Raw genomic sequence first — 144,179 nt, forward strand, 5'->3', positions numbered from 1 at the left:
AGCTATGCGCTCCCGTGCCCCGCCGCAGTATGTGGGCGTTCGGGTCAGCGTTGGGCCCCCCAGCGGTGCTGGGCCCGGGGCTGCCGACCCGAACGTCCCTATTGTAATCCGCCACTGCCTATTACATATGCACTTGGCAGCTGAAGGTATCTGTGCTGGTCCCATGTTCATATGTGCCCACATTGCTGAGAAAAATTATGTGAGCCTCTAGGAGCAGGGGCGTTGCTGTTACATCTAGGGGCTCAGCTCTCTCTGCAACTGCCGCGCTCCCTGCACTTTGATTGACAGGGTCAGGCAATGAAAACATCATCACACCTAACTCTGTCAATCAAAGTGCAGAGGGTGCAGCCGTTGCAGAGAGAGCAGTGCCTCTAGGTGTAACAGCAACGCCCCTGTAGTTCCTAGATGCTCATTTGCATATATTAAAACATCATTTTTCACAGCAATGCGGGCACATATGAACATGGGACCAACACAGATATCTTCAGCTGCCAAGCGCACATGTAACAGGTCAGCCAGTTTCATACGTACAAATCTGCTGACAGAAGCCCTATAATAAAAGTTAATTAGTTTTAGGTTATGTGGATACCAAAGTGGTGCCATTACAAACTACAACTAGTCCAGCAAAAAAGATTTCATACGGCTGTATAAATTGGAAAGGCGAAGATAAAAAAATGAAATAAATTGCTTGGTCACATTCATGCAGGGTTAAGGGTGTTAAACATCTGGTTGAAAAGGTGAAAACTGAAGGAATATTAATAGAAAAAGATTTCACAGTTTCATGTAATAAGCATCTGAGAATTCCTGTGATATACCTTTTGCTGAACGTCCATAAAAATCTGATTTCTAACTTGGGGCAGTATGTCAATTCTTTTCTATATACAGTTGCAAGAAAAAGTATGTGAACCCTTTGGAATGATATGGATTTCTGCACAAATTGGTCATAAAATGTGATCGGATCTTCATCTAAGTCACAACACTAGACAATCACAGTCTGCTTAAACTAATAACACACAAAGAATTAAATGTTACCATGTTTTTATTGAACACACCATGTAAACATTCACAGTGCAGGTGGAAAAAGTATGTGAACCCCTAGACTAATTACATCTCCAAGAGCTGATTGGCGTGAGGTGTTAGCCAACTGGAGTCCAATCAATGAGATGAGATTAGAGGTGTTGGTTACAGCTGCCCTGCCCTATAAAACACACACACACCAGTTCTGAGTTTGCTTTTCACAAGAAGCATTGCCTGATGTGAATGATGCCTCGCACAAAAGAGCTCTCAGAAGACCTACGATTAAGAATTGTTGACTTGCATAAAGCTGGAAAGGGTTATAAAAGTATCTCCAAAAGCCTTGCTGTTCATCAGTCCACTGTAATACAAATTGTCTATAAATGGAGAAAGTTCAGCACTGCTGCTACTCTCCCTAGGAGTGGCCGTCCTGTAAAGATGACTGCAAGAGCACAGCGCAGACTGCTCAATGAGGTGAAGAAGAATCCTAGAGTGTCAGCTAAAGACTTACAAAAGTCTCTGGCATATGCTAACATCCCTGTTAGCGAATCTACGATACGTAAAACACTAAACAAGAATGGATTTCATAAAAGGATACCACAGAGGAAGCAACTGCTGTCCAAAAAGAACATTGCTGCATGCTTACAGTTTGCACAAGAGCACCTGGATGTTCCACAGCAGTACTGGCAAAATATTCTGTGGACAGATGAAACCAAAGTTGAGTTGTTTGGAAGATACACACAACACTATGTGTGGAGAAAAAGAGGCACAGCACACCAACATCAAAACCTCATCCCAACTGTGAAGTAAGGTGGTGGGGGCATCATGGTTTGGGACTGCTTTGCTGCGTCAGGGCCTGGACGGATTGCCATCATCGAAGGAAAAATGAATTCCCAAGTTTATCAAGACATTTTGCAGGAGAACTTAAGGCCATCTGTCCACCAGCTAAAGCTCAACAGAAGATGGGTGTTGCAACAGGACAACGACCCAAAGCATAGAAGTAAATCAACAACAAAATGGCTTAAACAGAAGAAAATACGCCTTCTGGAGTGGCCCAGTCAGAGTCCTGACCTCAACCCGATTGAGATGCTGTGGCATGACCTCAAGAAAGCGATTCACACCAGACATCCCAAGAATATTGCTGAACTAATTACTTCTGACAGGAGGGGGCAGAGCTAGCTGCAGAGCGGTGAGGAAGCAAAGTGTGGAGCTCTGGATACAGCTGGTTCTAAATTTGACATAACTGCAAAAAATTGCTCAATCTGGATAAAAATCACAGATCCCGAAACAGGACCTCATTCTGCACCTGAGGATATCTCTTGGAGCGGATTTTATTGAAATTTGATATTGCGGCCTGTGGGACAGTCTAGAGCATTGGACTAAAGTGAGTAGTTTTGCACACAAGCAGATCCCCGACTGCTTTTGCAAGCTAACAGACAGTTAGATCTGCCTGTTTGAGGAAGATCTTCCTCCCTTTGAAATAAATGCAGCTCCTGTAGACTTAAGGGCCCATTAGATAAGTGCGGCTTATTGGCAAGAAACACTGGCTCAAATCACCGGCATTCCCGATATCCAACCCCAGCTGACTAAACCGCTGGCGCTTACTGGAGTCCATAAAATATAGGACTTCCAGGACGCCGACGATCCGCTGCTAAAGAGGGAGAAAGTTTGCAGAGGCGCTGGAACCGGAGCTATCATAAAAGCCAAAGCCGGGAGGCCGTCATCAGAGTCGCAGGAGGATCGCTGTGAATATAAGTGAAACAGTTGTTTAGTCTGTGCAGCACTTGCTCGTCACTGGAGTGTAGCAGACTCAAGTGCCGGGACATAGAACTAACGGACGGGATTCTCTATATGATTGTGGAATTGGTCGCACTGCCGAGGAGGTCCCGCTGCTGAGTCGCAACTACGGATTAATAGCTGCCGGCTCTGGGGACGCATTGTTGGACTGCAGAAAGAACTACACCGCAGAGGAGGTCCCACTGCTGACTGGAGGTGCATTGCTGCAAAGTAAGTGCCAAATAGAAGCGCTGAGTGTGCCTCCCTAAGCGCTCTTGTTAGCGGCATAAGCAATATAGCGCTGATCGGGACTGACATAGAGGAGCCGACAGCTGTGTGGGGCAAGTGCCTTTACAATATAACATAGATCGGTGACAGCGCTGTGCAGCAGCACCAATAACCAAGCGCTTAGCATACCTGGGTCAGTGATCGGAGAATTAGAGTCAGTGAACCAAGAAACACTAAGCTAAATACAAATATAAAAACGGCAGCTAAATAAAAGATCTTAGTGGGACTATTATTTGCTCCACCGAACGCCACTAATATTGTAAAAGCGGGTCCTGATTGCCAAACTTCCGAATAGATCATTCTACTGGCCTGGAGAAAGGCGCTCTGTTCAAAAAACTACTGTTGCGAAAGTTTCTGAAGCAAAAGTCCCCATAGCGTTACTTCAGCTGGCGACTGGAACTTGTATAGCACATCAAAAGAGATCACATTACGCTGACACACAGGTGTTTATTCAACTTTCCCTACTAGTGCTGGGAAGCCTTATTAAAATAAAAGCCGCCGGCTGGAAGAATAAGGGAACTGCTGCGCTACACTGACAGGACAATCAATACTATTAAAGTGCCATAAAAATCGGCTCTGAAGACCGCGGTGGGTGCGGAGGCCTAGCCCGGCTCCCAGACCGCGGACCAGAATTTTAGACAAACGGCCGAACAGCCACGCCAACCTGCTGGTACTGTTAGACGGAAGGGCTAGACCTAGGTTATCACCCGATCGTCCACCTGCTTGGAGCGGAAGAAGACCCGAATAGTAGACGGGTCTACAGTGCCTAAGAATATTGCAGCCTAAAGTGGCAGTCAGATTGTAGCCTAAAGTTTTATTTAAGGCCGGACACGAACTCCACTAGCAACTGGCAGAAGCATTCCTGGACAGGGTGAGTGACCACAGTCCTGACTATCTGACTTCCCGGTCATAAGCCTAATGAAGTAGGGTTAAAGTGGGACAATACCCGTCAGCAAAAAATACACGCTAATATAAGATTGTAAGTTTATAATCGCGGCAAGCGCATCTTTAGGCGCAAGTTTGCACTCTTGGTTCTTAGTCCCATATATTGAGTCATCATAATTTGCACACAATTAAAGGGGACGCATCCTGCTGTGTAAAATTGAGTTTACATATTACCCTCCTCTTTGCACTATTTATAAGATTCTCAGCGGTCATATTGGTTCAATTTATACAACCATGTGTTAGATGTGCTGATTAGGGGGATCTGCCCAGAATACAACAAACTTACTTGAATACCATGAAGATTTGTCTACTTTAAAAAACCTATTTAACGACGCCACGCCATTAAGTATATTTTTAGAAGAGCTGAATAGTCAGTATTCTTAGCGTAATATTAATAACCTGGAGATTTATCACTACTGACATAACTTTTTACATTCCAACTGTGTACCGAGCATTATTGCTTCCATAACAATGGGCAAACCAAGGAATTTACTAGACGGTGGGAAAACCTCTAGGACTCCTAAAAGAACTCCAAGTGTTCCTAGGATCCAAAAGCTCAGTCCGGATGCCCCGGAATTTGTCCAGGAAAGGACATCTAAGGTATCTGATAAATATCAAAATGAAGCAAGATATGCCTCAGATTCGGAGGAAGAATCCTTACAAGAACAAGATGACCTCAGACAACATATTAAAAGCTTGTCCACTATAGATAACATTAAAGGTCTTTTCAAGGACTGGTTCACACCATTAAAAAGTGATCTATCTGAGATCAAGTCAGATCTCAAACATTCGAATGATAGAATTGACTCCATTGAGGATAATAACACACAGACTGTTACGCATGCCGCCTATATGGAAAAAAAAATAGTCACACAGCAAACAGAAATATACAATCTTCAAATGCATATGGACGACTTGGAGAACCGCTCTAGACGGAATAATTTACGTATTAAGGGCATGCCCGAATCGGTGGAAGATAAAGATGTCCCAAAAGCCCTTGCTTCAATTTTTTGGGAACTTTTAGGAAAGGAGGATGACTTTGATCTGGGCCTGGAAAGGGCGCATAGGGTATATCGGCCGAAATCGGTCTCTACAGAATCTCCAAGGGACATTCTCTGTTACATTCTAAGTTTTTCTATAAAGGAAGAGATCCTTAAAAAGGCAAGACTTGCCCAAAAAATTGAATATGAGGGAGGAACAATTTTAATTTTTCAGGACCTCTCCAGGGTGACTCTTGAGAAACTGAGGCAACTTATCCCCCTGACAAGATCTCTGAGAGAGAAAAATATCAAGTACAGGTGGCTGTACCCTTTTGGACTTGCAATAAATCACAATGGTAAACAGTTAACGGTGCGTTCACCAGAAGACCTAGCTTTCTCACTAAATAAATTGGATTTAACCCACATTTCCATCCCGGAGTGGCTGCCTGAGGAATCCGCTCCTCCACCACCAGTTCTCCCCAACGTCACCAAGTGGGGCCAGATGTCAACTCCGCTGATGAGAAGTAGAGATGAAGATAGTCTCCATCGTCCAAAAGCTCCGAAGAAACAGGCGAGAGGATCCACTCCCTCCTCTAGATACCACAAGCCCGGTTGTTAATACGGGTGACATATCCTTTTTCACTGCTTATGATGGGTTATGTGCTAAAACATGTTTATTCAGCCCTATTTGTTGATAGAATTTTGTTTAGATGCAACTACACCTGTATAAGTTAGAGGTATTTGTATCTCAATGAGACAAACTCATTCATTTAATTTATGGTATAGTTAATGAGAATGTTAGCTAAATACCTAATGCAATTTGGTAGTAGGTTTCACTTTACAATGTTTACTTATGTTACAAGTCTTATCATTTACCACTACCTCTTCTTAGGGGTCTATCTTATTATTGTTATGTTTGGGGACATCAGGACCCTGGGGATTTCCTCCAGAGGACATCCTGTAACCCCCGACTCTGCTTTAAACAAATAATGATAAGATTTCCAGTCCATTTATAGTTTCTTATGGTTATCTGATTGTTATTTGCTTCTGGGCATAATCGTCCCCCCCATTCTTTGTGTAAGAACCTTTTGGTACCGCTACTACCCCATGAGGTAATGTGGTGGACTTAGCGGTGTCTAATTTAAAACACAAACCCGTTTTTCTTTCTGCCCCCAACCTTGACGGTTCCACACTGTTAGTGTGGTGTGAACTCAGTCCCTCTAGATCCAGAAGGACTGACACTGTCAATTTATTTTTTGGTACTATTCCTCTGCTGTTTGGAGGAGTACCCACCTATATTTGCATCATAGTTGATTTACATAACCTCCACAAATCTTTGAACTATTATCATATCTATTTGAGAAGATCTGAATTATTGTAGTCCTTTATTATTTAGCCTTCCCTTGCTCTACCCTACTCCTTATATATTACCTTATATATCATTAGGTGGTCTAACGCGCATCCTTACCAAAGTAAACTAACTTTTGACATGTCCGAACTACATTGTGTCTCTTTTAACTCTAATGGGTTGAACATCCCATCTAAAAGAGGACAAGTTTTGCATTTCTTTAAGAAAAAGCATGTTGACGTGCTATTTCTCCAAGAAACTCACTTCCGCAAAACTTTTACTCCAGTCATGAAAAATAACTATTATAAATTATGGTACAATGCTTGCACACCGCTCAAAAAATAAAAAGGAGTTTCGATAGTCTTTGGCAAAAATGTGGATTTTAAGAAAATGGATAGTCTGGTGGACCCAGATGGACGTTATATATTTGTAAAAGGACATATTGGTGAAACACTATATACCTTTGCAAATATATATGCTCCAAACAAAAAGCAGGTGACCTTTTTGAGGAATATTCTCAGGCTATTTGGCTCATTCAGTGAGGGATACTTATTAGTTGGAGGAGACTTCAACATTGCACCCGATCCAAGTGTTGATTCTTCAACTGGTAGGTCCAATTATTCGAAGCAGCAATTAAAAAGGTTTGGAGAAATGCTGGGAGAACACCTCTTGGTCGACATTTGGAAAATGTTGCACCCGGACACAAGAGATTATTCTTTTTATTCACATACTTTCCATTCTCACTCCAGGATAAATTTTTTTTTTTAGTTAATCAAAAAGACAAAAAGATATAGGTCTGGTTAAAAAATCAGAATATGATATACGCTTGTTATCAGATCACGCACCAATCTTTCTTCTCTTTAGTACCGCTCATACCAGCAGTAGGATTAACAACTGGGTTCTAAATGAAAGCCTATTAAATAATGAAAATGACACAAAGCTTATCTCTTCTGAGTTAGAACATTTTTTCAGAGAAAACAAGACGGAAGGTATTAGTAATTTGGTGATTTGGGAAGCCCATAAAGCGGTAGTGAGAGGTTTACTGATGAAAATTGGGGCTAAAGAGAAGAAAGATAGAGAGAAACAAGTAGATACACTAATTTAACAAATTAGGGCCCTGGAGAAAATTCATAAAACCTCCCCAGACAAAAAAATTGAAATAAAACTTGTGAAACTCAGAACAAAATGTGAAAAATATGCTGGAACATTCTTTTCAGAGATATATTTACGTGGCAAAGTATAGACACTACTTGTACGCGAATAAGTGTGGTAAAGAGCTTGCCAGACTAATTGAAAAAAGAAAGAGTCAAAAATAATATTAACAAGATTAAAAATAGCTCTAACTTAACTATACAAGATTCCAGCGGGATGGCATCTGTTTTTAGGGATTATTATGAGAATTTGTACAATATACACTCTAAAAAGTCACCGATGGATAAGGGAAACGTCCACATTAATATCGGAAAGTATTTGGAAGATATTACAATCCCCAATTTGACCGTGGCCCAACAAAAAACACTGAACGCCCCATTTTCGACAGAAGAGGTCCTAAAGGCCATAAAGGCCTTAAACTTGTTAAAAGTCCGGGTCCAGATGGACTTACAGCTTGTTTTTTTTTTTTTTTTTTTTTTTATATTTCCCAAAAATTTATTGGGAAAACTGCAGAACATTTACAGTAAAACAAAGTCTTTACAATCTCTCAATTCTTAGTGACCCAACTAATTATATATAAATATAAATATATTCAGCTCGTCTTTTCATAACATTTAGAAAACCCTCCCCTCCCTCCCCCCCGATTTGTGGTGCGTCAAAGTAGGACCCCTATATATAAAACAACTTGACCTCAGCTAATCGGACCTCCAACCACTCCATATCCTACTCCACTGATGTTCAATTTCCCTCCGTCTATATATAATTTTCTCGTAGTTCTTTACCTTATCAATTAAATTTGTCCATGTATTTATGTCTGGAATGGATCGGGCAAACCAGGTCCGACTGATCAAAACTCTAGCCAACATCAATATTCTACTCAGGAAGATCTTTTGATACTTATGATTTTTTAGTTTGGAAAGATCATTAAGAACAAATACTTGTGGTTCGAAAGGAATTCGAATTTTTAGTTTACACATAATACAATTATTGATACCGTTCCAGTAATTTATAAGTTCTGGACAGGTCCATATCATATGGAGAAAGTCCGCTCCTACAGTGTCACATTTGGGACAGTTGGACGTGTCTCTTAACCCGCATTTATTCATCCATAGGGGAGTTATATATAATCTGTGGCAAATATAGAATTGTATTAGAACATGGTTAAAGTTCTGGGATAATAAAGATAAATTCCCAAAAATATTCTCCCACCCTTCTATTTGTAAATTCGGACAATCCACCTCCCACGATTTTTGTCCTGGTGAGTGTATATCACTAAACCGTACCTTAAGTAATAACTTATATATATTTGAAATTTTTATTCTAGAGAGTGTGCCCCCTACCCAATCATTCAAAAAGGATAAATTATCTATATCCAACAGCCGCTTATCATCCAAACTAGATAACACAGATCGCAATTGAAAATACCTAAACCATGAAAGATTTTTTATATTATGTGTCATTTCTATAAAGGGTTTAATTTCTCTATCTTTAACTACCTGTGAAATATATAAAATTTTATTCTTCTGCCAAAATTTGTCAGCTGCAATTTCATCCAGCCTTTGTAAATACAAATTATGCCAAAGAGGCGTAAATGTAAGTGAACCCTTAACCTTCAACCATGTCCTAGTTGTAGCCCACACCTTAAGGAGTAGTTTTATAGTCTCTCTATAGCCTTGCTCATAACTCTTCAATAGACCAGATTCCAACAAGGTGAAAATATTATTGTGAGCGTGACTATTTACCAACTTCCCCAGCAGTGCGCTGTTCTCTGATTCATAGCACATCAATAACTGGGCTGCAATAAAATACCCCTTAAAGTAGGGGAGATTTAAACCCCCGCACTCCACTGATTTATACAAATATTCCAACTTAATAACTCGCTTTCTTCCCCATATTAAGTCGTTAATTATTCTTTCCATAAGTTTAAAATGTTTGTCTTGTATCCAAATAGGTGTATTCCTGAGCACATAAAGAAATTGTGGTAATATCACCATTTTACCCAGTGAAACTCGATCAGCTCTAGACAGGGGAAGTTTCAGCCAGATCCCTATTTTAGCTCTAATCTTTACCATTATGGGGATCAAATTAAGTTCTACAAAGTTTTCGACCCGAGGCGATATAGTCAAACCCAAATATTGAAAAGTATCAACAATATCCAACTGTGTAACAGGAACCTCTTTCTGTGGCAGGGGGTCTATTGGGAGCAGACTGGTCTTGGCCCAGTTTATAAGAAGACCAGACACCTCACCAAATGCTTTAACCATTTGAATAATCCTGGGGAGAGTAGTTTCCGTGTGATCTATAAAAAACAGAACATCATCTGCATATAATGAGATACGGTCTTGTATTCCTAGCGTACCAAATCCTTTAACCTGATCGTCCTGCCTGATGGCCATCGCAAGGGGTTCGATATACATATCGAATAGTAAGGGAGATAATGGGCAACCCTGACGGGTGCCTCTGTTTAACTCAATACAACTAGTCAGAATTCCATTAAGACTCAATTTAGCCCTTGGGGATCTATACAATAACTTAAGAATGCGTATAAACCTCTCTCCAAAGCCCATCCTAGCAAGAACCTTCCAGAGGAAACGCCACTCCACCCTGTCAAAGGCCTTAGAGGCATCCAATGACAGGATGGAGCGGGCGGTCCCCCCAGGGGCCTGGATATTAGAAAAGAGCCGATGTAAATTATGATGTGTACCCTTATTTTGAATAAAACCGCTCTGATCCGGATGGACTATGGAGGAGATGACCCCAGAAAGCCTTGTAGCAAGGACCCTCGCCAAAAGCTTTACATCTGCATTAAGCAGTGAAATTGGTCTATAAGATTCTAGATCTAGAGGGTCCTTGCCTTTTTTTGGAATTAGTATTATTATAGCCTCCATCATTGAATCTGGTAACATCCCATCCTCCATTGATTCAGCAAAGACCTCCAATAATCTAGGAAAAATACAGTCCCCGTATTTACTATAAAATTCATATGGAAGCCCGTCTGAACCAGGAGTAGAATTAGCTGAACATAGTTTAATAGCTCCCTCAAGTTCCTGAATTGAGACCTCCAATTCTAATGCTTCTTTTGCGTCTCAGTAATAGTTGAAAAGTTGATCCTATCTAAATAGAAATCTATCTTATCATCTGTAATGTTAGAATCAGCCTTATACAGATCAAGAAAATAATCAAGAAAGGCCTTCTCCACCGGACCCTGTCTAGTGACTATCCTACCATCCCTCACTCGAACCTTGTCTATATGTTTTTTGGGATGTTGATTGGAGATTACTCTGGAGAGAAGTTTACCAGGTCGCCCAGACTCTGAAAAATATTTTTGTCCTTTAAAAAAAAGATTCTGTTGGGCCTTATCCAATAAAAAATTAGCATATGTTTGTGTGGCTTTTTGCATATTTTCCCTATTCTTCTCCGTCTTATTTATATGGAAGGATTCTGTCGCCGACACTACATGTTTTTCTAGATTTTTCTGGTTTTTTCCGTATTCCCTTCTAAGGTTCGTGATATTACTAACCATCAGTCCCCTCATGTACGCCTTAAAGGTATCCCATACCACTTGAATTTTTGCTGAGCCGTAGTTAATATCCCAGAATCGGCCTATTTCATTTTGAATTATATCATGTGTCTTTATAACTGATAGCCAGTAAGGGTTTAGTCTAAAGGAAAGTTTTGGTGTATATCTTTCCTGAGACAAGCATAGTTCAAGTAATAGCGGAGAATGGTCAGATATTGACCTTGTTTCATATTTCATTCGTTTTATCAGTTTCACATATTTGCTATTTATCAATACAAGATCTATTCTGGACAACGATTTACCTGCTTTACTAAAGCATGAAAAAACCCTTTTCCCCTGTCCCAGATGTTCCCAAGCGTCCTCAAATCCAGCCTCCAGGCAAAACCGTGCGAGGGGAGACCCCTGGACCGGACTGTCTCTCCCGGCACTCATAGAAACCCTGTCACGTAGAGGATCGATGACACAGTTAAAATCGCCGATAATCAATGTTGGACATTCTGGCCATTTATCCATAAATAATAGAAGAGAATTAAGAACCAAAAAAGAAAATGGCGGAGGGATATAGACAAAGGCCAAAATACATAACTCTCCCCCTAACCTACAATATAAAAAAATAAATCTCCCCTGTTGGTCGACAGAGGATGCCTCACAAACGAAGTCTATAAGTCTATGTATCAACACCGTAACACCTCTCGAGTAATTGGTGAGGGTAGAATGATACGTATGCGCAGCCCATCCCCTGTCGACCACTCTAGTGGTCTCCTCAGTAAGATGGGTCTCTAACAGGCAGACTATTGCTGGTAGATGGGCCTGAGTCAGGTCAAAAACCGCTTGTCTCTTACCTCTTTCCCCCAAACCTCGTACATTCCAAGCAAAAATTCTAATCATCGTCATCAACAATGGTTAAATGGAGGATCAGGAGAGAGGGAGAAAAGAAGAAAAAATAAAAAAAAATAGTAAACTGAAAAAAGGGAAACCACACCCACTTTGACGCACCACAACCCAACCCCCCCCCTCACCCCCCTCCCACAAGCAATCCACCACATATTGTAGTAGATTTCTTTCCTATGACCAACCCTCGACACTCCCCCCACTCAGCCACCCCCGCACCGCCATTAAGAAGCAAAGAAAACAACATTTAGGGGTATAAGCCCCTTATAATACTAATTAATTATTCCCGCCAGATCATAACCCAATTGAGTCATCAATTGTTTCGATCAAGCCAGTCCGCGGCTTCTTCTGAGGTGTCAAAAAAAAGGGTTTTATCTTCAAAAACAATCCGCAATTTGGCCTGGAATATAAGAGAATATATAATATCCTTACAGCTTGTTACTATAAAAAAATGTAAGGATATTTTGGCCCCACGTTTAGTAGAATATTTCAATTCAGTGGGTAGGGAAGAATCACTGAGAGAGGAATCTCTTCTTGCCCATATTACAATATTGCCTAAGGAAGGTAAAGATCCGACTGATTGTTCAAATTACAGACCTATTTCACTGCTCAATACTGATTTAAAGTTGTACGCAGCCTTATTGGCGGGTAGGATTGGTCCTTTAGTGGGTTCTCTCGTCGGAGGTGACCAGGTGGGTTTTATAACTGGCCGAGAAGCCAAAGACAACACAACAAAAGTGTTGCACCTAATGCAATTTACTAAAATAAAAAATATCCGACAGTACTGGTCGCCTCCGAATACAGAGAAGGCATTTGATAGATTGAATTGGATTTATCTTAAAGCTGTGCTTGTTAAATTTGGATTCCCAGAAAGCTTTATCAATAAGGTCATGGCCCTATATGCAGTACCCAGTGCAAGAATTAAGGTAAATGGGGTCTTGTCAGACCCTTTTTCTATCAGAAACGGGACGAGGCAAGGTTGCCCTTTGTCCCCGGTTTTGTTCATTCTTTCCTTAGAACCATTCCTTACCAAAATTAGAGCAAATAGAAATAGAAGTGGCTTGAATACACTTGTATAATCCCATCCTCTTGGTCATTTTGGCATGATAAATTGAAGAGTAGCGCAAAGGGGGAAGTGATTCCTTTGAAGGCGCTATGGGTCAAAGGGAGACCGATAGGAAAATCGGAATTAGGCACGCTTATTTCTTGTCAAGATATTCCTGATGACCAATATGATAGGTTGCTGCTCTTTCTTAAAAACTTTGAGGTTCCTATCCCGCCCCTATGTGAAAATAATTGGTGGCTTAAATTAATCTCTTTAAAAATTTCTACGCCCCATATACTTTCGAAGTGTTATGATCTGATTAATACTCCCTCTAGTGAACCAGGATTTTTTAGCAGTTGGAACAAAGAAATCCAACAGAAGCTTTCTGAAACTCAGAAATTGACAATACTTAATAATGTATTCTCCAACTCTCCAGCATACAACTATCAGGAACTTCAATATAAAATTACCACTAGGTGGTACAGGACCCCAGTGTTATTAAACAGATTTAATTCAGAACTCTCCAAGGTATGCTGGAGATGCGGACATGGCATTGGTAATTACGAGCACATTTGGTACACATGTCCCTCACTTGCCCCTTTTTGGAATGACATCTGCAATGTGATTAACAAGATATTTGATACAGAAGTTACTCTATCTGTGAACTTGGTCTTGTTTAATTTGTATAATACACACTAACAAGATGTGAAATCAGACTTATGCAATTTTATCCTAAATGTGGCTAAGATATTAATCCCAAGACGCTGGCTACAAAAGGATCCACCGACATTGAGTGACTGGTTCCCCGAATTTTTCAAGGTTTGCAGTTATGAAAGGAAAAGATGGTACGCTGCGCACAAGCCAGAAAAGTTTAACAAGACCTGGAAAAGATGGCCGATAGCTGTAGGACATTATCTCTTCTTTATGTAGTTCTGCTGGACTCTAATATTGCGTAGATAGCTTAGAGCTTAATGGTGACTAGCTCCTTTAAAGTTGCACTCTTTTATGTAAATTAGGACATCGTGCTATTTGGTGATTGATGGTATTGTGGTGCTGCTGATCGCTAATCTTGTTTCCCTTTCCTACCCCATTACCCTTCCCATTTTTATTTTTTATTTTTTTACGCCTCATAATTATTTTGTGACTGATTGGTATGGTCTACATTAGCGTCTTGCTTTTGTTTTCCTTGCTATTAAGTATATGATATATTCAGTTTGCTCAGTAATCGGATATGTACTTTTGTGAAAAATAAGTGTAAAATTTGAATAAAACACTTAATTTACACAAACAATTACTTCTGACCGTTGTGCACGTCTGATCTGCATCTGCAACTACAGGAAACATTTGGTTGAAGTTATTGCTGCCAAAGGAGGTTCAACCAGTTATTAAATCCAAGGGTGCACTGTGAATGTTTACATGGTGTGTTCAATAAAAACATGGTAACATTTAATTCTTTGTGTGTTATTAGTTTAAGCAGACTGCGATTGTCTATTGTTGTGACTTAGATGAAGATCAGATAACATTTTATGACACATTTGTGCAGAAATCCATATCATTCCAAAGGGTTCACATACTTTTTCTTGCAACTGTACCATCATTTGCAGAGGATTCCAAATATAAGAGAAAACTACTTTTTTTTTCTCCCTGTAGCAGATCACATTTCCTCACCTCTTCCCTCTCCATAGAATTCTATGGACATTGTGTCAACTGATCTTTCAGTCCATCTCAATGCCCAAGACGGATTCAGCAAAAAATGTTAGTTTAGAAGGAGGGAGGGGGAAGATACATTTTTCTCTGATAAGATATATTACACAGTTATATTTACCTGTACTGGTGATTTATGTAAAGTTTGTTGAGTATACAGTGACCATTTAAGTACTGATGACCTATCCTTAGGATAGGTTATTGGTGTAACCCCTGTTGATGCGCTGTTTGAAGGAGCAGTGAAAACAAAGTTGAAAACATCCTGCACGATATGATATACAAATGTGCGGATGTCCCTGGCCATATTATTGAAGAAAATAACTGAAATAAGATAATAATGCACTTAGTAAAGTAGATGCAAGCATTATATATGGACAAAGTCCTCACTCTGATATGATAATATCTGAGACACTTAGCCAATATATTTTGATCAAAACACATCTGAGCCCGCCTAACAAGCGCCAAGGTGGTCTCAGGTCAGGCGGGTCCTACGCTAAACCTACCTAAGCCATTGGGCTTCTATGTTCAGTACTCAGGAGCGCAGACGCCGCACATATGGTGTGCTGCTCCTAGTCACGTCCATGTGCATCAAGCAACCAATGGGGGGAGGAGGAGCAAGCACACCTATATGTACCACCTAATCAATGCGCTCTATTGGATAGGAAGGGCAAAAGTGCAGAGGAATGCTACTCCCAAGATAAAATAGGGGCGCATTCACACTTGAAGGTGCCACTCCCTCAAGCAAATACTACATAGACAAAAAAAAATCACAGAAAAAACTAAGATAAAAACATCCTGCACGGTATGATATGTGCGGCGTCTGCACTCCTGAACATAGAAGCCCAATGGCTTAGGTAGGTTTAGCGTAGGACCCGCCTGACCTGAGATCACCTTGGCGCTTGGTAGGCGGGCTTAGATGTGTTTTGTTCAAAATATATTGGCTATGTGTCTCAGATTTTATCATATCAGAATGAGGACTTTGTCCATATATAATGCTTGCATCTACTTTACTAAGTGCATTGTTATCTTATTTCTGTGATTTTCTTCAATATTACTGCAGAGCTGCTCTCATTTACTTGAATTGCAGCAGCCAGGCACAAGTGGGAGCAGTGCTGCAGTAAGCAGGCACAGCCACTACATGTTGAATGGAGCTACACTCACCTAAAGAATTATTAGGAACACCATACTAATACGGTGTTGGACCCCCTTTTGCCTTCAGAACTGCCTTAATTCTACTTGGCATTGATTCAACAAGGTGCTGATAGCATTCTTTAGAAATGTTGGCCCATATTGATAGGATAGCATCTTGCAGTTGATGGAGATTTGAGGGATGCACATCCAGGGCATGAAGCTCCCGTTCCACCACATCCCAAAGATGCTCTATTGGGTTGAGATCTGGTGACTGTGGGGGCCATTTTAGTACAATGAACTCATTGTAATGTTCAAGAAACCAATTTGAAATTATTTGAGCTTTGTGACATGGTGCATTTTCCTGCTGGAAGTAACCATCAGAGGATGGGTACATGGTGGTCATGAAGGGATGGACATGGTCAGAAACAATGCTCAGGTAGCCCGTGGCATTTAAACTATGGCCAATTGGCACTAGGGGGCCTAAAGTGTGCACAGAAAACATCCCCCACACCATTACACCACCACCACCAGCCTGCACAGTGGTAACAAGGCATGATGGATACATGTTCTCATTCTGTTTACGCCAAATTCGGACTCTACCATTTGAATGTCTCAACAGAAATCGAGACTCAGCAGAGCAGGCAACATTTTTCCAGTCTTCAACAGTCCAATTTTGGTGAGCTCGTGCAAATTGTAGCCTCTTTTTCCTATTTGTAGTAGAGATGAGTGGTACCCGGTGGTGTCTTCTGCTGTTGTAGTCCATCCGCCTCAAGGTTGTGCGTGTTGTGGCTTCACAAATGCTTTGCTGCATACCTCGGTTGTAACGAGTGGTTATTTCAGTCAACGTTGCTCTTCTATCAGCTTGAATCAGTCGGCCCATTCTCCTCTGACCTCTAGCATCAACAAGGCATTTTCGCCCACAGGACTGCCGCATATTGGATGTTTTTCCCTTTTCACACCATTCTTTGTAAACCCTAGAAATGGTTGTGCGTGAAAATCCCAGTAACTGAGCAGATTGTGAAATACTCAGACCGGCCTGTCTGGCACCAACAACCATGCCACGCTCAAAATTGCTTAAATCACCTTTCTTTCCCATTCTGACATTCCGTTTGGAGTTCAGGAGATTGTCTAGACCAGGACCACAACCCTACATGCATTGAAGCAACTGCCATGTGATTGGTTGACTAGATAATCGCAATAGAACAGGTGTTCCTAATAATTATTTAGGTGAGTGTATAAGTTCTGGTGCCTGGTTCCAGCAACACAGGTTCTGCAAACAGCTGATCGGCAGGAATGTCAGATCCCTGCCGATCTGATATTGATGACCTGTTCTGAGGATAGGTAAACAATACTTAGTTCCTTCAACATTACAAAAGCGCTATTGTAGTTGTATTGCTATGCAATGGTGCTTATTGCAAATCTATAGCATATATTCTGAAGTTTGACCATGATATCTGAGGATGTCCTAAAATGAACACTGTACACCTGACACCAACCTTCCTCCTACATCTATTTTTTACATTTGTTTTATGTTATCTATGACAGTGTGTCTCCTCCTGGTGTTTCGTATTTTTTGCCCTATAAGACGCACCTGCTCATAAGACGCAGTAAGGTTTTAGAGGGTGAAAATAGGAAAAAAATAAATAAAAAGGTGTGTTATTAGGAGTGGGGTCACTTTATTAGGAGTGGGGTCACTTTACTAGGAGTGCGGTCACTTTATTAGGAGTGGGATCACTTTATTAGGGGGGTCACTTTATTAGGATTGAGGTCACTTTATTAGGAGTGGGGTCACTTTATTAGGGGGGTCACTTTATTAGGAAGGGGGTTACTTTATTGGGGGGCACTTTATTAGGAGTGGGGTCATTAGGGGTACCTTAGGGATGTCTTTCTGGCTGTGCACAGCTCTCAGGGCACAGCTCTGCATGTAGCCAGGAGCAGGTAGTCAGGAGCAGGCAGTGTGACGACTGAGAGGTGGAGCAGGCATGTGTGACAGGGAAATTTGCTCCGCCTCTCGTCTGCCTGCTCCTGTACTCCTATCAACTTTCCTCCTCCTCCCTCCTCCATAACAGCGCTTCGGGCCGGCCGGCCGCTCCCTACCATCCAGCACTTGGTGAGGCCGGCCGGTCCCTACCACAGACAGCCCGCCGAGACGACCAGCCCCTGCATCACCATCTGCAGCGGCATCCGGTTTTTTCCCTATATTCACCCCATAAGACGCACTAACCCCCCCCCCCCATTTTGGGGGGGGAAAGTGCGTCTTATAGGGCGAAAAATACGGTATTTACTAACATTGATATTTGTTTAGGTATGCTATTTAAATCATAGTTTTTGTAGATGCTCTGTGTTTTAAATGTCTGTCTTTACCAGAAAAACTGAGCTTCAGTTGTTCTCAAGCCATATTATAGGGAATCTTTCACCAGTTTTATACTACTCTACCCAGCTCTCGCTGGAGTTGCTCAATAGGGATTTTAAGAAAATGACTGGGTAAGGCACAGTAAGTGACCCAGCATTTAATTTAAAGTCTCTGTCACTAGTTTGTCCGTGGGAGCATAAAACTGGTGACAGTTTGCCTTTAATGGGGGTCATCCACTTTTAATAAGTGATGGCTTATCCTCAGGCAGACATTTTTTTAAGGTCCAACCACTTAGATCAATATGGTATGTTTCTGTATTCAACACGAAAAAAATAAACACAGCAAAAAAACTATTATTTAAAGGGGCTGTCCCACCTTGCTATTTTCACTGAGAGATGGGACAAAGAGCCGGCCCCAGGTGGATCGGCTGTTTCCGTAACTGCCATTGTAGTGAAATGGAGCTACACAAACAGCATAGCAGAACAAGCTATCCTACTTCCATAACTCTGAGCCCTATGTGGCTCCTATTTACAACAATGGGAGGCACACAAACAACGGAGCATCTGCCCGCTCGGCAGTTTCCGTAAGCCACCTAAGCACTTATTCCCATCTCACTGTAGAAACAGCAAGATGGGACAACCCCTTTAATTTTAACAACTTATAGGGATATTTACTGTTTTGCAGTCATCTGAACAAAGGATGAAAATAAGTTGATCAAAATGTAATAAAACACCAAAGGACTAGTTCATAATCTTTATTAAAAACATCTGTCAGTTTTAGAAGCATCACACGTAATGTTTACATCAGATAACAAATACAGATTCTATCAAATGTGCACCAATGACATTTCATATTGAAGTGGTGATACCTAGAATAGCAAAGGTCACAAAGTGTTACATTTTATGATCTTAAATGTTGAGGTAAAACTGTAACAAAAAGAAACCTTGGCCTAAAGTACAATGGCAGAGGAACTGTAAGTTGTTCAAATATTTTTTTAAATACGAAATTCCGCATTCAAATATTTTTTGTTGGATTTTTTTTTTCATTTCCAAAACAATACCTACAGAAAATTACAGGCTTGCTGCTAAACACCATGTTCTTTCCGTAATTAAATAACTCCTGATTTTTCATGCATTATTAGACCTAATTAACTGTGTAAGGCCAATAACATAAATACTGAATACTGATCAATATCACAGTTTAGATCACAAAAAAACATTTCACTATTAATCAGTGCTGGCAGAAGAGAGGTCGACATGTAGAATGCAACCCCAGCAGTACATTCTAATCATATAGTGTAGTCTGGATTTAGATTTACAATTAAGCAGCGTAATATTTGGAGGCAGATGATTTTATAAGCCCTATCATGAAAGAATGACACATTATGGGGCTACTTATCAGTCTTGCTAATTGATGGAGGTTAGGGATCCTCATTTACCTCAAGATATCCTTACACTATATTGGTCAATGAATTACTTATGAAAGAGAATACAACCAGGCACAGTGCTATAATAAGGCAGACCAAGCAGCTGCCTTAGGGCGCAGAGACACCGAGCCAAGGGAAGGGGGGGGGGGCGGAAATAAATCACTTGCGCGCCGTCGGCCGCCCGCGGCTGTTTTCCTCTGTGTGGTCCAGGGATCTTCTCTCTGGGCTCCCAACAAGTTTGAGGAACTTTCCGACTCAGCAAATCAGTGGCCGCAGATGTGTCACGTGTCAGGCCAGTGATTTCCCGCTGAGCCAATCACTTGCCTGACACGTGACACAGCTGCAGCCACTGATTGGCTTTGTGGGAAAGGTCCTCAAACTTGTCGGATGCCCAGAGAGAAGATACCAGGACCACACAGAGGAGAAGGGGAGCTGCTGCAGACGGGACCAGGGCCAGGTGAGCATAATGTTTTTTACACAACATTAATAGAGGGGGGCTTGACATGGGAGGTGGAGAAATGTGACATTGAGGGAGTGAAATGTGAAATGGTGGGGGTGAAATGTGACATGGAGGGGGAGAAATGTGACATTGAAGGGGAGAAATGTGACATTGAAGGGGAGAAATGTGACATTGAGGGGGAGAAATGTGACATTGAGGGGGAGAAATGTGACATTGAGGGGGAGAAATGTGACATGGGGAGAAATTTCACATTTATCCCCCTCCATATCACATCACCCCCTCCTTTTTACATCACCCTTTGTGTCACATTTCTCCCCCCCATGGCACATAATCCCATCCATGTCACATTTCTCCCCCTCCATGTCACATTACCCCCCTGTGTCACATTTCTCCCCCTCCATGTCACATTTCTCCCCCTCCATGTCACATTACCCTCCCTATGTCACATTTCTCCCCCTCCATGTCACATTTTTCCCCCCTCCATGTCACATTTCTCATCCCACCCCATGTCACACCACCCCCTCCATGTCACATTTCTCCCCCTCCATGTCACTTTTCTCCCCCTCCATGTCACATTTCTCCCCCCTCCATGTCACATTTCTCATCCCCCCCATGTCACACCACCTCCTCCATGTCACATTTCTCCCCCTCCATGTCACTTTTCTCCCCCTCCATGTCACTTTTCTCCCCCTCCATGTGACATCACCCCCTCCATGTTACATCATCCCCTCTTTTTTTTACATCACCCCCACTGAGTACTGGGGGGGGGGGGGGCGCCAAAATGTAGCTTTGCTTGTGTTGGCAAAAATCCTTGCACCAGCCCTGAATACAACTATAATTATATTAAATGCCACCTCAGCTATCAATGCAGAGACTTCAAGATACTGTTCAGGTAGATAAGTAGTCATTGTTGGCTTGGTAAAGCAAGATCACATATGGTGCACTGGTTCACTTAACATCTTAACATCAACCTTTACATTTTAATAATTTTTTTTTACTATGAATTCTAACTACATCTATGAAAATACATAAAATATGTTTATTCTAAGTTGACAGCTAAAAAGAAACCATTGCAAAAATATATAGCATATTATCTATTTACAGCATATGTACATATAAACACATTAATAACTCTGAACAGAGAATGACTTATGCATAGAGTTCCAATTTTTGGGCATGATGATACATTAAACACAATGTCCCAGATTTACTAATGTGTCTGTGCCAAAAATGCGTCTAAAGAGTGGCACAAATTGGCACATCTAGGTTTTTTACTCTCTTTTCCAACATGCTTGACAAGGGGTGGAGCTTAGTGGAAAGAGGTAGGGCATCATTACAAAGGGGTGGTGTCACGACCCCTGGTCATGGTCGTGACTCCTTGGGAGCCGCATGCAGTTATCCGCGGTCTGGTGTTGTCGCAACCGCAGCTGGGGGCACTTAGTGGTTTGCCTCAGGTGCGGTTGCCGCGAATAACAGGCATGCGTGCGGTTGCCCTTGGCATCGTGTTTTGGTGTGCACGTCCTTCGTCTGTGTTTGTGTGCACTTCCTTGTCTGTTTGTTGTGCACGAGGTTGTATGCACTTGGACACCTCCCTTCACCTGCGTTTGTCCGCGGCAACGTCTGGTGTTGTGCATGTGGTGGCAGGGTCTCTGCCTGCTGGTTGTTCTGCAGGACACGGTGGCCACGCATGCCGTTGCCAGCGGTGACAGGTGAGTGAGTGAGTGTGTGTGCTATTCCCCTTTCAGTTGGTGTTTTCCCTTCTGTGGTGTAGGAAGGGTTAACTCCCTTCCCAGTGTGTGTGTTGTCACTGGGTGTGGTTGACTGGTGGGTGTGGCCTTTCGGCCTATATAGCCTGAGACTCCTGCAGGCTTCAGTAGGTTGCTCTCAGCCATGCTGGCTGGAGCAGCCTCCTGTCTCCTCCATCTGCCTGGTGGGGACCATCCTTCTGGTCATACTGTCACGGCTGGCGGTGGGGGAAACCCCCAGCCGTGCGGTGCCAGGAGATGGTGGGGTTACCCCTTGGCCGGGACCACAGAGTTAGGGAGCAGGTCACCTCCTATAGCGTCCCTAACGCTGACCCTGTCTCCTGTCTGTATGAGCCGACCTCGGTGGTAGGAGGGCTCATACGCCGGAACCTAAGAGTCCCTACAAGCCCTCAAGTCGGCCCTGAACTAGGGGACAGAGTAAGACGACCTGCTCCTCCTAGACACGGAGGAGCAGGAGTCTCAACGGCCAAGCAACACAGGGGGAACATCAACAGACATATGGAAATGACAGGTAAGTGAGACTAGTCCTGCACTTACCTGCCACAGACACACAAACCTGGAACCCATGAACAAGTGCTGATGTCCACAGCAACATAAAGGACACAGCACACACCAGACATACAAGGGAAACCAGGAAACCATAAGCTGCACTAACAAGATAACCCCGCACACACCTAGATAACACCATGAAACACAGAATAAACTGACAGAGGTTTTACTAACAAGGTTTTATGACCAGAAGGTTGGTCCTCACCAGGCAGATGGAGGAGACAGGAGGCTGCTCCAGCCAGCATGGCTGAGAGCAACCTACTGAAGCCTGCAGGAGTCTCAGGCTATATAGGCCGAAAGGCCACACCCACCAGTCAACCACACCCAGTGACAACACACACACTGGGAAGGGAGTTAACCCTTCCTACACCACAGAAGGGAAAACACCAACTGAAAGGGGAATAGCACACACACTCACTCACTCACCTGTCACCGCTGGCAACGGCATGCGTGGCCACCGTGTCCTGCAGAACAACCAGCAGGCAGAGACCCTGCCACCACATGCACAACACCAGACGTTGCCGCGGACAAACGCAGGTGAAGGGAGGTGTCCAAGTGCATACAACCTCGTGCACAACAAACAGACAAGGAAGTGCACACAAACACAGACGAAGGACGTGCACACCAAAACACGATGCCAAGGGCAACCGCACGCATGCCTGTTATTCGCGGCAACCGCACCTGAGGCAAACCACTAAGTGCCCCCAGCTGCGGTTGCGACAACACCAGACCGCGGATAACTGCATGCGGCTCCCAAGGAGTCACGACCATGACCAGGGGTCGTGACAGGTGGGTCCTAAGATGTACCATTTTGTGCCAAATTGTGCCATGATTTTGGCTTAAAAATCTGTCTTAACCAACTAATAGTATAGAGTCAGAGAGAAGTGTCTATTTCTGCACCAGATTTATCATCCAGCCTGAGCCCCTGTGATAAACCTGCTGCAGGTCTGGACAGCCGGGCTAAGCTTACTCCATCTACAGGATTAGGAAATCTGAACCAGTATTCCTTCCTGCTGTGGATCTGCTTGGTCTAGCATCAGCATCTAGAAGAGTGCGATTGTTCCCTAACCTGTACATTGTGGATGAGTATGTTTTACATTCAATGTTTAAAAGACTTGTATAATGTGGAGGAAAAATGATCCACCTTGATATATATCGTATATGAACTTAAAGGGGATTGACCATGACATTTGTCTGCTCTTATATTTAAAAGCGTTATCCAACCCCTATAATGACCCCCCTCCCTCCATGCCCGGGCCCCTCTTATACATTATACTTAGCTGGACCCGGCACCCGCCAGATCTCTGTACGGCCGCTGCTGCATCTCCCCGTCACTCAGATCAAAACATCCGGCGAGGGTGGGGGGCTTTGGTTGCAGCCACTAGCACCCCTAGCATCATCCGCTATGTTTTGATATGAGAGACGGGAAGATGCAGCAGTGGCCGCGCAGGGTTACGTAGGAATGTGGGTGCCGGGGAGTAGGTAAGTATATTGTATACGAGGGTCCCGAGCATTTCGGGGGGTCAATATAGGGGTTGAGTAAGCCTTTAAAGGGAACCTGTCACCAGTTTTATGGTGTCCTAACTAAGGGCAACATAAATAAGTGACTGATTCTCTTAGCACAATGCTGGGTCACTTTCTTTAATTAACCCAGTCAATCTGCCAACATCTTGTATTGAAAAGCTCCAGCTTATAATGATGAGTCATGAATATTCATGAGCTCCTGACTCTCCCCGCCCACCTGCTGCTGAATGACAGTTTTTTTCCATATGAATCAGCAGCAGGTGGGCAGGGGAGTGGCTATAGCTCTGAATTAAATATACGCTGGACTCAATGACATCACGCTGGACTCGAATCAGCTCATTAGCATGCGGCATGCAGCATCTTTGTGTGTATATTATTATGTAACCATCTGTCACACCAGTAAGTGAATACATCTAAGGTACTTTTTAGTAGTTAATGATTGTATATAATTAGTTAGATTATAATCAAATATCCACATGACAGGTTCCCTTTAAGTGTCAATTCCAAGAAAAATATTCAAGGTGGCAGTATTGGAATTTATAGCGTGTACATTAGGCTCTGTTCACATCAGAGTTGCTGCTTCTGTTTATGACACAAGCTAAAAATAATGTGTCGAAACTGTCAGAAAGATTTCTGTTGCTATAGTACCTTTGGGGAGTTTGAGGAAGTCTGAAGTCCACCTCTCTTCTTATTAGTGGTTTACGCCTCTGCTCGCTCCATATTGCTAACTACTAAACCACTAGTAAGGGTACATTTAGACGACTGCACCATGTTATGGAGTCCGCAAATTGTGGATCCGCAAAACACAGATGCCGCCCGCTTGCCTTCCGCAATTTGCAGAACAGAACGGGCCCATTATAGAAATGCCTATTCTTCTCCGTGATCGCGGACAAGAATAGGACATGCTCTACATTTTTTGCGGGGCCGCAGAACAAAAAAACGGCCCTGTGGCCCCATTGAAATGAATAAGTCCGCACCAGTTCTGCAAAATTGCGAAACGGATGCAGACCCATTTAGACAGTCATATGAATGAGCCGTAAGAAGAAGAAAACTATTAAGTAACTGCCACACATGTACTAAGCGCTGTTTAGCGGGGGTTCACTGGACAGGTGATTAGTGAGGAAATGATATATGCTCTTTTAAGATGCTTCTAAAGTGTATTTCCCCAAGCTCATGGAAAGCTAAAGGAAAGTACCAGGGAGCCAACGTTATCAGTGGCTCACTATATCTAAATGCAAAGCTTGTTCACAGACAGGAATAGTGATAGCAAAAACATAAAATACAATATTATATTAGAATGCAATACCATAATACATAAAAAATGCAGTGGTTTAATGGCAAAGTTTATTTACTGGGTATAAAATACGTCACATAATATTAACTATTATGGACTACCCCATTTTTAATGCCTATCATGATTTTATTCTATGTTCAGGGATATATTTATTGTATTGTAATTTGGTACGAAGTATTGTTATTTGTATGGGGTTTTTTTTCAATTTTTTTAAGGAAACTTGTCACGTGTATGGTATAATGTCCTATCCGCTTGACCTATTACCACTAAATGTAAAATCCAAAATACCAGTATAGGGGACAAGAAGAAATGGTATGAAATTAGCCTTTGACCCTTTTTTTGAAAAGCAGGGATATGGGTGGCAGGCTGTTTTCCATCCCTCAGAATAACACATCGGGAGAGTTCTAGTTCATCGTTATTTGGGCATCCAATACAACGAGATAATTTCCCTTTAAATGATTTTCCAATCTCCATTTGTTGATCTTTAATTTATTAATGGCGCAGTTCCCAAGTCACACTTTCCAACTGAACTATATATGATAGGGCCTTAAAGGGGTTGTCCCACAATAAACCATTTAAAACGATATTCATATTTCATACCAATTACAATACAAGCAATATATGGCTGAATACAGGATAAAATCATGGCCATCAATATCTGATCAGCAGGGGTCCAACACCCCCATCGGTTAGCCATTCCAGAGTAGGTCCAGTGCTGGAAGATGGCCCCAGAACTACACAGCTCTGTCCATTTTGTAGTAGACAGAGCTGGTTTCTGCAGCACTTCTCCCAATGAAATAAATCCTGAGGATAGGCCATCAGTCTTAAATTCCCTGAAAACTCCTTTAAGTTGACCATAGAAGCAGCAGTGAACACTCGGTCCACAAACAAAGTCTGTAAATATATATTAAATATATTGTTTGTTCTGTCCAATGGAATGTGTTGCTTTGATTTTAACTGATTTAGATTATGTTTTACCTTTTTTTTTTAAATCAGTATTAAACACTATGGGGGACATTTACTAATCTATTTAGGCCACTTTTGTGGTGTAAATAGGTTTCAAAATTTATTTGCGCACCATTTGTGTGGTAAAATGTGTGACATTTCCCCCTACTGCCACCATGGGCGTAAAGTGGGCAGTGCCGCAGGCCAATTTTCTGGTGTGAATAAAGATTTAAATCTATGGCAGTGAGGAGGCTGTCATAGATTTGTGTGTCACACAGCACTGCCAGAAGATGTTCCAAATATATGAGAGTGTGCACCTTCGCAGTACAGGGGAATCAAGACTGGCGTACAAGATGCTGGTCTTGATAAATTTCCATCTACGATTAAACTGATACCAGTTGCCATATATGAAAATTAACATTAGCAATGAAGTTGCAAGATTCTTGCATTATATTCATTTTACTTACATACATCCCAGTATTTTTTACTACTGAAAAGCTGGTTGCGTTGAAGTCAATGGATACTTGCTCTAGGAAAATTGGTGTGTAATGAGATCCCTGAATGAATATGCAATGCTTATATTTGATCTTTGTAAGTAAAGCCAGTTTGTGATATGCCTTCTTACAACTTTACATTTCCATAATATACAGTATATGTGGTTGGCATTTAAAGATTTTTTTTATACCAGACTGCTAGATAAGCAGATTTATGCATACCTTCTATACTACTAGATTAATACACATTTTTTACAACCTTGTGCTCTTGTTCAGTTCTTAATAAATACATTTAAATAACATACTGTCCTACATACACATAGAAAAGATCTACTACCAACGAATGTGCTTTGTGAATGTTCCCAGGTAAAGACAATGAAGCTACTGATGAGGACTTACTGACATTCAGAATACTACATAACATAGCAGCATTGTACAAAGAGCAGAATATCAGAATCTAAAAATAAAACATCTGCAGCATATACTCCATCTTCAATAGCACATATCTCTTAGTCAACATATCCACAGTCAAGAAATAAAGGAAATTATACAGTAAATCTAAAACCAAGGCTGTTGTAAGCAATATTTACTGTGTGTACTACAGAAAGCTAGGTACAACTCCTGCCTACAAACTCTACATATGTGCTCCTTTATCATTATAGTTATAGTTAGTAAAATTGAAGTGCAACCTATAGGCACATTTGCATTAATATATACAGGACAGCTTGAAAGTTTGTGAACCCTTTAGAATTTTCTAATATTTCTGCATACATTTGACCTAAAACTACATCAGATTTTAGCACAAGTCCTAAAAGTAGATAACGAAAATAAAATCTAACAGATGAGTCAAAAATATTAGACTTGGCTATTTATTTACTGAGAAAACAATATCACATGTCTGTGAATCACAAAATGTGATTAGCAGATAATTTGAAGGTGAAATTAGAGTTAGGTGTTTAAATTAATGGAATGACAATCAGGTGTGAGCGAGTGACCTGTTTTATTTAGAGATGTATTAAAATCTGATCAACACATATTTGTGGAAGTGTATCATGGCACGAATAAGGAGATTTCTGAGGACCTCAGAAGAAGAGTTGTTGATGCTCAAAAGGCTGGAAAAGGTTACAAAACAATTTCTAAAGAGTTTGGACTCCACCAATACAGAGTCAGACAGATTGTGTTTTACCCTCCCCACAAGCGTTTGATCAACAAAGATCATGCAAAGGAACCCCAGGTAACCTCTAAGAAACTAAAGGCCTTTCTCACGTTAGCTAATGTTAATGTTCATGAGTCCACCATCAGGAGAACACTGAACAACAATGGTGCGCATGGCAGGATTGCAAGGAAAAAATTGATGCTTTCCAAAAAGAACATTGTTGCCTGTGTGAAGTTTGCTAAAGATCAACTAGACAAGCCAGAAGGCTACTGGAGCAAAGTTATTTGGATGGATAAGACCAAAAATTTACTTTTTTGTTTAAATGAGAAGAGTTATGTTTGTAGAAAGAAAAACCCTGCATTCCAGCATAAACATCCTATTCCAGCTGTGAAACACGGTAATGATAGTATCATGGTTTGGGCAAGTTTTGCTGCATCTGGGCCAGGGTGGCTTACCATCATTGATGGACAATACAATCTGAATTATACTAACAAATTCTAAAGTAAAATGTTGAGACATCTGTCCGTGAAATTAATCTAAAGAGAACGTGGGTCATGCACTAACACTATGACTTTAAGTACATTTTACCACAAAATGGTTAAAGAGGAATAAGGTTTTGGAAAGACCAAGTCAAAGTCCTGATCTTAATCCAGTAGAAATGTTGTGGAAGGGTCTGCAGTGAGCCATTCAGTGAGCCGCTCATGGCATAACAGAGTTGAAGCTGTTTTGTATGGAACAATGGGCTAAAATTCCTCCAAGCGGATATGCAGGACTATTCAACAATTACCAGAACCAGAGTCGTGTCAGATACTGAAAGCAAAGTTTCACAAAGTTTTGCCTCTCACAAACATGTGATATTGGATAATTTTCTTCAATAAGTAAATTACCAAGTCTAATACGTTTTTTGTCATTATCATTATCTACTTCTCTAGGATTCATGTTAAAAATCTGATGTAATTTTAGGTCAAATATATGCAGAAATATAGAAAATTCTGAAGGATTCACAAACTTTCAAGAATGACTGTATATGCATCTGTATATTTTTTGACAATGGGAATGGATCACATTTAAAGAAATGTGAACTCTTAATTTCCTATCATACTTTTAGGCAGCCACATATGTGCATTTCTCTCAGGCTTGGACCTTTAACATGGGCCAATTATTGCGTGAATTGATTGTTCATTTCCAATCCCTGATCCGGAGTAAAAGGGCTATGTTTGCTTGTTTGTCAGCTCACTGGATCTTTTATGCTGGCATAAAAATAATCTTTTGTTGCCAGCACAACCCCATGTGTAAATCTAGGATATGCTGCCAACATTAGTATAAATGAATTGCCGCAGAAACAATCTAATCATTCATGCTACAATTCTGTTGGCCCTTATCTGCTCGTGTGAAGGTCCTTATATAAGTGCCAACAGACTTGCTATAGTGTCAAATGATGATTGCTAACGGTCTGATATCTGCTGGTGTAAAAGAAACTTGGGGTATCTTTCACTAGACAGACCTTTAATGTTATGGCATTTATAATATAGGTATAATAGGATCAGAAGCTGTATAGTAGGTACAGACAGACCAACTAAACAGCTCACAAAATGATGAGGTATTAATATAGATTAGCTGTAGCATAGAGATTATTATTATGTATACTACATAATTTTACACTTTCTTAAAGGGGTTGTCTCATCTAAGACAATAGGGGCATATTGCTAGGATATGTCTGATAGGTATGGGTCCCACCGCTGGGATCCGCACCTATATCGAGCACAGAGTGGACCAAAGTTGTTGGTGGAGGACTCCAGTCTGACCACCACTGAGCGCTCTCCCTATAGAAGTGAATGGGAGCGCACCGCACATTGCGGGCCTCCGCTCCCATTCACTTTTATGGGTCCGACAGAAATACTGGAAAGGTGAAAGAACAGAATGGTTAGGCCCAGCGGGATCAGAGATTTAACCCGCTAGGTAAAACCTGTTCCGACCCACTATAGAGTGCCAGGTCACTGGTCTCTAATAGAAGATCATGGTATAGGGACCTTTCCTGGAAAAAAATCTTCAGTAAAACTCAAATCAATAGCAAAAAAAAAAAAAAAGATACATCAATACATTACATATAAAATACAAAGATACTTTAATACATTACATATAAAAAAAATGTGTGCACACCACTTTTTTTCTGTACTGCTCCTGAGGAAGGGACTCTGTGTAGTCCCGAAACACGTTGAGCCGGATGTTTGATTCCTAATAAAGAATTTGAAAATAAGCCCCGTTTGACGTTGGCTGCCTTCATCTTCTGATACTTTACAGGCGATCCAGGCTGGGGGGGTTTAAGGTTTCCTGGTCTCTTGAGTTTATCGAGGTAACCATCCCCCCCGTGAAGTAAGTCAATAGAGCTTGTACATGGTTCTTTTATTCTTTTAAGCGTTAAGCTATAATTTCAACCCCATATTGTATGGGTACGAAGCTCTGGCTTTTTTATATGTAATGTATTGACGCACACTATTAAATGGGTCTTCTCTACTGATTTCTATTTGTTTTATTTTTATCTGTATCCAATACATCCATGTGGGTGGTATGTTTATGCATTCTTTTTTTTTCGCTATTGATTTGAGTTTCACTGAAGATTTTTTTCCAGCAAAGGTCCCTATACCGTGATCTTCTATTAGAGACCAGTGATCTGGCGCTCTATAGTGGGTCGGAACAGGTTTTACCCAGCGGGTTAAATCTCTGAGCCCGCTGGGCCTAACCATTCTGTTCTTTCCCTTTTCCAGTATCTACAACACGTGCAGATTGTTATCTGCATAGTGTCAACCCACTAGCAGCCTATTTACTTCTGTACCATATCGTATACCATTTTTCACATCAGCTCTCTATCCATTGGCGCCTCTAGTTTGTTCTGATCCTCTGGATTTTTTCCACAGGATCCGACTAACCCTCAATCTCTTTCTTTTTTCCTACGGAAATAGCCGATCCAGGACTCGGCTGTTTTCATCGGCCCCATAGAATCGAATGGAGGGCGGCTGCCCATGTGCAGGGCGCCCTCCACCACTTTCGTTTAGGAGACACGTGCATCTATCAGACAATAGGGGCATATCCTAGCGATATGCCCCCATTGTCTCAGATGAAACAACCTCTTTAAATGCCGAAAGGATCATGAATTTCAAAATATCCATCAAAATCAATTTCAGCCTTGTCAATTATTGGTGTTTTAACATTTTAAAATAAAAAAATCTGAGTTAGGCTATATGCAGATCCGCAAAAAAAGGATGACATCCGTATGCCATCCGTTTTTTTTTCTGCGCATCCATTGTAAAAATGCCTAAAACATGTTCTATTTTTTTTTGTGGGGCTACGGAACGGAGATACTGGTGCGGACATTTGCGGACCCATTGAAATTAATGGGTCCGCATCCTATCTGCAAAAAAAAAAACAAAGGTACACGAAACAAACAACGTTCGTGGGCATGTAGCCTTAGCCATGTTTTTTTCTATTCATCAATTAGATTGTTTTGTTCCTGGAAACAAGCATTTATATTGGCTCAAATGCCATTTGTGACCTCTACCAAGACATTGTACAACAAAAGTCATAAATTCTTTAAATTGTCTCAATGTATCTAAAATGAAAAATAAAGCAAATTTTCAAATGGACTTAATAAAAAAAAAAAAAAAATCCTACATTTCCTATGTAAGTTAACCCGTCTCCATGGTTGCAGACATCGAAACCCGTATAGTCTGATCTTACAGTTATACTACCTTACATTTCTTCCCTACTTCTTGCTAACAAATTTGTTAGATTAGTGACAATTTGGTAAAGGTGGAATATGACGGCATGGTTGTTTGTAAAAATGTAAGCACGGATAAGTCCATATACAGTACACTAGGCATTAAAAATTTCAGTTGCCGATACATTGCTTCATCTAGCAAGGGACCCAGATATCAAATCTATTACTAGTCCATCTCTAGAACATATTCACACTGCATCACTTTTTAACATAATATTTATGGGATCAGACACCTTTGGAATGATTGAGATGGATATACCGTGTCCAGCCTAGGAAACAACAATGCCAATGGTCGGAACAGGTGCCACACTCTCCTTTCTGCAGCAAAGCCATTCCTGCTCCACTGTAATTTCCCATCCACTTCTGGGCACAGCCGGAAAGGAAGTGGCATGGTCCCATGACCACTGAGGCCAATCACTGGCCTCAGCATTCACATGTGCTAGAACAGCATGCTCTAGTACGTCACTAGCCGCGACATGCCATTCAAACACATGCGAAGTTGAGATTATTGATTGGCTGTAGCATTCATGGGACAAAGCCACTTCTGGTCCTGCAGGGACTGGAAACAGCCGGGAAGTGGACAGTGGTGCTGCAGAAAGATGAGTAGACTTTGTTTTATTAGGTACAGGTTTCCAACCATTTGGGTTGTCGGCTCCTAGCCTGGACAACCCACATCTATCATTTGCAGTTAATATCCTAGTTTAAAATATTTGACTTTTTTTTACTGTAAATTCTGTCATTATTGGATCATGCTCTTCAATGGCAAAAGAAAGGTTCAGTGGACTGGAACCAAGCTGTTGTATATACCAATTACCATTTCCATGCTAATTTCCATTAGAAGAATAATACCAGTTGGATTAACACTGTAGGTTTTCATAACCAATGGCAATCCATTACCCCTGGAGATGGTTCCAAAGTTGAAGCAAGTTATCAATAAATATACTATAGGGAGTATGACTGTATATGGTGGGTACGGCTTAAAAATGGTATGTTGTTGATAAAGACATATTTTTTTTTTCTTGTAAACACAATTTGGTGAAAACTGTGATGATATACTTGAGACAATTTACAGAACTCATCAGAAAATAGAAATCCGATTGGTGAAGGGCATAACGTGAAAGAAATGATACATGATAGTAAGGAGTATGGTACAGAGTATAGTATTCATATAAGAAAAAACATGCTGCAGAGAAATCCAGTGAGGTATAGTAAGGTTTGTCCCCTCAAACTATTGCCTATTTGTGCCCTTAAAACAATGGTTGCGGTGGTGGCAAGAGGACACCTTGTAGAGAAGCTCAGCTTCCATCTTTATTTGGTGAATGAACCCAGTCGTATATCACAAGAGGAATGCTCACCATGGCGAATAACAACCCAAGTGCAAAGAAAGCACATGCCTGCAGGGAAAAAATGAAATAAAATGCCATATTAAATAAGACAGATAAATCATGACGGACACATTCACTGAATTCCATTGGTTGTTATGCACAGCAGCCATATTAAATGGTTTGCTGATGTCTAATGGATATTATTTATAACCCGACATGGGCAATACATAATGAAAAGAAGGCAAAATGCTGGTGTGTAGCATTTATACAGGTAAGGCCTCATGCACATGCCCATTGCCCGGCCGTGGCCGTATTGCGGCCCGCAAACAGGGGGTCTGCAATATGCAGGCACCGGCTGTGGGCTCCCCGCATCACTGCACTGTGTGAACAAGAACTAAAGGTCAGTGTAGATGATATTAGATAATATTACATGATTTAGACAGTCAAGCTTATTGGGCTTATAACTGAAGGGTCATGTCCAATCCAAAGAAACTGAATACCATGCAAAAGAAGTGCTCATCGTCTGCCAGCTTCTGACTTAACCTTCAAATTGAAGCTTCACCTCTAGGGCCAACTTTACAAATGTATTAGAAATTCCATTTATTATGTACATAATATAATGTGTGTATATATTGAACATGGCAAAATGTTAACTTGTGTAGTGGTCACATAAATATGAATAAATGATAGGACATGACAGATTTATAAAGGCATTAACCCATGCACTTTCACCGATGCGTTCTAAATTGCTCACTGGTCACACATGCCTGCATTTTTGCATCCTTAGCAGTGCAGGGAAGAGGAACATGGGAATGAATACCAAGAAGGTGGCGTAAAGATGGTATTAAACAAACCATTCATTTTTTACCATGTGGAATCTGGCTTCAAACTATATAATATCAGAAAAGCAAATTAGGTTCATGGCTTCACTTCCATTTCAAGTTTATTCTTAAGGCATCTAAAAAATTATAGCTGAATATAAGTACTATAAATGGAGCAAATAACTTACCCAAAATCTCTCTTTGGCCAAAGAATCGTTACCATTTGTAATTTTCAAGTATAACATTGAGGGAAGAATAAATATCAGCATATTAGCAGACGTGGCTCCTGTGAAGCACATTGAAATGGCTATTAATGTGGCTGGATATCGTTCTAAAGTTGCGCACTCACTGTAATAATCGCCGTGAATTTATTTTGCTGGTTTCCCTTGTGCACCCATATGGTAATGTTGTGTCACATAGAAACATAGAAACATAGAATGTGTCGGCAGATAAGAACCATTTGGCCCATCTAGTCTGCCCAATATACTGAATCCTATGAATAGTCCCTGGCCCTATCTTATATGAAGGATAGCCTTATGCCTATCCCATGCATGCTTAAACTCCTTCACTGTATTTGCAGCTACCACTTCTGCAGGAAGGCTATTCCATGCATCCACTACTCTCTCAGTAAAGTAATACTTCCTGATATTACTTTTAAACCTTTGACCCTCTGACTTAAAACTATGTCCTCTTGTAGCAGTTTTTTTTGTTTTAAATATTCTCTCCTCTTTTACCTTGTTGATTCCCTTTATGTATTTAAAAGTTTCTATCATATCCCCTCTGTCTTGTCTTTCTTCCAAGCTATACATGTTAAGGTCCTTTAATCTTTCCTGGTAAGTTTTATCCTGCAATCCATGTACCAGTTTAGTAGCTCTTCTCTGAACTCTCTCCAAAGTATCAATATCCTTCTGGAGATATGGTCTCCAGTACTGCGCACAATACTCCAAATGAGGTCTCACTAGTGCTCTGTAGAGCGGCATGAGCACCTCCCTCTTTCTACTGGTAATTCCTCTCCCTATGCACCCAAGCATTCTGCTAGCATTTCCTGCTGATCTATGACATGGTCTGCCTACCTTTAAGTCTTCAGAAATAAGCTAGATCAGCAAAGACACAAACTCTGGGACCCCCGTAGATCCTAGGAACAGATGGACCACTGTCTCTTCTGTTCTTTCACCTCTTTCAGTGCTCTCAGCAATCTACTATTCAGGAGACTGCAACCCAGCTCCATTCAGTGCTTACAGAAGAACTCCAGGAGAAATGGATACCCTGGCCCAAATTCACTACTGACTCTGTGCCTTGAGTTTGTCTACAATGTTGTTACAGTTTGGTACAAAATGTCACAACTATTCTTATTTTACTACGTATAATAGGAGGTGTTAACTTAGTGGGAGAAAGGATCCTTAGCCTAAAATGTTAAAGAAACTAGGCCATCTAAAATCTTTAGGCTTCATGCACATGAACCTGTGCCAGTTCTGTGCATTGGGGACAGCAATTTGAATGGGTCTGTGATCCGTCCACATCGCAAAAAAATAGAACAGGTTCTATTTTTGCGGTGCGGAGGCATGGAGAGAAACCCACTACATAGTGCTTCTGTGGGGTTCTGTACCTCAGTTCCACACTGCTCCTTCTGGATTGCGGACCCATTCAAGTGAATGGGTCCGCATCCCTGATGCGGTGTGCACACGGCCAGTGCCTGTATATTGCGGACCCGATACTTGAAGGCCACAATACGGGCACAGCTGCGTAACAGCCGTGTGTATGAGCCCTTAAAGTTTTAGACAGGCAGTCTATAAGTGTGCTGGATTTATCATACAAAGAACTGATAACTGTTATAATTCTGGCACATTTAAAGACTCCTTGGCTAGACGTCTACCCTTCACACATGAATTGTATCTGGCATTTTTCCACAACTAAAACAATGCCATAGAAATTGCTTGCACTTCCCCCCCATACCGCATGCTGTTTTCATGGCAATTTTTAGCATTTTTTTTCCTTAAACATTGTGTAAACCACTTTTTTTTCCCATTTTTTACTTATAGAGAAGTAAATGTAAATCGCCAGAAAAAATGCCAACGACTGCCAGAGACCCAAATAACACCATCTAAGGCCCCTTGCAGACGAGCGTGTCCGGATTAGGTCCGGATGCGTTGCAAATCGATTCAGTGAAAAATGCGCGATCGTGTTCAGGTGTTCAGTTTTTATTGCGCGGATGCAATGCGTTTTGATGCGTTTTGAACGAGCGTGATAAAAAACTGAATGTATACAAACAACATCTCCTAGCAACCATCCGTAAAAAATGCTCATGTACACAGCCCCATTGAAATGAATGCGTTCGCATTACGCAATTAAGACCATATCACCTTTATTCCAAGCTAATTGAAAATGAACTCCAGTGGAATATTTCAATTGTCGCAGCGATCTTAATCATGACATGACTACAACAAAACTGACCTCCCTTAAAGGGGTTCTCCAGGAATTAGGAGAATAAAAATACATTCCCAAATACCTTTCATTAGTTATAATCGCTCATTTTGTCTGGGGAGCAATCATCAGGGGAAATAAAATGGCCGCCGTCCTATTAGTACACACTAATTTGACCTAATCACACTGGAGGGCATGCTACTTCAGAGCAGTGAGCTAAATAGCTGCATCATCTTCTTCTATGCTCTTGAATACAGTTTAATATGATCTTCAGCTAAATCTCTGCAGAAATGGAGTTCACGAGGAGACATGAGCAGCAGCACTTGTATGCAGTCTCCTTTAAGTATAAGAGGAGGATGAGGCAGCTCATTGCCTCAGTGCTCAGAAGTAACACGTCCTCCTGTATCATTAGGACAGGTTTTGTGTGTATTAAAGGGGTTGTCCATGTTCAGAGCTGAACCCGGACAGCCCTCCATTTTCACCCAGGCAGCCCCCTGACAGGAGCATCGGAGCATGAACTGCTCCGATGCTCTCTTTTGCCCTGCACTAAATTGCGCAGGGCAAAGGCATTTTTTGGAGATCCGGTGACGTACCGGGGCTCTCTATGGGGCTGACAGGAACCCCGGTGACGTCACCGGCACTGATGGGCGGGATTTAGCGCTGCCCTAGCCAGTAAAACAACTAGGGCAGCGCTAAAGCCCGCCCATCAGAGTCGGTGACGTCACCGAACACACTGCCGGGCAGAAGTTTCCGCCCGGCAGTGTGTTATTGAAAACAAAAGAGCCCGTGCCCTGCGCGATTTAGCACAGGGCAAGGGAGCGCATCGGAGCATGATATGCTCTGAAGCTAGCCTCAGGGGGGCTGCCTAGGTGAAAATAATGGTATGTCCGGGTTCAGCTTTGAACCCGGACAACCCCTTTAATAGGACGGTGGCCATTTTGTTTCTCCTAATGACTGCTCCCTAAACAAAATGAGCCATTATAAATAATGAAAGGTATATGGGAATATATTTACAATAAAGTAATATTTAAGTAGTTTCATTTTCTAAATTCCCGGAGGACCCCTTTAAGTAATGTTACACCCACCCAGTGGCAAACATATAATCAATATCACCTGTTAGTAAGAGTAAACCTCCATTCCCATTGGGTGCTGGCAATCAAGTATATAAAATAAAACCAATAACAGCACTAGATGGGTAATCTTATGCAATTAAGACTTAACTTTTAATAACTCATATGTAATGAATAACACACTAAATACTCAAATAAAAATGAAACAATCTTACCGGTATGCTGATGAATCGATTGGTACACGGATACCGGAATGTTTGATATAGGGAGGGGGAGGGGGAATGAGGGATGATGAAATGTGTAAGTCTTATCCCTATTTTGCCCTGATGACCTCCTAATATGGAGTCATCGGCCTGACAAGGGCTGCCCCGTCCGGAACCTTGCCCTATTAAATTCCTAGAAGACCCTGTTAGGGGAGAGGGAAAAATAACTAGACCCTATCTGTTGTTATTCAGAATCAAAATAACTCAAACAAGGTCAGAAAATATAGATAAATACATCCCAATGCGTTTCGTCTAATCAAGTTCCCCCAGACTCATCAGGGGACGGGAGACCAGTGCAGAGAGACTACTAGTGATCACCACTGACTCATCCGGTGTCACTTAATACACTGAGGGAGGGCCAGTGGAAAGCCCTGCCACTTCTAGGTGTAGAAGAAAAAGTCTGGCAGCGTCTGATGTGTGGCGGCAGCGTGGAGCCACTGTTTAAATAGATTCGAGGATCGCACCTCACCTGCCAGTTCCAGGTTGCCCGCTGACGTCACCGTTAATACTTCCAGGAGTGTGGGGTAGCCAGAGCGTGTCAAATGGGAGATGGGGTCATGACAGAGATGTCAGTGTAGCGTCGATGCTGCCTAGCAACACACAACGCCACCTTCGGCATCTCGCAAGTCAGGAAGAAGTATGCGCATCCTGTTATTATCTATAACATAAATTCAAAAATGAAAAAAGTTCCAGCAACGGATACAATTTTCAGCTTGTCTTTTTTCGGCATTCATAATCGTAGAAAACAAACAGTGGATGTCACCTCCCACCACCTCCGGTCAGGTTTACATGTTTCAAGCCTCCTGGCTCTTACTCATAACCTCCTTCCGTTTTCTACGATTATGAACGCCAAAAGCTATGAAAATTTTATCCAGTGCTGGAACTTTTTTTATTTTTTCACATGTGAGAAGAGCCGACCTTGACTTGTTCCGTGCACGGATGCTGTTGAGTGAGCTGGACTTAATTTATTTTGTTTGAATTAACATATATTCACACTCTGCAGGACATTTAAGTGGTGGGATCCCTTACTGGGGAGAGGAACAAAGACTAAAAGTACCATAGGTACCCTATAGATGAATGTGGACATGTCCCATTATTATTTCTTGGAGGCAAGAACAAAAAATAGAAACAAGGCACACCCCTACTAATAGATTTTACATGAAGAGTGTTTTAAAAGATGTTCTAACTGAAACAAAATACGTGTGGTATTGATAAATGAGAATCCTGGGATTATAGGAAGCAACCAAAATGTAACTGTTCAGTCAGTCCAAGGGGACTGGAAGTCTTGAGTTTAAAGATCCACCATGGCTCTCTTTGGAGGATCTTTTTATCCTCTTGGTGGGCGGAGAATCTTTTCAATGCCTACAAACCTGATACATTTTGTGTTACCCTCATGCAACTCCACTATATGTGTGGCCACTGTTGTATCCCTTTCATTGCGGATATCTCCCATGAGCTCCCCAATGCGTCGGCGAAGCTCTCTGCGTGTCTTGCCCACGTACTGGAAACCACACTCACACGTTATCAGGTAAACAACTCCTATTGTGCGGCAATTAATAAAATCACATATTTTAAATGTAGTCTCATCCCTATTGCTCTTAAAGGATTTGGTAGTCTGTATTTGGTCACAGAAAATGCAATTACCGCATCGAAAGCAACCTGATATTGTATTTTCTAACCACATTTTGGGGTCCTTTTTCAATTTGGATTCAAAGTGGCTATGCACTAGGTGGTCCTTCAGACTTGTCCCTCGCCGATAGGTAATTGAGGGCTGGGCACCAATGACATAAAATAAGTCCGGAGCCATACGAAGGATGTCCCAATGTTGGGAGATGGTATCCCTTACTCGTTTATGTGGTGTCAAAGGTCCCAAATAGTCTGATTAGCTTTTGTGACTCCATTTTGTTATCTAGTGGTTGCAGCAGTGTGGTAATGTCACGACCATGGTCATGGTCGTGACTCCTGTAACCGCAGGCAGTTGCCTGCGGTCTTGGTTGTGTTGTCAATCACAGGTGAGAGCTGAAGTAAGTTGCCTCACCTGTGGTTGCCGCTGGCAACATTTTTATGTGCCAGCTTGCTGTTTGTGTATACGGTTGCACCTGGCTACCTGTCTTTGTAGGTGTGCCTTTTATGTGTTTGGTGTGCACAAGGTTTAGGTGTGTGCACTGTGACACTTCCCTTCACTGGTGGCTGTCCGTGGCAACGTTTTCTATATTGTACATGTGGTGGCAGTGTCTCAGCCTTTTGGCTGACTCTCAGGACATGGTTGCCACGCATGTCGTTGCCGGCGGTAACAGCTCCAGTGTGTTTGTGTGTGTATTCCTCTTTAAGTGGTTTCACTTCTCTGGTTGGTGTTGGAAGGGTTAATTCCCTTTCCTGTGTGTGTCTGTGTGGGTGTGGCCACTTTGGGCTATAAAGCCTCTTTGGAGACCTGAAGCTGAGGGGTTCTTCAGCCATGCTTTGCTGGAGACATCCTCCTGGTAATTAACCATCTGCCAGTGGGGGCCACCCTTGTGGTCATAAGTTATGTCACACATGATGTTATGAAGGTGTGTTTTTGGTATGCTTGTTTATTGCAGCTTATGGTCCTGTGTGTTGTGTGGTGTGTGCTGTGTCTGTGTGTGTTCTTTGGACAGCAGCGCGTCTGCATGGGTTCCAGGCTTTGTGTCTGTGGCAGGTAGGTGCTATACTTTGCATTTACCTGCTATTGCCATAAGTTGTTTATGTTTCCCCTTTATTGTAGCCTCGCCTGTGAGACTCCTGTCCCTCCGTGCCTAGGAGGAACAGGTCGTCTTACCCTGCTCCTAGTTGAGGGCAACCCTGAGGGCTAGTAGGGACTTCAAGGTTCCGGAGTATGAGACCTCCTACTATCAGGGTCAGCTCGTACAGCTAGGAGTCAGGGTCAGAGTTAGGGATATGATAGGAGGTGACCTGCTCCCTGATCTCTGTCCTGGCCTTGCAGCGACTCCATCTTCTGGCATCGCACGGCTGAGGGTTTTCCCCATCCTCAGCCGTGACAGGTACGTTCCTGATTAAGTGCTCTTTGGTACGCAGGGAGTAAAGCCTTGTCAGGGTAGCCCCTCTCATGAAAGCGTGTTCTCAGACAATTTGCCTGATCTACAAAGTCCTGTTTCTCTGAGCAATTCCCCCGGAGTCTCAGGTACTGCCCAGTCGGAATACCCCGTTTTAAGGGGATAGGATAACTACTCTCCCATCTAAGTAAGGAGTTCGTGGCCGTAAGCCATAATGTTAAAAACATCAGATATTCCCAAAAATAAATTGGGATATAAAGCATATGCAGGTACGTGTATAAATCTAGCCAATACCCATGATATATGTTTGTTAACATATAAAAAGGTCTGGATAATTTACTTACATAAGAGAGATTATATCAGCATTACACATGTGGTACTACACCTAACTAGATCAGCCCACAAGAGCATCCAAACCAGGAATAAGTTAGGGTATTACAAAAGGGTCATGTACACTCAGACAATAGAAATACTTATTGTGCTGCCCCAGCTAATGGTTTCTCATTTAGAATTTATTATTGTATTCTGTGTCATGCAGTATATCTACTATACTTAATGTACTTTGCTGCCATCTAGTGGCCATTATTATATTTGGTTTATGTAAGTTATGGTTTTGTTTCATATGTCATTCATCCTGTAACTCCTCCTCCTCTTTTATGATCTTATATCCTGTGTCCTGAAGAATTTCCTGTTTGTCAGACATGCATCACAGAGCTGGAAACAGGATTTTCCTATGATCTCTATAATCATTTCTCAAGGTACAGTCAATAAATTACCTAAAGGCATATCCACTGCATCTCCCTCATGGGAATTCTACATGCAACTGGAGTTGGTAGGGATATGATTATAGCTATAGCTAGCTCACTTTCTTCAGAGACTTCTCTCACGTACATCACCACCGACCTCCCTATCAAACTGTTTGTATAGACACATTAAAGCGCTGTTTTTCTTTTATTGATCTGAAGCTCCATTTCCAAGTTATGATACTTTTTCCTAAAATGCAAGCCATTGCTCTTGTTGTACCCAAGCTCTGCTCCTTTCTATGACCAGCCCCTGCCCGACTGCTTTGATTAACAGGGCCAGGCAGTGGCAAAGCAGTGAGGGAGAGGCTGGTCACTGAAGGCAAGAAGAGCAACGGTGATACCCCCTTTGCACCAAAGGACTAATTTGCATATTAAGAAAAAGTATAACTCAGGAACAGAGCCTCAATGGACATGTTGCCATTTTCATTATTATAATCAGTAATATAATTTAGAGGTTCCAAGATGTGAATCTTAAGACATGTGGAAGTGCATCCAATGTAGTATTTGTTGCACTCCACGAATAATAATTATTATCACAAACTCAGAATTTTATGGGAAAGTTTATATTTTCCAATCGTGTCCTGGAAATTGTTGCCAACCCTAACGTATGAGCATACCCTACATGGATGTGTGCCCTGTCTATAAAAGTCTTTTTGCTGCAGCATTTTATGGGAGAACATAAATAGGCTGGGAGACAAAATTTGTTCCAAAGAGGGAGGTAATTTATAAACAATGTGGCAGCCATCATGTAAATGGGGTCATCCTTAAATATGGGTAAATATTTGAACATAATATCTTTAATTTATGTGAATTAGTTGCTATACTGTAGGACTAGTGTTTTATAGCATCATCTCATTTGATTTGACTAGTCAATAAATCAGACTGCTGTTTTTTGAGCTACAATATTCTTTGCTAGTTGCACTGTCCATTTTTTGTATCCCCTTGTTTTTAATCTCATAACAAATTTATCAGCTTCCCTCCCATAATCTGCGGATAAGCTGCAATTCCTTTTGATGCAGGTAAATTCACCTACTGGGTCCGATTTGATAGTATGTCATGGATGTGAACTACAGTCAGGTCCATAAATATTGGGACATCAACACAATTCTAGCATTTTTGGCTCTATACACCACCACAATGGATTTCAAATGAAACAAACAAGATGTGCTTTAACTGCAGACTGTCAGCTTTAATTTGAGGGCATTTACATCCAAATCAGGCGAACGGCGTAGGAATTACAACAGTTTGCATACGTGCCTCCCACTTGTTAAAGGACCAAAAGTAAGGGGACAGAATAATAATCATAAATCAAAATTTCACTTTTTAATACTTGGTTGCAAATCCTTTGCAGTCAATTACAGCCTGAAGTCTGGAACGCATAGACATCACCAGACGCTGGGTTTCATTCCTGGTGATGCTCTGCCAGGCCTCTACTGCAACTGTCTTCAGTTCCTGCTTGTTCTTGGGGCATTTTCCCTTCAGTTTTGTCTTCAGCAAGTGAAATGCATGGTCAATCGGCTTCAGATCAGGTGATTGACTTGGCCATTGCATAACATTTGACTTCTTTCCCTTAAAAAACTCTTTGGTTGCTTTTGCAGTATGCTTTGGGTCATTGTCCATCTGCACTGTGAAGCGCCGTCCAATGAGTTCTGAAGCATTTGGCTGAATATGAGCAGATAATATTGCCCAAAACATTTCAGAATTCATCCTGCTGCTTTTGTCAGCAGTCACATCATCAATAATTACAAGAGAACCAGTTCCATTGGCAGCCATACATGCCCACGCCATGACACTGCCACCACCATGCTTCACTGATGAGGTGGTATGCTTAGGATCATGAGCAGTTCATTTCCTTCTCCAGTGACAGCTCTTTGGATCTCATCTTGAGAGTTGACAGCAACAGATTCCAATTGCAAATAGCACACTAGAAATGAACTCTGGACCTTTTATCTGCTCATTGTAATTGGGATAATGAGGGAATAGCACACACCTGGCCATGGAACAGCTGAGAAGCCAATTGTCCCATTACTTTTGGTTCCTTAACAAGTGGGAGGCACATATGCAAACTGTTGTTCCTACACCGTTCACCTGATTTGGATGTAAATACCCTCAAATTAAAGCTGACAGTCTGTAGTTAAAGCACATCTTGTTCGTTTCATTTGAAATCCATTGTGGTGGTGTATAGAGCCAAAAATGTTACTGAAAACGGTATGGCAGACACATAGCCTTGCTATATGATGAGTAGGTCAGGTATATAAATTCTACAAATGAATTAACATCATAAATAGTTTTTTCTTCCCAAAATTCCAGTTTGCCAGTGAGGGTGAGTATTTCGCCCCCATTGACATGTCCTCAGTCTGGAAATATAAAGATTTGTCAAAGGAAAAATTATTGTTTCATAAGGAACAAAGCTACTTGCAAAATAAATTCACATAAATCCATGATATAATTTCTATAGTTCTGCAAGAAGTTCTACAAAACATGCATAGCCACCTCATGAGGTATAGATGTATAGAGTGAGGATACATCACAGGCCACCCAAACTGATACAGCATTTTTGTATCAGCACAATTCCATAGAACATCCTAACTATCAGGATGATAGTTGACTTTGTGTAGACTTGTGTATTTTTAGTAGGGTCTGCAAGATAGGAACCATGGGGCCAGTCACACACAGGAAGTCCAATAACTTCTCTGTAATTACTCCCAATGCAACACCATCTTTTACCAGATTACAGATTTTTTTTGTATGATGGGTGTTGGATCCTGGGGAATTGAACGGTAAATCCCTTATACAACTCCTGTCCATGACCACGACAGTACACTCTGTACACACTGGGGATACTAAGACCCCAGGTTACCAGCCTGTTGATCAGGGAGCCAGCCAGATGACTGAGCAACAGATCCTGGGCCACCAGCCTTTGGCCAGGGTGACAGCCTTCTGAGAGAGGGACAGCTAGCCCAGGCCTTTCATCAGCAAGAAACCTTCTAATGCCCGGGAGAAGACTGGAGAAGACAGCCCAGTATTGTTTTGCACTTGAGTTCCTCCAGTAAAGAAGCACTCTGGTTAACAGCAGACCTTGACTCTTTGGACTTATTTCCCATAGGGGTGCACCATGCATTAGCATCTCTTTCGGAGAGCAGCAACACATGTCATGATTAAGATCACTGTGACAATTGAAACACGTTGACTAGAATACGATATTCCACTGAAGTTTATTTTTTATTAGTGTGGAATAAAGGTAGTATAGTTTTAACTTCTGAGTGCTCGACAATCATATTTCAGATTCATCATGTTTGCTGGAGCGAAGCCCATGCACCGGAATCTTACCTCTGGCATAAGGTTGTCATACCCCATTTGAATCTCTGAGTCATGCGCCACCCACTCAAGTCCTACATGTGATACAACATATTCTATTCGGCAATTTCACCAAAGTTTGCCAACAGATTTGATTTGTTATGAATGGATTTGTCACAAATCGTTATAAATCAGGTAACCCAGGCCACTCTGCCTTACAGTGGCGGCATGGAGCGGCCGTGCTGCGGTGAAGACCTGCACGGCCAACTAGCCCTCAGCTGCCTTTCGTTTAATAATGAAGACCGCACTGTATAGTCCTTTATTGTTAACGGCCACGCGGCAGGAGCTGATGCTGGTATGGGGTTTGGCTAGTTGGGGGGGGGGGGGGGGGGCACAATATGTAGCTTATTGCTGTTCTTTCTTGCAATCTCCTGCAGTTTTTTTGACAGTAAACACTGAATATTAATCAGCTCTGGCATACCCACTTCTCCAACCCCAGTCCTCTCCTGCCCTACAGTTGGGAACCCTTCTTCTGCAATCTGATTTTCCTCCTTTTCCACATCATCTAATATAGAAGAGAATATGTCATCAAGAACATCCAGCTCACAGGACAATGGCGGAGACCGCACGGGACAAGGGTTTTATAGGGCTGCGACATAACAGGTGAGGGCTATCTGCAGATTGGCTGGCTGCATGGCATTATGGGTGATCTCGCGTTCCCCGACTTCTTACTTTAACTTTGTAGCGTGTAGCTGCCATTTTAGGAAAAACGGATTAGTTACTACGAATAGCGAGGAAATTCGGATTAGTTGTAGTCTGAAGTTTTCCTAAACTTCAGACTGCATTCCACTTCGAATGCTTCTCTTCGCTGAACTCTACAACAGTGTGTGGTGCTAATTGAGTGCCTTTTTCTAATGATCAGCAGGGGTTCCTTGATCAGGAAGCCATGGTAGCAATATACTATCACTTACTAAAATATCCAAAAAAGAAAATAAATACAATAAAAAAATACTTTACCTACAGCTCCAAAAATATCTTTCATTGCTGGTATGAAAATAACAAGTAAGTCAATTATAGCCAGAAGGATTACTGTCACTAATGAATGCTGCCAGAATATATATTTTGTCTTTCGAGCCAGTTCAAACAATGACGATCGAACCTTTTAATAAATAAAAAAGAAATTTAAAGATGCATATCACCTTCAAATGGTTGTACAGGAGTGATTTCCCATCCTCAAGACAAGCCATCAACGTATGATCGTCAGGTGTCTGTCATCCCACACCCACACCGATCCGCTGTTTCCGCAGCAGAAATCAGCCCTGAACTACACAGCTCCCTCCGTCCAATGTGCAGTGGACACAGCTTCTGACTGCAGCACTGCTCACATTCACTTCAATGAGAGCAGGGTTGCTGTTACCAGCTCTATCATCTACACAATGGATGGAGCTACAATATGTAGTTCTGAGGCAACTTTCAGTTCTGGAGCTGCTCTGAAACAGCTGATCAGTGACGGTGTGGGGTGTTGTACCCCCAATCAGATATTGATATCCTATCCTGAAGATAGGTCATTAATATTACAATACTGGAATACTCCTTTAAGCATGTTTTATACAAAATCCAGAATCTATTCTAAACCCAGCTACAAAACCTCTAGTTCAGGGATGGCCAACCTGTGGCTCTGTAACTGTTGTAAAACTACAACTCCCACCATGCTCTGCTGTAGGCTGACACCTGTAGGCAGTGTGGGCCTGCTGGGAGTTGTAGTTTTGCAACAACTGGAGAGCCTCAGGTTAGCCATCCCTGTTCTAGTTCAATGATCAGCAACCCCTAGCACTCCAGATGTTCTGAAACTACAACTCCCAGAGTGCTCCATTCACTTCTATGGGAGTTAGAACAGCCAAGCATGTTTGCATGCTGGGAGTTGTAGCTCCACAGCAGCTAGAGTGCCGAAATTGCTGATCCCTGCTCTAGTTTATCTCTATGGATGGAAAATTATTTCATCTGTCTAGAGTCACTACTCTGAAAACACAGCATCATTGATCCATTTGATGTTGCAAATTCAGGTCAGGTAAACCTGCGGTCAAGTCGTGGCACATCCAAGTAATATAGACATATATGGGGAGAGCTATCAAATTGGTGTAAAGTAGAACTGGTTTAGTTGCCCATAGCAACCAATCCGATTCCACCTTTCATTTTCCAAAGGAGCTGTGAAAAATGGAATCTGATTAGTTGCTATGGGCAACTAAGCCAGCTCTACTTTACACCAGTTTGATAAATCTCCCCCATAATGTGTACAGACTGAGTTCAATGAAAGAAGGGCAAACCATGTTTATAAGACATTCATATTCTATAACAAATGCTGCTATGTACTTACAGTGAAAAATAACACTGGTACAGTAAGTATGACTGCAATTATGACAGCCAGGCGTACAGTCAGTAGGAGAACATCTGATTTATCTTCGTAAGTTCCAAGAAGTTCAGATCCCACTTTCTCTAAAGAAATCAAATGTTCAAAAATATAAGTTAGAGAAAAGAATTGCAAATATAATGTAGATAACTGAGAATCATACAGCTACCAGAGTTCAACATCGCAGAATATAGCCTCTGAATACAATTATATAGCAATGTGCAAAATGTTCTAAATTTACACATGGAATAGTTATACTGTATATTGTACACACTACTTTAACTATTCTTCATCTATAGCCTCCGCTGCTCACATTTTGTCTCCTTTTAGCTACCAATTGTGTTCTTTTTTATTTTACATAGCCCACTCTTGTGATGCTATTGGTGATTAGAGATGGCCTTGCGGTTTGGCCCGGCGGTCGTTTTGCAGCATTTTCAGCGATTCGCTGACCATGCGAACATATGGCGATGTCCGCCGGTGCCATATTATTTTGCATTGTGCCGAACTTTGACCCATGACACATCCATCAGGTGGGACAGGACAACCAATTGAGACGTTTCAGCACATTTACACACCCCCACCATATAACAGAACCCGATCTGGCAGCCATTTTACATTCTGTGTTTTGCCAGTGTAGGGAGAGGTTGCTTTGTGGAGCAGGGACAGGCTGTTAGGGATTCCAAACGCTAGCTAATAGGGCCACAAAAGTCCTTTTAAGTACTGGTATAGGTGTGCTATCGATAGGTGTGATATAATGAGGGGAGTGATATACTTATAATATACTTTCTAACATAGAAAGTACTGTATATTATAGTGCATTTGTATTGTGCAGCAGTTGTGTGCGGTTCTGCTGCAACAGCACAGCTATATAGAGGGACAAGCGCTATTGAAACAAATATTTGCAATGGGTGTGATATACCTGTTGCCCCCCCAAAAAATGATTGAGGGGTGTGATATAACTGCTTCCACAAAATACTGATTGACGGCTGCAATATACCTGTTGCCCCAAATAAACAGGGTGGTGTGATATAACTGTTGTGGCAAAAAAAATAATTGAGGGGTTTGATATACCTGCTTCCACAAAATACTGATTACGGGGTTTGATATAGCTGCTTCCACAAAAGACTGATTGAGGGCTGCCATATAGCTGCTTACACAAAATACTGATTAAGGGGTTTGATATACCTGCTTCCACCAAATATTGATTCAGGCCTGCAATATACCTGCTTCCACAAAACACTGATTAAGAGATTTGATATACCTGTTTCTACCAAATATTGATTGAGGGCTGTGATATACCTGCTTCCACAAAATACTGATTAAGGGGATTGATATACCTGCTTCCTCCAAATATTGATTGAGGCCTGCGATATACCTGCTTCCACAAAATACTGATTAGGGGGTTTGATATACCTTTTTACACCAAATATTGATTGAGGGCTGCGATATACCTGCTTCCTCAAAATACTGATTAAGGGGATTGATATACCTTTTTACACCAAATATTGATTGAGGGCTGTGATATACCTGCTTCCACAAAATACTTATTAAAGGGAGTGATATACCTGCTTCCACCAAATATTGAATGAGGCTTGCGAGATACCTGCTTCAACAAAATACTGATTGAGGGCTGCGATATACCTGCCTCCACAAAATACTGATTAAGGGGTTCGATATACCTTTTTCCACCAAATATTGATTGAGGCCTGCGATATACCTGCTTCCAGTGGCGTAGGGATCGCCATAGCAACCATAGCAGTGGCTATGGGGCCCTACGCCACTGGGGGCCCGCCCGTCCGGACCGCATACATTTTATTTTTATTTTTTTAATACATTACAGCACTCACTCACACAGGCAGCCAGCAGCCAGGCCCGACCGCCCGTCCAGTGTAGTGGGCTGGGCGCGGGCGGTCCGCGGCTCGGGCTAGAGAACATGAGATAGGCCGGTGGATGCGGTGGAGGGGGCCGGAACGGGGCGTAGCGGAGGCGGAGCCAGGCTGGCACCAGTGCCGCCCGCAGACCGCAGTGCAGGAAAGGAATGAATTTCCCCGCCCCCCGCCTGAGTCCGCCTCCTGAGTCCTCCCACGCAGTCCCTCTAGTTAGTAGGATGCGGACTCAGGCGGTGGAGGGGGCGGGGCCAGGCCGGGGGGGGTTGGTACCTGTCCTGCTGTGGGGAGGAGGGACTGGGAGTGGGACTATGGAGGGAGACTGGTCCCGCCGGCCGCACTGGCGCCAGTCAGAGGCGCTATCTAAGTAAATCTGATTCTTTCTGACTGCGGCTGGGCTGCCCAAAACCAGTCTGAACTAGTCTGAGGGCGGCGGGCCAGAGAGGAACCGGCTCACAATCAGTGACTCACTACTACTGCTGTCACTGGATGGCACAGAGGGGTGATGGCACCTACTTCTCCAGGACGCCTATGAGGACCAGACATCAGCTGTCTACAGGAAAGGTAAGTGTCTGTCTGTAGAAAGAGTGTCTGTCTGTAGAAATAGGTGTATAACTACTTGTAAGTTCATGTGTATGTAATGTGTGTGTGTATATATATATATATATATATATATATAGTATATATGTCCATATATGTGGTGAGTGCGTATGTGAGTCTGTCCATGTATGTGGTGAGTGCCTGTATGAGTGCGTCCATGTATGTGGTGAGTGCCTGTATGTGTGCGTCCATGTATATGGTGAGTACGTGTATGAGTGCGTCCATGTATGTGGTGAATGCGTGTATGAGTGCGTCCATGTATATGGTGAGTACGTGTATAAGTGCATCCATGTATGTGGTGAATGCGTGTATGCGTGCGTCCATGTATGTAGTGAGTGCGTGTATGAGTGCGTCCATGTATGTGGTGAGTGCGTCCATGTATGTTGTGAATGCGTGTATGAGTGCGTCCATGTATGTGGCGAGTGCGTGTATGAGTGCGTCCATGTATGTGGCGAGTGTGTGTATGAGTGCGTCCATTAAGTTTGGGAGGGGCCCAGTACAAAAATTTGCTGTGGGGCCCAGTCAGTTCTAGCTACACCCCTGCCTGCTTCCACACAATACTGATTAAGGGGAATGACATACCTGCTTCAACCAAATATTGATTGAGGCCTGCGATATACCAGCTTCTACAAAATACTGATTAATGGGTTTGATATACCTGCTTCCACCAAATAATGATTGAGGGGTGCGATATACCTGCATCCACAAAATACTGATTAAGGGGTTTGATATACCTTTTTCCACCAAATATTGATTAAGGGCTGCGATATACCTGCATCCACAAAATACTGATTAAGGGGATTGATATACGTGCTTCCACCAAATATTGATTGAGGCCTGCGATATACTTACTTCCACAAAATATTGATTAATGGGTTTGATATACCTGTTTCCACCAAATATTGATTGAGGCCTGCGATATATACCTGCTTCCACAAAATACTGATTAAGGGGTTTGATATACCTGCTTCCACAAAATACTGATTGAGGGCTGCGATATACCTGCTACCACAAAATACTGATTAAGGGGTTGATATACCTGCTTCTAACAAATATTGATTGAGGCCTGCGATATACTTGCTTCCACAAAATACTGGTTAAGGGGATTGATATACCTGCTTCAACCAAATATTGAATAAGGCCTGCGATATACCTGGTTCTACAAAATACTGATTAAGGGGTTTGATATACCTGTTTCCACCAAATATTGAGGCCTGCGAGATGCCTGCTTCCACAAAATACTGATTAAGGGGTTTTATATACCCGCTTCCACCAAATAATGATTGAGGGGTGTGATTTACCTGCTTTTTACAAAATACTGATTAAGGGGTTTAATATACCTGCTACCACAAAATATTGATTGAGGCCTGCGATATACCTGCTTCCACAAAATAATGATTAAGAGGCTCAATATACCTGTTTCCACCAAATATTGGTTGAGGCCTGCGATATACCTGCTTCCACAAATACTGCTCTTCTGTAGGGACTTAGGCACAGGGTCATTTTGAAAATGACAGGCAGAGAAAGAGGCAGGCTGTTCTGCAGGCATGGTAGGGGTCAGTCAGGTGCACCAGGCTGGAGTCTAAGTGGGAAGTTGGAGAAGGCGCGTGCGATTTACTTCAAAGGACGCACCAGAGTTGGTTGAGTGGCTCATTCAGCCTTCCGCTTCTGCACCCTTCTTATCCTCTGTATCTGCACGCTCCTCACTCTCTGCTGTGTGCACCCCCAAAGATACCACCTCCACCACCATAGCCCCTTCACTCGAGTCAGAGGAATTATTTTCCCATCCATTCCCAGACCCTACCGATGCGCAGCCATTCTTGACATCAGATGAGGAAGAGGAGGTAGCAACGGCTGCCACCCAGTGGTCTGATGACAGTATCCAGATCAGCTCAAGGAGGGAGGTCCCCGCTGTTGCTGCCTACTCTGAGATCTCAAATGTCAGTAGTGGTGAAGGTGACGATGATGACGTGTCGATGGACATCACGTGGGTGCCAACAAGAGAGGAAGAGGAGGGGAGTTCAGAGGAAGAGACGGAGCAGCAGAGAGGGAAGAGAAGCAGGCAGAGCTCGCAGGGGACAGGAGGCAAAAAGCAGACTGTAAATGTATCTGGAGTGAGCCATCCACCATGCACAGTCACTTCTGGCGCTCCCAGGACCCGGGACATGGCTCCACAGTGTTGGCTTTTTTTAACGTGTCAGCTGCTGACAATAGTGTTGCCATCTGCAGCCTGTGCTGTCAATGCATAAGTCGCTGTAAGCCCAACATTCACCTCGTGATGACTGTCTTAAGAAGGCACCTGGCCTCCCATCACCGAGCCCAGTGGGAGCAACGACATCAGAACCCACAAAGCCACAGTCCCTGCACGCCACGTCCTGCCTCTTCTCCTTCTCCTCCCATTTGTCCTCCACTCCACCTTCGACCGTGCCGTCGTCCCGTTCATCTGGCAGAAGGCAGGATTCCGTGTCCCAAATGTTCAAGCCTAAAAAGTTGATGACGCTGGATAATCCTCTTGCCCAATGGCTGACTGCTGGCTTGTCGGAACTGCTAGCCCTCCAACTACTGCCATATAAACTGGTGGACTCGAAGGCCTTTAGAAAATTTGTGGCCATTGGCACACCGCAATGGAAGGTCCACGGAAAGAAAATATTTCTCCAAGAAGGGCATCCCAGATCTATATGGCCATGTTCAGCGGCAAGTGAATATATCTCTGGCACACAGTATCGGTACCAAGATACATCTGACCACAGACATGTGATCTAGCAAACACGGGCAGGGAAGGTACATAACTTTTACTGCCCACTGGGTGAACTTTCTGATGGCCGTCAAGCATGTAACCCGTGGCTCCCTTGTGGATTTGGTGTTACCACCATGGATTGCATGCAGGTCTGCGTCTTCTTCTCCTCCTATTTCATCCTCCATCTCCTCCTCGGCTGACTCCACCTTTTCCATTGCTACCGCCTCTTCCGCTGTGCCCCTCAAGCTCCCCAGAACCTATTTGACGTGCCAGGTGAGACGTTGCCATGCTGTGCTATGGCTGTTGTGCCTGGAAGCCAAGATCCACACCGGTCCTGCACTCCTTTCAGCTCTGCGGTCACAGGCTCATCAGTGGCTAACCCCGCTCAATTTGACAGTTGGTCAAGTGGTGTGCGACAACGGTGCAATCTGCTGAGCGTGCTAAAACAGGGCAAAATGACACATGTGCCGTGCATGTCACACGTCCTGAACTTAGTTGTGCAGCAATTCGTTGCCAAATACACTGGGGTCCAGGACTTCTTGCGGCAGGCCAGGAAAATTTCTGGCCATTTTAGAAGATCTTACACGGCCATCGCTCGCCTTGCTGATATTCATGATTTCTGATTTATGACATCCCGTCGCGCTGTAACTCCACCTTGTGTATGCTTGATAGGCTGCTCCAGCAGCAATGTGCCATTAACGACTACCTGTATGAACTCTGCAGTAGGACAGGTCCTGGGGAGCTTGGTTTCTTATCATCACAACAGTGGCTGCTCATGTGCGATGCATGCAGACTTCTGCGGCCATTTGATGAGATCACCAAACTGGTCAGTTGGAAGATGAGGAAGTCGCAATGCTGAATGAATTCCCAGGGGGGGCTACTCCATCTGAGACAAGTCAGCAGGAGTATGAAGAGGAGGGTGGTGGCTGGGGGGAGGAGGAGAAGAGCAAGGAGAGCAGGCTTTAAACTTTTCGGGGATCCCTGGTGTTGTCTGTGACTAGGGGGAGGAGACCGAGGGCAACATTCTCCAGGGCGATAAGCAGGAGTCAGGGCGCTCCACCTCTTCCAATTGGGGGCCTTCATGCTCCAGTGTTTGAAGAGGGACCCCCGTATAAAAAGCATAAGGGGCAAGGACCAGTACTGGGTGGCAACGGACTTAGACCCCCGGTACAAACACAAAAAGGCAGACATGTTACCAGCATCATAGAGGGCTGTCATAATGCAGCATTTCCAGGCCTTGCTGTGAGAGATGCTGCATTCTGCTGTTGCAGGCGCTGGCAGAGTAATTTCCACCCACAGCGAAACAGGTGCGGGTACCAATCCTACTGCTCCTGCAAAAACAGGGCGTTTTGAAGAGGTGTTGGTCACTTTGGATATGAGATCATTCTTGCAGCCAACCCATCGACAGCCGCCTTCAGGATCCAGCCTCAGGAAACACCTAGACTGGCAGATGTCCGACTACATTGGGTTAAGGGCCGATGTGGACTCTCTGAGAAGCAAGGAACCCCTGGACTACTGGGTGTGCAGGCTTGACCTGTGGCCAGAGCTGGCACAATTTGCCATGGAACTCTTGGCTTGCCCCTCGTCGAGTGTCCTGTCCGAAAGGACATTCAGCACAGCAGTGGGGATTGTGACCGATAAGCGCACTCGCCTAGCTCCCGACAGTGTGGAATACCTCACATTTCTAAAAATGAATGAGGCATGGATCTCTAAGGAATTCAACACCTGTAATGACCACGTGTTTTCCAGTGACCGCCTAATATACCTCCAGCCACATAATAACAAGTTATTTTCTGTCAGGTGGATGCATGATTTTTGGGGCCTGTACTCCAGTGTCTCACACGATAAGGATACTAATTAGTACGTTCACTATCTATACTTATATCACACTGCCTGAAGAACGTATTTAAAAGAAAATAATAAAGTGTTTATTAATATCTGATTAAAATGGGAAATTACTGTACATCACTTTCGTGAATTTCAGTCTCCAGACTGAAGTAATGTAGTTCAGGAAAATAATAAACCCACTACATAACATACAGTCTGGACTAAATCCTAATCCTGCTGGCACGTTTGTGCTAATATATGCTGGAGAAGGAATCAGGACACGGTTCTTATATTTGAACCCGGCGCAGGTGCGTTCATTAGCAGCCCTACCTAGCATTAAACAGAAGAGCAGCTGATAGTAAATCAAAGGCTGGAAGCCCTGTTACGAGTGGAATCAATGTTATCTTCCAATCGCTAATACTAATAGACTATTAGTATGTGAAATACATCACACACCCTGTCAGGGCATTCCAGCATCCAAACAGTACTGAGTAATTCTATAGATGCTCACTCAGCTGCCTTCATCTGCTTTCCCATTCATGCAAGACAGCACTGGGTCTAAGTATCGGACCGCATTCACACTACCAGGTCAGCTGGTGCGCTGCCTGACACTTCGTATGCACCCTGCCTATAGAGCCGTGTCCTTTAATGCTAGGTAGGACTGCTAATGAACGCACCTGCGCCGGGTTCCAATATAAGAACCGTGTCCTGATTCCTTCTCCAGCATATATTAGCACAAATGTGCCAGCAGGATTAGGATTTAGTCCAGACTGTATGTTATGTAGTGGGTTTATTATTTTCCTGAACTACATTACTTCAGTCTGGAGCCTGAAATTCACGAAAGTGATGTACAGTAATTTCCCGTTTTAATCAGATATTAATAAACACTTTATTATTTTCTTTTAAATACGTTCTTCAGGCAGTGTGATACCTGTACTCCAGTGGCCTACAGTAAAATCTTCATCCAGTGACCGCCTAATGTACCTCCAGCCACATAATCACAAGTTCTTTTCTGTCAGGTTAATGCCTAATTTTTGGGGCCTGTACTGGCCTACCGTAAAATGTGTATAGGTTCCAGCAGGGCACATTTTTTAGAGTTTCCCTTTAAGATGCATAAAAATGGCCCCTGATTAAAAATACTTTTTTTTTTGTGGGAATTTTTGCCAATGATCCCCCTCTGATATATCACTGTCCATGTTGTGGGACTATTTGTGCACTTCTAGTAAGTATTTGCTGGCTGCAAATATGACCTGAAGGTTTTTCAGGTTCGCCTGCCATTAAAGTCAATGGGAAAATTTGTTCGCAAACGCGCGTTCTCGAACCGCCCGGCCGATGTTCGTCCATCACTATTGGTGATCACATGCACCTTGGCATTTTTTGTGTGGTCTTCCTCCCTCCTGACCCGTAGTAGAAACTGATACAACCAGATCAGGTGAGTATTTTTTCTTTTCTTTTTACACATCACGATCTTTAATCTTCAAGTTTCTTTCAGGGTCTTGGACAACCAATTTTAGTGGCATTTACATGTGCCAATCATCATGAGAAAGAGGGCAGATAATTAGTAATAAAAATGTCTGTCCTCATACAGTTTACTTTTGTTGGCAGCGTAGCCCCTATTTACACGGTGAAATGTGTTGCTGACAAACTATGATTTTTAGTGCCGAATAAAAGATGTGATCAGATGTGATCGGTGGCATATTTATGCAGGGCTTTTATTATTGTGAAAGCACAAAATATGGGATGCTGCCCACAGTTTTCCATCTATAACGTGGAGAGTTTGAATTGGAATCTAAATAATTAAAGCAAATGTAATTGCAACTCACCATAAAAAGTCAGATAGCCAAATATGGCAGTAAGAAGATACATAAGAAACATTGAGAAGAATGAAATTTTGGAAACTTGCTGCATTTTCTCATGGGTGCGACTATAATAAAAAAGATAACATCATTTAGTGTCTGTTCTTTGCAACATATAAAGTAAAGAGATTCATTGGAAATATTTCACACAGTCACATGGACATGAGTTAACTTTCGGCTGCCCTATACGCATTGGCCTAGATCAGGGATGCCCAGGCGGCCCTCCAGCTGTTGCAAAACTAGAACTCCTAGCATGCTTGGACAGCCTAAAGCAATCACCCTAAAACAGGGTATGGTGGGAGTTATAGTTTTACAACAGCTGGAGGGCTACAGGTTGGGCATCACTGGCCTAGATTTACTAATATGCCTGTGCCTAAAATCTGTCTAAAAAGTGGCGCAACTTTGGTTTGCACACTTTTATGTGACTGCCCAAAATGGGTGGGGCTTCAATAGAAAGGGGTGTGGTCTAAGATGCTACATTTAAAAATTCTGTCTCCACCAATAGTTTGCATAGAACTAGATAAAAGTGTCTATCACTGCATCCTTTTATTATCCAGTCTGATGCACGGTGATAAATCTGGTGCAGGTCCAGACAACCTAAGTTCACTCCATTTAAAGGATTAGTATATCTGAGCTATTGTTTATTTAAGTGTTCACTAAAGGGGAATATGTCATCAGAAAATGATTTACGGGAACATTTATGGCATCATATGCACAGCAATTTTTTAGAGGTGCACACATCTTAATAATTGTGGCACATCTGTGCAGGTCCATGTGTCAGAACAAATCTATCAGCAAGGTATTTGCTGATGTAGATTATAATAAATGTGCTGGGTAAGCTATGTCTGGCCCTACACCACTCACTGCCTGCCCCACTCCGCCCACTTTTTGGAAAAGTGGCGAGCTGGGCTAAAAATACCCTAAAAGTCAAAAAAAAATTGCACAATGGGCCATAACTTTTTTACGCCAAATCTCTGGTGTACAGGGCATGATATTTGATGTTTTTACAATTAAGATTTCAAAATAGTGTTGACCTTATTTTTTTTCTAAACTAATACCTTAGTATGTAGTCCTCCTCCAGCAGATACCATTGCTTTTTTTTTTTTTTTTTTTTTTTAAGATAGTCCCCTATGCCGCTATGCCCCTACTGTGTTCTGGAGCCAAATATTCTAATTAGTAGCATCGGTACAGGAAGGAGACCTCAGCTCTCCTCATTGGGCATCTCCTTCTCCCACCCAGGGAGAACACCAGCTGAGATTTTGTACATCTTAAGAGAACTGCATGTTCTCCTTCCTGTACCAATGCTATTAATTAGAATATTTGGTGCTAGAACATAGTGGTGGGCATAGCAGTGCAAAGGAGGGGACTATCTGAAATTAAAAAGAAAAAAATATATATATATGTATATATATATATATATATATATATATATATATAATAAAAATAAAATAGGCATCTGCTGGAGGTGTTTGTTAAAAAAAAATTCCATGAAAGGTCCTCTTTAACTAAAAAGCAATACACTCCTGCTAGGAGAAAAAACTGTGAAATACATCCATCTTACTGTGTTATATTACCCTTATGAATTCAGCTAAAGAGATTATAAAAAGATAATGGAACAGTGTTTTATTACAGCATTTGAAAGCAGCCCTATTCAGCACGTGACAATGACATCATGAAAGACAGATGTTTTTCAGATGTCTTTTTTTCGACATGAAATGCAATGATGTGACCAAGCCTTGTGGTTTTGTCTGTAGTGGATATGTATAACAGTGACAACAACCAAGTAATAAAATGATCAAGCTGCACTAAAGTTGGTCATACACAGTTAAAGAGGACCTTTCACTCGTATACAAACTAAAAACTAACTCCATCAGTGGACAGAGCGGCGCCCAGGGGTCCCCCTGCACTTACTAGTATGCCTGGGTGCCGCTCCGTTCGCCCGGTATAGGCTCCGGTGTCTCAGCTCCGTCTGTTGTATTGGGCTGATTTTTTTGTAGGAGGCGTGTCCCTTGCTGCAGTGCTGGCCAATCGCAGCACACAGCTCATAGACTGGCTATGAGCTGTGCGCTGCGATTGGCCAGTGCTGCAGCAAGGGACACGCCTCCTACAAAAAATCAGTCCAGTACAACAGACGGAGCTGAGACACCGGAGCCTATACCGGGCGAACGGAGCGGCGCCCAGGCATACTAGTAAGTGCAGGGGGACCCCTGGGCGCCGCTCTGTCCACTGATGGAGTTAGTTTTTAGTTTGTATACGAGTGAAAGGTCCTCTTTAATAAATGTTGACCAAACCCATGTACTGTATTTCAACAGGATTAGCTGACCATCTATGATCCACAAATACAGAAGAAAAACGGATGAAGACAGCACGTCCTTGTGTTGGAATTTATTCCAGATGCAACGTTTCGGCCATAGAACCTTTGTCAAGCCGAAAAACTGCATCTTGAATAAATTCCAACACAAGGACGTGGTGTCTTCATCCGTTTTTCTTCTGTATTTGTTGATCATCCGATCAATGTAGGGAAGCTTACCACTTTCCCTGGAGACATTAACCCATTACTCATCAACATAAGTGTGCTGTTCTCCCTTCTTATTCATCTAATGTGTATGGCAGCCTATTTTTCCCTGATGGCAGATGTCGACAGAGATTGGATTTTATTAGATAGCAGTCGGCTGAACGTCTCATTTGTGTGACAGCTATCTCTCTTGGCTGAGCATGCATGAGTCATAATTGGGAAGAGAGGGAAAAACTTCTGCCAGACTCCATCAAGGGTTCAAGAGAGACAGCTGTCCGCCAACAGCTATCTAATGTACATGTCCATTGTCAGGGTCCTTTTACACAGGCCGATAAATTGCCCAAAACGAGTGATGATCTATGATAATGATCAGTCCTTGTTTAAAGGGGTTGTCCAGTTTTGCAGGCTTTCTCGCTGCCCCACCTTGCTTGACCTGTGGAGGTAAGCATACTTACCTGTTCCCCACTGCTGTGTTTTGGCTCCTTCATTCTAACATTGTGGTCTCAGTGCTTCAGTCCACACTTGTCAAATTCTGGAATAGATTAGAGTCACTTGTCATGCTGCAGTCATAGACTGACCGCCAAGGTGACATGTCCCTCTAAGCATGCTGTCCTCTGCAAGTCCAGAGAGGTTTGCGGGAAAACAGAAAGAGGCAGCCAACAACAAACTAATGATGTTTACACCGGCCAGTTATTGCCAATGAGTGGACAATAATCACCCCTTGTAAAAGGCCCTCTAAGCTGCTTCCTCCCAGTTCCTCCATGAACTTGCACGCTTAATTTGGCCAAGTGTTACAGTTTTTCAATGGGGAATAAACCGCTTCCAAACACCTCTGGCAATGGATTGTCTCCTGCAGCAGAGGATCATCTAATACACTCAATCCTTCTTTCCCCTGACATCTGCTATCATGGGAGAGATACGCATTAGAACGTCAGCTGATTCTACCAGGATCGGCATATTCGGCTGACTATTGTCTAATGTATATGGACAGTATTACTGTTACTGTAAAATAATAAAACAGTATTAAAAAATATACACGTAAATCTGCACATACTAAACTGTGTCTGGTCATCTGAGTATAGGAATCTGCGTTATTTTCAACCTGGCAACTGTGTTAATGCACATATATTTTTCTTACTCTCTGAGCTCGCTGTATATGGGAAGGACTGACGGATGACACACGAATGCAAATGCAAGTGTTGGCAATGCATAAGCAGTCTGTAGATGAAAAGAAAAGACACACTATTAGGTCACATTAAAGCTAGTAAAAGCCTTTAATCATTGCAAATGTTATATACATTTGCAATAAAGACAGTGAAGAAAACCAATGAATGTTGTGGTCCCAGGGCAAAAAAAATAATACTTGGTAGGGGTCCCCATCCCGCCTGCAGGCATCAGACCCCACCTGATCCACTATTACGGCCTTATATAGGTGACATGCCTTCACATTTAAAAAGCACTGACATCCATGAAAGTTCTGAAAACAGCTGAGACAGAGATTCCTTATAAGACTGGTGTCACACACAGGTTTTTTTTTTGTTGTTGCATTTTTATAAAATATGCAGCCACATGTAACTTTTAAGGGGTTTTCAGGGAGTAGAATATTAATGACCTACCCACAGGATACAGCATCAATATCTGATCGGTGGTGGTTCGACTCCCAGAACCCCCTCCAAGCAGTTGTTCCTAGGCCAGTGATGGCACATTCATTGGTCACATGGTCTGTTTGCAGCTCAGTCCCATTCAAGTGGCCTCTTCAAACAGCTGATCAGTAGGGGGGCCTATGAGACACCCACCGATCAGATACTGATAATCTATCAATACAGAAATCCCGAAAAACCCCTTTAAATTGTATAGTAAAATACTGAAAACTCTACATATATAGGCTGTACATGGAGGCTGTACATGGAGTTGTCTGTTTTTTCCCTCATAGGCCTTAAAGATAAGAAAAAAGCATCAAACAAAAAGTTATCCAAATCATTTGTACATATTAATAACATGTGAATATTCTGTCTTTTTTTTTTATATATAAAAGGGGGGGGGGGGGGGGTCTGAATGTACCATTTTTGAAGTCACTCCAAGTCAACTTCCTGTCCTGGCTTGTTAGAGGGATTGTCTCAACTCACTATTACTAAGGCGAGTTGAGACTAAAACCTGATAAACAGCTGGGTGGCTCTGCTCAGTTTTATTATCTCCCATTGCAGCAGATGGGAGTTTGGGAAAAAGTGTAGCACAGCAAGTTAACTCAGAAACAGCAAAGCTTGGTGGTCAGGGTTTAGTCTAACTTTGCCTTAGTAATAGTGAGATGAGACACCTCCTTTAACTTACCCTTTTCTTGCATGTTTGCCATGGCTAAGTTTAACTCTCTCTGTCAGGCCATCACTGTGGCCAGAGACAGCCCCCTGTATTGACCCAATTAGAACATCACACATAAATTAAAGCAATGTCCTTCTGTGGGCATCTTTATCAAGAGAACAATAGCACTATCATATGGTCACCCCAATTCTACACCAACTATTATAATGAAGATTAGTTTACAGATAACAGTTTCCGCTCACAGCAGCAGTAAATTGACAGCAGAAGGGCAATATTTTGTTTAAGATCCTTCCTAAATCCCAAATTAAAATGTTTGTGTAAAATCTACTAGTATTTTTTATTTTTTTTAAAGGAAAAATTGAAAATAGTGATCCCCTTTATGATAGAATGCTGGATATTGGGTGACCTCTCTAAGGTAAATTGCCATAAAGACATAAAGACCCTTTTATTAATAGTAATGTTTTTGACAAGACTTTTGATTACTAGGGTCTGGTTTTCAAGCAATACACCAAATGTAGCTGTATGGTTAAATTTGGTGAACAAGATTAAGAGATATGAGAGGATTCTTTACAAACAGAGAATTGCAAAAAGGTGGTGGGTGGGGAGGGTATTTGGGCGGGCTAAAAAAATGGGGAAAATGATTTATGATGTTATATAATATGTATTGAAAATTATTGTTTGAGTCTTAATAAAAAAAAATTCAAATCAGAGTAGTTTTTAATTGATTATTACAGCTCAGTCTTTCTAGTCTTTTGAAATTCCACTCTACATTGCAGTTTTATACTGTAAAAACAAGAGTCATCAAACATTCTGGATTATCAGAAACTGGATTAAAATTAAAATTTAAAATGTTCTAAATAGCCTAAGGCTACTTTCACATCTGCGTTTTCAATTCCGCTATTCAGATCTGTCATAGGATCTCAATAGCGGAAGAAAACGCTTCCGTTTTGTCCCCATTCATTGTCAATGAGGACTAAACTGAACTGAACTAAACGGAATGCACCAAAATGCATTCCGTTCCGTTTGGTTGCGTCCCCATCATGGACAGAAAAACGCTGCAAGCAGCGTTTTTCTGTTCGCGATGTGGTGCGGAGGAAGGCGGATTCGTCCTGACACACAATGTAAGTCAATGGGGATGAATCCGTTTTCTCTGACACAATAGAAAACTGATATGTCCCCCATTGACTTTCAATGGTGTTCATGACGGATCTGTCATGGCTATAGAAGACATAATACAACCGGATCCGTTCATGGCGGATGCATGTGGTTATATTATTGTAACAGAAGCGTTTTTGCAGATCCATGATGGATCCGCAAAAAACGCTAATGTCAAAGTAGCCTAAAATGTTTTTTGTAATATACTATATTAATCAGTAATACAGTTTTCCTGCATAAATAGGCACCAAAAGTCCTGGGTGCTATCATGTCTTAAAATATTTTTTTTAGTACAGCCCTGACATGTTAGCATTGTACTGGTGTACGGATTTCACAGATCGCTGCTCCTGCCTGTGCAGGGCGCAAGTATAGATGTGCTATACCAGGATTTAGCTAAGCAGAGCGGGATCCTGCCTGAACCCGATCCGCTCAGTTCAAGGCTTTCTGTAGCACATCGGTACAGAAGAAGCCAAGTGCTATAGGTTAGAGGGTACCGATGTGAAGTGTCGAAGTTTAGCCAAGGTTGAGGAGCGCACAGGCAGGAGCAGCGATCTGTGCTCCTGCCTGTGCAGCGCTCGCTGTGGCTCCCAATTAAATCTGTACACCAGTACAGCGCTGACATGTCGGCGCTGTAATAAAATAATTATTTTAAGATGTGATAGCACCCAGATCTTTTGGTGCCTATTTGAGCAGATAACTGTATTACTTATTACCATTTTTAGGCTATTTGGAACATTTAAGGCTCAATTCAGACGTCTGTAGAATTGGTCCGCGTCCGTTTCGCAATTATGCAGAACGGGTGCGGACCCATTCATTCTCTATGGGGCCGGAAGACATGCGGACAGCACACAATGCGGACAAGAATAGGCATTTCTAAGGGGGTGCCGGTCGGGTGTATTGCGGATCCGCAATGCACTACGGACGTCTGAATGGTGCCTTAACGGAATATTAAAGTATTAAGATGTTACCTTGGAATTAAATGTGAAATACTTTGGTGTACACTCTCCATCTGCAGTTGTATTTTGAGGACTAATTATGGTTCCATTAACAATCAGATATGGACATGGAATTTTAAATTTGTTGTAAATAACCTGGAATATTAAAAACAGAACATAACTGATTAGAATAAACTATTGATCATAAAGAAATTGTATAAATAAAAAAATCTTTGCTCATAAATTAAATGCACTAATATAGACATTTCTGAACTTACCACCACAAGGAAAAAGAACATACAGGTTAAGGAGAACCCACTGGTGTAGCCAAGGTAGCCTGTGAGGATTAAATACAATGATTAGGTCTATAGTTGCAGTGCCTTGCAAAAGTATTCAACCCCCTTGGAGACTTTATTAGCCCAATAAAGGACTTTACCTTTATACATATAGTTGCTATTAGTTTCATATTTTTTTATTTTAAACTTTTTTTTGTTATATGTACTTTTGTGTATTGTCTTTATTCTATACATAATTGTGCTGGTTCTCCATATTATTTTCATGGCTCTGTGTATGCTGATGTAGATTGTATTTGATATTTGTGTAATTTTTTGTACTATTCAGGCATCCCTTTGGCCTGTGAGGCAACCATCTACTTTGTTACTTTCAAAAATTACCTAAGATACATGTAATATGCCTAAGCATTCACCCCCTGAAAGTTTATACTTTGTGGAGCTACCTTTTGCTGCAATTATGGATGCAAGTCTCTTGGAGTAGGTCTCTGTTAGCTTAGCACATCAGTGAGGGTCTAACGCTGGGTTCACACCTGAGCGTTCGCAATGGAGCGCTCTGTATGCGTGATTGTATGGGAGTTTGCAATCGCGCATACAGAGACAAGCGAACGCCCATTGTCGCGCGTTCCCTATAGTCTATGTACGGGAACGCGCGACAAGACGGCCCAAAGTAGCTCATGTACTTCTTGGGGCGTCGGGCGTTTTACAGCGCAATCGTACGCGCTGTAAAACGCCCAGATGAGAACCATGCCGATAGGGAAGCATTGGTTTCTCCTTGTTGAGCGTTTTACAGCGCGTAGGAACGCGCTGTAAAACGCTCAGGTGTGAACCCAGCCTTACAGACAGATAATTCCATCTCCACTGTGGATCTTTGGAGCTTCTTCAGTTTTATCACTGGTGCCTTCCTTGCCCAGTCTCTCAGTTTTTGTGGGTGACCTTCTTTTGTCTGGTTTACAGTTGTGCCATATTATTTCCATTGTGTTATAATGGAATTAGTTCTGTTTTTTTGGACATTCAATGTTTGGGATATTTTTTTTATAAATTACCAGTATACAGTCGTGGCCAAAAGTTGAGAATGAGACAAATATTAGTTTTCACAAAGTTTGCTGCTAAACTGCTTTTAGATATTTGTTTCAGTTGTTTCTGTGATGTAGTGAAATATTATTACACGCACTTCATACCGTTCAAAGGCTTTTATCGACAATTACATGACATTTATGCAAAGAGTTAGTATTTGCAGTGTTGGCACTTCTTTTTCAGGACCTCTGCAATTCGACTGGGCATGCTCTCAATCAACTTCTGGGCCAATTCCTGACTGATAGCAACCCATTCTTTCATAATCACTTCTTGGAGTTTGTCAGAATTAGTGGGTTTTTGTTTGTCCACCCGCCTCTTGAGGATTGACCACAAGTGCTCAATGGGATTAAGATCTGGGGAGTTTCCAGGCCATGGACCCAAAATGTCAACGTTTTGGTCCCCGAGCTACTTAATTATCACTTTTGCCTTATGGCACGGTGCTCCATCCTGCTGGAAAATGCATTGTTCTTCACCAAACTGTTGTTGGATTGTTGGAAGAAGTTGCTGTTGGAGGGTATTTTGGTACCATTCTTTATTCATGGCTGTGTTTTTTAGCAAAATTGTGAGTGAGCCCACTCCCTTGGATGAGAAGCAACCCCACACATGAATGGTCTCAGGATGCTTTACTGTTGGCATGACACAGGACTGGTGGTAGCGCTCACCTTTTCTTCTCCGGACAAGCCTTTTTCCTGATGCCCCAAACAATCGGAAAGAGGCTTCATCGGAGAATATGACTTTGCCCCAGTCCTCAGTAGACCATTCACCATATTTTCTGCAGAAGATCAATCTGTCCCTGATGTTTTTTTTGGAGAGAAGTGGCTTCTTTGCTGCCCTTCTTGACACCAGGCCATCTTCCAAAAGTCTTTGCCTCACTGTGCGTGCAGATGCGCTCACACCTGCCTGCTGCCATTCCTGAGCAAGCTCTGCACTGATCCCGCAGCTGAATCCTCTTTAGGAGACGATCCTGGCGCTTGCTGGACTTTCTTGGACACCCTGAAGCCTTCTTAACAAGAATTGAACCTCTTTCCTTGAAGTTCTTGATGATCCTATAAATTGTTGATTGAGGTGCAATCTTAGTAGCCACAATATCCTTGCCTGTGAAGCCATTTTTATGCAACACAATGATGGCTGCATGCGTTTCTTTGCAGGTCACCACGGTTAACAATGGAAGAACAATGATTTCAAGCATCACCCTCCTTTTAACAGGTCAAGTCTGCCATTTTAACCCAATCAAACTGACATAATGATCTCCAGCCTTGTGCTCGTCAACATTCTCACCTGAGTTAACAAGACGATTACTGAAATGATCTCAGCAGGTCCTTTAATGACAGCAATGGAATGCAGTGGAAAGGTTTTTTGGGAATTAAGTTTATTTTCATGGCAAAGAAGGACTATGCAATTCATCTGATCACTCTTCATAACATTCTGGAGTATATGCAAATTGCTATTATAAAAACTTAAGCAGCAACTTTTCCAATTTCCAATATTTATGTAATTCTCAAAACTTTTGGCCACGACTATAGAGTAGATATGGCGGTACACGTTCAGTGGAAATATTGAATCTCAGCCTGATAGAACGTTAAATGCGAAAATAATAAAATCTTTATTAGACTCAATCAAAGGGGTATAGATAAAATCAGGCATACAGGGAATCAGAAGTGCGAAGAGGGATCAAGTCATAGACCATCCAACACTCTGAAAGCCTGAGTAGTAACCTGTATTTTGGGCTAACACTCAGTACGCTCTATCTGATTCTAAAATGTAATTGCTCTCACTACGCTCAGATAGAGCGTAGTGAGCCCTCATAGCAGAGACATACATGCAACTAAATATAAAGTTGCTGTAAAGATTTAGGGATTTGGGCAAGCCCTGAGAAGTTTATCAGGAGCTATCCCATCCAGTGATATATACTAAGTAGGGGTATACAAACATATATAACAGTCTCACCGCTCATTCTGAGGATTTTTAATCATTAATTTAGAGTTCAACTTTTAAATTGAAATAATAAAGATATAAGTTTTATGTACACAAAATAAAAAATTAGTCAGTGGGTGATTCAAGCCACGCTTTGGTCGTACGACCCTTGAAAAATTTTGCTATATATTGAAATAGCGTGGCCACCCCCTGTAGGACCTATTAGTCTGTTGCACATATAACAGGATAATGATAACACTACACTAAATACAGGGACCGACAGTACTGACCTGGTCCACTTCGTAATTTCTGATGCTCTGTGTTGAGTTATACAGTGGATAGTCAGTACAGTTAAAGCAGCTATAATGGGTCCTGGTACACCCTAATAGCGCTACGCTGGTAAGTGAGTGGTATGTGGCGCTTCAATACGCTCAAAGTCAGGCAGCTAATGTGAATGGAATATCACTTGTTTAAGCTGCCCTATTTATTGAGCGATGCATGACACAGCAAATCGCTCTACCCGTTTCTACATGACTCATATGTGTCATGTGTCATCAGGAGCGAACATAATTCGTCACAGTGTCAGATATAAGTGAAGCTGCCGCACTGTAGCGTGCGTACATCGGTGCTGTGATGGCCGTATGCGGCCAAACACACGCCGGATATAAATAATCTAACACCTGCCCCCAGGAGGTATGTGCTGGCGTCAGTCACCAATCAGGCAAGGAGGCGCATCCTCTGACACGCTCCCTGACGTGGCTGTCGCACAATAGAGCGTGGTACACTCTCGGGGAGGAGCGAAAGTATGCTCAATTATATGGGGGAACAATCAAATGCGGTATGTATTATCGAGTGACATCGCTGTAAAGAATTAATTAGGATGTATGAAGGGCCAGGGGATTGAACACATTGTGACATCTATTTGCGGAGGAGACATTGATGTGCCGTTGCTCCGTAAAGAAACCGAATGGATCTTTAAGTTAGATACTGTACACCCTAAGGGATTAAATGAGGCAGTTTCATTTTCCTGCTTTATTTAAGAGATTATGGGACAGTAGATATGGTCCTGTTGTGCATTAGTCCATCACTTTGTCATTACCAGATATTCTAGTCGTGACATATGCAGAGTGTGTCCTTAAATGTGACATCATCCCGTAATATGTATGGGGTGGTATACTTTACTCTAGGTGTCTTCTCCATTACATATGGTCTGTGATTTTATTTGATGTATTACATTGTGTCACTTCTCTTACATAGGCTTCCTTTATACATCCTGGTTAATTCTTTACAGCGATGTCACTCGATAATACAGGTCCTTCTAAAAAAATTAGCATATTGTGATAAAGTTCATTATTTTCTGTAATGTACTGATAAACATTAGACTTTCATATATTTTAGATTCATTACACACAACTGAAGTAGTTCAAGTCTTTTATTGTTTTAATATTGATGATTTTGGCATACAGCTCATGAAAACCCAAATTTCCTATCAAAAAAAATTAGCATATTTCATCCGACCAATAAAAGAAAAGTGTTTTTAATACAAAAACAGTCAACCTTCAAATAATTATGTTCAGTTATGCACTCAATACTTGGTCGGGAATCCTTTTGCAGAAATGACTGCTTCAATGCGGCGTGGCATGGAGGCAATCAGCCTGTGGCACTGCTGAGGTGTTATGGAGGCCCAGGATGCTTCGATAGCGGCCTTAAGCTCATCCAGAGTGTTGGGTCTTGCGTCTCTCAACTTTCTCTTCCCAATCTCCCACAGATTCTCTATGGGGTTCAGGTCAGGAGAGTTGGCAGGCCAATTGAGCACAGTAATACCATGGTCAGTAAACCTTTTACCAGTGGTTTTGGCACTGTGAGCAGGTGCCAGGTCGTGCTGAAAAATGAAATCTTCATCTCCATAAAGCTTTTCAGCAGATGGAAGCATGAAGTGCTCCAAAATCTCCTGATAGCTAGCTGCATTGACCCTGCCCTTGATAAAACACAGTGGACCAACACCAGCAGCTGACATGGCACCCTAGACCATCACTGACTGTGGGTACTTGACACTGGACTTCAGGCATTTTGGCATTTCCCTCTCCCCAGTCTTCCTCCAGACTCTGGCACCTTGATTTCCGAATGACATGCAACAGTCCAGTGCTGCTTCTCTGTAGCCCAGGTCAGGCGCTTCTGCCGCTGTTTCTGGTTCAAAAGTGGCTTGACCTGGGGAATGGAGCACCTGTAGCCCATTTCCTGCACACGCCTGTACACGTTGGCTCTGGATGTTTCTACTCCAGACTCAGTCCACTGCTTCCGCAGGTCCCCCAAGGTCTGGAATCGGTCCTTCTCCACAATCTTTCTCAGGGTCCGGTCACCTCTTCTCGTTGTGCAGCGTTTTCTGCCACACTTTTTCCTTCCCAGAGACTTCCCACTGAGGTGCCTTGATACAGCACTCTGGGAACAGCCTATTCATTCAGAAATTTCTTTCTGTGTCTTACCCTCTTGCTTGAGGGTGTCAATGATGTCCTTCTGTGGACAGCAGTCAGGTCGGCAGTCTTACCCATGATTGCGGTTTTGAGTAATGAACCAGGCTGGGAGTTTTTAAAAGCCTCAGGAATCTTTTGCAGGTGTTTAGAGTTAATTAGTTGATTCAGATGATTAGGTTAATAGCTTGTTTAGAGAACCTTTTCATGATATGCTAATTTTTTGAGATAGGAATTTTGGGTTTTCATGAGCTGTATGCCAAAATCATCAATATTAAAACAATAAAAGGCTTGAACTACTTCAGTTGGTGTGTAATGAATCTAAAATATATGAAAGTCTAATGTTTATCAGTACATTACAGTAAAATAATGAACTTTATCACAATATGCAATTTTTTTTAGAAGGACCTGTACATACCGCATAGAAGTTTGGGTTTGGGATCGGTGTTGTGTAAATTTTATTATTTTCCCATATAACATGGTTATAAAGGAAAATAATAGCATTCTTAATACAGAATGCTAAGTAAATTAGAGATAGAGGGGTTAAAAAAATAAATAGAAAATAAATTTAACTCACCTCATCTACTTGTTCGCGCAGCCCGGCTTCTCTTCTTTCTTCTTCTTTGATGACCTGGGAGGAAAAGGACCTTTTGTGATGTCACTGCGCTCATCACATGGTCCATCACATGATCAATCACCATGGTGATGGGCCATGTGATGACTCAGCGCACATCACATGGTCCGTCACCATAGTGATAGACCATGTGATGAGCGCAGTGACGTCACCAAAGGTCCTTTTCCTCCCAGGTCATCAAAGAAGAAGAAAGATGAGAAGCCGGACTGCGCAAACAAGTGGATGAGGTGAGTTTAATTTATTTTCAATGTATTTTTTTAACCCTTCCATCTCTAATTTACTTGGCATTCTGTATTAAGAATGCTTTTATTTTCCTTTATAACCATGTTATATGGGAAAATAATATAATTTACACAACACCGATCCCAAACCCAAACTTCTGTGAAGAAGTCCGGGTTCGAGTCTGGGTACCAAACATGCAGATTTTTCTCATACGCGTGCAAAAAGCATTAAAACGCTTTGCACTCGCGGGGAAAAATCACGCATTTTCCCGCAACGCACCCGCATCTTTTCCCGCAACAACCGTGTGAAAGAGGCCTTAGTCTTCATGTTGCTTGCGGAGAGTATTGTTGTAGTATTGGAGAGTCAGGGGTCTTTCAGAAGAGGAGTATATTCACCTATTCACTCAGGTCATGTGACTGATCATGTGACACTTTGATTGCACCCAGGGGTACCTTATTCAACTAATTATGTGAGTTAAGAAGATAATGGGTTGAACTAGACCTTATTTAGAGGTCAAAAGGAATGAAAACATATGTGCTCGCAACTTTTCAGTATTTATTTTTTTTAAAGGTATTTTTTACATTCTGCTAAAACACTTTGGACAGTTTTGTAAAGTCTATAGAGATTCAATGATGCCCGCAAGGCCATTCTAGAGGAGAAGGGAAAGATTACACTAGATAATACTCAGTAGAGTGTGTCGCTGCCGGTCTAGAGGGGGTTCATTGCCCAAACCCCTAATCAATGTTAAAAAAAACAAGAGATAATTGGCTAGACCCGCGCTGACTTTCTAGTGTTATGTAGTATTATGTAGTAATGAAGTATTATTGATGTACTATTTTCAATCATCAATCATAGACAAAACAACAGGGTAATTACTTGCCACTAATGTTAAAGAGTCTGTGGACTTCACAAGGGTGGTAGCGCTGCTGTGCTGAGAATCTGTGATCCTCATGGGTCCTGGCCGGTGACACATGCGAGCGAGGGAAACCACGCTGGTAATCCTAGGGAGCAAGATTTCTGTGTGACATCACACCGAGTACGGGTGCCTGCTTGGACCTCAATTTCCCCCGACACGTTTCGGAAATAATGTTTTCCTTCCTCAGGGATAGTTGTGGTTGATTCTGTTCATAAATAAATAAGCGTTCGTTCCCATGGTTACTGTTCCTCCACTCATGTATAGGTGGCAGGATATCAATTCAGCACAATGAGTGTTTTTTTCAACGCTGTTATATCATCCCTTATACATTCTCTGCAGGCCCCCAGTGTGTTGATATCACTTATCATGGGTATTAGGAAAGTTTAGTAGGAACGAGTTTGATGTACGTTTGCATTCAATAAGGATATGGTTGTGGGGAAACTGATTATATATATGGTTATGAAAAATCAAACAGTTCGATCTCTTGGTTAAGCCCCATTGGAGCGACGCTATTCAGATTATAAATCCATTTAGTTTCATTCCTAGACATCAATTTGATGTAATCCCCCCTCTATAGTCAGGTTTTATTTGTTCTAATGCTCCAAAAATTGACCCCCCAAACTTCCCGCCATGTTTGTATTTAGCCCGCAAATTTTTTATTTATGTTTTAGATATGTTCCCCTATTCTCGTCTGCAATGTTCTTTTAGTTCTGCCCACATAAATTTTTTCACATGGGCATTTTATGAAATAAATAACACCCATTGTATGGCATGTAAGGTAACTTTCAATTTTGTATGCTTTTTTTGCATTTTCTATTGTTTTTATTGGTACATTTCATTTCACAAGGTGACAGGCCTTGCATGTTTTGCAGGGGAAGAAACCAAATTTAGTATTGCACATTATTTGTTTATTCAACTTTTTACTATTTCTTTTAATGGAGGAAGCAATTAGGTTTCCCAGATTTTTTGCCTTCTTAAATATAAAACAAGGATGTTGGGGTATTTTATCTCCTATGATTTTATCTTGTTTGAGGATATCCAAATGGCGTTTTATAATCTTTTTAAAATACAATTCTTTTTCGTTATATTTGGTGATAATGGGGATTTTAAAATCAGTTTCTTCTTTTTTTTTGTTATATTCTGGCGGGTCCTTTTTGTGTAGGAGAATTTTCCTATCTATTTGTTTTATTTCCGTTTTTATTTTTTCTAGTTTATTTTTCTTATAGCCCTTCTGAATATCCATTAATTGGGTTGAAAATAGTTTTCACCTTCAAGTTTGCATTCAAGAAGGCCCGTTTCTCTTTTTTTTTTAGACTTATCCAACTCCAGTGGGTTATTCTCATATACTGTATATTTTTATCTCTATATCTTTCTTTTTAATTTGTATCTCTATTTTTGTTACCTGTTTCTTTATTTTTCTTTCTGTCACCTCCTGTCCCCATATGTTTTTTTTATTTTTTTAAGTATTTTTTTCGGGCAAGGTTGCGTAATTTTTTTTAATGCCTCTGGCGCTGTTTTATCGATAATATTTTTTGATGGAATGGTGGTGAAGATACACTTCATGAATTTTTATCGGAAATAAATAAAAACAATTTTTATCTTCAGTTCACTTTTAGCAGTGAGAAGGTCCATTTTTTGGACCTAACGATAAGCATTCAGAATATTAAAATTTTTACGCAGACATACTCTAAACCAACGGACAGCAACAGTTTTATCTCACTTGATAGCTGCCATTTACTAGTATGGCTAACCAGAATTCCTCGTAGCCAATATATCAGACTTAGGGCTCGTTCACACCCGTGCCCGTGTTGTGGACCGCAAATTGTGGTCCGCAATGCACGGGCACCTTCCGTGGGGCAGGCACATAGGGATCGCAGACCCATTTACTTGAATGGGTCCGTGATCCCTCCGTTACGCAAAAAGATAGAGCATGTTGTATCTTTTTGCGGTACAGAGGCACGTAACGGAACCCCAGAAAGCACTCCGTAGTGCTTCCGTAGTGTTCTGTTTTGTGCTTCTGTTCAGCATCTCCGGATTTGTGGACCCATTGAAATGAATGGGTCCTCATCCGTGATGTGGAATGACAATGGAATGGTGCTCGTGTATTGTGGATCCGCAAATGCGGTCCGCAATACGGGAACGGGACACCAACGTTCGTGTGAACAAACCCTAAGACGAAATTGCACATCTCTGGACCAATCTGAAAAGGAGGCAAATGATTTATCAAATAAGTTTGAGGAAAAGGACTATAAGAAAAATGAACTAGAAAAAATTAAAACTGAAATAAAACAAATAGATAGGAAAATTCTCCTACACAAAAACAAAAAGGACCCACCAGAATATATCAAGAAAGAAGAAACAGATTTTAAAATCCCCATTATCACTCAATATAACAAACAATAATAGTTTTTTAAAAAGATTATAAAACGCCATTGGGACATCCTCAAACAAGATAAAATCGTAGGAGATAAAATACCCCAACATCCTTGTTTTATATTTAAGAAGGCAAAAAATCTGGGAAACCTATTTGGCCCCTCCATTAAAAGAAATAGTAAAAAGTTGAATAAACAAATAATGTGCAATACTAAATGTGGTTTCTTCCCCTGCAAAACATGCAAGGCCTGTCACCTTGTGAAACTAAACGTACCAATAATAACAATAGAAAGTGCAAAAAAAGAATACAAAATTGAAAGTTACCTTACATGCCATACAAAGGGTGTTATTCATTTCATAAAATGCCAGTGTGAAAAAATATATGTGGGCAGAACTAAAAGAACATTGCAGATGAGAATAGGGGAACATATCAAAAACATAAATAAAAAATTTGAGAGCCACCCTCTTTCACGCCATTTTAAATACAAACATGTCGGGAAGTTTTGGGGGGTCAATTTTTGGAGCATTAGAACAAATAAAACCTGACTATAGAGGGGGGATTCCATCAAATTGATGTCTAGGAACGAAACTAAATGGATTTATAATCTGAATAGCGTTGCACCAATGGGGCTTAACCAAGAGATCGAACAGTTTGCTTTTTCATAACCATATATATAATCGTTTTCCCCACAACAGTATCCTTATTAAATGCAAACGTACATCAAACTGGTTCCTACTAAACTTTACTAATACCCATGATAAGTGATATCAACACACTGGGGGTCTGCAGAAAATGTATAAGGGATGATATAACAGCGTTGAAAAAAACCACTCATTGTGCTAAAATGATATCCTGCCACCTATACATGAGTGGAGGAACGGTAACCATGGGAACGAACGCCTATTTATTTGTGAACAGAATCAACCACAACTATCCCTGAGGAAGGAAAACGTTAATTCCAAAACGCGTCGGGAGAAATTGTGGTCCAAGCAGGCACCCGTACCCAGTGTGACGTCACACGAAAGTCTCGCTCCGTAGGATTACCAGCGTGGTTTCCCTCGCGCTCACGTGTGACTGGCCAGGACCCATGAGGATCACAGATTCTCAGCACAGCAGCGCTACCACCCTTGTGAAGTCCGCAGACTGCAGTTTTGTAAAGTCCTTTACATCAAATCTAAATGAAAATCTATTTATGTGATCAATCACTTTATGTTATTTTACTGCTGATCGGTATAAATGTTACTTTACCAGTTTAACAGCAGTGCTACTTTCCACCAGCAGGTGGCAGTCAGGTTAACATATATTGAATTGAAATATAAATACAATAATGTACACTGTCCATAGTAGTATTTTACATATAATATGTTTTTATTAAAAAAAAGTTTAACGATTATAGAAGTAAGAACTCAGAGTATATATATTTCTATCCCGGGTCATCACAAATATATTATTAAGCAGATTCTGTCTTACCTAAATTCTTGAGAAGACACAGCGGAAGTATAATTCCAATAGTTACAATAACCAGAAGAAATGGTCCACCCAGATACCATGATCTGTAGAAAAAAGTGGAATAAGTGATGAGTACAAAAAAAAAAAAATCTATAATTTGTTTTTCATTTAATAAAGGGGCAGTACAGGCTTGGGAGGACATGGCTGTTTTCTTCTAGATAAGTGCTACACCTGTCCATGAGCTGCATCTGGTATTGCAGTTCAGCTGTATTAAAGTGAATGGAAATGAGCTGTCATACCACATATAACCCTTAGACAAGGGTGGCACTGTTCTCAGATGAATGAAGAAAGATTTTTATAATCCTGTACAACCTATTTAAAGGAAATCTCCCGTGAAACGTATTTATTGTAATAGTTTAGCTTGCAGCACGCAAATAAGTTCCAATGTGGTCAAGCACCATACTGTAAAAGGACTTCTCTGACAGTTGATTTATTTACACAAACTCTGTAACGTGCAAAAGCACCCAAAGGGTCCATTCACACATCCGTGTGTGTTTTGCGGATCCACTTAACCGCGGATCCGCATTTTGCGGACCGCACATCGCCGGCACTTAATAAAAAATGCTTATTCTTGTCCGCAATTGCGGACATGTTCTATTTTTTCAAGGATCGGAATTGCAGACCTGGAAGTGTGGGTCTGCTTTTCCGGAACCGGGATCCGGTCATAAATTAGGAGAAAGCTCCTAATTTATGACGAGGCACAGGTCTCATCAGAAATTAGGCATACTGCTGGCAGTTTCTGCGCCTGTAGTAAAAACCACTCCAGCCTGTTTCCAGGCGTAAAATGTCGTCGAGGCCAATGTAAATGTGTCGAGGCCAAAGTCTAGGCTCTGACCCGTTCCCCACCACACACCCCCTTCACTTCCTAGTTGCAAGGACCCCGTAAAAACACCCATGTGACTATTTTTACGCCAAAAACTCACATAAAAATAATAAATAACCCCCCTTGACTTTTTTTTTTTGACTTATTAGTCAAAATCTATTTAAAATGCTACAAAAAGTCTAGGTGTAGACACAGCCTAAATCTGGATGGTGCTACAGCCGTTACTAGTCACGGTTCCCTGACTGCTCTAACGTCCACTATTCCTTGCCTTGCATCCCGCAGCTCTGTCAAGTGGACCATCAGTCAAGGAAGATAGGTGTGATTACACCCAGGGAATTCTGCTGCAGAACTTCCTAGATTTATAGCTTCATTTTTCACTGAAACAAGTGATTTCCACAGGGGCATGACTAGAATGGTATATACAGGCATTGGAAATTGAATCCTATACCATAGCATAGTATGAATAATTCTCAGCCCCTTGCTGGGAAATTGCATCCACCCATATAAAAGGCACAAGTCTTGGTGCATTTCTACAAAGGTACTGTATTTACGAACACCGTGACATCATGATGAGGTCTAGTGACAGGTTCCCTTTAAGGTATATTGTATTTCCTAATATTCCTAACATATACCCAATATCCAGTCTGACTACAGTATATTACCATTTCTTTAACAGAAATGTTCTTTATGGAGAATACAAGTGATGGAAAGCTGCCGACTAAATTATCTTTTGTCCAAAATTGCTAATTCTTCCATTATTATCCATTGTCAGCTGAACAGAACTTGCATAAGAATGACTATGAAGGTGAAGAGCCAGTGCCAGACACCTTCAATGCTGCTTATCTGGGGCTGAGAACAATAGGAATAGGCAGGAGGGAAACAAACTGTGTGATTTCTTCATATGTCTGAAACAGATGCTTGAGGGTGTCTGACAGCTACAAAGATATAAAGCTCGCTATATCTTGTAAATGAGATAGTTACCGCAATTAATCTTGACTAAAGGCCCCTTTATACTGCCCGAAAATCAGTCAGATTATCGTTAACAAGGATTCATGTGAACGCTCATTAGCGATAATCGGCCGGTGTAAAGGTGTCACCGATTACCCAATGAATGAGTGAAACGCTTGTTCATTGAGTAATTTGATCGTTGGTGCGGTCACTAAAACCATTGTTTGCTGGCACAGATTGTGCAGTCTAAACAGCACTATGCTGCTGGGAAACAATGATTCCTTTCCAACAATCTACTGCTCAACTGAGCGGTGTAAAGGGGCCTTAATTACATCTGGTCATGCTTATCTCCTGAGAAAATAAGGTTAAAAGCCAAGCTGTCAAGATCTTGTTTCCCTGGAATCATGGGGCACTCGTCATAGACATGAGATCTCTAGGATCCACTGACCCACTGACAAGTATTTCATGTCTATATGGCCCAATTAGGTTAAAGAGGACCTGTCACTATGAAATGCAATCTGCAGGCAGCAAGTTATATAGCAGAGAATGCTATCAATCACTGATAACACCTCCTGGTGTACAGCTATCAGTGACTGACAGCTATCTATGTATACACACTTACACAGACAATGCTATCAATCACTGATAACACCTCCCCTGTGTACAACTATCAGTGACTGGCAGCTATCTATGTATACATACTTACACAGATAATGCTATCAGTCACTGATAACACCTCCCCCATGTACAACTATCAGTGACTGACAGCTATCTCTGTATATACACTTACACAGAGAATGCTATCAATCATTGATAACACCTCCCTGTGTACAACTATCAGTGACTGACAGCTATCTATGTATACACACTTACACAGAGAATGCTATCAATCACTGATAACACCTCCCCCATGTACAATTATCAGTGACTGACAGCTATCTATGTATACACACTTACACAGATAATGCTATCAGTCACTGATAACACCTCCCCCTTGTACAATTATCAGTGACTGACAGCTATCTATGTATACAGACTTACACAGAGAATGCTATCAATCATTGATAACACCTCCCCTGTGTACAACTATCAGTGACTGACAGCTATCTATGTATACACACTTACACAGAGAATGCTATCAATCACTGATAACACCTCCCCCATGTACAATTATCAGTGACTGACAGCTATCTATGTATACAGACTTACACAGAGAATGCTATCAATCACTGATAACACCTCCTGGTGTACAGCTATCAGTGACTGACATGTGATGAGCTTAGTGACGTCACCACAGGGCCTGAAGAAAGAGCAGAGACCGGCAGCTATGGAGGAGGTGAGTAAATATATATATATTTTTTTAACCTTCAATTGACCTTCTACTAAGCATTCTGTATTATAGAATGCTATTATTTTCCCTTATAACCATGTTATAAGGGAAAATAATAAAATCTACACTACAACTAACCCAAACCCGAACTTCATTGAAGAAGTTCGGTTCTGGGTACCACATTGAGTTTTTTCTCATGGGCGTGCAAAACGCATTTCACTCGCGCAGAAAAAACTGAACCACGCAACGCAATCGCAGTCAAAACTGACTGAAATTATGTGCTGACTCGCACGATTTCTCCGCCACACACCCGCATCCTTTCAGGCCCCAATCCGTAACGCCTGTGTGAAAGAGGCCTTAGATTCCTCCACGCTCAGCCAATATCCTTGATTTTCTGACATCAGTCACCTGAGGGACCATGACTGCTAGGCCATCACCTATAAAATCCTAGACAATCCCTTTCATAGGGAAGCCATAGAGGTCCATTAGGCCTCTATGGTATATTTATATTCTTCTGATTTCATATGGAGACATACAGAGGTGTGTTTCTTCTGTCGGATGCCATGGCATGCAATTGTGGCATGCTTTATTGAACTCAGAATACCAATATTCTTTGCATTTCTTGTAGAGAACGATATCTCTAAACACATAGGGGGTCATTTATTAAGACCAGTGTTTTCGACGCTGGTCTTAATAAAGCCCCTGATCTGGTGGTGGATCCTCTCCATAACTTCAGTGCATCCAACAAGAGTCTAAATGTAAGCCAGCTTCCTAGATGCTGACCCGTCCCCTTACCCTCCCACGCAACACCCGCTTTTTTAGATCTGGTGTGAGCGGAGAAAAGTCGCAGGTTGCTGCAAAACTAACTGTTGCGCCGCAATCGGCGCTTGAAATACAGCCGTATTTCAGGTTAATAAATTACCCCCATAGTCCTACAGAACTTGTACAGCAGTGCATGGAGGCCATGTGGCTTCATACTATGGAGCCATATGTTCTCTGTACACTGCTGAATAAGCTCAATGTACTGGGCTCTGCAAGTATGTACATGCGCTCTTAGTCTACTTTCACACTTGCGTTTTTGCCTGATCAGCAAAAACACTTCCGTTACTGATAATCCAACTGTCTGCATCCGTTATGAACGGATACGGTTGTATTATCTTTAAAGGGATTCTGTCACCTCCCCTAACCCAAAATCGGATTTTAAAGCAGTCATGCAGCACAGCTTACCTGGAATAGGCTGTGCTCTTCTATCTTGTAATCCGTCCAGTAGTTTATGTGAAAATCGACTTTTATGGTTATGCAAATTAGCCCTGAAGGTGCCCAGAGGGGCGTTTTGTTCCCCTTAGTGAGCCCAGTACCGCCCCTCTTACAGTGCCCAGCCCGCCTTCCTTGCGACTGTCTAACCACCCCCAGCCTCCCACAGCCTCTCATCCCTCTCCTCCCCCTCCCTCATGGCCGAACGAACTCTGAATGAGGGAAGAGCGAGCATCGGACGTCACTGGGCTCGGCGCATGCCCAGTGACGAGGATGAAGCTCCTGCCCTCAGTCTCCTGCAGATCGCACTGGCGCAGCCCTCAGTGGGTACTGCGCCTGTGCGAGAGTTCGTTCGGCCGTGAGGGAGGGGGAGGAGAGGGATGAGAGGCTGTGGGAGGCTGGGGGCGGTTAGACAGTCGCAAGGAAGGCGGGCTGGGCACTGTAAGAGGGGCGGTACTGGGCTCACTAAGGGGAACAAAACGCCCCTCTGGGCACCTTCAGGGCTAATTTGCATAACCATAAAAGTCGATTTTCACATAAACTACTGGACGGATTACAAGATAGAAGAGCACAGCCTATTCAAGGTAAGCTGTGCTGCATGACTGCTTTAAAATACGATTTTGGGTTAGGGGAGGTGACAGAATCCCTTTAACATAGCAAGGACAGATCCGTCATGAACACCACTGAAAGTCAATAGGGAACGGATCCGTTTTCTATTGTGTCAGAGAAAACGGATCAGTCCCCGTTGACTTGCATTATGGGTCATGCCGCATCCGTTTTGCTCCGCATCCAACGACGAAAAGAAAACCGCAGCTTGCTGCAGTTTGCTCTCTGGTATGGGAACGCAACCAAATGGAACGTAATGCATTTTGGAGCATTCCGTTTTGTTCAGTTACGTTTTGTCCCCATTGACAATTAATGGGAATAAAACAGAGACGTCAATACCAGAAAAGAGAAACGCTGGTGTGAAAGTAGCCTTAAACGCACAGCATTTATGGACATGCTCATCCCAACAAATAAACATCAAATGAATTAAACACCACACTAGACAATATATGAAATTCCAATTGTCCACTTACGTATCTTCGATTCCAAACAGGAATTTGATAACATTTGGTAATTCATTTTTTACAATGAACAAATAACTCAGCATTGCTGTAAAACAGGGAAACACAAAAGATTAAACACAATCTGGCATTTTACGGCAATTTTATATATCCTAATCTGCTATACTGGGAACTGGTGTGGCAAAGTGTTTTAATTAATGTAGTGCCATGGGGTACCATCAAGAAGTACGCTAGCAATACAGTGGTGCTAGTAACTTCTTTGAGTTTAAAGCTGACCATGCACGTTAGATGTATATTGCCCGAATCAAGGGGCGGATTGGGAACTTAAAGTGGCCCTGGAAAAAAAAACTAAAAGTGGCCCCAAGTTGTAGGGGAGTCTGAACTGATAGATGCCAGGGCAACCCATGTAGGCATGGCCAACACAAGCCACAAGCAGACAGGACAACAGAATTAGGTTGGACCAGCAATGCCACAGTACAGCACAAAATACTTCCCCAGCAAAACCAAATACCACCGTGCAGAATAAAGTACTGCCCTATGACCATCAGGATGGTGATACAGTTGAATTCAGGTGGGACGTGCAGCTTCTGGCCAAGTGAAAATGTACCTGGTGCTCCTAGCATTAATTAACACTGCGAACATCAGATTGTTATGTACATGGCCAGCATCTGTGTGGAGGGCTCAGGTTGCCCCCTGGGCATCGGCCCACCGGGGAATTTCTCTGTAGGGTATATGGCCAATCTGATCCTGGCTCGAATCCAACAATACTGACAGGTTTGGAAGGCCAGCTTGTCTGTATGGGGACCTTGTCTGTACGAGGACCTTATGACTCTCCCTAACATCTGATTTGGGGGAGATATGGACTCAGCTGTTGGATTTCAACATGCTAGATACTTGTGCTCTCAGGAGTTACGTCACCAAAGGCGGCAAGTTTCTTCCCTCTCCCTGTTCAGAACACATGGACTCTTGGTCCAGCATGCATGTGAAGGGTAGGTGGGGGGTCGAGAGAAAGAGCTCTCAGCTGACTTTTGATAAATCAGTCCGTTAATCTACAGGAAATGATTCATGATGGCCTTTTCATAGTTCTGTATCATCACAGCTACAAAATAAAAATGGTAAGTAATACTGTAGAGACATTTTTTCATTAAATAAACTCTTCTAGCAAATGTTCCTGGAACTATTTCTATGAAATGTGTGTAAAAAGAGTTATATATATATTTTAAATTATATATAAATATATTAAAGGGGTAGTCCAGGAAAAGATATTTATGATGTATCCCCAGGATCAGTATCATCAGTAGTGTTGAGCAAAGTTCGAAGCGCATTTCTTTGTAAATAGTGGGTACAATGACAGGGAGTGGCATCTGACTTTAATATTTAAAGGGAGTCTGTCACCTACTCTCAGCATTTTAGATCGCTCAGATCACGTTACAGAATGTTTTCCCCCCATTAAAATAGTACTTCTCTTGTGTCTGTCCCACGTAGAGATCCTGAAAAAAGTACTTTATAAAGGTATGCAAATTAGCAGCTGCAAGTGCCCAGGCCCCTCAGCTATGTGCCCAGATAACCGCTCCCCTTGCAGTCCTCTGGCCCGCCTTCCTCTCCTACTTCATCCTCCTCATCTGACTTGGAGTTTCTCATGAGCATGCCCGGTCGTGACCGTTGCTCGTGCAAGCCAGATGAGGAGTATACAGTAGGAGAAGAGGGCGGGCCAGAGGACTGCAAAGGGAGCGGTTATCTGGGCACATAGCTGAGGGGCCTGGGCACTAGCGGCCTTAACTCCGCCTCTGGGCGCTTGCAGAAGCTAATTTGCCAACTGAGCAGTCTAAAATTAAATCTATAATAAATAAATAAATCATACTTACCTCATGCATTTGATCGCAAAGAGCCCGCTGCCGCCATCTTTATTGAAATTCCAGTGAAAAAACTCCCATGGCCCGTGATGATGTCATCACGTCGGCCGGTGTGGAGACGTCATATACGTCACCAAGCAGAGAATTTCAATCAAGATGGAAGCGGGCTCTTTGCCCTCAAATGGATGGTATGATTTTTTTTTTCAGGGAAAATCTATTCGTTACCACGAAGCACGAGAAAATTCGGCTTTGTTGTGGATTAAATTTTCCCTGCAATTCGGATTTGATTTGAACATTAGTCATCAGCATCAGATCTGCGGAGGTGCGACACCCAGGACCCTACCGATCAGCTGTTAGAAGAGGCCTTAAGCGCTGCAGCCTCTTCCTAGGCCAGTGACATCACTGTACATCCGTCACATGGCCTAGTTGCAGCTCAGCCCTATTTAAGTTAATGTATCTGAGCTGCAATACCAAGCACTGCCACTATACAGTCTATTGCGCTATCCTTGGAAAGCTGCAGGGAGCCTACATTGCTCCAGTGAGCGCAGCGGCGTCCTGAAACAGCTGATTGGCGGGGGTGCCTGGACTTGGACCTCTGCTGATATGTTAATGATGACCTATCCTAAAGATAAGTCATAATTATCTTATGCAAAATAACCCCCTTTAAGACACTTACCTCCTGTGTTCTGAAGTGTAGTTGATCCAAAGACCAAGAATTTTCCCGGGGTGCCAAATACTTGCTCTCCCAGCTTCTCATACACCATACAGCCTGGTTACATGAATGAATGCTGTTTAGTACTAGTAGACACCATTAGAGCAGGCCACAAAAAACACGCTTAAACGTCTCTTTCTTTAGTGTTGGATTTTGTGCAATTTTAGCTTTTACAATTTGGTTGATAATGTTAGATGTGGTTATGAAAGGAAACGAGTTAGTTTAGGGCAGTAACTACAGGTCTAAGAGCTCCTTCGCATCAGGACTGTTTATTTCCGGATTTGGCACATAACTGACAGGAATGGAGCCTAACAGATCCCTTTGACTATAATGGATCTGTTAGGTTTCCGATCAGGAGAATGTTTTAGTTTTTTTTTAGCGCAGAAAAAAATGACTTTTCCCTCCACTATTGTTGACAAACTCTATGACGGAGGCCCCAGATGGAGCCTACAATGCCGATGTGAATGTAACCTAACATATTTGAATATTTTGCCATCCATACAAATTATTATAAGTTATTTATGATTTAAATGCTGTTTTTATTTTATCAATGCAATTAGCATGTTACTTTAACTGCAAACACACTACAAAAAAATCTAAGAATAAATCACCTGTCTCCTGGGAACATTTCAGTAGGAGATTTATAGAGTAGATAGACAACAGAGTCACTGAAATTAGGAGTAGCCTAGAAAGCAGAAGGAAAAAAAATAAAAAGATTTAGAGATGAGTGAATCGATTGTAAACAAATCTGTTTTGTGCATTTTATTTATTTTTTTACAGCTTTTTTATAATGGACATGCCAGCCAATCAGAAATGATAAAACTGAACGAGTCAAGATCACAGTGGCTCAACCAACCGAAAATTATGGTCCAGGTGCACACTCCACGACACACCCACCCACCATCGACCGAGTAATTTAGAAATGTATATAAATGGAGGGCACTCTGCTATCTGGTGTTGCACAGATTGATCAAATGCGTATTTATTAACAAATCAAACAATAAAATAAACTAAACATAAAAATTTTAAGTAAAAAATGTAGCAGATTTTAATAATTACAAATATTTCCCATCTATATCATAATTAACTGAACATGTACGTTAGTTCACAGTCTCACAGTGGCAGCTGGTATGCTGCAAGGGTATGAATCTGCATGAAATCTCTGATGGATATACTGTCTACATGGATAGTGGCTGTGATGTCCTAATAGTGGATAGCACATCACTCTCTTCTATTGATCCACATGTTCAGTTAATTATGATATAGATGTGAAATATTTTTAATTATTTTTATCTGCTACATTTTTTACTTTCAATTTTTATGTTTAGTCTATTTTATTCTTTGATAATAAATATTTCTTTATAAATACGCATTTGATCAATCAACACCAGATAGCAGAGTGCCCTCCATTTATTGAAATGATAAAACTCCCTACAAACAGTGTTTGTTTTTTACCATTTTAAGGCAGTTTCCAAGCCTTTCCTATTGCCCCATGCCTTTCCTTATCTATAGGAAAAAACATCTAAAAAACACATTGTGACCCCAAAAATGCGTGTAAGAACACATGGGTTTCATGGCAGTTTTATGAGCCAAGAAGAGGGCAAAAAAAAGTAGTGTGGCAGCACCCTATGCTGTAGTGTAGCTCTGTTGGTTTTGCACCCCAGGTAAAACTGATAAGTTATGACTAGTACAGGGCCTGAGCATATGGTGCCTAGTACAGGACCTGAGCATGTGGTGCCTAGTTCAGGGCCGGAGCATGTGGTGCCTAGTACAGGGCCGGAGCATGTGGTGCCTAGTACAGGGCCGGAGCATGTGATGCCTAGTACAGGGCCGGAGCATGTGGTGCCTAGTACAGGGCCTGAGCATGTGGTGCCTAGTACAGGGCCTGAGCATGTGGTGCCTAGTACAGGGCCTGAGCATGTGGTATCTAGTACAGGGCCTGAGCATGTGGTGTCTAGTACAGGGCCTGAGCATGTGGTGCCTAGTACAGGGCCTGAGCATGTGGTGCCTAGTACAGGGCCTGAGCATGTGGTATCTAGTACAGGGCCTGAGCATGTGGTGCCTAGGACAGGGCCTGAGCATGTGGTGTCTAGTACAGGGCCTGAGCATGTGGTGCCTAGTACAGGGCCGGCGCATGTGGTGCCTACGGTAGTACAGGGCCTGAGCATGTGGTGTCTAGTACATGGTCTGAGCATGTGGTGCCTAGTACAGGTCCTGAGCATGTGGTGCCTGACTCAGGGTTCAAAGAACTCCAAAGACAGACCTGTCTGGTCTGTCCTCCCTGCACTTATTCCAAGCAAGGGATTGCCGTCCAGTTGGCCCCTGTCATTAGGACTTGCAAGGCAAGTAGGCAGGGCCAGGGGTGAGGGTGGAGCGAAGTGGTCACTTTTCTCCCCCTGTGTGTGTGTGTACGCAACCGTTACAAGCTCTCTCCCTAACACAGTTTAGGGATTGTGTCCTTTCTGCTGCAGCTCTCTGCCTGTAACTGTCACTGCTTCTAACAGTAGATATGGCTGGTACCTGGTACCAGTTTAAAGATGTACCTGATCATGTGCATTCACCTCAGGGATATTACTGAGATGGAGAGAAAAATAAGGAAAAAAACAAACAGCAGTTGGGGCTCTACAGACAGATTTCAGTGAATAACTCAGTGGCTATACAAAATTTGTTAGGCTACTTTCACACTAGCGTTCGTCGGTCCGCTCGTGAGCTCCGTTTGAAGCCGTCCAGCCCTGATGCAGTCTGAATGGAGCGGATCCGCTCAGACTGCATCAGTCTGGCGGCGTTCAGCCTCCGCTCCGCTCGCCTCCGCACGGACAGGCGGACAGCTGAACGCTGCTTGCAGCGTTCGGGTGTCCGCCTGGCCGTGCGGAGGCGTGCGGATCCGCCCAGACTTACAATGTAAGTCAATGGGGACGGATCCGTTTGAAGATGCCACAATATGGCTCAATCTTCAGGCGGATCCGTCCCCCATTGACTTTACATTGAAAGTCTGGACGGATCTGTACGAGGCTATTTTCACACTTAGGCTGTTTTATGCTAAAAATAATGCAGACGGATCCGTTCTGAACGGAGCCTCCATCTGCATTATTATGATCGGATCCGTTCAGAACGGATCCGATCGAACGCTAGTGTGAAAGTAGCCTTAATTACATGCAATTACAAAAGTATTCAGATCCAGGTGATGGTTTTAAAAATGTAGAATATGCTTCATAAGACAAATCCTTTAACATAATACTGTATAGAGGAGTGTGTGGTCTTAAAAGGAAACTCTTTAAAGGAAACACAAAACTTGTGAAACTGACAGTTTTTATTTTTAGTTTCATAACTGTTCTGGTAACTCGTGTGGTTTTTGAGTCAATTATGAATAACTACTAGATACCATAGTACAAGGTTTGGGCGGGAAACCAATCTCATGTAATAAGGTTAATGTATCTGACAGCTCTCATGATGCGAGTTTTCCTTGTATTCCACTGAGCTATGTGGGAGCATCTTTTGTTACAACTTTGCATTGTGCTGGTCCTCTGTTATTCCACTGGGAAATGTATGAATACATTGACCACTGAATGTTACCTCTCTCTTGTCATTGAGTTGTGTCCCTACACTCTAAGCACCGACAGACCCGATTGTCAAAAAGAATAGACACATATCTCACTAGAAAAGCAATTGCGAACACCGAGTTGACAATTTAACTATACATTTCCAGGAGGAATAACAGAGGAAGGACACAATGCAGCATTCTATGAAAAGAGGCCCAAGAATGTTTAATACAAGTATTTATTACAACAGACACGTCAGGGGAGTCAACAGATCTTCTTTAAATGTATCTACTTTGTATAGATGTATTTTTTATTTTTTTGTAAACTTTTGCAGATTTTGGTATTTATATCTATTTTAATTTGTGCATAATACATATACTTAGCATTCACCGTTCACGGTACTGGTTTTCTTTTACTGCTAGGTGGTATGATTTTATATCAATTCTGGTATCATAAAGACATTCATAGATTCTTGTACATATCTCAGATTTGAGAAAACTATACTGTCTATATTTGGAGCTTCTCATCTGTTTAGACTCATTCTTTAGCAGCAGGAACCTTTGGTACTACTGGGCATTTACATAGCTCACAAGAAATTCCATATTTAAGCTTTTTGATGAGAGCTAGGAAACAACTCATTTTACTAAATCAATTTCTGGCCACTTGTGATCCTCATTTCTTTCTACATTATATGATAAGCAGCCTTGTGATCACATATACTGTATGGAGAGGTCATTGCCTCCTGCCTTCATCTCATTGATTTGACTATTGCAGCAGCTACACATACAGTAAGTAAACAGGAAATGATATCTCTGGATGAAGAAACCTCAAATAATAGTTAAATAAGCCTAAAAAGGTTAAGACTAGTGTTAATCGAGCATGCTCTGCCGAACACAAATTTTACTCAAGCATCGCGATGCTCAGCATATCCAATAAACGTACGCGGAGGTACTGCAACTCCCTGTAATGCCATAGCCATGTTGGCTACTGCCATTACAGGGATTGGCTGGCCAGAACACGTCATCGGGTGCTGTATAGCACCCGATGACACGTGTTCGGCTCAGTCTTAGTCAGGGAGAGCTGTGCTGAAGAAGGGACAGATAGTATAGGGAGTGAAATAGTAATATTTAAGTAAAAACATTTGTTAGAGACTCAAAAGTCCTTTTAAGGACTATTGTTGTATCTGGCAGCAATATAATTTATAATTATTAGCGCAACCTGCGCTAAATTGCGGGCAATTGTTAGAGACCCAAAAGTCCTTTTAAGGACTATAGTTGTATCTGGCTGCAATATATATTATTAGCACAACCTGCAGGCAATTGTTAGTGCCGCTTCTGATAGTGATACAACCTATGCTACATCTTTTATTTTACATTTGCGCAGCCTAAATATCTGTGACATTCAGTGCATTCAGTCTTACCAAAGTCATATGTGTGAAAATAGTCCAGGATGGGGCGGAAGGATACAGTTATATCCTTGAATGGATTTGCCCATTCTTGAAGTCATGTGATGTGAAGTTGGTTAGAAAGGGGCAGAATATATTTAGCATTCCATATTGATGTCTAGGATTAGACATGCCCATCCTGATATCATGAGGTTTCCTCTGAACAGAAGTGATGTACAGTATATAACTTATGTTCCTATTTTGATATCCTAACCTAATAATAGCTTTGTTAGAATGTGACAAGTTATTTCCACTAACATGTATTGTTAAGCTTGTAATGCGTTATATCAACGCTGAATATATTCATTTGCATGTATCATTGTGTTTATTTACTTATTTATGTTTATAACCTTGAAACCAATAAATCAGCATTTTTTTAATAATACCTGTGTATTATTATATAATGTAAAACTACTCCTTTAGCATTAACATCATCTCACGTCAAAAGAACTTATTATCTGAGGAAATAGTCGGACTCAGATGTGAATTGTATCGATTAGGTTGTCTACAATTTACCAGGTCATGATTTCAAGAAGGAAGGAAGTGGCTGTGCTGCTGATGGTGCATGCAGAGGCTGTGGCCCTGGGCGCGGTGAAACTGTGCCTGCTGCCAAAGCACAAAAAAACACACTCATCCACGATACCTAGCTTCATGTCCCAGTTTGCAGGGCGGCGCAAGACACCACTTTCGAAGTCATACCAGTGCGATCAGGAGGTCGGTTGGATTGCAGCAGATAATGCTTCCAGTCGGTTAAGCACCACCTTGTCTTCCACCAAGTCCAGTCTCAGTAGCCAAGAGTCTGGTCAACAGAATCCTCAACCTGATCCTCCTTCCTCCCACCATGGAGAGTCTTGGCAAACAAGTGATCCCACACTCCGATATTCCGAGGAGCTCTTTTCATTGCCATTCTTTGATTTGGGCCTCTCGACAAGCCTGCTTGAAGAGGGACATGAGGAGATATTGTGCCCTGATTTCCAAACTCTTGAGCATCCACAGTCACAAGAAGATGACGGTGGGGAACGGCAATTAGTGTTTCACGAGGTGGATGATGATGATGACACAGTTGCCAATAAGTCAACTGCAATTAGTGTCTCAATAGGTTCATTATGAGGATGAGACACAGTTGTCAATAACTGAGGTTGTTGTTAGGTCAACAAGTCAGGAGGATAACCAGAGTGAGGAAGTGGAAGAGGAGGTGGTGGACGATGTAGTCACTGACCCAACAGGGGAAGGTGGCAAGCCGAGCGAAGACAGCAGTACAGAGGGGAAGGGATCCACAGCACTGAAACAGGCTGGAAGAGGCAATGGGGTAGCAAAAGGGAGAAGGCGGGCCACACCAAACAGGTCCGCAAACTGTTCCCCGGAGCACCCCCTTGCGGCAATCTCCCTTGCCAAGGGGTAGGTGTTCCGCAGTCTGGCGCTTTTTTTTAGGAAAGTGCGGACAATAAAAGAATTGTCATTTGCAACCTGTGCCGTACCAAAATGAGCAGGGGCGTGAACACTAGCAACCTCACCACCACCAGCATGATCCGCCACATGGCATCAAAGCACCCTAATAGGTGGGCTGAACGCTTGGGTCCACAATCAGTGTCTGCGAGTCACACCACTACCTCCTCTTCCCCTATGTTACGTGCTGGCCAATCCCCTGTACAAGACGCAGGCCCGGATGCCTCCCACCATGCACCTGGACCTTTGCAAGCACCATCAGCTAGCACATCCACTTCTGTGTCCCAGTGCAGTGCACAGATGTCTATACCCCAGGCCTTTGAACGAAAGCGCAAATACCCACCCACCCACCCACAGGCCATAGCACTAAATGCGTACCTTTCCAAATTGCTGGCTCTGGAAATGTTGCCATTTAGGCTTGTGGACACTGAGGCTTTCCACAGCCTGATGGCGGTGGCCGTCCCGCATTACTCTGTCCCCAGCCGCCAATATTTTTCACGGTGTGCTGTCCCAGCCTTATACCAGAATGTGTCCCGTAACATCACCCATGCCCTGACCAATGCAGTTATTGGAAAGGTCCACTTAACGACTGACACATGGACAAGTGCTTTTGGCCAGGGACGCTACATTTCCCTGAAGGCACACGGGGTGAACGTTGTGGAGTCCGGGAGCGAGTCGTACCCTGGGATGGCACAGGTGCTACCGATGCCAAGGATTGCGGGTCCTACTTCCATCAGGGCTTCCGCCACCACCTATGTTAGTGGCTAAAACCCCCCCTTTTCCTCCTCCGCCTCCTCCTCCACTTCCACCTCTGAATTATCATCTTGCAGCACCAGTCAGACATCAGTCAGTAGCTGGAAGCAGTGGGGAAGCGGCAACAGGCCCATCTTAAACTGATCTGCTTAGGTGATAAACAGCACACCGCCGCAGAGCTGTGGCAGACTATAAGGGACCAGACTGAGCTGTGGCTCTCGCGACTCAACCTAGAAACAGGCATGGTTGTGTCTTTTAATGGCCGTAACTTGGTGGCAGCTTTGGAGCTCGGCAAGCTCACACACATACCATGCCTAGCCCACATGTTCAACCTAGCGGTTCAGCGGTTTCTCAAAACCTACCCCAATTTGCCTGAGCTACTGGTGAAGGTGCGCCGCGTGTGTGCCCATTTCCGCAAGTCATTGACAGCTTCTGCCGGTCTGGCAACGTGACGTTCCACATGTTGGCCAGGCTTTGTCAGCAGCAGAGGGCAGTAGTGGAATGCCAGCTGCTAGATGGTCGTCGCCTTTCCAGCCAGCTTCAGCTCTTCACAAGCAACAAGTGGACATTGATGTCTGACCTCTGTAAAGTTTTACGCAACTTTGAGGAATCAACACAGATGGTGAGCGGCGATAACGCTATTATCAGCATAACCATCCCACTTCTGTGTCTACTCAAACGCTCGTTGCTCACAATTAAGGTGGATGCTTTGCATGTGGAAGAGGTGGAAATGGGGGAAGACAGTACACAGGGTGATAGCCAGACCACCCTCTGTTCATCTTCTCAGCGTGAATTGGATGATGATGATGATGAGGAGGAGGAGCAGGAGACGGTTGCCTCCGCTACAGAGCGTAGTACCCATGGAAGTTTTATTCCATCTGTTTAGCGTGGATGGGTAGAAGAGGATGAGGAGATTGAGAGTCATCCTCCTGCTTAGGACAGCGAAGTCTTGTCTGTTGGGACTCTGGCACACATGGCTGACTTTATGTTAGGCTGCTTTTCCCGTAACCCTCACGTTGTATGCATTTTGGCCAACACTAATTAATGTTTGTTCACCCTTCTCGACCCCCGCTACGAAGAGAACTTCTCATTTCTCATTCCTGTGGTGTAGAGGACGAGCAAAATGGTGCAATACCAGAAGTTCCTTGTGGAAAAATTGCTCCAAAAATTTTCAGCTGACAATGCTGGCTGCAGAGTATGTAGTTCCTTGGCCAACCGAGGAGGGGATACAAGGGGAACACACAGCAGTTTCCAACAGAGGCAGGGCAACACTTTCCAAGGACTAGGACAGTTTTATGACACCCCGCCAGCACCCTCAACCTGATGCGTGGCCTAGTGTTACAAGGAGGGAAAATTTTTGAAAGATGGTGAAGGAGAATGTAGCAGACCGTGTCAGAGTCCTCAGTGATCCCTCTGTGCCTTACAACTATTGGGTGCCCAAGCTGGACACGTGGCACAAACTGGCGCTCTATGCCTTGGAGGTGCTGCCCTGCCCCGCTGCGGGGTATTTAATGCTGCTGGTGGCATTATAACAGATAAGCATATCCGCCTGTCAACTGAAAATGCTGACAGGTTGACTCTTATATAAATGGATATGGCCTGGATTGCCCCTCACTTCTCGACTCCACCGGAGGAAAGCGGCTGAACATAAAGGCACTCTAAATGTCGCTTTTATGGTGTATTGAATGCACTGTATTGCCATGCACCCCTTCCACCACTAAAAAGGGTATATGATTCAATCTCCCTTTTCTCGTCGTCCTCCTCCTCCATCATATCAGCATGCTTATTAGGCCGCCCTCGCTCCTAATCTTTTAGAGGGTCAACAGCAGGCCCTCGCCCATAATGTTTTTGAGGGTCACCAGCAGGCCCTCGCCCATAATGTTTTTGAGGGTCACCAGCAGGCCTTCGCCCATAATGTTTTAGAGGGTCACCAGCAGGCCCTTGTTCATAATGTTTTTCAGGGTCACCAGCAGGCCCTCGCCCCTAATGTTTCAGATGGTTAGATCAGCAGCAAGCACTCGCCCCTAATGTTTTAGATGGTCAGCTCAGCAGCAGACCCTCACCCCTAATGTTTTAGATGGTCAGATCAACAGTAGATCCTCACCTCTAATGTTTTAGAGGGTCAGCTCAGCAGCAGGCCCTCGCCCCTAATGTTTTAGATGGTCAGATCAGCAGTAGGCACTTGCCCATAATGTTTTAGAGGGTCAGCTCAGCAGCAGGCATTCACCCCTAATGTTTTAGAGGGTCAGCTCAGCAGCAGACTCTTACCCCTAATGTTTTAGATGGTCACATCAGCCGAAAGCCCTAGCCCCTAATGTTTTAGATTGTCAGATCAGCGGGTCCTTGCTCCAATAGTTTTTGAAGGTCACCAGCAGGCCATTAATCATAATTGTTCAAGGATGTGTAGGATGCCATCCTTTATGTGTAATAAAGGGTGTATTGGAGTGCCAGTTCCTTGTAGTTTTTGGCAGGCCTTTCACTTAGTGCATAGGCTTTATGAGTGTAGGAGTCCCACTACCTGAATAATTGTACCACAATGTGAATGAGGCTCTCCTTTATGTGATATACAGGTTGTATCGGAGTGCCTCTTCCTTGTAATTTTTGGCAGCACTTGTACTTTATATGCAAGTAATTATACAGGAAAAAAGTTTCCTAACAATTTTTCCTCTAAAATCGATTTATGAGCACTGCTTTCTCTTCAAACAGCTGATCGGCGAGGTGCCAGGTGTCGCACCCCTGCCGATCAGATACTGCTGACCTATCCTGAGGATAGGTCATCAGTAGTAAAAAGCAGACAACGCCAATTAAAGGATATGCACATTTTTGCAACCAATGTTTACTGCTCCAATTCATTTAAAAGAAATAATAAAATGACTTTGCAAGTAGTGTTAGTAAAAAAAAGTCCTGCCATTTAGTTAAAACAGCTCTTATTCAGTTTCCATACTTCCAAGCTACAGTCTAATCCTTGTCAACTGCCTATGTGGCCTAGCCTTTATCCTGCCTCTGTGTCTGCTCTTGCAGTCATGCCCCTTTCTATCTGTCCCCAAATTCCTGCTATTAATTAAAACATTAAAATTAATTTTCATATCTGCTAAACGGGAATCAAAATACTAGAATGTATGATATGTGTATTATGTCATAACATCACATTGGTGGGTATCAGGAACATACAAGTCCTGACCTCTGCTAATGTAGTCATGGCATGTTTGCCTGAGATATTTGACATATTTTTTCAGACATGTCTGAACTCGGAACTAAACAACTAGAACTATATTTGTGGTCTGAGATGCAAAAGTGGCAGTACCATAAAAAACAAAATAGCAAATAGCTATTTATAGACACAAGCACATAAATAATGTAGGAAACCTCCCATCCCTGCTTTCTAAGTGATGCTGATTATTAGACTAGAGATGTAATAATTTCAGCACTTAAAGGGGTTGCCCCATCTCAGACAATGGGGGCATATGTCCCCATTTCTGATAGGTGCGGGTCCCACCACTGAGACCCGCACCTATATTGAGAATGGGGCCCTGCAAGTTAAGGAGGGCGCACTGCGCATGCACAGCCGCCCTCCATTCATTTCTATGGGGCCGCCGAAAATTGCGGAGCGCTGGCTCGGCTATTTCCGTCGGCCCCATAGAAATGAATGGGAGCCTGGGCCGCTCATGCGCGGTACACTCCCATTCTCTTCTATGGAAGCAGCACTTGGTGGTGGATGGACCCCGGGAAATCTGGGGTCCTCCAGCCACAGCTCTCCCCGCTCCGTTCTCGTTATAGGTGCGGGACACGTATCTCTCAGACAATGGGGGCATATCCTAGCGATATGCCCCCATTGTCTGAGATGGGAATACCCCTTTAAAGCATACTTCATGTCATCTTCCGTCTATAAACTGACGTTAATCAGTTGCATTATTCAAATATAGAAGTGGGGCAGGACAGCTTTTTAAAGAGAAATAGTCTATCTTGTCTGTGTTTTTTCCTTTGCAGCTCTGTCAGTGGACAAAACGTTACAGTACATGGAGCAGTTTACTGTAAGGGGAAGCATTGTGATGTCAAAGAGGTCTATCCGGGAAATGCACACTAACAGTCCTGGAATGTTAGTACATAGAACACATGAACATGCTTGTTGTTGTGCAATAATGATTCAGGTTCCTGCAGAACTATGAACTGTGAAAAAAGAAGCTTACACATTCATTTATACTTTTTTCTTTATAGTGTCAGTTGGTGATAATTGGTGAAAAAACTCTTGCAGACATAAATGTGAATTCCTAAAATCTAAGGCTATGTTTACACCATGTTTGGTGAAAGTGTTCAGCATATGAGCCAAGTGCTTTCAAACATAGTGAATGGCCCTCAATTCATCTAACAGAGGCCAAAAAAGTGTTTGTTTGGCCTCCATGGGTGTAGTATTCCACATGGAATATAGTGGCCAAAAGGCATATGCAGTACCCAGTAGAAAGGGGGATCTGCAATGCTGTTAAGGTAATGTTCTGCACTTCATGTAATGTGATATAATGTACTGTATGCTCAGAATGTTCCAGCATGAGCTAGGCATAGCCAGAGTTAACAATCTTGGCATATTCCTCTCTGGAGCTTAGGGTGTGGGCTGTAAACCCCCACTCCCTCAGTTCCAGGAGAAGATTCAAGTTGTTCTAGGAGTAGGGAGTGAGTACGGGCCTGGAGGAAGCAGGGGACACACAGTATGTGCTCCTCTTCTCAGACATTTAGCTTCAATTCTTTGAAAACGAACAGATCCCTGTATGCCCTCGTGTGAGATTTTGGAGTATTTTCATAGCTATAGAGTGAGTGTCAGCAAGGTAACCAGCTTAAAGCATTAATGACTTTGATGCTGCAAAGGGAAAAAAAACAAGTTAAGACACCCTATGCACCCCAGATTAAGAGACACAGAGGCTACAACATTTTAGCCAGCAAAATGTTCAGTGTAGAACAATTTAGACCCTGCTGCAGTGGAGGGATAATGAGTTCAGACACCATTCACACTTCAGGTACAATCTTGGCCAGTTGGATTATTGGAACCACACGCCGGCATGCAAATTACGGACATTGTGTCAAATTGCAGTTACTAGCCAGAGATCCCAATACTAGAGACTATAGCAAGACAAAAAGTAATCTGAGGGCTATTATTGTTTGCAATTACTTGCTTAGTGTATGCTTAAACATCTGGAAAAATAATTTGCACTGTGTACAGATAATTGCTGGATGCCCTACAACTGCACGGCACCATGCCTCAGATCCCAAAAACAGAGACTTCTATGCTGAGCCCTGCTGCCTATTTAAGGAGAGCCAGGTGCTGCCAAAACCCGGACCGGCACTTAAACTCCGGTCCGGTATTTGATGTCACCTGGCTGGAAACTAGCCCAGCCGCACATGCTGGGAGGAAAATACCTGCCTTGCCAAACACAACCCCTCACTGTGTCACAGTACATATCTAGTGGAGTCAGAAAGTCTTCAGAACTGTTTTCTTTATTCACATTTTGTCATGTTGCGGCCTTGTGCTAAAATAAAATAAAAAGTTCCCCCCCCCCATCATTCTGCACTTACTACCCAATAATGACAAAGTGAAAACAGAATGTTCAAAATCTTTGCTAATTTATTAAAATATTGACCTAAGTATTAAGACTGTATACCCAGTACTTAGTTGAAGTACCTTTGGCAGCGATTACAGACTCCAGTCTTTTAGGGTATGATACTACAAGATTTGCTTACCTGGCTTTGGGAATTTTCTGCCATTTTTCTCTGCAAACCTTCTCAAATTTTGGAACTGTCAAATATGTCCATTTTGTCACTGGCAGCAGATTCTGTGGGCATTTCCCCTAGTATTACATGCAGGAGTGTAACTACTGCCATAAAAGCCATAGCAGCTGTTAAGAGGCCCGCAGTGGCACAGGGGAGTGGATAGTAATGGATATCTGTCATCCATTATGGCCCAAGTCTTATTCCCTGGCCTGTGCTCTCCCTAACAGACGCAATGCAATGAAATCATCGCACCTGCAGAGCTGAATAGATGAGCGAACGAGGTGAGGATCATCCCCTGGCCCGTGCACTCTCTAAGCCCAGCAGACACAATGGCATCACTGCATTGCACCTGCTGTGGACAGAGAGGTGTGCTCCGTTCATCAGGGGAATGGGGCTAGGAGAGTATGCCTTTTTTATTTTATTTACACCATAGGTGCTTGATAAATGTAAGGGGGGCACTAAGGGGGAGCACTACTGTGTGGGGACACTAAGGGGGCAAGAGTACTGTGAAGAGGGCACTAAAGGGGGAGTACAGGACTAGAGGTCATGCTACTGTGAAGGGGGGTAGTAAGGGGTCACGACTACGGTGTGCATGAAGGGGGAATAACTACTGAGTGGTTGTATAGTGAGTGTGGGCAGTCTTGACTAGCTGTGGGAGGGGGGTTGAAGAGAAGTTATGATGCGGGGGAGGGGGGCTTAAAAAATTTGCCATGGGGCACAGCATTTTCTTAGTTACACCCCTGGTTACAGGATAAATAGTCAAATGAATGGCTTTCCACTCTCATATGGTGGCTCTCATTTTTAGTTCATTATTCTGTCTCTCCAGCTCAGGACACCCCCATCCCTATGATTATATATCTCCTTATATAAATAAATATAGATGCAGCTCACTACACCAGCATGGTTTGTCTCCCCTCTGGATTCAAAGAGGGAAATCTGTCCCAAAGACCGTAATTGCCGAACAGTGTGCTGTCTTCCTGGCGCTAGAGTTCGACACATCGCGGATCGGGTTGACAGATTACTGGGAGGGGCTAGAGAAGATCCAGCAGTCATGGTCCATATCGGAACCAATGACAAAGTTAGGGGTAGGTGGAGAGTCCTTAAAAATGATTTCAGGGATTTAGGTCAAAAGCTGAGGGCAAGGACCTCAAAGGTAGTATTTTCCGAAATACTACCTGTACCACGGGTCACACAAGAGAGGCAGCGGGAGATTAGGGAAATTAACAAGTGGCTCAAGAACTGGTGTAGGAAGGAGGGGTTTGGGTTCCTGGAGAACTGGGCCGACTTCTCTATCGGCTACAGGCTCTATCGTAGGGACGGGCTGCACCTCAATGGGGAAGGGGCAGCTGTGTTGGGGAAGAAGATGGCTAGAAGGTTGGAGGAGTGTTTAAACTAGGGACTGGGGGGGAGGGTAATTATGTTATAGAATGGGAAGATAGTGCAGATAGAGACCGGGGGCAAGGTAGTGAGACTGGGGGAGGAACGGAAGGAGTGACTAGAACAGTTCAGAAGGAAAGGTGTAGAGTAAAAAATATACATAAACCTCTCAAATGTATGTATACTAATGCCAGAAGCCTGACTAATAAAACTGGTGAACTGGAATTAGTGATGTGTGAGGAGGACTATGACATAGTGGGAATAACTGAGACATGGCTGGATGATAGCTATGACTGGGCAGTTAATGTACAGGGTTACAGCCTGTTTAGAAAGGATCGTCAAAACCGGAGAGGGGGAGGGGTCTGCCTTTATGTAAAGTCCTGTCTAAAGCCCACACTCCGGGAAGATATAAGTGAGGGACATGAACATGTGGAGTCACTGTGGGTAGAGATACATGGCGCTAAAAACAATAATAAATTACTAATAGGAGTTCACTATAAACCACCTAATATATCAGAGTCCACAGAAAATCTACTACTAAACAAGATAGATGAGGCGGCAAATCATAATGAGGTGGTTATTATGGGGGACTTCAACTACCCAGATATAGACTGGGAAACTGAAACCAATAGGCCTGACAGAACAACAGACGTGCAGGTTGGGGGACACCTGGGAAATAGTGACCACAAAGTAATAACCTTCCAATTATCATTCAAAAGAGCGTTTCTACAGGGAGGAACAAAAATACCAAACTTCAAAAAAGCTACATTTAGCCAACTAAGAGAGGCCATAGGCCTAACTAAATGGGATAAAGTCCTCACAAATAAAAATACAGCCACAAAATGGGATATCTTTAAAAGCATCCTAAAATCTCATTGTGAGAGGTACATACCGTATGGGAATAAAAGGTTAAGGAACAAAAATAAACCAATGTGGATAAACTGAACTGTAAAGAAAGCAATAAATGACAAAAAGAAACCATATAAAACACTAAAACAGGAAGGTAGCACAGAAGCACCGAAAAACTATAAGGAAAAAAATAGAACATGTAAAAAACAAATAAAAGCGGCCAAACTAGAGACCGAGAGATTAATTGCCAAAGAGAGTAAAACTAACCCTAAAATGTTCTTCAATTATATAAATGTTAAAAAGTATAAATCTGAAGGTGTCGGCCCGTTAAAGAGTAATGAGGGTGGAGTCGCAGAGAGCGACGAGGAGAAAGCAAAGCTGTTAAATATTTTTTTCTCCAATGTATTCACTGAGGAAAATAAACTGTCAGATGACATGCCGAATGTTTAAATAAATTCCCCATTAAAAGTGTCCTGTCTGACCCAGGAAGAAGTGCAACAGCGACTTAAAAAGATTAAAATAGACAAATCGCCAGGACCGGATGGCATACACCCCCGTATCCTAAGGGAATTACCGTAAGTAATGTCATAGCCAGACCCTTATTTCTGATATTTGCAGATTCTATATTGACAGGGAATGTCCCACAGGATTGGCGCATGGCAAATGTGGTGCCAATATTCAAAAAGGGTCCAAAAACAGAGCCTGGAAACTATAGGCCGGTAAGTTTAACATCTGTTATGGGTAAACTGTTTGAAGGTTTTCTGAGAGATGCTATGTTAGAGCATCTTAACGGAAATAAGCAAATAGCGCCATATCAGCATGGCTTCGTGAGGGATCGGTCATGTCAAACAAATTTAATCAGTTTCTATGAGGAGGTAAGTTCTAGACTTGACAGCGGCGAATCAATGGATGTCGTGTATCTGGACTTCTCCAAAGCATTTGACACTGTACCACATAAAAGGTTAGTATATAAAATGAGAATGCTCGGACTGGGAGAAAACGTCTGTAAGTGGGTAAGTAACTGGCTCAATGATAGAAAACAGAGGGTGGTTATTAATGGTACATACTCAGATTGGGTCACTGTCACTAGTGGAGTACCTCAGGGGTCAGTATTGGGCCCTATTCTCTTCAATAGTAAAATATCAATTTTCGCAGATGACACTAAACTGTGTAAAGTAATTAACACTGATGAGGACAGTATACTACTACAGAGGGATCTGGATAGATTGGAGGCTTGGGCAGATAAGTGGCAGATGAGGTTTAACACTGACAAATGTAAAGTTATGCACATGGGAAGGAATAATGCAAGTCACCCGTACTTATTAAATGGTAAAACACTCGGTAACACTGACATGGAAAAAGATCTAGAAATTTTAATAAACAGCAAACTAAGCTGCAAAAAACAGTGTCAGGCAGCTGCTGCCAAGGCCAATAAGATAATGGGTTGCATCAAAAGGGGCATAGATGCCCGTGATGAGAACATAGTCCTACCACTTCACAAATCATTAGTCAGACCACACATGGAGTACTGTGTACCGTTCTGGGCTCCAGTGAACAAAGCAGACATAGCAGAGCTGGAGAGGGTCCAGAGGAGGGCAACTAAAGTAATAACTGGAATGGGGCAACTACAGTACCCTGAAAGATTATCAAAATTAGGGTTATTCACTTTATAAAAAAGAAGACTGAGAGGAGATGTAATTACTATGTATAAATATATCAGGGGTCAGTACAGAGATCTATCCCATCATCTATTTATCCCCAGGACTGTGACGAGGGGACATCCTCTGCGTCTGGAGGAAAGAAGGTTTGTAGACAAACATAGAAGAGGATTCTTTACGGTAAGAGCAGTGAGACTATGGAACTCTCTGCCTGAGGAGGTGGTGATGGTGAGTACAATAAAGGAATTCAAGAGGGGCCTGGATGTATTTCTGGAGCGTAATAATATTACAGGCTATAGCTACTAGAGAGGGGTCGGTGATCCAGGGATTTATTCTGATTGCCTGATTGGAGTCGGGAAGGAATTTTTATTCCCCTAAAGTGGGGGAAATTGGCTTCTACCTCACAGGTGTTTTTTTTTGCCTTCCTCTGGATCAACTTGCAGGATGACAGGCCGAACTGGATGGACAAATGTCTTTTTTCGGCCTTATGTACTATGTTACTATGTTACATGCTGTAATAGGGCATATTGACAGATGTCTTCTTTAGATGCTTTAAGGGAAAACTTAAATTTAAAACCATCATCACTAATGGTCATCTGAAATTATGAAAAGCACTGTATATATTGCCACGACACATATCATACAAATATTAGGTATGGATACTTACACAAACAGGACTATTCCTGTGTTTGCCAAAGCAAAAGCCAAGCCAAGAATGCCGCTCCCCATAATTGCATTGCTCAAGTTAAAGACAGACATTCCAATGGACGTTGTCCCTGGACTCTGTAGAAAGGAAAATGTTCTTAGAATTACATTTAGAATAATAACAGATTCTTAGATAAATTTATTCATACATTTCCTGGTGGAATATCGAAGTAATAACATAACACAGATCTAAAAAAAAATGCCCCAGAATTATTAGTTTGTAGGGAATGAACAGGTCTTCTTTAATATGATCTTCTCAGGACATATCAAGTATGCCAGAATATTAAGTACAAATAGAATCAAGATAAAATCACCAAGAAAGAAATATTAAAAATGTTTTATCACTTTTCTTTTAAAAGATTTCTTAATATGACCTGATCTGTGAGATCACCCACTTTCATAGTCTATATCTACATTTCTCTTGTGTGATTATATTTATCAAGATTCATTATAATCATTATATAAGTAGCATTTCACTGGAGGGTATCAATATTCAGAATGCTGCATCAAGAAGAGGAGCATCCGTCAGTCGTTATGAAAGCACAAGGACACTTACATAATCATCGCAGGATTTCTTTTTTTCCAGGTGGCTGTTAGTAAGACTTCTTCTGCTTTCACGATCCGCAATAAATTTACTGTAGAGAAAGGCAAAGACATTGAGTGTTCATTTCTTATAAAACGTTATTCTAGGGCCCCCATACAAAAAGTCAGCGGAGGAAAGTAAGTTTATGTGTATAGGGACTATAGGAAAATATGAGATGCAGGACACACAAACTATTGCACTTTTTGTTGTTTTTTTTCCCTCTTTAGTGGTGTTTTTGTGGCTCTGGTAAGTTAAAGCAATGGTTTTTTTTTTGCCAGGATTTTTTCATCACCTTCCATGCCATAAAAAACACATGCAGATCTATGGTTGATATCCACTGAAAAAGCATGTTAATAGAAAAAAAGAGCAAATTAGATCTTCGGAGCACTTGTCCTAGCCCAGGGCTGGCCAACCAGCGGCTCTCCAGCTGTTGTAAAACTACAACTCCCACCATTCCCTGCTGTAGGCTGATAGCTGTAGGAAGACTGGGCATGCTGGGAGTTGTAGGTTTTGCAACAGCTGGAGAGCCGCAGGTTGGCCAGCCCTGTCCTAGCCCCTTGGTACACCAAACATTCATCCCTCTTCTCATTACGCACTTCCTTCCTCTGGCTGCGTGACAGGGCCAGGCGTCTGTTTCCTGCTCTCGCCTGGCCCTGTAATCTGAGCAGTGCTCCAGAATTTCAGCATATCCTCAGTACAGGTTTTCGCTCCCGGGCAGTAATGAAATGCTGTATTACACATGCATCAAAATTCTGGAGCACTTCTCAGGCGAGAGATTATAGGGCCAGGTGAGAGCGGAAAACAGATGCCTGGCTCTGTTAATCAATAAAAGGAGGGAGAGGCGTAATGAGAAGAGGAACAGAACTCTGGAGCACGGAGGGGCTAGGGCCTACCCTTGGTGCTCTGAACAATCAATTTGCATAAATAGTTGCATTCAAATTTGCATTAAAAAGCGCACGCTTGTTGGTGAAACCCTTGTTCCATCCACAGTCACCAGCTTGCACACAGCAGACCCGAGTCGGTAAGACTAATTGTGCACACATCTCATACAGTTTTGGCCTAGGATCCTAGAGACTGAGACTAGGAATGTAGTCAGTTATTTAGGTTTGCTGTTTGTGTCAGGCCTTAAGTATTGTTAAGTGCTCTGAACAAGGACTTCACGTTTAAAGTGTCAGTTTACACCATAGCACGTGCTGTTTAACCAGTTGTTGGGGGTGGGAATTATTATAGCATGGAATAAGATTGTAAGCTGTTGTGATGTATCCCAGGCTAGCCCACATTACGCACCCAACTAATTGTTCCTGAATTTAGCGTAATAACAGGTAAGGCATGGCTGGTCTATTTGAACTTGCCAGTAGGTATAGATAAGTAGATAAGACAATATCCAACATACACAATAGGTGATTGTCAGAGCTTATCTATTCTTTCCTGTACAATGACCTCTGCACTGGTCACACAGCATGCCTAGAAAACTCTCCCATAGAAGTCTATAAGGTCCCCTCCTGACCATTATGTCTATGGCCCGTAGGGCTGCTGTGAAGCAAATTTTTATAATGTTTTGTAAAGAATATCTCAGGCAAGATAGCCGCCCCATAATCATGTTCAGGAAATATAATAAAAAATATCTGCAATCAGACAATGAAAACAGATTAAAAGAAAGGATATGTGTTACTACCTAGTTTTAACTTGCAGATATAATCTATCTATGATTTTGGTGTCAACATAAAATGATTATTTCAACCAATGAACAAGTTTTTGCTCATCCACCAGGTGATCTTTGGTACATTTACATAGGCCAATTATGTGGAACAATTGGTTGTACGAATGTTCGTTCCCGATAATATGCCTAAAAACAGTCCCATGTATAGGGATCTTTAGACTAGACCAGGGGTCAGCAGCCTCCGACGCTCCAGGTGTTGTGAAACTACGTCTCCCAGCATGCACACTTGCTTGGCTGTTCTCTGAACTCCCACAGAAGTGAAAGGAACATGCTGGGAGTTGTCGTTTTACAACAGCTGTGGTGTTGAAGGTTGCTGATCCCTGGATTAGACGGTCTACAGGTGAGTCAATAAATCCAGCCACAATCATTGTGATAAAACTAGGTCATTTTTAGACTGCCTAGTCTAAATTTACACTGTCTAAAAAGTATTAGTAAATAGGCCCCAAAAGACTGTGATGACTGTGAAATGCAATTCTCACACTGACCCTGTAGTAATTTTAAAATAATGATTAGATGAAGGAAACAAGCCCAAAATGATCATCTCTAAGATGTTACATGAAAAGTAAGAGACAGAACAGAGTCTAGTCCGTTTATTGCTCTCTTGATTCTTTGTTTACTATGCACTGTGTTGAAAACCGACACAGCAGGATAACCAGGATCAAATAGGGAAATCTTCTTACCTAGTGACCAGCATAAGAAGCCAGCCATTGATTAACCTTCTGTTTGGGCTCAGACTATGCATCTGTTCAAGTATTATAATGAGGGTATAGGGTATATACAGTGTTTTCTTTATCCCACAGTTCCTAGTACAAGTCTAATATTCACTTGTATATCTGCTGTTACTAGGGACAAGTAATGTTACATAGTTACATAGTTTTTAAGGTTGGAAAAAGACAAAAGTCCATCAAGTCCAACCTGTAATCCTGTGATATCAATGCACGGAACAAATCCCTGGATCAATGTCCATCCTCCTTTTTTATATTTGTACAGGTTGATCATATCCCCCCTTAGACGTCTTTTTTAAAGGCTAAACAATTTCAGTTAATTTAATCTTTGTTAATAACTAAGATCGTCCAGGCCCTTTATGAGTTTGGTTGCTCTCCTCTGTACTTTTTATAACTCCAGGGCATCCTTTTTATGGACTGGCGCCCAGAACTGACCTGCGTATTCCATTTGAGGCCGCACCAACAATTTGTGTAGTAGCAATACTAAATCTCTGTCTCCCAAGTCCATACATCTTTTAATACAAGACAAAATTCTGTTGGCCTTAGAGGCAGCTGACTGACATTGCATGCTGTCATTTAGTCTATGATCTACTAATACACCCAGATCCTTAACAAGTGACTCTCCCAGTTTTACTCCCCCTAGGACATATGCTGAATGCAGATTATTAGCCCCCAAGTGCATAACTTGGGGGTCCTGACTGTCGGAAAGGTCTGGAAATGTGTGCACAGTCCCTTTAAGTTCCATAGACAGGGCCTTCCCTCTATGACTGTGCATACAGAGATAGTTGTCAATCACTGATAGTGCCGCCTCCTTGACTTCAAAGCCCAGAATGAGCAGAGATATAAATGTATAAATTACAAGTTATATTGAATCTCTTTCCCACAAACCTATATATTAATCTGCTCAGCTCCTCCTGCTCTATAACATGCTGCCTGCAGATTACACTGCATTTTCATGGTAACAGGTTCCTTTCAAAAGAGAGGATAAAGATACAGTTAAAAAAGTTCTGTATTTTCCCGGGTATAAGACGACTGGGCGCATAAGACTACCCCCAACTTTTCCATTTAAAATATAGGGTTTGGGCTATACTCGCCGTATAAGACTACCCCTGCCTGCCCAGCCCGTCCTGTCTCCAAGACGATCTTCTCCAGTCCAGGGAACTGACCATGGCAGCCAGGGCTTCAGTAGCATCCTGGCTGCCATGGTAGCCTATCTTTTTCTTTTGACATTCCCAGTTTCCCACATAGGAACTACTAGAGGCTGGGAAAAGATGGTGGGTCCATTGCCATAGGGGATCTGTGGATGGCACTGTTATGGAGGAAATCTGTAGATGGCACTGTTATTGGGGGGGGGGGGATATCTGTGGATGGCACTGTTATTGGGGAGGGGATCAGTGGATGGCACTGTTATGGGGAGGGGTATCTGTGGATGACACTGCAATGGGGAGGGGGATACACTGGCCCCACCGCTCACATCAGTATAATGTCTAAAGACTATTCCTTAACCGGCAGTAACTTGAAATTTAAATCAGCGCTGTGATATTTATTACCTTACATTGAAGCTACGGTAACAGGCAGAGCGAGCGGCAGCGTAACGTCACTCACTCACGTGACGCACCTGCTCCGCCTGCTTCATTCATAAAGTGGGCGGAGCAGGCACGTCACATGAGTGAGTGACATTAAGCCGCTGCGCGCTCTGCCTGTTACCGGAGCTTCATTGTAAGGTAATAAAGATCACAGCGCTGATTTAAAGTTCAAGTTACTGCCGGTTAAGGAATAGTCTTTAGATATTATACTGCTGTGAGTGGCTGATACATCGCTGCACTGTGAAGCTGTAGCAGCCCTACAGTGAATAAATTAAGAGAGGGGCGGCGCTGGGATCCAGGATTCGGGGCGCGGCAGCACAGGGGGGGAGGGATAGGCAAGCGTTACCGTGAAAACTCAGATCCGATGGTATATTCTAACCCCCAGGCAAGCGTCCCCGTCACCATGGGAATGCCTGGAAGTTAGAATAATATACCATAGGATGTGAGTTTATACCTTATACCCGGCGTATAAGACGACCCCTGACTTTTGAAAAGAATTTCTAGTGTTAGAAAGTCGTCTTATACACCGGGAAATGCTGTATATGTTTGGCATATGTTTTTTTTTAAGATAGGAGGCTTTGGGCAAAGGGTGGCTGATAGCTATCGTCTGAACTATCATTTGTTGAAGTGATCCATATGTTAAAGGATAACTGTCTAATTTTTATTTTTTTTGCTAGTTTATTAGAGCTAGGCATGTATACCTGAGTTAGTCTGTCAGTAATTGTCAAAACATCTGTAATTACCTTAAATAACAGCTTTTATTAATGTCCTCTGTCCCTTTCCACTGCTCCCTTCAAAGACCGTTACTCTGGCTTTTCTGTCTCCCAACTTAATGTAAACAGAAGACAGAGGGGCGGTCCTTCACACTGCATGCCTGCATTAGGCTTCAAAGTGAGGAGGTGTGTCAGTAATCTAATCTGATTGGCTGGCAGGGAGCTGCTGGCTAAAACAAGTGTGTATGGGAAGTGAGGAAAAGCAGTTTTGGCCTCTGAGAACTGGCAGAGGAGCCATCTTGAGAAGGTCCTCTTATTGTAAATGTTTAAACAGCTGTAACTAAGGGAAAAACTCAAGGAAAACAGTGGTATATGAAGAAACTAAGATTGCTTTATGCATAATGCTGCTGCAGCAGTAACATATGCTAAAAGTGATTTTTTGGATGAAGACATGACAGTTACCCTTTAAGTGCATGCATTATTTTTCATATGAGAGACAATGGCAATGGATAGCTGACAACAGTGGGATGGCATCCCTCAGATTTATACAATTTTTTCCATCTCATGAATGCACTTACACAAATAATCTACTGCAATTGCAATTCAAAAAGCCTACCATAAGAAGGTCCTCAGCCACCATATGAAGGCCACTTTTACCAGCACATATTATTATTATTATTTTTTTTTTTTGTTGCAAAATAGCTGATAATGGAGCTGTCCATTTTTTTTTTATTGCGTTGTTTATAGTATAGGAAATAATACCGTTTTTTAATGTACATGTATTTTTAAATTCTTCTCACATACTATTCTTATACCAGTGCAATAGCTCCTGCCTACACAGAAGAATTTATTACCATTGTAATTTTTTATCTATTGTATCTACTACATTCATCGCTAGTTTAGTTCTTATACATTGTATTTTAGCGTATACCAACAAATAAGGTTTTTATTTGAAAGAAAGTACCAATCTCCATTTGATCTCCTGGTAATTGAGTGCCCTCCAACTTCAAATTCTAACCACTTTTGTTCATGAAAGTTATTATGTAGACAGGATGGGGGTCATTTATCAAACTGGTGTAAAGTAGAACTGGCTTAGTTGCCCATAGCAACCAATCAGATCCAAAGAATCTGTGAAAAATGAAAGGTGGCATTTGATTGGTTGCTATGGGCAACTAAGCCAGTTCTACTATACACCAGTTTGATAAATGACCCCAGATTTGTTCATTGCTAGTAAGCCAATGCTAATGGAGAACATTACTCACCTGCTGATACGATGGCTGTCTGCTTCATTAAGGTCATTGGAATCATTGCTGATGTTGTCATCCTCTGGAGTGTGCATATTCTGCAATTCAGTCAACTCCAAGCCATTTTTGAACGGCATTTTAAACCCTTCTTTCCAGCTGCTATCTTTTACTTAAAATGTATTCTTTGTTGGGTATACTCAATCGTGAACCTTTAAGAAAGAAGGTAAAAGATATGTATTATGCATTGCATTACATACATTGGCAGCAGTCACTTCAATCCCTATCCCCAATGGGGATATACACACTAGGGCTAATTTCATAATGTAGTCATTGGGGGAGATTTTTAATAAAGAGGATCTGTAACATTTACTGACACGTCTGTTTTAGTAATTACTTGCATCCCCCATATAACAATTCTGGAACATCTATTCTTGTGACTCTATAATGTGCTATTCCTTTTTTATTCCTGCTGGAAGTTATGAATGAATTACGAGCAGTTTCCAATGAAGGTCCAGATGGGTGTTACCAGTTGGAGTGTGTTCCTGCACAGTCTGACACCAGCAGCACTGTTTGGACATTGTCAGTTTGTGCAGGGACACACTCCCCATTGCAGACTGCTAGCAATTCATTTATAACTTCTAGAATGAATAAAAGATTTGCAGAACATAGAGACATAAGAATAGATGCTCCAGAATTATTATTACATGGGGAATGAAAATAGTGTTAAAACAGACATGTCTAGAGAGGTTACAGGTCCTCTTTAAGACCAAACTTGTGTGCGTTGGTCTTAAAGGGAATGTGTTATCGGATTATGAACTATTGTTTATATAATATTTTTACGTTTAACATATTTTAAAATAATTTTTGATGGTGTAAACCATAAAATCCTGCAGTTTTCCCACTGAACACTAAGCCTAATAATAGGCGCCACTTCTTAGTCTGTATAGATTATTTTACTACAGTTATCTGCATATCTGTCATTCTAATCCTGCCTGTAAGGATATCACCTCTATGTATAGATAAGACAGGGTCCACCATTCACAATAGGTGATTGCCAAAACTTATCTATTCTTTTCTTGTACAATGACCTCTGCACAGGTCACAGAGTATGCCTAGAAAACTCTCCCATAGAAGTCCACCCCTGATCATTGTGTCTATGGCCCATGGCGCTGCCGTAAAGCAATTTTCTTATTGCTTTCTAAATGCTGTTAAGAACAGCTCAGGCAAGATGGCAGCCCCCATAATCATGTTAAAAATCTACAATCAGAAGATAAAAGATTAGAAAAAAAGGATGTGTTACTATCTGGTTTTAATTGGCTGATAAACATTATTGGTGACAAATTTCCTTAAATTTGTCCTATGTAGCTGGAGTAGATTTCAGGTGTAATGCTATTAAATGTATCCACCACAAACATGCCCCCATCCCACCGCCCAGATTTTAAAACTGTGACAAGGGTGTTAGAAAGGATGGAAAAGTCACAAGTTTTGGTGCAAAACCAGGTTAATCAATCAACTTTCCATTTGCTTTGCTAGTGCTATGCTGTAATTGGTTGTAGTTTTTTTAAATCTTATATTCAGCTATTTGCACACTGGACTTCCTATACTTTCTGAATGCTCATGCACGGCCACTGCTTCCATTCACTTCAATGGGGCAGACGGAAATAGCAGAGCCATTGCTGTAAACAGGGGAGTTATTATCAATGATTGATAGCATTCTCTGTGTAAGTGTGTATACATAGATAGCTGTCAGTCACTTATAGTTGTACATGGGGAAGGTGTTATTAGTTACTTATAGCATTCTCTGTGTAAGTGTGTATACATAGATAGCTGTCAGTCACTGATAGTTGTACACAGGGAGGTGTTATTAGTGATTGATAGTATTCTCTGTGTAAGTGTGTATACATAGATAGCTGTCAGTCACTGATAGTTGTACACGTGGAGATGTAATAATTAGTAATTGATAGCATTCTCTGTGTAAGTATGTATACAGAGATAGCTGTCAGTCACTGATAGTTGTACACAGGGGAGATGTTATCAGTGATTGATAGCATTCTCTGTGTAAGTGTATATACAGAGATAGCTGTCAGTCACTGATAGTTGTACACAGGGAGGTGTTATCAGTGATTGATAGCATTATCTGTGTAATTGTGTATACAGAGATAGCTGTCAGTCACTAATAGCTGTACACAGGGGAGATGTTATCAGTGATTGATAACATTCTCTGTGTAAGTGTGTATACATAGATAGCTGTCAGTCACTGATAGTTGTACACAGGAAGGTGTTATCAGTGATTGATAGCATTCTCTGTGTAAGTGTGTATACATAGATAGCTGTCAGTTACTGATATTTGTACATGGGGGAGGCGTTATCAGTGATTGATAGCATTCTCTATGTAAGTGTGTATATATAGATAGCTGTCGTTTACTGATAATTGTACATGGGTTGGCGTTATTAGTGATTGATAACAATTTCTGTGTAAGTGTGTATACATAGATAGCTATCAATCACTGATAACTGTACACAGGAGAGGTGTTATCAGTGATTTACAGTATTCTCTGTGTAAGTGTGTATACATAGATAGCTGTCAGCCACTCACAGCTGTACAAGGGGGAGGTGTTATCAGTGACTGATAGCATTCTCTGTGTAATTGTGTATACAGAGATAACTGCCAGTCACTTACATTTATACATGTGGGAGGTGTTATCAGTAAATGATAGCATTCTCTGTGTAAGTATGTATACATAGATGTCAGTCACTGCTTGTTGTACATGGGGACAGACCTAAATGGGTTGTGTCACTTCAGCGAGTAGCATTTATCATGTAGAGAAAGCTAATACAAGGCATATACTAATGTATTGTTATTGCCTCCTTTGCTGGCTGGATTCATTTGTCCATAATATTATACACTGCTCATTTCCATGGTTACAACCACCTTGCAATCCATCAGTGGTTGTCATTCTTGCATACTATAGGAAAAACAGATTGCGCAGCCTTAGTAATCTTCCGCATACACCATGACTGTGAGCATCGGTGCATGTGCAATGATATCAAAACAAATCTACATCAACGAATTTGCATGAGCCGCTACACAAATATTACAGTAACGGTGCATGCATGTTATTATCATGGCATCGTGATATGTGTGGCCATGTAAATCTGCTGAAACATTAGAGAATTGTCTGTAGAGGGATAATCCCTCACAGAAGTAAAATTCCTTTGAATCGATTCGCGCATGCTTTATTTAAATCTCAACTTTTTCTGACTTTAGCTGTACACGGGGGAGATGTTATCAATGAGTGATAACATTTTCTGTGTAAAGGCACATTTACATGTGCTGACTGAGCAGGCAATGATCAAGAAGGGACTATCCAATAAATGCCTGCTCATCAGAGGAAGTGAGAGATTCATTTACATGCAGCAATCGCCTCCACTGCACGGGGACAAGTGATGGCTACTGCAATAGCTCATCCTCATACAGCGTCATTGTTTCTGGGCACAGATCGCTGTTCACACTGCATGAACTGCTGCCCAGAAATTATGATTTAATGCGGTGCATAAACTATGAATTCACCCGATACCGAATGTTTGCTTGTTCATCGGGTGATTGGCAGTAACTTTACAGGGGCTGATTGTTGGGAGTGAATGTTTGTATGAATATTCGTTCCTGATAATAGTCCGAATAATAGTCACGTGTAAATCCACTATAATATGTAGCATGTAGATTGTAAGCCCTCACGGGCAGGGCCCTCTCTCCTTCTTTACCAGTCTGTAACTCGTCTTGTTTCTGCTTAGTGGAATTGTCTGTATTATGTATGTATACCCCTTTTCATATGTACAGCGCTATGGAATGAATGGTGCTTTAATAATAAATAATAATAATAATACAGAGATGTATTTCAGTCGCTGATAGCTGTTTACAGGGGCAGTCTTAAAGAGGACCTTTCACTATTAAGCTATTAAAAGAGGCATGTCAGGAGAGGTAAAAGGTCCTTTTTAAGTTCAGAAAAAGCAAAGATATCCAGTATACCTCACAGTAAACTTGTTTTCTAGTATACTCCACAGGTTGGACCAAGAACTTATACTGCAGCTGCACTTTTATCACGTACAATGTCCATAAAAGTCGTTATGTAAGATGAGATCTAAAATCACATTGAATTTAAAGGGGTTTCTGGGAATACTATGTTATTTAACATATATGTTCCTGTAGTTAATTACCTCATGTATATCTTCCCCCATGCTTTTTTTCAGTTTTGACTCTTGACTAGTTTTCACCATGTAAACAAATCCCTCTGGTTTATATCCTCTATGTAGAACCTACTGTTGCTGTATCCAGCCAAATCCATGATGCACTTCTCCATCCTCTGGCGCAGCTCCAGCACCATCTTTAACAACGCCCAGATGGTTTATAGCTCCTCCCACTTGCTAGATCCATAGACACTCCCCTATCCCTGCCCCTAACAATGCCTAGCTACAGTATCTCACAAAAGTGAGTCCACCCCTCACATTTGTGTAAATATTTTATAATATCTTTTCATGGAACAACACTGAATATATGATACTTTGATATAATGTAAAGTAGTCAGTGTACAGCTTGCATACCAGTGTAAATTTGGTGTGCCCTCAAAATAACTCAACACACAACCATTAATGTCTAAACTGCTGGCAACAAAAGTGAGTACACCCCTAAGGGAAAATGACCAAATTGTGCCAAATTAGCAATTTTTCCTCCTCGGCGTCTATTTTGAAGAGACAACCTCTGGATATGACGCTGTGCACGTGCAGTCAACTTCTTTGGTCAACCATGGCGAGGCTTGTTCTTAGTAAAACATGTCTTGGTAAACCGCTGTATGGTCTTTGCCACCATGCTGTAGCTTTTTTGTTTGTTTGTTGGCAATCTTCTTATAGCTTAGGCCATCTTTATGTAGAGCAACAATATTTTTTTTTTGATCCTCAGAGAGTTCTTTGCCATGAGGAGCCATGTTGAACTTCCAGTGACCAGTATGAGAGAGTGTGAGAGTGATAACACCAAATTTAACACACCTGCTCCCCATTCACACCTGAGACCGTGTAACACTAATGAGTCACATGACATTGGGGAGGGAAAATGGCTAATTGGGCACAATTTGGCCATTTTCACTTACAGGTGTACTCACTTTTGTTGCCAGCGGTTTAGACATTAATGGCTGTGTGTTGAGTTATTTTAAGGGCACACCAAATTTACACTGTTGTACAAGCTGTACACTGACTACTTTACATTGTATCATAGTGTCATATCTTTAGTGTTGTCCCATGAAAAGATATAATAATATACAGTGCGATGCAAAAGTTTGGGCAACCTTGTTAATCGTCATGATTTTCCTGTATAAATCATTGGTTGTTACGATAAAAAATGTCAGTTAAATATATCATATAGGAGACACACACAGTGATATTTGAGAAGTGAAATGAAGTTTATTGGATTTACAGAAAGTGTGCTATAATTGTTTAAACACAATTAGGCAGGTGTATAAATTTGGGCACTGTTGTCATTTTATTGATTCCAAAACCTTTAGAACTAATTATTGGAACTCAAATTGGCTTGGTAAGCTCAGTGACCCCTGACCTACATAAACTGGTGAATCCATTTATGAGAAAGAGTATTTAAGGGGGTCAATTGTAAGTTTCCCTCCTCTTTTAATTTTCTCTGAAGAGTAGCAACATGGGGGTCTCAAAGCAACTCTCAAATGACCTGAAGACAGATGGTTCACCATCATGGTTTAGGGGAAGGATACAGAAAGCTGTCTCAGAGATTTCAGCTGTCTGTTTCCACAGTTAGGAACATATTGAGGAAATGGAAGACCACAGGTTCAGTTCAAGTTAAGTCTCAAAGTGGCAGACCAAGAAAAATCTTGGATAGACAGAAGTGACGAATGGTGAGAACAGTCAGAGTCAACCCACAGACCAGCACCAAAGACCTACAAGATCATCTTGCTGCAGATGGAGTCACTGTGCATCGTTCAACCATTTGGCGCACTTTACACAAGGAGATGCTGTATGCGAGAGTGATGCAGAGGAAGCCTTTTCTCTGCCCACAGCACAAAAAGTGCTGCTTGAGGTGGGCTAAAGCACATTTGGACAAGCCAGCTTCATTTTGGAATAAGGTGCTGTGGACCGATGAAACCAAAATTGAGTTATTTGGCCATAACAAGGGGCGTTATGCATGGAGGAAAAAGAACACAGCATTCCAAGAAAAACACCTGCTACCTACAGTAAAATATGGTGGTGGTTACATCATGCTGTGGGGCTGTGTGGCCAGTGCAGGGACTGGGAATCTTGTCAAAGTTGAGGGACGCATGGATTCCACTCAGTATCAGTAGATTCTGGAGACCAATGTCCAGGAATCAGTTACAAAGCTGAAGCTGCGCCGAGGCTGGATCTTTCAACAAGACAACGACCCTAAACACTGCTCAAAATCCACTAAGGCGTTTATGCAGAGGAACAAGTACAACATTCTGGAATGGCCATCTCAGTCCCCAGACCTGAATATCATTGAAAATCTGTGGTGAGACTTAAAGAGAGCTGTCCATGCTCGGAAGCCATCAAACCTGAATAAACTAAAGATGTTTTGTAAAGAGGAATGGTCCAAAATACCTTCAACCAGAATCCAGACTCTAATTGGAATCTACAGGAAGCATTTAGAGGCTGTAATTTCTGCAAAAGGAGGATCTACTAAATATATATTAATTTTGTGGTGCCCAAATTTATGCAACTGCCTAATTTTGTTTAAACAATTATAGCACACTGTTTGTAAATCCAATAAACTTCATTTTACAACTCAAATATCACTGTGTGTGTCTCCTATATGATATATTTAAATGACATTTTTTATCGTAACAACCAACGATTTATACAGGAAAATCATGACGATTAACAAGGTTGCTCAAACTTTCACGTCCCACTGTATTTATAAAAATGTGAGGGGTGTACTCACTTTTGTGAGATACTGTAGTCCGATCCCCTGAAGATGCCAGGTAGCTGGCGAAAGATGTCGGGGGCAGTGCATGAGGTGATTTTAAACATTAGGTGTACCCAGTAAGTGCAATACATAGAAGGAAATAACAACCGCCAGGGAAAATCTGGAGCTAGCGCGCAGCTACCAGACCAGGAAACAATACATGTAACACGGTATTAGAACAGGGGAACACCTGATATAATCTTTTAAAAAAATTGTGGTCAGATAGGAATAACAAAAGAAAAGAATCAATAAAAGTTAAGTTTTATCAGTTAGAAAAACACATGGCAAGATGAGGCAATCAGTAGTCAATGACTCAATGTAAATAAGTATACTGTAGTTTATAGCTCCTCCCACCCAACTAGTTACATAGACACGCCACTATCAGGACAGGCCCATGTACATAACATCACAGGAAATAAACAGTTGCATAGACAGCCCAGAACAGGAGCAATAAAGGTAAAATGTTGATGCAAACTGCAAAACCCCTTTAAAAACTTACAACTCACCCCATTTCTTTCTACAAAGATCTATAATTGTAGCATGGGGTATAGAGCACACCCTATACAGTTATTACCCTTTTATTGCCTCTAAATATAAGTCCGCAGCATAGGTGAAGCAACGTTCATTGTGTTCCTGCCAGAAATGTAAACAGAAATGTGTTTCAAAATGGGAAATGTGCTCAGTTCTATTCCTTTCTAGAGAAATGAATTGGAAACAGCATGTAGATTGTATCACAGAGAGCGCTGTCACTTCCTTTGTAAAAGTTTTGCGGTCACAAAGCCCGCCATACGTAAAATAGTTTAAGTGCTGCTTCCTGCTTTCATACATTTATAATGCCAACAATGCATGTAAAGCTAAATGGCTTTCTGTTTTCTATGAAGGCTATGTTACCCTTATGTTTACATTTAGGGGGTCATTTATTAAGCTGAAATATGCCTATATTAGGTGTATTTCAGGCCCAGATTGCAGCAAAACAACCTGTAGGCCCATCTCATTAATCATTTTCTAAGCCAATTTCAGGCGTAGAAAAAGTTCTAAATATAAGATAGCTCAGAAGCTGTCTTACATTTAGAATTTGCTGAGGATCCGCCGAAATTATGTAGAGGTCGGCCCCTCTTCATAACTTCGGTGGAACCACCTCCAGCTTAGGGCTTTATTAAGACCGGTGTCTAAAATGCCGTCTTAATAAATGTGCCCCTACGCTGGGACATCCTCCCGACATACACATACAATTGCATACATCGGGAAGACATGTTTGACAATTTTAATGGTTCTGAATGTAAAGGCCCTTTACACTGCCCTAGCATCAGGCAGATAATCTCTAATTAGCGTTTGTAGGAATGCTCGTTAGCGATAATCTGCTGATGTAAAGTTGCCGCCGATTACCCAATGAATGAGCAAAACTGGTAATAACATAATTTGTGCAGTCACCTAATTCACAGTTTGCTGGCAAACAATGTTTCTGTATGGGGACGCACTATAGCATATGCATTCAGACTGTGGAGGAGATTGCTGCATGTAAATGAGCGGTCTCCTTCACTGACGAGCAGATGACTGCAGTGAAGGAAAGGTTACTTCTCGACAACTGCCTGCTCTATTTAGAGGGTAAAAGGGCTTTAAAGAGGTTGTCCCCTTTATTCATATTGATGACCGATCCTTAGGATCGGTCTTCAATGTCCAATCGGCGGGTGTCTTACTCCTGGCACCCCACCGATCAGCTGTTTGAAGAGAAGGCTGCACTCTTCATTGTTTACCTGCTCGCCGGCACATTGAGCGGGTGTAATTACATCTCAGCCTTCCCTTTTACTTCAGTGGAATGGCTCCTTCCTATTCAAGCTTGAACACAGTGTGAAACTAGACTAAGCTGCTTTGATACAACACAACCTGATTATATTAAGACTATGAGAATGGACCAGAAGAAGTTTATAATGGATAAATAACTCCCAACAAACCCGTAACTAGACTTAAACCTATTTCCTCCACTAAGGCTACTTTCACACTAGCCGCACGGACCTCCGGCAGGCTGTTCCGTCGGGTGAACAGCCTGCCGGATCCGTCCTGCGGCTAGTGACCGTGTGCCCCCGGACTGCCGCTCTGTCCCCGAAGACTATAATGGGGGCGGAGTTCCGGCGAGGCACGGCAGCGCACAGCGAGAGGCTGCCGGAATAAATGTCGGACATGTCGTAGTTTTATTCCGGCAGCCTCTCGCCGCACGCTGCCGTGCCTCTGCCGGAACTCCGCCCCCATTATAGTCAATAAAGAGAGGGAGCCGCAGTCTGGGGGCACACGGTCACTAGCGGCAGGACGGATCCGTCAAACTCTTCACCTCATGGAACAACCTGCCGGAGGTTCGTGCCGCTAGTGTGAAAGTAGCCTAATTAGATACCTATAGATACAGATCATATAGTCGACATGCTGGAATAATTTGCTAACAATATTACTATGCTAAAAAGCAGAGCAGTGATATGTGAATAGATTGAGAAACAACTATATACAGTGGGATGCGAAAGTTTGGGCAACCTTGTTAATCGTCATGATTTTCCTGTATAACCCGTTGGTTGTTATGATAAAAAATGTCAGTTAAATATACAGGGCCGTCTTTACCAAGGGGCAAAAGGGGCAGCTGCCCTGGGCCCAGTTGCTCCTGGGGGGCCCAAGGCAGCTGCCTCTTGAGCCCTGCTACCTACTGCCCCGGGTGTCAGGCTGTCGGCTACACAGGCATCATGATCGTACTGTGTTAATGATCTTAATTCTAGGACCTTAATGAGTTTTGATCTAGGACCTTAATGACATCATTACCATGTGACCAGTAGCCTAGCAATTACTGGTCACATGGCTATGAGGTCATCACAGGTCCTGTGGAGTGTTGCAGAAGTTAACTGTGGAGCTTTTTTGTGTAAAGATTACATCAGAAAAAGGTGACAGGGGCTGTTATGTTAATATACTGTAAACTACTGTATAGTGGGGTGCTGTATACTGTGTGGTGGGCTGTATATTGTGTGGTGGGCTATATACTGTGTAATGGGCTGTATACTGTGTGGTGGGCTGTATACTGTGTGGTGGGCTGTATACTGTGGGGGGCCTGTATAGTGTGGGGGGGCCTGTATAGTGGGGGGGAGTGCTATACTGCTGTACTGTATAGTGTGGGGGGCTGTATACTGTGGGTGCGGTATAGTGTGGAGTGCTATACTGCTGTACTGTATAGTGTGGGGGGCTGTATCGTGTATAGTTTGGGGTGCTGTATACAGTGAGGTGTTGTATACCGTGAGGTGCTGTATACTGTGGGCTGCTATACTGCTCTACTATATACTGTGGGGTACTGTATAGTGTGGGGTGCTAAACTGCATACTGTGTGGTGCTGTATACTATAGGGTGCTATACTGTATACTGTGGGGTGCTGGGGTGCACTGTAATACTAGGGTGAGCCGAGCCCTGGTCTCCTTCCTGCAGAGCGGTGCCGACTTTCAGCCTGAGCCCAGCTGCCCAGAGCACTGATCCTGAGCCGCTGGAGTCTTCAGAACTGGAAGTATTTACAGTCATTTACTGGACTCTACCAGATGTGTGGATTTTTTGTGTGTGTGTTGTGGTGGAGGGCGTGATTGCCTGCTAAGGTGTGGGAAGGCGGGATCCAGGGGGCCCAAGTAAATTTTTGCCCAGGGTCCAATCAATATTAAAGACGGCCCTGTAAATATATCATATAGGAGACACACACAGTGATATTTGAGAAGTGAAATGAAGTTTATTGGATTTACAGAAAGTGTGCTATAATTGTTTAAACAAAATTAGGCAGGTGCATAAATTTGGGCACCACAAAAAAGAAATGAAATCAATATTTAGTAGATCCTCCTTTTGCAGAAATTACAGCCTCTAAACGTTTCCTGTAGGTTCCAATGAGAGTCTGGATTCTGGTTGAAGGTATTTTGGACCATTCCTCTTTACAAAACATCTTTAGTTCATTCAGGTTTGATGGCTTCCAAGCATGGACAGCTCTCTAAGTCACACCACAGATTTTCAATGATATTCAGGTCTGCGGACTGACATGGCCATTCTAGAACGTTGTACTTGTTCCTCTGCATAAATGCCTTAGTGGATTTTGAGCAGTGTTTAGGGTCATTGTCTTGTTGAAAGATCCAGCCCCGGAGCAGCTTCAGCTTTGTCACTGATTCCTGGACATTGGTCTCCAGAATCTGCTGATGCTGAGTGGAATCCATGCGTCCCCCAACTTTGACAAGATTCCCAGTCCCTGCACTGGCCATACAGCCCCACAGCATGATGGAACCATCACCATATTTTACTGTAGGTAGCAGGTGTTTTTCTTGGAATGCTGTGTTCTTTTTCCTCCATGCATAATGCCCCATGTTATGGCCAAATAACTCCATTTTAGTTTCATCAGTCCACAGCACCTTATTCCAAAATGAAGCTGGCTTGTCCAAATCTGCTTTAGCCCACCTCAAGCGGCACTTTTTGTGCTATGGGCTGAGAAAAGGCTTCCTCTGCATCACTCTCGCATACAGCATCTCCTTGTGTAAAGTGCGCCGAATGGTTGAACGATGCACAGTGACTCCATCTGCAGCAAGATGATGTTCTAGGTCTTTGGTGCTGGTCTGTGGGTTGACTCTGACTGTTCTCACCATTTGTCGCTTCTGTCTATCCGAGATTTTTCTTGGTCTGCCACTTCGAGCCTTAACTTGAACTGAACCTGTGGTCTTCCATTCCATCAATATGTTCCTAACTGTGGAATCAGACAGCGGAAATCTCTGAGACAGCTTTCTGTATCCTTCCCCTAAACCATGATGGTGAACAATCTTTGTCTTCAGGTCATTTGAGAGTTGTTTTGAGACCCCCATGTTGCTACTCTTCAGAGAAAATTAAAAGAAGAGGGAAACTTACAATTGACCCCCTTAAATACTCTTTCTCATAATTGGATTCACCTGTGTATGTAGGTCAGGGGTCACTGAGCTTACCAAGCCAATTTGAGTTCCAATAATTAGTTCTAAAGGTTTTGGAATCAATAAAATGACAACAGTGCCCAAATTTATACACCTGCCTAATTGTGTTTAAACAATTATAGCACACTTTCTGTAAATCCAATAAACTTCATTTCACTTCTCAAATATCACTGTGTGTGTCTCCTATATGATATATTTAACTGACATTTTTTATCGTAACAACCAACGATTTATACAGGAAAACCATGACGATTAACAAGGTTGCCCAAACTTTCGCATCCCACTGTAGTACAGTAAAATAAACACATTATAGGTAATGCACAGTGAGAATATACCTAAAAAGCATATTCATGTTCTCATGATTGGCAGGGGTACCAATGTTCAGAACCCCACTGATCAGACACTTATTCTGTATCCTGTTTAAGACTAGATACATTTTATACTTTTGTATCTATTTGTATATACTTGTATACATTACTGTGCAGTTGTCTTCCAACAGAACTAGGCACACAAACAGCACTGGCAAGCAGTGAATGAAGATACAGCGACCAAAGACAACATCTGCATGGAGTTTGTATGTTCTCCCCGAATTTGCGTGGGTTTCCTTCAGGTACTCCGGTTTCCTTGCACACTCCAAAGACATACTGATAGTGGTGATGATCAAATTCCTTAAAAAAAATCTGCCTCCTTGAGCAGCGAGGGGACTCCTCCCTCCTCTTTGATTGACAGAGATGGACACCTCTTGGCCCTGTCAATCTTGCGCTTATGCCGTTGCTTTGAGTGGCAGAGGTTCTACTGCTGCTACCTGAGCAGTGCAGATGGTGACTGTGCTTGCATTGCTTACATCGGGGTACACCCGGAAGCTTAGCGGCACATGCACAGTTGGCATCTGCGCAGCTTTGGTTTGCAACCTTCTCAATCAAGTTGGAGGGGGAGTCTCTAGAGCAGCGGGGCCAGCCCCTCGCTACACAAGCAGGCCAATTTATGAACAAATTTGATTGATACGAATCGATTCGCTCAGCACTAACTGATAGTTTGGTTCAGAATTACGATTGTGAGCAGCCCCAGCGGGAACTTGTACTGAATGGGAGTGATGAAAATCTCTGTACAGCGCTATGTACTATGTAATAAATATTGTATAAATGAATAAAATAACTAGAAATAAATTAGCATTTTGCAGACTGCCTTCTCAGTAAATGGGCAGGCACGGATGTCTTCCTCAATACCAGAAGCAGCCTTAGAATATAGAAATGGCGCTGATCTAGAACACAAGGGACCTGATGAATGAGCACTGTCTATGAGGAAAAGTGACTACATTGTAATTAATAGCTCCCAGAGTTCAGTTTATGTAATATAAGTGATGAAAACTCTCCAAAAGACCACCTCTTTGAGAAGACCACCCTGTACATATATGTGAATGAGTGTTGTTGATTACTGAAGCCATCCCGCACGTTCTGCCCTGGATCTGTACCTCGGATTATGGAGTGTGATCTGAGAGGATTATGGTAGATAGAAACTTGCCTTCCTGAAGCGTCACTTCCTAGCAGCCTTCATACGTTAAACCACAGCTGCCTTCATTATAAAATAGAAAAATGGGTACAGAATGCCACCTATGAATGGCTGGGGACACCTGCATATTCATGGCATTGTGCCTGTGAGGTCAGTCTCACCTCCAGCTCTAATAAATACATTGTGACTGCACAGCATCATGTGATAGCAGCACATTAAAGGGCACCACTCGTTATCACCACATGTATCATAACGATGTGACGCCAACAAATGACACATCGCCCACCAGCCACTAACATGCCAGTTATATTGCTGTATGTTAGAGGACAGGCACAATTCCCTCCATGATGTTCATCATCATCATCATATGCCTACAGCCTAGCAGTCTGTGTTCTGGGTCAAATCGTCATAATCCCATTGTATAAGCGTTCCATGTATAAATATTAATAGTTATAAAATAAAGGGGGGAGTGAAAGAAATCTTATACAGCTTCTGGGGCAAAAATACACAATATATGAAGGATGTGACCAGTGACTTACAGTACAAGCCCTGGTACCCTACAATGAACCACTGAAGGACAGCTCAGCCCAGCATCCATTCATGGGATGTGAAATTGCTGCTGTTTATATAGAGCTGACAGCAAGGCTTAGACATCGCACATGATCAATTGCCGCCTTCGTTGAGGGAACATAACTCTATAGCAGCCAAGGGCACTCTATATAGACGTCAGCTCCTCATCTCTGCTTGTAATCAGGTTAATAAATATGATATAAGCCATTATTTCCTATTTCTACATAGCACCCATCCAGATACATAGAGGCTGAGGATGAAAGCATGGTGACATAAGGTGTTACCTGGATCCTGAAGCAGCGTAGTTAGTCCAACAGGGATGACCAGGCAGTACATCCAAAGGTAGATTCTTGTACCACAATCAGATGTGGATGGGGAGACGAGTCAGAGCCAAGTGGAAGTGCCTACTCTGCTGAACAGACAAAGGATTGCATCAGACTAAAAGCATGTGTGCTGAAGCTAAAGATGAAGCATTCTGGCAGATAGCACGTTAGAGCTCCCCATACTGGCAGCTATACTGAACATAAGGAACTGCTGCTAAGCACGAGTAGTCTTCTGTATTTACCTTCTCAAAACCATCTACCTGAATGGTAAATGAATTTTAGTTTTCGACACTTACATACAGTATACCATAACCGATACCAAGTAAACACAAACCTCCATATAGAGATAATGAAATTATTCTATATGACAAAAATTCTATTTGCTGCTAATTTTACTGACCATCGTTCTATGTATTTTTGTCATATTGAATAAAGATATTTTATTATCTCTATACGGAGGTTTGTGTTTACTTGGTATCGGTCATGGTGATTTAGCAATTAATGCCTCTGTTCATTAGTTATTGGTATCCAAATTTTTGATATTTGGTGTTTTACTTACATACAGTGTAAAAATATTATACGCCATTTTTTCATGGAGAAATAAATAATTAATACTATAATATTCAATATACTCACCTTACCTTGTCTTCTACTGCTTTTTGTGTACGCATCAGCAAGGTGACATATTATACATAGTGGCACCACCTAAGCAGGCGAAGGACCGAGCATACAGTGTGGAAATAGTGCACAAACTTTATCTTGAGTGCATTGGAAAAAGAAACCATTTTATTAAGACCTTTCTAACAGTGGTGTACATAGAGAAGTAAGGGTCCCATAGCAAGGATCAAACCAGGCCCCCCACACAGGACAGAAGGGTTTCTGCCTAAACCCCTTTCAATGACACTTGGGCCTCGTTTGCTAAAATTTCCTTTAGAGGGTAGAGTCCTGACCAAGTTTTCACCCCCAGTAGAAGAGGAGATGATCCCAACTGGGCTCCCTCTTGCCCTGGGGTCCATAGCAGTTGCATGGTCTGCCGCTGTGGTAGTTACGCCCCTGCTTTCTAAAAACCTTCCCGGGATAGCGCAGTTCAATAAAAAAAATAAACTCTTGTCTCGAGGATCTGGAATTATGGGTTTGATCGAGCCAATGTAGGTCTTCTCAGGAAATTTATACTACCGTCTACATTTCAAAAACAGCTGACTTTCTATAAAAAAAAGGTCCTATTGTGAGGCAACTATATGAGGTGGTGAATACATGCACAACAGAGATGCTACAAATAAAGAGAGAAATAGTATAAAAATAAATGGGTTATAAGGTCTTCGTGTTTCCCTCAATGTGTAGTAGATTTACTGCTATGTAATAATGTTATGTAGGAAATACAGAAAATGATTGAGTTCCTAGAACTTAAGAAGGAACAAAAAGTTCTCCACTGGTGATACATTCCATAACATCTAGAAAGGACTCCCAGCTCTGTGGGTGACCTGATAAAATAAGCTGGTAAACCAGTGTTTGCCAGCCAGTGTGTAGGCTGCTGGGTCTTGCTATGGTTTCTCTGCGTGCATGTTTGGGTGTATATGATAAATATCCAGGAAATGTACATAGAATGGCTTCAATAGAAAACTAAAACATGTGTGTTTTTCACGGTTTCATGTGATGCTACTGGAGAAAGAAACTTTGCTGCAATACATGAAATCGATTTTCTAAGGTTCTGTTAACGTACATATTACTTCTAGCTACAGAGTGGTGTTGCACTGCTAATAAATATTTCAGGTGATAAAATTATTACTTAAAAAAGGTTTTGGAATGTTTCTGGAGGTTCGCCTGGGGAAGCATGATGAGATAACATAAGGGGTAAAGATTTTTCTGGCCTTCCTATCCTATTGAAGAATACTACAGGCACATTCCGCAGTGTGACATTTAGGGTATACATACAATGGTCTAAGGGTGATATTACATTGCCTGATCGTTTTTCCATTCATCAGCTGATCCGCTGCTTGATGATATCTGATTATCGGGAACGAGCGTTTGTATTCCTGATAATTGACCTGAAATTATACAGTATAAGGGTCCATTCACACGTCCGTAGAATGGGTCCGGATCCGATCAGCATTCATTCTCTATGGGGCCGGAAGAGATGCGGACAGCACACAGTGTGCTGTCTGCATCCGCATTTCCGGAGCGCGGCCATGATCTTCCGGTCCGCGGCTCCCGTAAAAAATAGAACATGATCTATTCTTGTCCGCAATTGCGGACAAGAATAGGTAGTTCTATGGGGGTGCTGGCCGGGTGTATTGCGGATCCGCAATTTGCGAACCCGCAATACACTACGGACGTGTGAATGGACCCTAACAGGGCATTAAGCCCATGGGGCTCATTAAAAGAGCAGCCTATCATAACTTAAGGGTTTATTAGACACCCCGATCCTGCAAGCGATTGTCGGGAGGGAAGCATTCCCTCCCAGCAGTCGCCAGATAGCTAGCAGAGGACACCAATGTTATTACATGCAGTGATGTCCTCCGCATGGGGAGGAATATTGCTATGCCATTGCCTATCCCCATGCAGGACAGGGGAGTGCCAGTGATGAGTGGTGTGCCGGACAGTGGTGAGCATACTGAAAGATCTGCATTGCCCTATGAACGAGCGTTTGCTCATTCATCGGGCTATCAGAGGCAGTATTAGACTGCCAGATGATTGCTAACGAGTGTTCATAGGAATACTTGTTAGCGATTATCAGGCAGAAAATCTGCCCATGTAACATACCCTTTAGCCCAAGTCTCTTTTGCTATGGGCTGTATGAACCTTCACACGGCTTCCACTTTCCACAGCAAGTTTATCAAACCAGTGAGATGGCATTCAGTAAGCATCAGGTTCCCCTGCCAGTTTATAGAGGGTTTTGATTGTATGAGAAAGCAAGCAGTAAGCATCAGATTCCCCTGCCAGCTTATGGTGGGCTGTGGTTGTATGAGAAAGCATTCAGTAAGCATCAGGTTCCCCTGCCAGTTTATAGTGGGTTCTGAGGAGGGCAACTAAAGTAATAACTGGAATGGGGCAACTACAGTACCCTGAAAGATGATCAAAATTAGGGTTATTCACTTTAGAAAAAAGACGACTGAGGGGAGATCTAATTACCATGTATAAATATATCAGGGGTCAGTACAGAGATGTCTCCCATCAGCTATTTATCCCCAGGACTGTGACGAGGGGACATCCTCTGTGTCTGGAGGAAAGAAGGTTTGTACACAAACATAGAAGAGGATTCTTTACGGTAAGAGCAGTGAGACTATGGAACTCTCTGCCTGAGGAGGTGGTGATGGTGAGTACAATAAAGGAATTCAAGAGGGGCCTGGATGTATTTCTGGAGCGTAATAATATTACAGGCTATAGCTACTAGAGAGGGGTCGTTGATCCAGGGAGTTATTCTGATTGCCTGATTGGAGTCGAGAAGGAATTATTTTTCCCTTAACTGGGGAAAATTGGCTTCTACCTCACAGGGTTGTTTTTTATTTGCCTTCCTCTGGATCAACTTGCAGGATAACAGGCTGAACTGAATGGACAGATGTCTTTTTTTTTTTCCTTATAAACCATGTTACTCTGTGATTGTATGAGAAAGCATTTAGTAAACATCAGATTCCCCTGCCAGCTTATGGTGGGCTGTGATTGTATGAGAAAGCATTCAGTAAGCATCAGGTTCCCCTGCCAGTTTATGGAGGGCTGTGATTGTATGAGAAAGCATTCAGTAAGCATCAGGTTCCCCTGCCAGTTTATGGAGAATTGTGATTGTATGAGAAAGCATTCAGTAAGCATCAGGTTCCCCTGCCAGTTTGTGATGGGCTGTGATTGTATGAGAAAGCATTCAGTAAGCATCAGGTTCCCCTGCCAGTTTATGGAGAATTGTGATTGTATGAGAAAGCATTCAGTAAGCATCAGGTTCCCCTGCCAGTTTGTGGTGGGCTGTGATTGTATGAGAAAGCATTCAGTAAGCATCAGGTTCCCCTGCCAGCTTATGGTGGGCTGTGATTGTATGAGAAAGCATTCAGTAAGCATCAGGTTCCCCTGCCAGTTTATGGAGGGTTGTAATTGTATGAGAAAGCATTCAGTAAGCATCAGGTTCCCCTGCCAGTTTGTGGTGGGCTGTGATTGTATGAGAAAGCATTCAGTAAGCATCAGGTTCCCCTGCCAGCTTATGGTGGGCTGTGATTCTAAGAGAAAGCATTCAGTAAGCATCAGGTTCCCCTGCCAGTTTATGGAGGGTTGTGATTGTATGAGAAAGCATTCAGTAAGCATCAGGTTCCCCTGCCAGTTTGTGGTGGGCTGTGATTGTATGAGAAAGCATTCAGTAAGTTTCAGGTTCCCCTGCCAGTTTATAGTGGGCTGTGATTGTATGAGAAAGCATTCAGTAAGCATCAGGTTCCCCTGCCAGCTTATGGTGGGCTGTGATTCTAAGAGAAAGCATTCAGTAAGCATCAGGTTCCCCTGCCAGCTTATGGTGGGCTGTGATTCTAAGAGAAAGCATTCAGTAAGCATCAGGTTCCCCTGCCAGTTTGTGGTGGGCTGTGATTGTATGAGAAAGCATTCAGTAAGCATCAGGTTCCCCTGCCAGCTTATGGAGGGTTGTGATTGTATGAAAAAGCAAAAGCATTTACATCTCTCTACCCTATGAATAATTCTGCCTGATATGGCTGCCTATAGACAACATAAGTTTATATTCACGCGAGTGGAGATGCATTATATTCAGCCATGTTTTTCCAGTTTAGCAAGAGTTCCCAATTCCTCTGGGGCCCAGACATGTAAATAGGGAAACGCTTACCCCCACATTGTTAGCGAGACGCAGAAATAATTTGTCTGCTACAAATAATCTTGAATAAATTGATTGATTTTACCCTTTTGATGTTCAAAGCAAATCATGATGACTTACAATTTGGAGAATCACAGGAGAGCATTGTGGTTAAGCATTTGCTCATTGTTTAAAGAGATTTAAAGAAATTAGATGGGGGGGGGAATTTTTTTTAAGATTGCCGCTTGTTACGACGTCTTAATAGTAAACTATACTGTCAAACAATTGACCCAAATTATTAAAAGGCACAGGCCTTTTTCTCAGTAATAGCGCCACTTTTGTTCATGGACTGTGTATGGTATTGCAGTTCAGCCACATTCACTTGAGAAAGACTGAGTGGTAATACCATACGCCGCCCATGGACAGGAGAGGTGCTGGTTCTAGGAATAAAGCAAACTATTTATTTCTATTCTCAGACAATCCTGTTAATACTAACTAGTGCATTGTTCTAATAGGTTGGCATTGGGCTTCCTCCTGTATACATTGTTCTAATAGAGTGTACAGATTGGGTGTGCTTGCAAAGCAAGCAATTCATGTTCTTGCAACTTAATAATATGGTATTGTTATAAGAAAGGAACACAAGAAGAGACTGAATCAGACTTTACCTGCTTTCCTTGTGTGGCCGGCTTCAAGGCTTTTCTGTAGATAATCACATCAAAGTAAAAATACATTCTTGTTATAAAAGCCTTTGCTATTTATTGTCAGCGCAAGACCCTTATTGTTTTAACAACCAGTGGCACGATTCATATATTCCATTTGTAATATAGTCTAGATGCCATTAACCATCCTGTAAGAACAGTTATTACTCTAGAAGCAGTATCAGTCAAGTCATTTCTAGCTTTCATTTTCCACAAAGAAATAAAAAAAATTCAATATCCTATTAGAGACAAGGTTTCGAAATGCAAACCTTATTGTATTAATATAACATTGTTCTCCTTTATTTATATACTGAAGTATGTATCCACTGGACTCTGGGGTCGAGTGGAGGGTGGACCATAGGCGCAAAACACAACCAGAGTTTGTTTCAAACTAATAGGTTTTTTTATTATTATTTTTGTTATTGTGACAACGCGTTTCGGGGTTCTGTGGACCACTTTTTCAAGTCGGTGAAAAATGCTGCTGGTGAAAAATTGCGCTGCTCCCAGCTTCTGGCACGTGCGGCGTCCAGATGCTGTGTGACACAGCATCTGGATGCCGCACGTGCCAGAAGCTGGGAGGGCAGAGGCCAACTGTGTTCTGCCTAGATGCCAGCTCTTCCGCTGGGGAAGCCGGTGTGGAGTCAGCTTCTGGAGAAGAGGATAGAGGAGGGCAGAGGCCAACTGCGATCTGCCCAGATGCCAGCTCTTCCTCTGGGATGGGGTCAGGGAATCCTACCCCCAGGACCTTGTTGCGGATCAGCTGGGGAGAGGAGGGATCGCTAACCTCCTCCTCCTGGCCTTCCTGCAGGGTTGGTGGGGACTCTGTACCGGCCGTTCAGCATCCCGGTAGGTCTGGTGCAGAGACGGCGGTCCCATCTGCATCATTGGAGTTAGGGGTGCTGTCCCCCTGTGGTTGGGGAGAGAGACCAGTTGTCTCCTCTCCCTTCAAAGTACACTGCTGGGAAGCAGGACCAACTGTCCCTACTCCTTGAAACTCCATCTGCAGTTGGGGATCTGGGCCGACTGCCCCAGCACCACAGATATCAGCTCCTTTCTCTTCTTTTGTATATACAGAGCTAAAAAAAAAACATTTAGTAACTCTGCCTTTTCCTTATATACAGTGACTAACCCCCCATTGCCATTATTTACGGGACCTACCTGCTCAGACCTGGTTTTTTTCATTTATATAGTTTAATAATTTTTTGGGATTTGTTTTGCTCTCACCTGCTGTTCATTTTGTATTTTTGCAAATGTTATCTCCTTTGTACAGATTTTATTATGCCCTTTGTAAACTTCAACTACACCCCACAGATTTGTATTTTTTAAATGCCCTTTTTTGTAATTTATTGCCCTTTTTGCAGTAGTTTTAAAGGGACACTGACAGGCCCTATAAACATATTTAGTTATTCCTATGCGAGCTTCCTATGGGAGCTTCTACAAACTGGCCCATAAAGTGGTCCTGAAGCAAGTTGAGGAAACTTCTCCCCTTTGCGGTTGAGGCAGAACCATGACTCCAGTCAATATCGGGGAAGTTAAAATCTCCCATTATGACCACTGTACCAGCCTGTGTAGCCTGCTCTATTTTGTTATACAGTTGAGCTTCTCCTCTGTGATGTTCAGGAAATAAAATTAATAAATCTGCAATCATAAAATAAAAACAGATTAGAAAAAAAAGATATAGTGGTTGATGCATTGCTATCTGGTTTTAACTGGCAGAAGTAAATGTTGGTGACACATTACCTTTAAGGCCTTGTTCATTAATGAGCCATCAAGGGTAGAAGATGTGTGGTTAAGAATCATAACTTCACACAATGTCAAAGTATATATGATAATTTTATGAAGGGGATTTTTTCAGGGGCTTTTTTTTGTTGTTTAGGAAATGGTTATAGGAAATGTTCTAGTAATTATTCACCTGTACTGCATGTAAGCCAGCACCAACGAGGGAAAATGTGAACACAAACCATGTTGTGATTTCAGAAAGGAAGAAAAGCATTAAAAAACCACAGCATGGTCTACAATCAACCAACCAATTGTACGGAGAAACAAAAAAAAGCTAATTTTTGTTTTCTTTTGCAGCAGTTTATTCTACAACCAATCTCACACGTCATTTGTTTTTGCAGCTGACATTTTATGCCTGTGTGTTTGTGGCATGCAAAAGCCAAATTTTAGCAATTTTTTTAAATGTTGCATATGCAGTAATTCTTTTTGGCACAAACAACTGATGGAGCTTCCACATTTTGAAAAATTGTGTGCAAATCATTTAAAAGCATGAGGATTTACCATTTAGTAATGTATAGTGATGTCGCGAACATAAAATTTTCCGTTCGCGAACGGCGAACGCGAATTTCCCCAAATGTTCGCGAACGGGCGAACCGGGCGAACCGCCATAGACTTCAATAGGCAGGCGAATTTTAAAACCCACAGGGACTCTTTCTGGCCACAATAGTGATGGAAAAGTTGTTTCAAGGGGACTAACACCTGGACTGTGGTATGCCAGAGGGGGATCCATGGCAAAACTCCCATGGAAAATTACGTAGTTGACGCAGAGTGTGGTAAGTTGAATTCGCAAAGCGATTAATATAACCTGTATTAATCGCATTGTGATTACAACTTAGATCTGAGTTCCTAATGGTTGTATTGCTAGAATTGACAAAGGGGTGACACCATTTTCTACCGCACCGGGTGACACCAGCCATAGCAACGCCACTGAAACCATTAGGAACCCAGCTCTAAGTTGAATTTGCAATGCGATTAATATAACCTGTATTAATCGCATTGCGATTACAACTTAGTCAAATTTGTGACACTGCAGCTTCAGAATGAATCTAAGATGGATGCTGTCCCTAAGATGGATGCTGTCCTTGCTATTTGATAGAACGTGGGAGGGTCTGGGAGGGAGAGTATGCTGATTGGCTGGAATGTGTCTGCTGACTGTGAGGTACAGGGTCAAAGTTTTCTCAATGATGACGTATAGGGGGCGGACCGAACATCGCATATGTTCGCCCGCAGCGTCGAACGCGAACAAGCTATGTTCGCCGGGAACATCGTTCGGGACATCTCTAGTAATGTACTGTGTCGCTGAAATGCTTCTGTAAGTCTCATAAGTGGTTACTAGTGTTTACCTCTCCCTATTCCCTTTGCTTAATTAGGGAAGATCACATATCATATGCGCCAAATATTTCTGGCTCTTCTGCTTTCCTACCTGTCTTTGGTGTGGATATGGTTCACATGGTGGGTAGCAAGCAAGTCTTACAGGGAGTAGTTAAGAGATTCTCTTTGTAATACAGGGGTATGCTTGCAATGTCTGTGAACGGGAGAAGAAATTGGGTAATATAGTCTTTTACATCAGTAATCCTGCTCCCAGCAAGCCCTGGCAGCATGAAAACAACTATTCTGAACACAAGTGGGCAAAATAATAAAACACCTTCTTCTAAGCTATAGTGGCATCATCTGGTGAGTATTCACATACATTTAATCATGTATTTAATTATTTTCTGAAAAAAATACACCAAGAAGTGGCACATGCAGCAAAAAAAATGCAGACCACTGTATATGTAAGGCAAATTATAATATTCTTATTAGCTCCTAAACACTATATGCCCTCTGTTGTTTTTATGTGAAATTTTGCAAACTCACGACAGCTCTCACCACGTATTGTCCTCCTCTCAATTGTACCTGTCTCAATAGTCTCTGTCAAAATGAGTTATCTATATTAATGCTTGTAACAGCCGCTGTCCAATAAAATTATAATCCAGAGGTTTATGTAGCAGTTCATGTATACTGTGAAGAAAGAAGATTTGATCATCTACTCATTTAGAACTTCTTCCTGTGCTGTGTTGCGGCGGAGGGCTTCTAGACAAAAGAGATATAAGGTGTAGACCATACAGTTAAGGTATGCAACAGGATGCAATGGTATGCCCTCTATATATTGTAAAAAACTATCTACTGCAAAAACCATACTACAACTGCTTGTGAACCGTATACTTTTTTGACAAGCCAATTAAAAGCTAGAATTTAATGGGTTCGTAAACTTCCACCAAGAAATATTGGTAAAATAAATAGTAGAAGCCGAAGATCTAGTAAAAACAGTTCACATACACATTACAAGGATTTTTTTTTCTCATATGGGGAGGTAAGGAGGGTCACTTTGTGCTTACAAACCCTTTTGAGGATATGTACCTTTAACCATACAGGTTTTGTTTTTTTAATACCGCAACCTGGAAAATCGTAGAAAGGGGACAGGTATAAACAAAAGTACAGTATACACAAAGTACAACTAATTAGATTCATGTTTCCTATGTACAAACTAACTGTAATTGTGGCTTGCTTGCTTTGAACTATCTTAATTTAATTATATCATAGTTGGTACACACAAAATTGAAGTCTTATGCTGTTTGTTGGCAAAAACATAGTCAGTAACCGTACTGTAGCACAATTAACTTGTTAACTACAAGATCTTTCCCCTTTTCTGTGTTGTGGTAACTGTGCTGTCTTTAATGTAATGCAACAGAATGCCAAGATAAAATCATAGAAATATGGTTATTACATAACGTCATAAACGTCACACATCTGGTTTTGTAAAGCTAAACATAAAATAAACTGCACATAAACACCATTATGAAGTTCAAGCCAAATGGTTAGCTGGATAATAGGATCACAGTAGTAGCGGCAGTAGTCTGAGATGCTGCTTATGTTGTGTTGATGCATATTAATAGATGTCAGCATAGTGTAAATAGAGTGAGCAGAGATAGCTCATGATATAACTCACCACAACCTGCCTGCCCATTACCTTCTGCAGTGGTGACTAGGGAAGAGGAACAAGGATGCAGGACTGGACTGGGATTAAAAAGCAGCCATGGCATGCAAACCCCACTAACCCACATACAACACCACCCTCACTTATATTACTGAAAAACAGCATCACATCTTCTGGGCTGTGATCACCTCCTTTTTCTTTCAGGCTGCATCCTCCTCCTCTGTGGTGTTGGTGCAGGACCTTTAGCGTGTGAACAAAGGTCCTGCATCAAGTTTCACTCTGTTTTATTGTGGTTTGTCAAAATTGGCAACATTTTAATGCAATTTCAAGAGAACCACGTTGTTTTCTAGAGGTGGACCAAGTAGCCCACTAAGCAACCAGCTCACAAGGATATTTTTGTGTTTCTATATTCTAACCAGTGCTTAATATATATCACCGAGGTTGGGTGTATCATAATAGTGTTTTTATAAAGATAATTTTTTAGCAAAGTAGCTATCTCTAATTTTATTATATCAGGAATTATTATATCATTCTAATTCCCTAGTATAACATTTGTAAAAACTTCAAAAATGAAGTTTCACTTTAAAAAGGGCCTGTTGGGGGAGATCCTACTACATGTTTCCTTGGGAACTGCCTTGTATCAACCTTCAGTGCCTGAGTGACCATTTTGTCCATGCATTGAATGAATTATTCAGTCATAGAAATTAGTGAAACAAATTTTTTGTGTATTTAAATGGTAATTGCTTCCTTAAACCTAAGGGGGTTGTCTCACTTCAGTAAGTTGCCTTTATCATGTAGAGAAAGTTAATACAAGCCACTTACTGATAGTACAGGTTCTTCTAAAAAAATTAGCATATTGTGATAAAGTTCATTATTTTCTGTAATGTAAGAAATTGAAGTGGGGCACTCACTAAAAGTATAGGGATCTTGAATTTATTAAGACAATAGGAGTACAATAAATGCAATAAAATATCAATATGCAATATAATATTAAGGTTACAATAAAAGTGAGTGAATAAGATACGGTACTATCGATGATAGGCAATAAATATAACAACAATAAAATGTAATAAAAGAGGATTAAATACTAGTTAGATGAATAATTTGATAAAGATCCCGATGGATATGGTTAAAATATTGAGTTCATACATCAACTATGGAAGCACTCACTAGTTGAATCTTGAAGAAAAATTCCATGTATAATAATCCGCTCCGACAACCAGTCTTTGAGTGATTTTTTTCAAGCAAGAAGGATCAGAGTCCCAAGCGTATGCAGCTAACGAATTATATTAGATATCAGTTTGGCTGCTAATACGCACAGCGGCGTCCCGCTGTAGTGATGCGATCGCTTACGAGTGGGGTATACAAGTGCTTACCCGAGGCTTCTGGATAGTAATTCCTCGACACGGTGTGTTAGTATACTGCACCGGTCTCAAGGATTGATGTCTTGTTTCAAATTTGGCGCCAGTTAAAAAGTTTGTTGCACGCGGTTTAGGTTACCTGCGTGGTGCAACACCGATGGTTCCGGTGATTGCTCTGGCCCACAGATGGTAGCTTCCCTCCGTGGGCCAGAGCAATCACCGGAACCATCGGTGTTGCACCACGCAGGTAACCTAAACCGCGTACAACAAACTTTTTAACTGGCGCCAAATTTGAAACAAGACATCAATCCTTGAGACCGGTGCAGTATACTAACACACCGTGTCGAGGAATTACTATCCAGAAGCCTCGGGTAAGCACTTGTATACCCCACTCGTAAGGTGTTATGGAGGCCCAGGATAGCGGCCTTAAGCTCATCCAGAGTGTTGGGTCTTGCGTCTCTCAACTTTCTCTTCCCAATATCCCACAGATTCTCTATGGGGTTCAGGTCAGGAGAGTTGGCAGGCCATTTGAGCACAGTAATACCATGGTCAGTAAACCATTTACCAGTGGTTTTGGCACTGTGAGCAGGTGCCAGGTCGTGCTGAAAAATGAAATCTTCATCTCCATAAAGCTTTTCAGCAGAAGGAAGCATGAAGTGCTCCAAAATCTCCTGATAGCTAGCTGCATTGACCCTGCCCTTGATAAAACACAGTGGACCAACACCAGCAGCTGACATGGCACCCTAGACCATCACTGACTGTGGGTACTTGACACTGGACTTCAGGCATTTTGGCATTTCCCTCTCCCCAGTCTTCCTCCAGACTCTGGCACCTTGATTTCCGAATGACATGCAACAGTCCAGTGCTGCTTCTCTGTAGCCCAGGTCAGGCGCTTCTGCCGCTGTTTCTGGTTCAAAAGTGGCTTGACCTGGGGAATGCGGCACCTGTAGCCCATTTCCTGCACACGCCTGTACACGGTGGCTCTGGATGTTTCTACTCCAGACTCAGCCCACTGCTTCCGCAGGTCCCCCAAGGTCTGGAATCGGTCCTTCTCCACAATCTTCCTCAGGGTCCGGTCACCTCTTCTCGTTGTGCAGCGTTTTCTGTCACACTTTTTCCTTCCCACAGACTTCCCACTGAGGTGCCTTGATACAGCACTCTGGGAACAGCCTATTCGTTCAGAAATTTCTTTCTGTGTCTTACCCTCTTGCTTGAGGGTGTCAATGATGGCCTTCTGGACAGCAGTCAGGTCGGCAGTCTTACCCATGATTGCGGTTTTGAGTAATGAACCAGGCTGGGAGTTTTTAAAAGCCTCAGGAATCTTTTGCAGGTGTTTAGAGTTAATTAGTTAATTCAGATGGTTAGGTTAATAGCTCGTTTAGAGAACCTTTTCATGATATGCTAATTTTTTTAGATAGGAATTTTGGGTTTCATGAGCTGTATGCCAAAATCATCAATATTAAAACAATAAAAGGCTTGAACTACTTCAGTTGTGTGTAATGAATCTAAAATATATGAAAGTCTAATGTTTATCAGTACATTACAGAAAATAATGAACTTTATCACAATATGCTAATTTTTTGAGAAGGGAAGGGCCTGTATATTATTATCCATATTCGCTGGCTGGATTCATTTTTTTTTATCACATTATACACGTCTCGTATCCATGGTTACAGACCACCCTGCAATCCATCAGTGGTGGTCGTGCTTGCACACTATAGGAAAAAGCACTAGATTATTTTTCCACCATTTTTTAATGTCTGTATAGAAGCTTATAGAGGAAAAATGGCACTAAAAAAAGACATTTTTATTTCCAATATAGACTTTAAAAGTACCATCTGGTTGCAGAATTTTTGGCCCACAAAAATGCTGCAGAAAATCTGTGCTTCTAGCCTAAGGCTGGCCATATGCATTACCGTATTTTTCATTTCATAAGACCACTTTTTCCCCAACAGCTCCTGAGCCTGCCATTAAACTGTTCGGGGGCTGGCGGCTTCACTGAAGGCTTCTGCTGCCAGTCCACGCATCCTTAACAAGACCGCACCAGGGATGGGCGGGCTGGCGCTTCACTTATTGTGCTCTGCTGCCGCCAGCCCGCGCGTTCATATTGAGGGGAGTTCCGCTATTATAGTAAACCATTGGGTGGGCTAGCAGCTTCACTTACTGCGTACTGCTGCCGCCAGCCCGCATGTCCATCATACCTATTGAAGGCTCTCCTGAGCCCACCGTTGGGCAGGCTGGCGGCTTAAATGAATGCGTTCTGCTGCTGCCAGCTCACACTTCATTAGTCCTGCTGATTGGTGGTGAGTGCACTGGTGCTGCCCACACCTCCACCAATCAGCTTCCTTCCAATTTCCCACTGTACCAGCTCTGCTCCTGCTGTGTACAGCGGTTTTGTGGACCCAGTCCCTGGGTGAGTGGAGCTAAGGCAAAATATAAAAATTACTGTAAAAATTAATGTAAATGTGTTATATATAAATATAACCCCCTCATCCATAGGAATCCACCCATGTACTGCATTATATGAGTGGATTCCTATGGAGCAGGGGCGTTATAGTCATATTAAATATAAACACTATCCATGGACTGTTCTGTAATTGGCATGTGTTTATATAAAATATGACTATAACCCCCCTCATCCATAGGAATCCACCCATGTACTGCAGTATATGTGTGGATTCCTATGGATGAGGGGGTTTATAGTCATATTTAATATAAACACATGCCAATTACAGAACAGTCCCTGGATAGTGTTTATATTTAATCTTACTATAACTCGCCTCATCCTTGAGAATACAGTACAGTACAGTACCTACAGTACATCAGTGTATTCTTTAGGATGATGGGGTTATAATCACATACAGTTGTGTTCAAAATAATAGCAGTGTGTTTAAAAAAGTGAATAAAGCTCAAAATCCTAATAGTTTTTAGTTTCATACACACAAATGCATTGGGAACACTACACATTCTATTCCATAGCAAAACATGAAGAAAACTATATCAAATTTGTGTTGTTCCTCTAAAAAAATGAAAGAAAAGTGAATATTAGGCTGTTAAAAAAATAGCAGTGTTTGTATTCTTCTTTACAAACTCAAACATTCACTATATAAACTAAAAAATGTTTGAAGATTTTGCTTTCCTTTGAATCACTTCACTGTTTGAGAACTGCTGTACATCTGTGTTGCATGGAGTCAACCAACTTCTGGCCCCTGTGAACAGGTATTCCAGCCCAGGATGATTGGACTACATTCCATAATTCTCTATTTCTTAGTTTTGCCTCAGAAACTGCATTTTTTATGTCACTCACAAGTTTTCTATTGGATTAAGATCCGAGGATCGGGCTGGCCACTCCATAACGTCAATCTTGTTGGTCTGGAACCAAGATGTTGCATGTTTACTGGTGTGTTTGGGGTCGTTGTCTTGTTGGAACACCCATTTCAAGGGCATTTCCTCTTCAGCATAGGGCAGCATGACCTCTTCAAGTATTCTGATGTATTCAAACTGATCCATGATCCCTGGTATGCGATAAATAGGCCCAACACCTTAGTATGAGAAACATCCCCATATCATGATGCTTGCGCCACCATGCTTCACTGTCTTCACAGTGCACTGTGGCTTGAATTCAGTGTTTGGGGGTCACCTGTCTCCGGCCACTAGACCAAGAAAGAACAATCTTACTGTCATCAGTCCACAAAATGTCTCTTTAGGTCAGTCAATGTGATCTTTGGCAAATTGTAACCTCTTCAGCACGTCTTTTTTTCAACAGTGGGACTTTGCGGGGGGTACTTGCAGATAGCTTGGCTTCACATAGGCTTCTTCTAATTGTAACAGTGCTCACAGGTAACTTTAGACCTTCTTTGATCTTCCTGGAGATGACTGTTGGCTGAGTCCTTGCCATTTTGGCTATTCTTCTATCCATTTGAATGGTAGTTTTTTCCATGTTTTTTAGGTTTTAGTTGCCATTTTAAAGTATTTGCAAACGATTTAGCTGAGCAGCCTATCATTTTCTGCACTTCTTTATATGGTTTCCCCTTTCAAATCAACTTTTTAATCAAGGTACGCTGTTCTTCTGAACAATGTCTGGAACGACCCATTTGCCTCAGAATTTCAGAGAGAAATGCACTGTAACCAGCATGTACAACATTTGACGCCTTCCTTCCTTAAATAAGGGCAATAATTGCCACCTGTTTTTCAAAGAATGAATGACCTCACTCATTGAATTCCACACTGCTATTATTTTGAACATGCCCCTTTTAATAAGTGATTGAAGTACAGAGAATCAGAAGCATGCATGTCATGACTGTTATGTCTGTTGAGTTTCTATTACTCTACTACACCTGCTAGTAAATTATTTGCCATGTAGAAATATAATTTCTACCTAAAACTGTGATTTATCAGGTTAGTGACTGACTGACTTCTATTATTTTGAACACAACTGTAAGTGTCATCCACAGATCCCTCATAACAGTGTGTCATCCACAGATCCCTCATAACAGTGTGTCATCCACAGATCCCCCATGACAGTGTCATCCACAGTTTCCCCATAAGTGTGTCATCCACAGACCACCATTAGTTCAAAACCCACCAAAAGCAAACTTTTTGGTTCAAATTATTTTTTTCTTATTTTCCTCCTCAAAAATCTAGGTGCGTCTTATCATCAGGTGCATCTTATAAAGCGAAAAATATGGTAGATAGCTGTCAACCCAACAACTATCACTCCTGACCCCCCACATACCTGTATGGTCGGCTTGGTAGAACATGCATGTGTTGTCAATAGAGAGAGTAGAGTAGCAGAGTATTATCTTACAAAAACTCTTTGCCATTAGGAGGAGAGTCAGGAGGCTCTGATACACATTACATATTTGGCCAGTCCCACCTAAACCACCAAGATTGGCTGATATACTTTTAGTTCAAGGGTCAGCAACCTCCGGCACTACAGCTGTTGTGAAACTACAACTCCCAGCATGTTCCATATACTTCTATGAGAGTTCCTAGATCAACAGAGTAAGTGTGAATGCTGGGAACTGTAGTTTCATAACAGCTGGAGTGCCTGTTCTAGTTTATGTATGGCCAGCTTTAAAGTTGTCAGCCGAGATATTTCTACGATACTTGGAAAAATGTAAAATAAGGAATTTCTGGTCATCAATCTCTTTACAATTTAATCTACATTAAGGAACCTGTCTAGCACCTCTTAACTGACAGACTCCCTTGCTACCCAGAGACTTGTCAATCAAGCCAAACATGGCGTGGAGAAGCCAGTGAGGAGCTACCACATGATGGTTCTCCCCATCCTCTGCTGCTTGTTTTCTCTGAAACACTGCAGCATTTCAAAGTAAAACATAGTTGTTTGTAACCTGGAAGCCTGTTGGGATTTCATGCTGCCTGTGGTTCAGGGAGCATAAAGATCCTGACATATTCCCTTTAATCATTTACATGAGAAACTGTCAATCCATAAAGGTTAGTTTTTGAAGATAAAACGAAAGCAGAATTCTCAATTATTCAAATATTTAGTACTTTTTGGTGGACGTATTTTGGAAAATCTTGGTATATACTTCTGTTCACAGTACAGCATATATAAGAACTTGGCTAAATTAATGGTATAAAGGATTATAACAACACAATTACCTGTGATTTACCAGTCTGGAAGACTTGCTATCAGCTTCTCAAATACAATATTAAAGGGAATCTGTTACCTGGTTTGAGCATATCAAGGTGTTATTACTGCCATGTACAATAAGATACCTTATTTCTTGCTGTAGTCTTAATTTTTTGTTTTATGGTTTCATTATCAATAAAATCCACTTTTTATGTTATGCAAATGAGTGTCCAAGGTGCCAGAGGGGTGTTATTATCCTTCTCTGGAGCCCAGGAACTCCATGCACTGCTGAGGCTGAGCACCGGTGACGTCACATGCAGCCTGGGGAGGGGCGGACGTGCCTTCCCCGCAGCCCAGGACTGAACGTGTGCCCGGCATCCATGTAGTGAGTGCATGTATGTGCATGGCATCATTGGCAGGGCAGCGGGGCCGGCGGTGGGCGGCTGGCAGCATGCTCCTCATCCTACATCACGTACTCACTGCCCTTCTCCATTTGTTTAGACGGGGCAGCAGGCTTTCCTGAAGGCAGAAGACATGGCGGCTCCGGGAGGAGGATGCTCTGAAGGTAGGAGACCTCACCTGGCACCTGTGGGCACAGCTCTGGCATCAGCAGTGGCACCCCGGGTACTGAGACTGAAGACTTTGCTGTGGCCAGGGAATGGGGATTGCTGAAACTGAAAGGGCTGGGGGTAAGTTTGTTCATGGGGGAAGTGGGGGACTGACTGTAATAACTAGGGTAGGGGGGAAATTAGGTACTACTAACGGATCTGTGCTGCCGGGGATTGCTGAAAGGGGTTAATAAATACTGTGAATGGGGTACTGCTGAGAGGGGTTAATAACTATTGTGAAAGGCCCTTCACAGTAGTTATTAACCCCTTTCAGCAGTCCCCCATTCTCAGTATTTATTAACCCCACGGGGACTGCAGAAAGGGGTTAATAAATATTGTGTGAAGGGGGGACTGGCTGGCTCCAGTACACCCCCTGGGCCCTCCATGACACCCCTGGCCCCTCCACAAGTTCTTCTCCCCCCCCCCCATAACAGAGTCATTCACTGATTCCTATAACAGTGTCATCCCCACAGAAAACGGTTAAATAATAAAGTTATTTGTGGTTAAATGTCACCTATTTGTTTGTAATTTTTTAAATCCGTAATTTTGAAAGATAAATGTGACTGTTTTTAAATAAGGTTAGAGCTGTACGATAGGTTAAATAAAATAGTCTGTTCTATAAGCACCAAATTATTTTCTGTCCGCCCCCACAAAACAATCTGGAAGTGCCCCTCCCGGGACCAGGCTCTGGATCTGCCACTGTATGCACTAGTATCAGATGGGCAGAGATAGGGTGAGAAGACATGGCTGCAGTTGAGAGAACAATGCACTGCTTTTCTATTGTATTTTTCATGGTCTGCAATTGTGATATCTGATGAAACAAGAACAAAGGCAAATAAGAAGATTATGTTACGTTTTGTTTGTTGTTTTTCTTTTGTTTGGATTCTGGGTTTATTGTCCCTTTAAAGGAAAATATGTAGAGACATTTTAAATACCACGTCTAGAGTTTTCTCTATATATTACTCATTGTATTATTAGTTATTATTGAGTTAATATTCATTTAAATCCATCAATACATAGCACTGATGACACATTCATCACACAAATGTGACTTTAATAATATCATTAGTCACAAGAACATAGCTTTCTTTGAGAAACAGCAGTGCAGGTTTTCTTTGAGTGGCCTTTACGCATTTGAAATAAAATGAAAAATGCTGCCAATAATGGAATTTACATTAATTACCTTTTTGCTTCCTGTAGTAGTAATTTGGAACCCTTGCTAAAAATGTAATGCATGTAATGCATGGTGTTTGAACATCATTAAATGGTTTTCCAGGATGTCTATTCTGATGTCCCATCCTTGGGATAATTCATCAATATCAGATCTTGGGGATTCCACACCCGGCACCCCTGCTGATCAGCTGTTAGCAGGAGCTTTTAGTGAATGGGATTTGAGCTACAGGAACCCTGCACAGCTACTACTGTGTCATTGCTATTTATTTGGTGCCTGATTTGGGCCTAACATGCGCTTGTCATCTTCAGTGCCAGTCATTCATTGTTTCATCGGACATCTATGGGTGCATGTATCATTTGATGGTACCATTAACCCTGGGAGGCACTAATAACCTTTTTAGTCCTCTGACGAACACACACGCCCGATTGCTGGATTTTTATGTTGTCAGGTCTCTATATGACACATACAGGGTTTAGCCACATAGAGGTGGGGTCACTCCTGCTGGGGTGGGTGCTCTGCCTGTAGACAGGGTTAGCAGAGGGACATTGCAGGGTAAGAGGAAGGTGATCCCAATGGCGAATATTGATCGACCTGCACTGACTCTACTAACTCAACTCTCTGCTAGCTCAGCGGCACTGCTATGGGGAGCTCGTGTGCCCCAACATATGCAAATTTTCTCCTGGGCTGGTGGGAGACTAGAGTGGTGTTTATGGAGAAGGAGCATCAATGGGCCCCAACATTCTATTCTGGTGAGGGTTCATTGACAACATCCTGATACTATGGGATGAGTTGGTGAACTCCTTCAGAGATTTTGTGGAACATCTCAGCAGGAATGAAATTGGCCTAAGATTTACCTGGGGAGCAAACAAACATTATGTTCCCTTCCTTCATATCGTTATCTCTAAAGGGGATGGTGAACTTCAAACAGAAGTATACCAGAAGCCTACAACTTGCCTCATGGAGAAAGTGGAATTGGGACAGAAGAATTCTTAAAAAAGAGGCCCAGTGGAACGTGGAACAAAACACTCTACACAAGAATAAGTTAAATGTGACAACTATCTTTGTAGAAGCATTGCTTATATAAAATGCTATAGTTTCCTTCATAAAACAGAGGTAGATTTTTATAGGCATGCAGTAAGATGCGATGTGAGCCTTCCTCATTCAATGGTCAAAGAGAAGTCCTCTAGCTGTTCCAAAGGGCAGAATAGTGTAATAATATATCAGACAACATCTGTAGACCATCTCCTTCTACTCTACTGTTAAAAGACACCAAGTTTCACATAAACTACACATGGGACCCGTGTAGATAGAAGGCAGAAAGAGCAGGGAGATTTGTGTATCTGTTTCTGATGTGCTTAGCCCCTAAAGCATATCTATCTAGGTACTGGACCCAAACATAATTCAGGGTACATGATTCAATCCTTATCTCAAGGTGAATATTCTTGATTAATATTAAAATAAATTCAGTATGAGAGATGAAATCTTCTTTCTGGCCTATGACTATAAACATCCCAATATGCTCTTTGGAGACATCTACTCTTAGGCTAGTTTCACACTAGCGTTCGGCTGTCCGCTCGTGAGCTCCGTTTGAAGAAGCTCACGAGCGGACCCGAACGCTTCCGTCCAGCCCTGATGCAGTCTGAATGGATGCGGATCCGCTCAGACTGCATCAGTCTGGCGGCGTTCAGCCTCCGCTCCGCTCAGCAGGCGGACACCTGAACGCTGCTTGCAGCGTTCGGGTGTCCGCCTGGCCGTGCGGAGGCGTGCGGATCCGTCCAGACTTACAATGTAAGTCAATGGGGACGGATCCGTTTGAAGATGCCACAATATGGCTCAATCTTCAAGCGGATCCGTCCCCCATTGACTTTCAATGTAAAAGTCTGGACGGATCCGCTCAGGCTAATTTCACACTTAGCTTTTTTTTGCCAATATAATGCAGACGGATCCGTTCTGAACGGAGCCACCGTCTGCATTAATATGATCGGATCCATTCAGAACGGATCCGATCGAATGCTAGTGTGAAAGTAGCCTTAAAGGGAACCTTTCATCAACTTTATGCTGAGCTCATAGGACAGCATACAATAGTGACAGAAGAGTTGATTTCAGCGGTGTGTCACTCATGAGCTAAAAGTAAGTGGTTGCTGAGAACCAGCATCATAATCATGGCAGCCCAGGCCTTGAAAAGAGTAAAATCTACCTGAGAAGAGTCACGGTTATACATAATCTCCTGCTCTCTCACCCATCTGCTGATGATTGGCAGTTCTCTCCTAGAAAGAAAGGGAGAAAACTAGGTAGAAAACTGTCAGTCATCAGCAGGGAGAGCAGGAATTTCTGAATAACCAGGACTCTTCTCAGGTGGCCGTGACACTTTTCCAGGCCCAGTCTGCAATAATTGTGATGTTGGTTCTCGACAACCACTTACTTTCAACTTATAAATGACAGACCGCTGAAAGTAGTAATTCCATATGGAATTAGATAGATATATAGATAGATACAAAATTACACTTCTCTAGTTTCGTAGAAGATATCCCCCCCCCCCCTTGACAAAAAAAACATACTCTGAAGGAAGACCCAAAGTTGGAATCTCTGATGTTTAAACACAGCAAGTAGGTTTGCTTTAACAAAGACATTGGCTCAACTGTACCCTAAAGGCACGACCACACAATCAGGTTTCCTGCTGCAGTTTTGAAAGCCATAACCAGTAGCGAATTCAAAAAAGAAGAGTCTGTATCTGTCATTTATACTTTCTCTCCTTTTATGATCCACTCCTTATTTTGGCTTCCAAAATGCATCAGGAAACCTGACCATGTGGCCATCCCCTTAGACATAAACAACTTTTTAAGTCTGTACAGAGGAAGCCTTTTCAGGTAAAGTCTTTGATAAGTCACTCAAGCTTAGTGAAATCTGACCATTCTAATAAGATTGGTCAAGCATGAAAGGAATGTTTGCAGAGGTCATGTATACCAACAAAGCACACTTAAGATAGGCATTACAGGTTCCACTCCACTGGTTATATTTAAAAAAGTGCTCAATAGGTTTTTACAATCCAGAATCAGCACCAAATCCAATTCACACTATGCTGTACAGGTATATTCAGAACAATGCTCCTGCACTTGGAGTTCTGCTTCACAGAGTCCAATCTGTTCACTGTCAAAAACGTGCAGCTTGCAGCCATATAGTAAATGCTGTAGATGAGTAGAGATAATGGAACTCACTTGTTATCTGGTATAATCATACCTACTTCTTTATTCTTCATATACATATTTTTCACAGATGGACATAGCTGGACAGATATCAAACACAGAGGTGTGGACCCTCAGCGTATCCTCATCCCATGCGATATTTCAGGGGACAGGTCCCCTTACTCATGTGTAACAATGAGGGCTGGACATCGGTTTAAATACCTGATACAGGTGCAATAATCACCTTGCAAATCCCTCAATATTCCAATACATATATATATATATATATATATATATATATATATACACTCACCTAAAGAATTATTAGGAACACCTGTTCTATTTCTCATTAATGCGATTATCTAGTCAACCAATCACATGGCAGTTGCTTCAATGCATGTAGGGCTGTGGTCCTGGTCAAGACAATCTCCTGAACTCCAAACTGAATGTCAAAATGGGAAAGAAAGGTGATTTAAGCAATTTTGAGCGTGGCATGGTTGTTGGTGCCAGACGGGCCGGTCTGAGTATTTCACAATCTGCTCAGTTACTGGGATTTTCACGCACAACCATTTCTAGGGTTTACAAAGAATGGTGTGAAAAGGGAAAAACATCCAGTATGCGGCAGTCCTGTGGGCAAAAATGCCTTGTTGATGTTAGAGGTCAAAGGAGAATGGGCCGACTGATTCAAGCTGATAGAAGAGCAACGTTGACTGAAATAACCACTCGTTACAACCGAGGTATGCAGCAAAGCATTTGTGAAGCCACAACACGCACAACCTTGAGGCGGATGGGCTACAACAGTAGAAGACCCCACCGGGTACCACTCATCTCCACTACAAATAGGAAAAAGAGGCTACATTTGAATGTCTCAACAGAAATCGAGACTCATCAGACTAAGCAACATTTTTCCAGTCTTCAACAGTTCAATTTTGCAAGCTCACCAAAATTGGACTGTTGAAGACTGGAAAAATGTTGCTTAGTCTGATGAGTCTCGATTTCTGTGGAGACATTCAAATGGTAGAGTCCGAATTTGGCGTAAACAGAATGAGAACATGTATCCATCATGCCTTGTTACCACTGTGCAGGCTGGTGGTGGTGGTGTAATGGTGTGGGGGATGTTTTCTGGGCACACTTTAGGCCCCTTAGTGCCAATTGGCCATCGTTTAAATGCTACGGGCTACCTGAGCATTGTTTCTTCCCATGTCCATCCCTTCATGACCACTATGTACTCATCCTCTGATGGCTACTTCCAGCAGGATAATGCACCATGTCACAAAGCTCGAATCATTTCAAATTGGTTTCTTGAACATGACAATGAGTTCACTGTACTAAAATGGCCCCCACAGTCACCAGATGTCAACCCAATAGAGCATCTTTGGGATGTGGTGAAACG

The 144,179-nt window shown here is 42.2% G+C and overlaps 1 protein-coding gene across 1 annotated transcript; it reads right to left on the reverse strand.

The window, feature by feature from the left end:
• Positions 1–31,094: 31,094 nt before the first annotated feature.
• On the reverse strand, positions 31,095–120,727 carry SLC38A1 (solute carrier family 38 member 1). Its single transcript, XM_044277073.1, has 16 exons — positions 120,599–120,727; positions 106,311–106,501; positions 100,278–100,356; positions 99,684–99,799; positions 82,805–82,878; positions 82,158–82,250; positions 79,641–79,716; positions 74,168–74,250; positions 63,081–63,139; positions 62,836–62,958; positions 59,535–59,614; positions 55,849–55,949; positions 46,943–47,061; positions 45,586–45,727; positions 33,871–33,968; positions 31,095–32,930 (listed from the first exon to the last, which is right to left on the reverse strand). The coding sequence occupies exons 2-16, from the start codon at positions 106,427–106,429 to the stop codon at positions 32,832–32,834; spliced, it is 1,461 nt and encodes a 486-aa protein (XP_044133008.1). The 5' UTR covers positions 106,430–106,501; positions 120,599–120,727; the 3' UTR covers positions 31,095–32,831.
• Between the last annotated feature and the right edge of the window lie 23,452 nt (positions 120,728–144,179).

The sequence above is a fragment of the Bufo gargarizans genome, chromosome 2, assembly GCF_014858855.1.
Source record: "Bufo gargarizans isolate SCDJY-AF-19 chromosome 2, ASM1485885v1, whole genome shotgun sequence".
NCBI lineage: Eukaryota > Metazoa > Chordata > Amphibia > Anura > Bufonidae > Bufo > Bufo gargarizans.

Coding starts and splice junctions, on each gene's coding strand:
- SLC38A1 (XM_044277073.1), bottom strand. CDS start 106,429: ATGCCGTTCAAAAATGGCTTGGAGTTGACTGAATTGCAGAATATGCAC. Junction 79,717..82,157: donor TACACTTCAGAACACAGGAG/GTAAGTGTCTTA, acceptor CCTGTTTTACAG/CAATGCTGAGTTATTTGTTC. Junction 45,728..46,942: donor TACCAGTGTTATTTTTCACT/GTAAGTACATAG, acceptor ATTTATTAAAAG/GTTCGATCGTCATTGTTTGA.